This window comes from Prunus avium, chromosome 6 (assembly GCF_965620075.1).
Source record: "Prunus avium chromosome 6, drPruAviu1.hap1.1, whole genome shotgun sequence".
Lineage (NCBI taxonomy): Eukaryota > Viridiplantae > Streptophyta > Magnoliopsida > Rosales > Rosaceae > Prunus > Prunus avium.
The window spans coordinates 31,936,513-32,064,427 of record NC_142289.1 but is presented as its reverse complement, the minus strand read 5'-3'; the positions used below and the strand labels follow the sequence as shown (position 1 = coordinate 32,064,427).

The 127,915-nt window shown below is 36.9% G+C and overlaps 10 protein-coding genes, 1 long non-coding RNA gene, 1 other non-coding gene and 1 pseudogene across 18 annotated transcripts; 6 read left to right on the top strand and 7 right to left on the bottom strand.

Annotated features, from left to right (window-relative positions):
* Nucleotides 1-13,874: 13,874 nt before the first annotated feature.
* On the bottom strand, nucleotides 13,875-18,630 carry LOC110770805 (G-type lectin S-receptor-like serine/threonine-protein kinase LECRK3; annotated as a pseudogene).
* A 7,217-nt stretch (nucleotides 18,631-25,847) lies between these two features.
* On the top strand, nucleotides 25,848-32,700 carry IVD (isovaleryl-CoA-dehydrogenase). Of its 3 annotated transcripts, none has more exons than XM_021975214.2 (14): nucleotides 25,849-26,102; nucleotides 26,410-26,551; nucleotides 27,139-27,263; nucleotides 27,339-27,383; nucleotides 28,409-28,457; nucleotides 28,583-28,692; nucleotides 29,821-29,897; nucleotides 30,549-30,599; nucleotides 30,698-30,762; nucleotides 31,343-31,497; nucleotides 31,595-31,635; nucleotides 31,747-31,801; nucleotides 31,923-31,979; nucleotides 32,177-32,700. In XM_021975214.2, the coding sequence occupies exons 1-14, from the start codon at nucleotides 25,995-25,997 to the stop codon at nucleotides 32,321-32,323; spliced, it is 1,227 nt and encodes a 408-aa protein (XP_021830906.1). In that variant the 5' UTR covers nucleotides 25,849-25,994; the 3' UTR covers nucleotides 32,324-32,700. The 3 variants fall into 3 exon arrangements, with proteins under 3 accessions (XP_021830915.1, XP_021830906.1, XP_088111212.1); XM_088255086.1 differs by having other exon boundaries at nucleotides 25,861-26,102; nucleotides 27,099-27,263; XM_021975223.2 differs by lacking the exon at nucleotides 28,409-28,457 and having other exon boundaries at nucleotides 25,848-26,102; nucleotides 27,139-27,231.
* Nucleotides 32,701-35,144: 2,444 nt separating this feature from the next.
* On the bottom strand, nucleotides 35,145-41,761 carry ARF4 (auxin response factor 4). The gene is made up of 12 exons (XM_021975116.2): nucleotides 41,089-41,761; nucleotides 40,899-40,955; nucleotides 40,476-40,658; nucleotides 40,307-40,391; nucleotides 40,140-40,230; nucleotides 39,520-39,684; nucleotides 37,904-38,023; nucleotides 37,755-37,830; nucleotides 37,123-37,288; nucleotides 36,301-37,046; nucleotides 36,024-36,214; nucleotides 35,145-35,593 (listed from the first exon to the last, which is right to left on the bottom strand). Exons 1-12 carry the CDS (start codon nucleotides 41,434-41,436, stop codon nucleotides 35,410-35,412), a joined length of 2,412 nt encoding a protein of 803 aa, XP_021830808.1. The 5' UTR covers nucleotides 41,437-41,761; the 3' UTR covers nucleotides 35,145-35,409.
* Nucleotides 41,762-49,712: 7,951 nt separating this feature from the next.
* Nucleotides 49,713-55,872, bottom strand: MLO3 (Seven transmembrane MLO family protein). The gene is made up of 15 exons (XM_021974651.2): nucleotides 55,469-55,872; nucleotides 55,296-55,353; nucleotides 54,939-55,150; nucleotides 54,733-54,849; nucleotides 53,530-53,590; nucleotides 53,283-53,365; nucleotides 53,091-53,165; nucleotides 52,888-52,979; nucleotides 51,581-51,630; nucleotides 51,443-51,483; nucleotides 51,157-51,330; nucleotides 51,016-51,051; nucleotides 50,697-50,764; nucleotides 50,511-50,571; nucleotides 49,713-50,321 (listed from the first exon to the last, which is right to left on the bottom strand). Exons 1-15 carry the CDS (start codon nucleotides 55,601-55,603, stop codon nucleotides 49,944-49,946), a joined length of 1,641 nt encoding a protein of 546 aa, XP_021830343.1. The 5' UTR covers nucleotides 55,604-55,872; the 3' UTR covers nucleotides 49,713-49,943.
* Nucleotides 55,873-60,575: 4,703 nt separating this feature from the next.
* On the top strand, nucleotides 60,576-60,647 carry TRNAP-AGG (transfer RNA proline (anticodon AGG)). Its single transcript has one exon. It is a non-coding gene; the product is annotated as a tRNA-Pro (tRNA).
* Nucleotides 60,648-67,971: 7,324 nt separating this feature from the next.
* Nucleotides 67,972-74,271, top strand: LOC110771079 (MLO-like protein 6). Of its 2 annotated transcripts, XM_021975321.2 has the most exons (15): nucleotides 67,972-68,227; nucleotides 68,352-68,409; nucleotides 68,503-68,750; nucleotides 69,140-69,256; nucleotides 69,353-69,413; nucleotides 69,600-69,688; nucleotides 71,630-71,704; nucleotides 71,820-71,914; nucleotides 72,010-72,059; nucleotides 72,385-72,425; nucleotides 72,530-72,703; nucleotides 72,821-72,856; nucleotides 72,954-73,021; nucleotides 73,117-73,177; nucleotides 73,517-74,271. In XM_021975321.2, exons 1-15 carry the CDS (start codon nucleotides 68,105-68,107, stop codon nucleotides 73,991-73,993), a joined length of 1,773 nt encoding a protein of 590 aa, XP_021831013.1. In that variant the 5' UTR covers nucleotides 67,972-68,104; the 3' UTR covers nucleotides 73,994-74,271. The 2 variants fall into 2 exon arrangements, with proteins under 2 accessions (XP_021831013.1, XP_088110899.1); XM_088254773.1 differs by lacking the exon at nucleotides 69,140-69,256.
* A 2,656-nt stretch (nucleotides 74,272-76,927) lies between these two features.
* Nucleotides 76,928-77,563, top strand: LOC110770529 (Preprotein translocase Sec, Sec61-beta subunit protein). Its single transcript, XM_021974682.2, has one exon. The coding sequence runs from the start codon at nucleotides 77,033-77,035 to the stop codon at nucleotides 77,363-77,365; it is 333 nt and encodes a 110-aa protein (XP_021830374.1). The 5' UTR covers nucleotides 76,928-77,032; the 3' UTR covers nucleotides 77,366-77,563.
* A 2,599-nt stretch (nucleotides 77,564-80,162) lies between these two features.
* LOC110770793 (NAC domain-containing protein 87-like) lies at nucleotides 80,163-80,825 on the bottom strand. The gene has a single exon (XM_021975015.1). It carries the CDS (start codon nucleotides 80,823-80,825, stop codon nucleotides 80,163-80,165), a length of 663 nt encoding a protein of 220 aa, XP_021830707.1.
* Nucleotides 80,826-86,324: 5,499 nt separating this feature from the next.
* LOC110770786 (NAC domain-containing protein 100-like) lies at nucleotides 86,325-87,038 on the bottom strand. Its single transcript, XM_021975006.2, has one exon. It carries the CDS (start codon nucleotides 87,036-87,038, stop codon nucleotides 86,325-86,327), a length of 714 nt encoding a protein of 237 aa, XP_021830698.2.
* A 2,869-nt stretch (nucleotides 87,039-89,907) lies between these two features.
* LOC110770644 (syntaxin-71-like) lies at nucleotides 89,908-94,279 on the top strand. 4 transcript variants are annotated; one of them, XR_015836681.1, is made up of 9 exons: nucleotides 89,908-90,427; nucleotides 91,758-91,920; nucleotides 92,026-92,111; nucleotides 92,265-92,333; nucleotides 92,404-92,448; nucleotides 92,565-92,627; nucleotides 92,730-92,806; nucleotides 93,210-93,312; nucleotides 93,970-94,279. XR_015836681.1 is itself a non-coding variant. In XM_021974843.2 (9 exons), exons 1-9 carry the CDS (start codon nucleotides 90,068-90,070, stop codon nucleotides 93,220-93,222), a joined length of 798 nt encoding a protein of 265 aa, XP_021830535.2. In that variant the 5' UTR covers nucleotides 89,908-90,067; the 3' UTR covers nucleotides 93,223-94,279. The 4 variants fall into 4 exon arrangements, 3 of the variants coding, with proteins under 3 accessions (XP_021830535.2, XP_088111462.1, XP_088111463.1); XM_021974843.2 differs by having other exon boundaries at nucleotides 89,908-90,223; nucleotides 90,302-90,427; nucleotides 93,210-94,279; XM_088255336.1 differs by having other exon boundaries at nucleotides 93,210-94,279.
* Nucleotides 93,993-95,820, bottom strand: LOC110770775 (NAC transcription factor 56-like). Its single transcript, XM_021974999.2, has 3 exons — nucleotides 95,552-95,820; nucleotides 95,150-95,436; nucleotides 93,993-94,568 (listed from the first exon to the last, which is right to left on the bottom strand). Exons 1-3 carry the CDS (start codon nucleotides 95,742-95,744, stop codon nucleotides 93,993-93,995), a joined length of 1,056 nt encoding a protein of 351 aa, XP_021830691.2. The 5' UTR covers nucleotides 95,745-95,820.
* A 16,787-nt stretch (nucleotides 95,821-112,607) lies between these two features.
* Nucleotides 112,608-113,455, bottom strand: LOC148294047 (uncharacterized). Its single transcript, XR_015836241.1, has 4 exons — nucleotides 113,136-113,455; nucleotides 112,977-113,054; nucleotides 112,778-112,858; nucleotides 112,608-112,667 (listed from the first exon to the last, which is right to left on the bottom strand). It is a non-coding gene; the product is annotated as an uncharacterized LOC148294047 (long non-coding RNA).
* A 7,078-nt stretch (nucleotides 113,456-120,533) lies between these two features.
* On the top strand, nucleotides 120,534-123,148 carry LOC110771054 (uncharacterized). The gene is made up of 3 exons (XM_088255373.1): nucleotides 120,534-121,080; nucleotides 121,216-121,615; nucleotides 121,807-123,148. Exons 1-3 carry the CDS (start codon nucleotides 120,942-120,944, stop codon nucleotides 122,768-122,770), a joined length of 1,503 nt encoding a protein of 500 aa, XP_088111499.1. The 5' UTR covers nucleotides 120,534-120,941; the 3' UTR covers nucleotides 122,771-123,148.
* The last annotated feature ends 4,767 nt before the right edge of the window (nucleotides 123,149-127,915 follow it).

Here is a 127,915-nt window from a genome sequence, read left to right as displayed (position 1 = left end):
GGCTCATGATCTGCATACAAACAAAACAGGTTTGTATTACCTTCTTCATGCTCATAAATGTCCGTGAGATCTCTCATTTTGATGGGAGTCAGAGAGCTGCTGCTGCTGCGACTAGATGATGTAGCAGATCTGTTAGTTGAGGAGGGAAGACTTGGTGGAGATGCTGAGAGCTCAGAGTTCTGTCGAGCACTCAGTGGGGTCGGTGTGTGTTCAGTGGACTGTAAAGGGCTTGGTGGAGCTTGGTGAGTGATTGGTGTTGCAACTTCTGGAAGTTGCCCAGGTTCATCCGCCACCAGATTTTCAATGTTCTTTTTGCTGCTATAATTCCATGCTTCTTCTTCACTGAATATAACATCTCTACTGATCACCAACTTATTTGTTAATGGATTGTCGAGTTTGTAGACTTTTGACTCCTCACTATATCCTACAAAGATACATTTTTCTCCACGATCATCAAGCTTCCTTCTTTTGGCTTCAGGTACTTGAGCATATGCAACACATCCAAAGATACGTAGATGTGCAACATTAGGTTTGTAGCCACTCCAAGCCTCCTGAGGTGTCTTGTTCTTGACACTCTTGGTTGGACATCTATTCAGCAAATATACTGAACATTGAACAGCTTCTGCCCAGAATTGCTTCGGCAAACTTTTCTCTTTTAGCATGGACCTCGTCATTTCAAGGATAGTGCGATTTTTTCGTTCGGCTATCCCATTTTGCTGTGGGGTATAGGCAGCCGTCAACTGATGCTTTATCCCCTGTTCTCTGCAAAATTCTTGAAATGCATTTGAAGTGTACTCACCCCCTCGATCAGATCTAAGAGTCACCAATTTACACTTACTTTCTACTTCAGTGCGAGCCTTAAAATTCTTGAATACAGTAAAGGCTGAAGATTTTTCTTTGAGAAAGTAAACCCACACCTTTCTACTGAAATCATCTATGAAAGTAATAAAATACTTATTACCTCCAAATGAAATAGGCTCCAATGGTCCACAAATATCCGTGTGTACCAATTGTAGTGGCTCCTTTGCTCTCCATGCCGTGCCTCTAGGGAAAGAAGTTCTTGATTGCTTTCCTAGTACACACCTTTCACAAACATGGTTCGGTGCCTCAATTAGTGGTAGACCATGCACCATTCCTCCTGTTGACAAAAGCTTTAGGCCATTGAAGTGAAGATGGCCAAATCGGAAATGCCACTTCCATGACTCTTTCTCCATGAGACCAAGGAAGCACTTTTCCTTCTTGGTATTTAGGTTCAACGGGAACATGCGATTCTTCGTCATTGGAATTTTTGCAATTAATCTTCCACTTGCATCTTTGAGGAAGAGAGAATTATTTTCCATGAGAACAACGTACCCCTTTTGGAGTAATTGTCCAATGCTGAGAATATTGCTTTTCATACTTGGAATATAGTAAACATCAGAGATGTATTCTTCTTTGCCATTTTTCTGGAAGATTTTTATTCTTCCCTTTCCTTCAACAGATAGCTTTGAAGAATCTCCAAGGCTCACATCTCCACGAACTTCTCCGTTGAGTTCAACAAAGAACTCTCTTCTTCCACACATATGGTTGCTTGCACCAGAGTCAAGGTACCAAACATCACCTTGACCACCAGCTTCATTGTGTACTAACAAAAGAGTAGGTTCATTACTCTCATTGTTAGTTGCTTCTGAAAAGTTGACTTGGTCCTTCTTTTTCTCTTTTGAACACTCTGAGGCATAATGTCCAAGCTGGTTGCAATTATAACACTTGATCTTCTTTTTCTTTTCCTCACGACTTTCTGCATTGCCACGCCCTCGTCCTTGGCCTCGACCTCTTCCGTGAGAACCTCCGCGTCGTGAACTTGATGCACCACTACTTCCTCGTAGTTTATCAAGATTTAGCTTTGACTCCAAAGCTTGATTAGGTGGTGTGGATGTCACATGCTTCTGCATACGTTGCTCATGAACTCGGAGAGATCCTAGCAGCTCCTCTGCACTTATCTTCGCCAAGTCTTTTGATTCTTCAATCGCTGTCACCACATGCTCAAAGCTGTGTGTGAGAGACCGGAGAATTTTCTCCATGACTCTAACATCATCAACTTTCTCACCATTTCTCTTCATTTGATTCACAATCGAAACCAATCGTGAATAGTAGTCGGAGACATTTTCTCCTTCATTCATATGGGCGGATTCAAAGTCGGCCCTTAATGATTGAAGGTGTATTCTCATAACACGATCAACACCTTTGAAAACGGTTTTGAGAATATCCCACGCTTGCTTGCTCGTCGTCGCTTCGGCGATCTTCTCGAACGTTGAATCTTCCACTCCTTGATAGATTAGAAACAGCGCCTTCTTGTCTTTTTTCCTTTGTTCTCGTAGAGTAGTTTTTTGATCAGCGGTGTAGGTGGCCTCCTCCTCTGCAGTGGGTTCAGTATACCCATTACAGATCACATCCCAAAGGTCTTGGGATCCAAAGAGAGCTTTGAACTGAATACACCATTTTTCATAGTTCTCCTTCTTCAATACAGGGACTTGCATCTGCGCCATACTAGAAGCCATGCAAAACTGAATTGAACAGAGAGCTCTGATACCAGTTTGTTGGTATACAAACACTTGATACCAAACTTCTTTGACTGGGTGATTAGTTTACAAACTATATCACACTCACACACATTCAAAGACAAGAATAAAGAAAGCGTATTTTGAGAATGATTGTTATTCTCTTATAATTCCTTAGCATTTCTCTGTCGAAAACAACACACTGACAACTCTCTTTATAGAGTTTACAAACAGACATTGTGGTCCAGCAAGAACCACATACTATTATTAAATTAAAACCACTATAGAAGGCAACCAAAATAAAATACGAAAGGGCTGCTCACTATCATTGTGCCATAAGCACTTTGGTTTATTTACTCTGACACTATCACAGTGCATGAGGCACTTGATTTGTTTATTCCAACAGGATAGAAGAGCTAGCTATTCCCTTTCATTAATATATATACATAGAGAGAGAGAGAGAGAGAGAGAGAGAGAGAGACGGTACAATACCATTCGTGTTCTGCATCTTTTATGGTTGATTGACATTGTGACCGATTTGAAGATACTCATGCTATATATTATAAGTAAAATATAGGTGCTGATGGGGTTTGTGATCCGGTGGTTGGGAGACAATGCATAAACATCGCTTATATAGTTTTTGGAAACAGATCGAAATCACGTTGTGACTGATTCCTCTGTGAAGAGGATGAGTTGCTCGTCTCCTGAACCGTGTGATATTTATTGAGTAGATGCCAAAGGGAAGGAAAGAAAACTGAAACACCAAATTGAACATTCAACTGCAAAGTACAAGACCTTTCTCTTTTCCAAGATTTGCATGATTGTGTTGAGAAGTTTCTTCTATTGCCTCACTCTCAGCAAACCTTATCCCATGGGTGTGGAGACAAATGGATCTTTGAGGCTCCTGGATGTGTGTGGCATCATTAAGGATGCCCTTTTGCAAACAAAGGAGTGCACACATGAACTTCAATCCTTCCCTCTAGGAAGGATGTCAAGAAGGCAATGAACAAGGCCTTCAAGGTCAAGGAAAGTTAGGGAACCGACAAAAACCATGAAACTCCAGATGTGACCAACATGTTGAAAGAGTTAGACGCAGTAACTGTTGCTGTGTTTGAATCCTTGTTGTCCTTCATAGCTGGTTCAAAATCAAAGTCAAGCAGTTGGTCGTTAGTTTCCAAGCTAGTGCAGCCCAAAAGAGTATCCTGTGAGGGTGAGGAAACTGTAGATATGAATGAACTTGAAAAGGTGGATGCTGCATTGAATGCCCTTATTACTCACGAGCCTAAGAAATCTGATTACGTAACTGCAATGCTTTTCAACTTGAGGGTGAATAACTTGAACCATTTTTTACTCAAGCATCGTAGCTTTTCAACTTGAGGGTGTAAAAATTCAGTCTCAAGAATTTCGTGCAATTTAATTGACATTATAGTTGGCAAGATTCCAATTCTCTCAACAGCCAGGAGATGATTAAACACAAATAAATCAAAGATAATCAATACTCACATGGTAGTTTGCAGATTTGAATCTCCACATAGTTGCTTTTCTTTGTGGTAACAGCCCATATAATGAGCCTCTTTGCTTATTAGCCTCGATTATTTTCTTGAGAAAGATAGAGACGTGGCAAATGCAGATCTTGCCTCCTCTGTGAACACCCACAATTTGATAAATAAATCAATTAGCAATATAATTAATTGTTGTGTCTGCATTTACATGTGAGCTATGCAATGGTCCTGCAATATCATAATATAGCATATATAAATGCATTTCATGAAGAAAAGCACAGGAAAATTCAAATGCATGCATGTAACAAGGTTGTGAGTCTCTGGCACAGACAATATGTGACCACATGATTTTAATTGATTTCTTAATGTAAAATATTGTGTTTGGTGATCAAATTCCATGGAATGCTGGATAGAAGAGTTATTGCATTAGTGTTATATACATTCTGTGGTTTGTTGTGTAGTTTATCAGATACAACTACTGTTGTGAATAAGAACCAACTCACTCCCCTTTAGACCTTGTTGTTGATGGACTTTGGACAAGACTCAAAGATGGATGAATCTTACACACACACACACAGAAAATAATCAAGCACAAAAGACACAAGTGTTTATAGAGGTTCAGCAATTTGCCTACATCCTCTTTGGTGATCCCCTTGAGAAATTTCACTAGTGAAGATAGGTTACAACTTTGGTTTACAAATGGAAACCCCCTTAGAACACTACCCACACAATCTGTTTCTCTCTCACCCTTGCTCAACACCTTGATACACTTGAGAACTCTCTCCTCTTCTTGACTCACTAGTCCCCAGCTACTTTTCTTCCAACTCTCTCTTACTCTCTCTCACTCTCTTACAATTTCAGACTTGCTCACTCTTTCCTTTAATACATGAGCCTCTAGACTTGAGAGAAGACCCTTGCTTTGTCTCCTACGTTCTGCCCTTGAATACCTGACATAGACCACAGGTTAGGCCAGCCACAAGCTATGTATTGATGGTTACTTGTGTAGCCACCCTATATAGAACCATAGGGTGGTTACACCTTGAAAACAAGTCTTCCAATGTCCTTCAATGCTACCTCCAACCTCCCAACTGATTGCCAACGTTCTTCTGACTTAGAAGTGACCCCTAGAGTCCTTGCAAGTAGGTAGGAGGCGATAGCCCTTGAAAATGGAGTCCAAAACTCGAGGAATCAGAAACAGCACGTGCTGGGCGACCGGTCGCTGGTAGCTTGCGACCGGTCGCAAGAAGGTTTCGCTCCAGGCCTCGACTCTGCCTGAAAGCGACCGGTCGCAAATAGCCAGCGACCGGTCGCCAGTCGACTCCGCTCCAGACTTCTACTCTGCCTGAAAACGACCGGTCGCAAATAGCCAGTGACCGGTCGCTTGTCCAAGACTTAGTATCTTTTATGCGAGCCAATTTTCCAACAATCTCCACCTTGGCGAGCCTAAAGCTTCTTGTGGACATTATTGCCTTCCAGGACATCTGTAATGTCTTTGAGAGTCGTCCCGATAACTCTCAAGAACTCCACCTCAATCTTTAGCATGTAACAAGATTTAGCAAGTTCAAACAATGCTTGAACTTTGCTGTTGTGACTGGCTTCGTTAGACAATCTGAAGCGTTCTCATTTGTATGAACCTTCCTTACCTTGATGTCTCCATCGTTCACCCAATCTCTTATCCGGTGGTACCGAACATCAATGTGTTTTGATCTTCCGTGGAATGCTTGATTCTTCACTAAGTGTATAGCACTTTGACTATCACTTTGTATCACCACCAAGTCTTGGGTAATCCCAAATTCCTTTGCCAATCTCTTCAGCCACACCGCTTCCTTTGAAGCTTCCGTTAACGCCATGTACTCCGCTTCTGTAGTAGACAAGGCACTAACCGATTGTAACACCGCTCTCCAACTAATCGGTCCTCCACCACAAATGAAGACATATCCTGTGGTGGATCTCCTCTTGTCTAAATCTCCTGCATAATCGGAATCCACATAACCCGACACACATGCTTTTCTTTGTTGTCTTTCAAACAATATCCCAATCCTCTTGGTGCCCTTCAAGTACCTGAGAATCCACTTCGCTGCTGTCCAATGTTGTTTGCCCGGATTCGCCATGTATCTTGACACAACACTTACGGCTTGGGCTAAGTCGGGCCGTGTGCACACCATTGCATACATGAGACACCCTACCAAGCTTGCATATGGAACTTTGCTCATTTCTTCCTTCTCCTCATCCGTAGAAGGACAATCCTGCGCACTTAATTTAAAATGCTCCGCCAAAGGAGTAGACACCGGCTTGCAATCCATCATATTGAACTTTTCTAGTACTTTGGAAATGTACTTACTTTGTGACAGCCATAACTTGCCTCCATTTCTGTCTCTCCTTATCTCCATACCTAGGATCTTTTGTGCAGAACCAAGATCCTTCATGTCAAACTCCCTTCCAAGCAATGTCTTCAATTCCTGGATTTTTGACATGTCTTTACATGCAATTAGCATGTCATCAACATAAAGAAGCAAAAGGATGAAATTACCATCCTTGAATGCATGAGTGTATACGCAGCAATCTGATTCACATCTTCTATACCCAATCTTCATCATGAAAGAATCGAAGCACTTGTTCCACTGTCTTGGAGATTGCTTCAGCCCATACAAAGACTTCTTCAATCTACAAACCAGATTTTCTTTGCTTGCTTCAATGAACCCTTGAGGTTGGCTCATGTAGATGTCTTCCTCCAAGTCACCATGGAGAAAAGCAGTCTTCACATCCATTTGTTCCACCTCCATGTTCTCTTGAGCTACTAAGGAGAGTAGTAGCCGTATAGAAGTATGTTTCACCACCGGAGAGAAAATTTCATCATAATCAACTCCCTCCTTTTGCAAGTATCCTTTAGCCACCAATCGAGCTTTGAATATGGTGGCTCCCTTCCCATGCATATCTTCTTTCTTCCTAAACACCCATTTGCAGCCAATAACCTTTCGACCTTTGGGTTTAGGAACTAACTCCCAAACTGAGTTTTGGTGTAGAGATTCCATCTCTTGCATCATAGCTTCCATCCAACTTTCCCGTTCCTTGTTCTCAACAGCCTCTTGGAACGTGGTTGGTTCTTCTTCACTAGCATTCAAAGCATAGTGAACTGCATCCTTGTCCCATCCAAACCTTTGAGGTGGTTTGATGGTTCTCTTGGGCCTGGACCGAGCTATAGATGATGGCTCCACCTGTTCTTGAGCCTCTTCTTCCTCTTGAGTTTGTTGTTGTTGTTGCCCAGCATCTTCCTCCTCAATGTCGGACTCCACCTCCTCCTGAACGTCTTCAGTTGGCTGTTCTTGTGAAGTATCCCTAAACACCTTCTTGAGTGGAACTTCAATGGTTGTTTCCCTCTCAACAACATCCTCCTTTGCCTCTGAATTCTTGACTTTGTTCATAGGCATGGTCTTCTCATCAAACACAACATCCCTGCTTAGTATCTTCTTGTGGTTCACCGGATCCCATAGCTTGAAACCCTTCACACCGCTCTCAAATCCGATGAAAATGCATTCAAGAGACTTTGGCTTCAACTTGGATCTTTCATCACTAGGAATAAGTGCATATGCACTGCATCCAAACACCTTAAGATTAGTATAATCAATTGACTTATTAGACCATACCTCCTCTGCACATTTGAACTCAAGATTTCTTGAAGGCGATCGATTAACCAAATAGGCAGCGTGGTTAACCGACTCCGCCCAAAATGATTCGGGCAATCCTGCATGAATCCTCATACATCTCTCACGCTCCATGAGAGTTCTATTCATCCTTTCCGCAGCTCCATTTTGTTGGGGCGTTTTCTTCACGGTGAAGTGCCTCTTGATGCCTTCATTTCTACAAAACTCAAGGAACTTGCTGTCTTTATATTCACCACCATTGTCACTCCTTAGAATCTTGATTTTTCTTCCGGTTAGGTTTTCCACTTCCGCCTTCCACTCTTTGAATTTGGTGAAGACCTCAGATTTCTCCTTCATGAAGTAGACCCAAACCTTCCTGGAAAAGTCATCCAAGAATGTCACAAAGTAACGAGCTCCACCTTTTGATTTAACCGGTGATGGCCCCCATACATCCGTGTGAATATAATCTAGCACACCTGTGCTTCCCTCCTCTTTGTTTCGTTGCTTGAAAGCTACCTTTGATTGCTTTCCCATGGTACATGATTTGCAGAACTCAAGCTTGCAACTTTGAACACCTTTCAACAACTTTCTGTTGTGTAGTTCCAGCATGCCCCTCTTACTCATGTGCCCTAGCCTCAAATGCCAAAGCTGAGTTTCATCCTCCGAGTCCTTGCTTGTGGATACGGCTGCTCCACCTGTAATTGTTGTACCACACAATCTATATAGACAATTAGGTTGAACCTCCCCTTTCATAACCACAAGTGAACCTTTTGAGATTATGAGTTTCCCTCCATTAGCTCTAAATGAATAACCATTCTTATCAAGAGTTCCAAGGGAAATGAGATTCTTACGCAATTTTGGAATGTATCTTACCATTCCAAGCGTCCTAACAGCCCCATCATGCATCTTCACCTTGATTGAACCTATGCCTTTGACTCCACAAATTGAGCCATCCCCCATCATAACTTCACCACCTTCTTCTTTCTCATATGTATCAAACCACTCCTTGTTTGAGCACATATGATATGAGCATCCGGAATCCAAAATCCAATCGGAAGAGGAACACCTTGAAGAATTAGCAAATGCATTAGTTTTAACATTGCTATTAACACATAAAAGCTCACCATCACTTTCTGTGACTTCCTCAGCTGTGTTTGCTGCATTCTTTCCTTTGTTCTTCTTCTCCTTCCATATGGGGCAATTCCTTTTCCAATGCTCCTTTGACCCACATTCGAAACAACCTTCTTTTGCCTTGGATTTGGACCTTCCTCTGTTGCCTTTCTTGCCCTCACGCTTCTTTGAACGGCCTCTCTCTCCGGTCTTTGCAACTAGACCTTCGCCTAGAGAGTTTTCTCCCGAACGTTGAGCCATCCTATGGTGTGTCATGATGTCTTGCACCACAGGCTCAAAATCCAGAGTAACCTTCCCGAACATAAGAGTGGTTCGGAAGTGCTTATAGGACGGAGGTAAGGATGTCAACAACATAAGAGCCTTATCCTCCGTACTATAATTAACTTCCATTCTCTGCAAGTCAGCAACACATCTATTGAAACTACTTAAATGTTCCATTAGATTACCTCCCTCCTCCATTTTCAGATTTAGGAGTTCTTCCTTGAGGAAGAGTTTGTTGGACAACGACTTCCCTGCAAACATCTCTTCGAGCTTCTCCCATGTTTGCTTCGCTGTATCCTTCATCACGTTGATGAGCACCTCATCGGAGAGGTAGTTTTCGATGGCTCCTCTAGCTAACTCGTCAAGAACACTCCATTCATCATCTGTCATGCTAGTTGGCTTCTTTTCCTTGCCAACTAACACAACATGGAGATTTTGTTGTGTAAGAGCTGACTTCATCCTTCGTTGCCAAAGTGTGAAGTTCTCCTTCCCTGTGAAAGGCTTTAACTCCACCTTCATGCTTGTTGCTTGTGGTTGCTTCAGCTGCTGTGAGCTGCCACCACTCTCAACTTCCTTGTCACTTGCCATCTTCAACACACTAGCACTCCAAAAGAAGAACTAGCACAGCTGCCAACACAGCTCTGATACCACTTGTTGTGAATAAGAACCAACTCACTCCCCTTTAGACCTTGTTGTTGATGGACTTTGGACAAGACTCAAAGATGGATGAATCTTACACACACACACACAGAAAATAATCAAGCACAAAAGACACAAGTGTTTATAGAGGTTCAGCAATTTGCCTACATCCTCTTTGGTGATCCCCTTGAGAAATTTCACTAGTGAAGATAGGTTACAACTTTGGTTTACAAATGGAAACCCCCTTAGAACACTACCCACACAATCTGTTTCTCTCTCACCCTTGCTCAACACCTTGATACACTTGAGAACTCTCTCCTCTTCTTGACTCACTAGTTCCCAGCTACTTTTCTTCCAACTCTCTCTTACTCTCTCTCACTCTCTTACAATTTCAGACTTGCTCACTCTTTCCTTTAATACATGAGCCTCTAGACTTGAGAGAAGACCCTTGCTTTGTCTCCTACGTTCTGCCCTTGAATACCTGACATAGACCACAGGTTAGGCCAGCCACAAGCTATGTATTGATGGTTACTTGTGTAGCCACCCTATATAGAACCATAGGGTGGTTACACCTTGAAAACAAGTCTTCCAATGTCCTTCAATGCTACCTCCAACCTCCCAACTGATTGCCAACGTTCTTCTGACTTAGAAGTGACCCCTAGAGTCCTTGCAAGTAGGTAGGAGGCGATAGCCCTTGAAAATGGAGTCCAAAACTCGAGGAATCAGAAACAGCACGTGCTGGGCGACCGGTCGCTGGTAGCTTGCGACCGGTTGCAAGAAGGTTTCGCTCCAGGCCTCGACTCTGCCTGAAAGCGACCGGTCGCAAATAGCCAGCGACCGGTCGCCAGTCGACTCCGCTCCAGACTTCGACTCTGCCTGAAAACGACCGGTCGCAAATAGCCAGCGACCGGTCGCTTGTCCAAGACTTAGTATCTTTTATGCGAGCCCATTTTCCAACAACTACCTCTTTGAAGATGCTCATCTTATATTAGATTTAAAACAGGGTTGGGTGATCGGCTAGTGATACAACTGCCTCCTAGAATCGGCGCGTGACTATACTATTTTTTTAATAATAAAAAAACCAGGTATAGCCGCTCGGCTGTACGATTTTTTAAAAAGAATTAGGGGAGAACACGTAAAGCCGCGCGGCGGTACTATTTAAAAAAACCAAATACAGGTAAAAAAATCGATTATAGCCATGTGGCTGTACATACATTCATAGTTAGTAAAATACGGAACGGTAAAAAATACTAATAAAATACGTACGTGTTTCATTCGGCAAAATTTTTGTAAATTACAACTCAAATGTCCGGCCCCTATATTTTTGTTAATATATATTATTTTTATTCAATAATATGTGAAATTATGTGTACAATACATGAATTTTGTGTGTCTTATTGAAATTTTTGTACAAAAAATACGTGTATTAAATATGACAAATACGTATGTACCTGTATAATACAAGTATTGTATGTTTGCTTTTTTAAAAACGTGAACTTTACTGAGTTTTTAAGACATGTGCAGAACACGAATGTATGAATGAAAATTACGTACGTATGTGTATAATACATTATTAAAGATGAAAGTGCTAAATTGTTAATTACTTTCATTTGTAATTATGTTTTAATTATTATTTCTTTAGGGAATAAATAAATATTTTAGTTAACTTCATAAATTATATTACTTAATAAATGGCAATTATTTTTTTAAATTTTTAATTTAATAAAAAATTTAAATACTAATTATTCACTAAGTAAATAATAATTAAGACATAACTACTAAATAAAGTAATTCAAAAAGAGAAATAGGACTGTGCTATTTAAAGGGGATAGCCGCTCGGCTATACTCTGAAAATAGTCTATTTAATGATTATAGCCGGGCGGACATACTCTGAAAATATTCTATTTAAAGAGTATAGCCGTGCAGCTATACGTTTAAAATTCTATTTACAGCGTATTCCATTAGATCATCTTCTTTGCGTTTACCACCGCAATCTCATGGACTAGATCCAGCCAAATCTTCTTCGTTTAGTTTACCACATGGTGCCGCCTAAAGCTCTCGGAGATGAAGGATCCGCCCAGGCGCTCAGACCCGCCTAGGCCGATACCGCAAGCTCGTCGACCAGATCCAGCCAAATCTTCTTCGCTTAGTTTACCACATGGTGCCGCCTAAAGCTGTCGGAAATGAAGGATCCGCCCAGGCGCCCAGGCTCCCAGACCCGCCCAGGCCGCGCCTAGGCCCCCCCTAGGCGGCCGCCTAGTCCCATTTTTCGAACACTAGCAGCATATGCATGTGTATGATATTAAAAAACCAGTTGGTAGGAAATGGAAGGTGATGAATGATTCTGACATAGACAATGTACCACCTGAATATAAAGTATGCTTCCGTTTGTGGCTGTAAGGTAAATAGAGCCAGGCTGGTTGAAGATGACCTGAAAACCACTACCCTCAGTGTGTGTTGACCAATAGACATAATTAGAAGTATCCAATGGGAAATTTGTTGTATAAAGCGAGAGTGCTCCATCAGATTGTAGTGCAAACTGGAACCTCCCTCGTGAGTAGTTTGACGCCGTGTTGGAGTGTGTTGTTTAGTTTTAGAGTCTGTGTTGGTAGGATTGTATCAGTTGGTTGATCAAAACTCTCCCACAAATTGTTTGAATTTCTGTGTGAAGCATGGCTGCATAGGCAACTCCAGTACCACCAAAGTCAGCAATCCTTTTTTGTTTGTCTGTTGCAGTATCATTGAGCATTAACTGGCCATGTGCAGTGAGTTCAACTGTGGATCCTTGTTGCACTAGATTGTTGCCATTGGCTGACCAGACTTCTTTTCAGGTATTTTGTTAAACCAGATGGCTAGTATGAAGCCATCATCACTACCAATCTTTTGGAAACCAAAAGCGAATTCCCCAGATGGTGAGCACCAGACAAAGTTATTGTTGTCCCTTGCAGTGAGGGATGAGCCCAAAGATATGTTGTTGTATGTTTGAGCAATGATTGAAAATGGCAGTATCTGTAGGAGTAAAAAGAAAAAAGGACATGGTAGTTCAAAAGCCATGGTACATAATTAAGGAGTTAACGGTGAAACTGCTGATGAGCATCATTTTCTATATCTTTATATAATGCCATCATCTGTGGAGTCACCTACAGTACCTTAAGATCATCGACAATCCATGCAATATGTTTTAACTGAATGTGTTATGCTCTGGTTTGCTGCCCACATAAGTTTGCTAAAATGACAAACAAACGCAGTCCTCCCTTGATATACACCAAAAATTCAAATGTTCTATGATATGATTTCTCTTGTTGTTTGTATGTGCAAATTGAATCTTTGTAAGGCGTACTAAGAATCTGTTATTTCGTTCAAATACATGGTGTATGTACAGATATGGAGATTTGTCTTTTTGGATCATTCCACACATATTTTTCATTGTTTTCAAAGCTTTCTGTCTCTGCCCTTATTAGCCTCTTTCATGTGCAATGAACTTTGTCGCTATTGGTTCTCTAAAATATCAAATGATTTAGGGATAAGTGGAAACAAAACTCCCCAGATAGTGAGGGTAAGAAAGGGTTAGCATTCACAGCAATGAGGGATGAGCCTAGAGATATATTCTTGTAAGTTAGATGAGTTTCCTATGAAGCCATTATGAACATCTTTTGCATTGTGTTTGCCAAAATTTTCAAATGATTTCTTTGGCATCTTAGCGGCAATTTCTTTTTTTTTTTGGGAAAATTGATGCTTTGTTCGGCATATATTGACATACTCTTTTATTAAATAATGATTTCCCACAACTATTATACATATATGAATAATATATAGATAGTGCTTCCTGTTTAGTTTGACTAACTTTGTTAGAACATATAAACCAGATAGCATGGAGTTTGGCTTTATACACACTTTGATCATTTTACAAGTCTTTTCCAGTCTTTTATATTGCGAAAGTCTAAGAATAGTCATGTCCCGTAAGGCTAGGCGGACGCCTTTGAAGACTTTCATGGTGTGTATAAGGAAATTGTGAAAAAAAAATTATTCGTACTATAAAAGAATAATAAATAAATAAAAGCCATTCAACCATATAATAATCAACCAAAAAATTATGGCTATACTGCTAGAATATTCTAGTGTACAACTTCACTGGAATTACCAGGTGTCACGAAAAAAGGCCATCACTTACATTGAAGATATAATGAGGATGGATTTGGTGGGATTGAGACTTCAATAGTTCCTTCAAGCATCTGTGTAACATTCTTCATGGCATGTCTTAGTGAACTATCCTCTTGAATGCACCAAAACGCTATCATCAAATACATTTCCATCTTCTTCATGTCATCCTTTGCCTCATCATCATCATTCTCCAGTAACCGTTACAGTTTATTTTGCTTATAGCGGTCATATGCCCAATCTGCTAGTATCATTTGATCTTCATCCTCTATCTTTGCTTCATAATGCTTCCTGCAGCAAATAATCTCTAATAGCAAAATTCCATAGCTATAAACATCCACCTTCACTGTGACAGGAGAGCTTTTGAACCATTCCGGGGCCACATACCCTTTTGTTCCCCTGAATCTAGTAGTGGTTTGCATCTGGTCGATTTTCAAAAGCTTGGCTACGCCAAAGTCAGCAATTCTTGCAGTGAAAGAGTCATCTAGAAGAATATTTTGAGGCTTAATGTCACAATGTATGATTTGGCTGCTGCACTCCTCATGTAAATACAAGAGCCCTCGTGCAGTGCCCAAGGCAATTTCCTTTCTTTGGTTCCAGCTTGGCCTTGACTCTCCAATGAGCAAGCTTTCTAGAGAACCATTGCTCATGAACTCGTATACAAGAATTTAGTGCTACCCTCATAGCAGAACCCTAGTAGTTGGACTAGATTTCGGTGACTTGTTCTGCCAATCGAACTCACTTCAGCTCTGAATTTCAAATCATTTTCTCCAACCATAGTGTCCAATCTTTTGACAGCAACACATTTCCCTTCTTTGGATGCTAAAACTCCTTGGAAAATTGTTGCGAAAGCGCCACGTCCTAGTTCTTCCATGAATCCGTTAGTAGCTACTTTCAGCTCCATGTAAGTGAAACATTTCAGATTAATGCCTTGAGTGATAATGCGTAAAACAAGCAAATAGGTTATGAATAGTAAGAGGAAGTTCAGAAAAGCCGAACTACCTAGGAGCACCGGTCCAACGGCGATGAAAACTGAATTACCATCCTTTCTTGTATTTGTATAATTGTCTTTCCTTGTTTTGATTAAAGCTTTTGCACCAACAGTAGGGTCGGCCCTCCCATTTATGAGAGGAATTCCTTTCTTCCAACAGCTATCTTCTTTGAAGATGACAACGGCATAGAAACAGTCATCCAGGCAATTCTGCCTGCACCAATCCTCACTTACTTGAGTGAAATTCTCATAATAAGAAGGAGGCCAATCACTGTTTGGCACTTCTTGAAAATGAAAAAGATATGCTCCTTGCAAGGCTTCATCACAACTTTGTGAAATGAAGTTTTGTTTGCATCCTTTCAGCACATCACTTGGATCAACAAAGCTGTATCCGGGTGGGCACTCACAAACTGGTCCTTCTTGATCATTTCTACATAAGCTATTTAGTCCGCATGCACCAAGCCTGTGTACCCGGCAATTGACCTGCAGATATTTGAGGGTATGAAGGACAAAGAGGACCAAGTCATCTGCCCCCTTCCCTCACTATTCGAGCCAGTGCTTTTAGGGTAGACATAGTGCCTGAAAACTCCATTGTATTCGAGTAGAGTTGCTCTCTGGTAGAAATCTTGGATTGGAACTGTATTGCTTGATATCATATTAAGTATGCTTCCATTTGTGGCTGTAAGGTAAATAGAGCCAGACTGGTTGAAGATGACCTGAAAGCCACTGCCTGTAGTTTGGGTGGCCCAATAAAGATAATTGGCATAATCCAATGGCAAATTTGTAGTGTAAAGGAAGAAATTTCCATCATATTGTAGTTTAAACTGGAATCTTCCTATTGAGTAATTTCGTACTGCATAACGAGCGAAGAGTATGTTGTTTAGATTTAGAGTCTGTGTCAGTAGGATTCTATCAGTTGGTTGATCAAAACTCTCCCACAAATTTCTTGAGTCTTGATTGGCCAGCACAAAATTTCCCGTGTCAAGTATGGCTGCGTAGGCAACTCCAGCACCAGCAGAATCAGCAATCCATACCTGTTCGCCTATTGCAATATCTTTGAGCATAAAATTGCCGTCTGCAGTGAGTTCAACTTTCGATCATCTCCGCACTAGATCATGGCCATTGGCTGACCAGACAATAGTTCTTTCAGGTATTTTGTAAAACCAGATGGCAAGTAAGAATTCATGATTAACGATTTCTTGGAAACCGAAAGCAAAGTCCCCAGAACAGTGAGGCCTATGTTAGCGTTTTCAATCTTTAGCTGGGTTTCAATGGAGTATATTTGCAGAGAGAAGAATGAAGAGAAAATGGAAGAATGCAATCTATCAAAATGCTCTGCTTACTCTCCAAGTCGAAGAGCAATGTGTGTATATTCTTCTTTTTAGCAAACACGCACTAAGGCATGTATAACAAAACCGTTAGCCTTAGCTGGTTGCACACAAGCAATATTACATCTCAGCCTTACACTTGTCATTTTCTAAGACAAAGTGAATACACAATTAAATACAAGGTTTATTAATCCTAAACTCAGATTAGCTCAATGCTTATACACTAACACTCCCTTTTAAGCTTTGAGCTGATATAACTCCAAGTTTATCTCTGAGATAGTTGAACCTTTCCTTTGGTAAAGCTTTGGTAAAAATGTCTGCCACTTGATCTTTGGTAGGACAATAGACCAAATCAACAATACCTTGCTGCAAAGCATCTTTGATGAAGTGATACCTTCTGTAAATGTGTTTTGTCCGTTGATGAAACACTGGATTTTTAGTGATTGAGATTGCAGATGTATTGTCACATTGTAGAGGAGTTGCTTCTATTTGCAGTTCACCAAAATCCTCCAAAACAAATCTGAGCCATATAGACTGAGTTGTAGACTCTGATGCACTGATGTATTCGGCTTCTGCTGTTGAAAGTGCAACACAATTTTGCTTGACAGATGCCCATGAGAACACGCCACTTCCAAATGAGAATGCATAGCCGGATGTACTTTTGCAATCATCAATAGAGCCTCCCCAATCACTATCACAATATCCAATTAAAACTGCCTTATTGCCCTTTTCATACTTCAAACCATAGTCTAATGTCCCTTTGATGCATCTTAGCACCCTCTTAGCTATTCCATAGTGCTTATTTGTAGGACAGTGCATATATCTAGCTAACAAATTGGCAACATACATCACATATGGCCTTGTAGCAATCATATATAGCAAACTTCCCACAATTCTTCTATATTGATCTTCACTAGCTGCACCACTCCCATCATCTTTTCTTAGTTTTTCAGTAGCAACAAGAGGAATATAGATAGATTTGCAATCTTTCAATCCAAATTTATCCAACAAGGAAGAGGCATACTTCCTTTGATGAATGAAAATGCTAGATTCTGTTTGAATCACTCCCATTCCCAGAAAATGATGAAGAAGTCCCAAGTCTGTCATCTCATACTTCTCCTTCATATCTTCTTTGAATTCATCCAACATTTCTTGATTGTTTCCAGTATACACAATCTCTCCAGACAAGGCTCTAGGTGCCTGTTTTAATCCATAGAGAGCCTTGTGCAGTTTATAGACTTTATCTTCCTTTCCATTAATCACAAACCCTTCAAGTTGATCAACATACACTTCTTCCTGCAATTTTCCATTTAAGAATGCAAATTTAACATCCAATTGATATAGCTTCTAGCTTCTTTGTGCAATAAGAGCAATCAATGTTCTGATTGTGTCTAATCTAGCAACTGGAGCAAAAGTCTCATTGTAGTCGATTCCTGGTTTCGGTACATACCCTTTAGCAACCAGCCTTGCCTTATTCTTTTGTACTGAGCCATCCAAATTCAACTTGGTTTTGAACACCCAATTGACACCAATAACCCGCTTATCACTTGGTCTGTCTACAAGCTCCCAAGTTCCATTTTTTTCAATCATGGACAATTCTTCTTCCATAGCTTTTATCCAAGCTTTATCTTCAGCAACTTCTTCATATTTTTCAAGTTCCACAATGCAGAGATTGCATTGTGCCAAAATATCACTTCTATTCCTCCATTTTACTGGTGTATGATCATAGGGTTGTGTGATCTGTGCAGACTCATGTGTGACATTCTCTTGTTCTTCAGCATGTGAAGAAGTGCAGGAGCTAGAAGAACTTCTTTCAACTCCAATCAACTCATGTGAAGACACTCCAATCACCTTTTCAGGTTGGTTTTGAGTATAAGTTACAGCAACAGAATTTTCTAAAGTTTCTTTCCAATTCCATGACTTAGTTTCATCAAAGACCACATTCCTTGATAAAATTAGCTTCTTAGTACATGGATCAAATACCTTGTATCCCTTCTCACATGTTGCATATCCAACAAACACACCTATGACACTCTTTGCATCAAGTTTTTGTCTCATTTCAGTTGGTATATGCAAATAGCAAAGTGAACCAAACACTCTTAAATGACCAATACCTGGTTTTCTGCCACTATAAGCCTCGAATGTGGTTATGTTTTCAAGAGCTTTTGTAGGTGATCTATTCAGAATATACACAGTTGTTTGTACAGCTTCTGCCCACAACATGTATGGCATGCCTTTATCATGAAGCATTGCCTTGGCCATCTCTACAACTGTCCTATTCTTTCTCTCCACTACCCCATTCTGCTGTGGAATATAAGCAATGGATAACTGTCTTTGTAGGCCTTCAGATTCCAGGAACTTGTTGAATTCAATTGAGAGAAACTCTCCCCCTCTGTCACTTCTTAGACATTTCACCTTATATCCACACTGAAGTTCAACCATGGCCTTAAATTTTCTAAAGCAGTTTAGAGCTTCAGATTTGTATCTCAAGAAATACACCCATGACATCCTAGTACAGTCATTAATAAGCAACATGAAATATTTGTTCCCAACAATTGATTCATTTTGCATGGGACCACACAAATCTGTGTGTATCAATTCTAGAGGATACTTAACTCTCCAAGCTTGTCCTTTTGGAAACTAGTCTCTGTGTTGTTTTCTCATTTGACATTCTTCACACACACCATCAATCTCTTCCAAGCATGGAAGACCATGAACCATATCTTTTTCTCTTAGTTGTTTGAAACTTCTAAGGTTTAGATGACCCAACCGCTTATGCCAAGTCCAAGTACATTCAGTCACACTAGCCTTCAATGCAATTTGATCATTTTGCATTAAGGATAGAGGATAACACCTATTGTTTTTCATCTTAACCTTGATAACCAGTTTGTCAAGTGCAGGGCCATCGAAAATACAACACATACCCCCACCAAAGAGCAGATAATACCCATGTTCATTGCCCAACACTCAACATATTTTCCTTCAAACCAGGTAGAAACATGACTTCCCTGATGTATTTTCTGCCTGCACCTGTGTCAATCGCCAATGAGCCTATTCCTGCAACATCTACCAGATTTCCAGTAGGCATTTGTACCTTTCCAGTGACATTTGTCCTTACATCAACAAGAAGCTCAACATTTCCAGTCATGTGGTTGCTACAACCACTATCAATATACCAATTCCCATTCATTTTGACCTCAGTAATTGCACTGTTAGCATAAAACAAGTTACCAGAAACCTCCACTTGATTTGCACAGTTAGCCTTTTGCACAGATTTTCCTGCAGTGCACTCTCTAGCCAAGTGACCAAATGTGTCACAATTGTAACATTTTGGCTTGCCTTTATATATGCATTCTCCAAAATGGTACTTAGAGCACACTTTGCACTAAGGCTTCACAGCTTCTTGATTTGCCAGCTGTGATGAACTGAAGCTGTGATTTGGTGCAGGATTGTTCCGCTGAGACTTTCCTTTTGACTCCCATGGTTTCCCCTTAGGATTCCAATTCTTTAGGGACTTAGGACCACTGGACTAAGAGTTACCCTTATTTTGTTGCCTTTTTGAGCTAACGGAGAAGGAGGCAAATGCCTTATCAGTAGCATCAACAGTGTGCATATCAAAACGTTGTTCCTTGCTTTTCAAAATTGCTACAACCTCCTGCAATTCTATAGTCTCCAAGCACTTTGTATTCTCAATGACCAGGCATATAGAATCATATGGCTTACTAAGGCTAATTAGAACTTTCTGTACTAGTCTTTCATTAGACAAATTTTCACCAAACGTTTTCATCTGAATAATCAATTCATTTAGCCTAGTAAGATACCCAGACAGAGTTTCATCATTGTTCGGTTCATTTTTACACATGATTTTTCATGTTATTCACCTATTATTTTGAGTTAGTTCTTGACATTTTATAGCTTTTTACTTCCTTTTTGTGTTTTCTTAGATTTTACCTTGGTTAAAATGAAAATGAGCTAAAAGTGCATTATTGGTTATAAATTCTGATTTTGTTCATTTTCGTAGGTCAACTTCTTGGCCTTGGATCAGCATGCTCCAATGCTCGGATGAGGTGAAGATCTTCATGAAACTTGTTCCAATGGATGTTAACTACAACATATCCAAATTTGAGCTCCATTGGACAAGTTTAGCCTATCCAACTGATCCTATATGTTACAGCAGCTCTGGAATTCCGATTTTGGCCAGCTTTCACCTCCTTTGTGTCATCTTAATTTCTTGTTACCATAACTCTTGGTAACAAGGAATTACCTTTGTAAAAGAGATATTTTCTGAAACAAAGAGCATCTTGGTGAAGACAATAACAAAAGAGCCCATCATGGCAAGGAGACAAGGCTTAAGGCTTTAACAAAAGTAATTGTTTTATATTAAAAGATATTTTGGAAAAGCTGGAAAGGAGGAGAGAGGAGTGCAAAGAGCATCATCCATTGCAATCAGAGAATCCCATAATTTTGCAGAGATTTTTGAGCTGGAGATGAAGCTTGGAGCTAGGGAGCTCAAGGAGGAAGAGAAGGGCAACAAAGCAAGAAGTGGAAGAGATTTCCACCATTGAAGACCTTGAGCTCCCATGTTCACAAAATCTGTAACTTCTTTCTAGTTTTGTTTTGAGTTTGTATTTGAAATAAGTATGAGGAACTAAACTCCATAGCTAGGGCTTAGGTTGAAGCCCTAAACATGAATACCTTATTGTTTTGATGCTTTGAGTGTATGAATTTCTAGATGTTGTTGATGAACCCCATTCACTAATTGAATCTTATGATATGTGTTTGCTTCCTTTGCTTAATCACCTTAGGTTGTATGCATGTAGCTAAAGTTGAGAAGTTGTGTAAGATAACCAAGAACATAATTTCTAATTAGCAACAAATGATTGAACTTGTTTAAGTGAGCATCATGTGAATTGGTTTCTTGACAACAATTGATGAATTCCAATTCACCAAATTAATCTATCCTTGATGTGTGTTTTCCTTGATTGACTACCTTTGAAAGCATGCTTCTTGAGGTTGTTGGGATTATGTGTATCTTCATGTTTTCCTAAGCAATAAATGGATGGAGTAAGAACCATTCATGTGAATTGGTTTCTTGAATACCTAATGTAAACACCATGCTATTAGGATTCTTGTGATGTTCATATTCTCTTTGAACTTAATGGGTTTTTCTTGTAATTGAATCAAAGTACTAAGCACACCTAGATTCGATTATAGGGAAGGCACAAGTATTGTAGCACTCGTACTGCACTTTACGTACATTAGAGAGAATCAATGCGTCTTGATCCACTCGTACTGGTCTTGATTGCGAACATCTTCAACAACACGTTTAGAGTTCATCACTTGAGTATTCATGAACTTGGATAGAATTGTTTAGGGTGGATTCCGAAACCCTAGTGTTTGTTACTTGGTACTTTCACATTTTGATAACTCATCTCTGCCATTCTCATTTAATTTCAAAGTTCATTTACTTTCATGCATTAGAATTAGGTCACTTGAACCAAACCAAACCCCCCCCCCCCCCCCCCGCCCCGCCCCAAATTGTGTTGTGTGTGTGTTTGAAACGTTGTGTGTTTTCTTTATTGAATTCTATTTATTTTCGTAACTGTTTTGGACTTTTGGTCCGCGCTGTGTTCTTTGTGTTTCTGTGCTGAATCTAACCGTATAAAGAACGTGAATTTTGGACAAACGGTTGGAAAGTTATAGGCAAAACACTGGACAAAGGTCGAAACTGGAAAAACAGATAAACGAATCTGCCCAAAAACGACCGGTCGTTACTGTTCAGGCGACCGGTCGCACATGAATCTGTCCAAATAAGACCGGTCGTCACTGTTCATTTTCACTGTTCATGTCACTGTTCATAGGTGATAAATAGGTGATAAAAGGGTGATAGAAAGTGTTGTTTCTGTTTTTCTTTGGTTTCTTGTGTTGTTTCTTTTCTTTTACATTTCTTTACTCATTTCTAGTTTCCCTTTTTCATTTGTGCATTTGTGGTGTGTTAAATAAGTGTTCTTTACGTACTCAAACTAGAACTTATAGGAAGCCGACAAGTTCTTTGTGGGATCGACCCCGTACTTACATAATCTTTACTTCATTAGATTCGTACACTTGCGGGTATTTTTAATTGGTTGTTTGCACATTAATTTGTGTCCTTTTAGGAATGCAACAATCATCACGCATTCTGGCATATTTAAATTCACGCCTCATATTTTGCAATTTTACTGACCTTACTTGATCACCACCATGATACTCTCCATACAGCAAATCCCATGCCATTTTAGCTGATTCAGCATTGGCAATTCGTGGAAAAATCTTGTCTGAAACAGCATTCTGGATAATATCCAGAGCTTTTGCATCTTGCATATAGGCAGCCGCTGTTTTCTCATCATCTACCGCTTCTGAGCTTCCTTCAGCCTTCTTCTTCTTTGGATCTGAGGTCATAACCTATGTTGCACGGACACGGATACAGGGACACGGGAATGTGACACGGCGACACGGAAAATCTCAAAAAAGTAGGACACGGACACGGCTAGGACACGACAATTAAAATAATAATTAATTCTCAATATTTCAAGACAGAGAAACAAGACTTTTATTAAAAATAAAAAACCAAATACAGATAAAATCATACAAAGATACAAAACACATCAAAATAGAGAAACAAAATAAAACATGGTTCACATTCATTATGTCTAATAGTCTAATACCCAATTAATAAAACAAATTCAAATATACTCAACAACTAATAACAAGACTTTTATTAAAAATAAAAAAAGCTCCAAACAAATACAATCATACAAAATACCCACACACAACAGAGAAACAAAATTAAAAATCTGTGAAGCCTAACCTCAGTTTGCAAGAAGGAATCGTCCTTCTTGGTCACGATTTGCAAGAAAGAATCGTCATTCTTGTTGTGTTTCTCTTAAAAAAAAACATAAGAAATAATCTTCACCTCACCACCAAATTCAACTCTTCTACTGCTGTGAAGAGGGAGATAAGAAAAGAAAATAGAGATAGATAACATAAAAAAAGAATTTGAAAACAAAGGGAAAAATGTGGGATTCATTTAGGTTTAAGAAAGTCTTTTTCCACTTTTAACCCATCTTTTTAAAAATATTTCAAATCAGTCCACTAAAGTTTCAAAAATCACATTTAGACCCCAACTTTTATTTTCAAAATTTCAATCTGGTCCCTGCCGTGTCTTGACCGTGTCGGAGCCGTTTCTTGACCGTGTCCCAGCCGTTGACCGTGTCCAACGCGTGTCGGAGGCGTGTCGGAGCCGTGTCGGCGTGTCGGCGTGTCCGACACTCCGACACTCCAGTAGTTTGGAGTGTCGGTGCAACATAGGTCATAACCCCCTTTTCAACCAATTTCCATAACCCATGAGATTTGAAGATCGTCACCATCTTGATTCTCCAGAACTCGTAGTTCTCACCGGAGAAGATCGGAGTTCTCACCTCAGAACTTCCAGATCCAGCCATCTCTTAGCTTAGATGATACGAATCTCAAATCAAAAACTAAATCGAAATCTATGGAGTTCCAGCGACTTCACCTGAACCAGAATGAGCTTGAATGTAGCTCGATTGCAGCACAGTGTACGCCCAGATTTTCAAATGATCGAACCTGGCTCTGAGGCCGGCCATGTTAGCATTTTCAATCTTTAGCTGGGTTTCAATGGAGTATATTTGCAGAGAGAAGAACGAAGAGAAAATGGAAGAATGCAATCTATCAAAATGCTCTGCTTTCTCTCCAAGTCGGAGAGCAATGTGTGTATATTCTTCTTTTTAGCAAACACGCACTAAGGCATGTATAACAAAACCGTTAGCCTTAGCTGGATGCACACAAGCAATATTACATCTCAGCCTTACACTTCTCATTTTCTAAGACAAAGTGAATACACAATTAAATACAAGGCTTATTAATCCTAAACTCATATTAGCTCAAAGCTTATACACTAATAGCCCAAAAAGGGCTATCTTGCTTTGCAATGAGGAATGAGCTCAAAGATATGTTGTTGTGAGCTTGAGCAATGGTGGAAAATGTGAGTATCTGTAGAAGGAGAAGTATAAAGCATAAAGGATATGGTAGTTGAAAAGTCATGGTACATAATTAAGGAGTTAAGGGTGAAACTGTTGATGGGAATCATTTGCATTATATTTATATATTCCATCAGTTGTGGTGTCATCTACAATACCTTATGATCATCGATGATCCATTTGAGATGTTTAACTGAATGTGGATTATTCCTGGTCCTGCCAAGGTAATATGCTTATGTTCTGGTTTGCTGCCCACATAAGCAGCTAAAATGCCAAACAAATACAGTTCTCTCTTGCTGTTTGTATTATGCGCCATTTGATGCTTTGCTCGGCATATTGACAATCTCTTTTGTTAGACTTCTTCATCCACAATAAACTTTGTCACTGTTGGCTTGTGTGGATGAGTGTGCTTTCATTTCATAAGAACTAAGTTGCAAGATGTCATCTATCTTTGGTAGCTTCCTTGGAAGAATCTTTGGACAGCTAAAGAATGTCATCTCTACAAGCCTCACTTTAATTTGGCTTGAAACAGGTCTTAATGCCTCCGTTGGGAGGCCTTCGTTTTGGTGAACCCATTTTATTTGTCAGTCCATGCATCATTTTCATGGTGCTTATTCAATAGATATACGAAATAATTCTTTCGGCAACAAATAATCTCCCAAGAATTGATTGAATTTCGGTTAGCCAACACAAAATTTCTTGTGTCAAGCATGGCTGCATAGGAAACTCCAGTGCCAGCAGAATCAACACTCCATATCTTTTTGCCTGCTGCATCATTGAGCAGAAACCGAAAGCAAATACTCCAGACGGTGAGGCCCAGAAAGATGTATCGTCCTGTGCAATGAGGGACGAACCCAAAGATATGCGAGTTGAAGAAGGAGAAGTAGAAAGCATAAAGGATATGCTAGTTCAAATGCCATGGGAGCAAGGAGCATATGTCTCCAGTGTTTAGAGGAGTACTTCATGGCAAACAGTTTATGAATATGACCATTTGCATTATATTTTGCATGGCAGCATGGAAAAATGGGCCTAGGCGGGTCTGGGCGCCTGGGCAGGTCGGGTGGCTGCTTCTCTACTCTTCTCGACCCAACCAGTGACAGCTACAGCTTCTTCTCCACTCGTCAGAGAAAGAGGAGAGACGATGGAGGTAGAGACGATAGAGGCGGAGAGATGAGAGATAAGTGAGGATAGGGCGTTGTCCAAAAAAAAAAGGTGAAGCTAGTGTTAGTGAAACGCTGTGTTTCACTTATGGACTGGTATTTTAACAAGGTTCTCTTATGGGCTTGGGCCACAATCACAACCAAAATTTTTATCTACTAGCCTAATCCTATTCATTCATATTTAAGATCCCAGAGATAACGTAGCCAGCATGACATGATGAAAAAGGATAAACATTGTATCAGTCCCTGAAAACAACCCATGCCCAAAATTGATAAGCTCAAACTCTACTCTGAAAAACTAGTCTGCACTCAAGTCCACTGAGCTCAACTACCTCTTTGAAATCTGATTTGCTATCTCCTCGAAGTACCCAATCACACGCTGCCACGCCAAAAGGGCCCACAAAGATTAATTATAACGGAAATTCCCTAATTAGTCTGTATAAAGCTATTCTAAACCACACCCATACTGGCTCTCGTTGGCATTTAGCAGCTACAGTCAATGCCAAACATCGTCGTCTTCGTCTTCTTCTCTTCTCTGAAACTCTCTCTCTATAAATATATTCTCTCTGTATATATTATCTCTTTCTAAAACGAAAACGTAAAAGTGAACATGCAAAGACTATTTGCTGCGAGGTCTCAATGCTCTGCAATTTTCAAAAATCGGAGAAAGTGTGCTTCTTTTTCTACCGCTTTACTCTTCGATGATACTCAGATTCAGGTCTCTCTCTCTCTCTCTCTCTCTCTCTCTCTCTCTCTCTCTATATATATATATATATATATATATATATATATATATATATATATTTAAATCAAGTTGGCAAGTAGAAGTATTTATGTTGATTACATTTTTTTGCGAAAATTTGGAGAACAGTCTGTTGGAAATTTTATATTATTTAATAATATTTAATTTCTAAAGTGAATGAAGTAATTAATTTACATTCATATTAGCAAACGATTTTAGTGTTCTTTAGCACTGACACAATTTTCTGTTTTTTTTGTTTTTGTTTTTGTTGATATAAATACAGTTTAAAGAAAGTGTTTCTCAGTTTGCACAAGAACACATTGCCCCTCATGCGTCAAAAATAGACCACACAAATTATTTCCCTCAGGAGGTGAACTTATGGAAACTCATGGGAGATTTTAATCTTCATGGAATTACTGCACCAGGTAGACTTTCATCATGTTATGTAAGAGCTTTTCTAACTACAGTTAGTTTAAACTCTATTGGGGTTTGAATGTCTTATCGTTTTTGTTTTAATTCGTGTTTGTGTACAGAGGCAATTTTGGTTGTGGATGTGATGCTATGTGGGTGTTGCTCTTTGTTTTAGGAAGCTTCCCCTTTTTTTAATTGAAAATAATATAAATTTTTTGTTTGGATGTGCTTCTACCCGCGATATTTTTGGGCCTCAGTTGTTAGGATCACTAGTTCTTACTTACATGACAATTTTTTAGCTATTATAAATTTGTAGTCTAGCATGCAGTATGATAGAGAAATAAAATGTTCCAAGAACATCTTAATATGTAGCATGTGTTGGCCCCCTCACCTCCTTTGTCATACGAGATGTCCAACCTATTTTGAATTGGAAGATGGAATTACTATTCCAAGGCTATGATCAAAGATCATACTTTATTTGCAATTCATGCAGGATGCAGTTGTCTTGTTAGAAACTATAAACCTCTCATTTCTTTGTGCATTTGATTGAATAATCTGCAGTTTCATGGGTTTAGAAACTTGACCATGGGTTGTCTTGTAGAGGAATATGGAGGGCTTGGTCTTGGTTACTTGTATCACTGTATAGCTATGGAAGAAATAAGTCGTGCTTCAGGGTCTGTTGGTCTCTCATATGGTGCTCATTCTAACCTGTGCATCAATCAATTGGTAAACAAACGAACTGAGTTCATCTGTGACAGCATTTGCGCATATCTGATAAACTTGTACTTTTTTATTTGGTAGGTGAGGCATGGAAACCCTACTCAGAAACAGAAGTATTTGCCAAAGGTTCTACCTTCGTTTGATTCAATTTTATGCATACCAGTGTAGTATTTACAATTTTACAGGCATGCTTAATTAGAGATGAAGAGTTCTGGCGGATTCCACTTATCTCTGCTATGATGATTATCTTATTATTTATAATGATAATGATGATTATTTATCCAAAATGTGCATTGCAATCATTAGCATGTAGAGAATTTTGACATCTCTCTTCATCATCAAACTGAATTTCTTTTATAGAACTTTGTTCCTCATGTGTTATTGCTTACTATTTCGGTTGCCGTCACATCTTCAAGCACTAATTTATTTAAGCTGCTTCAGCCAATTAAGCATGAGATCATCAATGATTTCTGACCCAGAAGTTTGCAATGGTTTCCTATATGATTGGACTCTTACTTTTCATCTACTAGGTGGACAAGCTGTTTTTCATATTTGTATGTTTTAATTGCACTTATTGTCATTCATTGTCATCACTCTGTAGTCAGATTTACCATATCTTTTATTTGTTGTTCTCTCAAGTTTTGTGGGGGAAGGAGAGGAATGGAAGATGGTGTGGCCTAATGCTGGGCTTGTAAATTCTGTAGGGATGGCTGGATAGTTTAGTTGAACAAAATTTTAGGAACCAGTCAAAAGTATCTATCTTTCTGGAGAAGAAAAAAAGTTAGATTACTTGAGTATGGCTCATAGTCACTAATATACTATGGCATGTGACATGCATATCCTGATGAGTGTTAGGAGAATTTAATCATGCAGTCTGCTAATTATTTGGTTTTGAATACATTTTAACAGTTTTTGTGTGGGCTATACTAATTAAATAAAACTTTAGTGATTTTATTAATAAAATACTGATCAGAAAACTTCCTGGGTAGCTTGATATACCTTTTTCCTTCTTCTCTTATCTTCCAACCCATTAAGTAGGTATTATTTATGTCACATGAAATCATCTTTCTTCTGTTCTAGAGTCTTTCTTAATTAGTTAATTTCAATTTCTTTCCTTTTTGATTGACAAAGTCTCATCTTTCATTCTGTAGCTTATCAGTGGCGAGCATGTGGGGGCTCTTGCAATGAGTGAACCCAATTGTAATTTATGTGCATTACACTTCTTTCATCTTACACTTAAATTCTGAGTATTATCTAGGTTCATTTAAGGTAATTAGGCTGATCTCTCTCTCCCTCTTTCTCTCACTCTCTCTCTCTCTCTGCAGCTGGTTCTGACGTTGTTAGCATGAAGTGCAAGGCTGATCGTGTAGATGGGGGTTATGTCTTAAACGGGAACAAGATGTGGTGTACCAATGGCCCAGTCGCTCAAACATTGGTATGTTTTGTTAGAATTGCTTTAGCTAAGCATGGATATTACTACCCATATGCTTCTCTCCCTCTCTCTCTCTCTCTGTGTGTACATGGCAGGGGGGTGTAAGTGCACTCATCTGTTGCTTGTATTGTATGCTCTGACCGTTGGATATTTGTCAAATTTACTTTTTGTAGCCATAATGAAAACTGTCTAATATATATGCAAGAGTAGAATTTGTCTGACTTGTACATATATATTATTTTTATGTAGTTTGTGCTTAGAGCATCTTTTCCCAGGAATGTGAGAGGTTTAAGTGGTTCCGCTCAAGAAAACCCTTATTTTTGGGAAAAATGGTGGCTTGGCCTCTGCTTGTAAGGTTCAGGGTGGGAAATTAGATAGAAATTTCGTCACGAAATCGGGTGTCGGTGTCCCGAAACGTCCAGTTCGTTGAGGGCTTCGTTTGGGTTTGTCTAGGGTGTTGGCTTGTCCTGGGTTTTCTTTGTGGTCTGTGGGCGCTGGGTTGTTTTGTTTTTTAGTCTGTTTCTCTGTCTTCTGTGGTTTCCTTATCCACTGCTGTATTTTGCTCCTTTCTTAATACATTCGTTTCTATTCAAAAAAAAAAAAAAAAAAAAAAAAGTGAGAGGTTTAAGATTTCGTATGGCTTACTCTGGGAACCTATTGAATAGGCTAATGCACAAGATGTCTCCTGATGCAGTCTCTAGATGACCATTGAGAACCATTCCATGAATAATCTCGAGGATGATTCTGTCATCATTGAATTGCAGCAGATGTGGACTTTCTTTGTTTAATATCCCAATGTTTTAACTTACACATGTGAAGGACTAAGTTTTATAACTAAGTTTTATTACTATGATTGCTATCAGGTGCAGCTCTCAATGATATGCATGCTATACTATGTCAGCCTATAATTGTAAACATTTACATTGGCCCACATTCATTAGGAGTTATGTTTTAGTGGTTATACTAGTACTGCATTTTCAGAGCAGTGTCTTTAGCATACTATTTCATTTTGACAGTACTAAAGGCTCTGTATCGCTATATCATATTAATATTTCTGTAGCGTGTACATACATATATGCATGCACATGTGAATTTATCATCTCATTTACCTGATATTTAGAGTTGGATCAGGTTGTTTATGCAAAAACAGACATAACAGCGGGCTCAAAAGGAATTACAGCATTCATCATTGAGAAGGGAACACCCGGGTAATTAATTGTGTCAGACGACTCTAATACGAACCCGACCTGTTTATTGATCAAGTTGTTTGTGTTAACCCGTGTATTTTACAAGTTAGAAACTAAGTATTAGGAACTTTAGGAACTTAAGGAATTTTTGGATCCACAACATTTATTAGATCAAGTACAATGACGATCTTTTCTCTAAATTTTAGTTAGGTCCCTCCTTCAGTAATTTGTTTGCCCAATTTTATAGGTTGCTTGTACATTTTTCAAAAAGTTCTGCTAGCACTATTATAATGTTGAAGCATTAAACATAATTACTACTACATTTACTTAAAGTTTAAAATACTTTACTTTCATTCTACATATCCATTTTACATTCATATATATAGGGTAGAAACAAGATCAATGATGAATTTAAAATAATGTAGAAACAAGATATGTAAAGGATAAACTTAATTAAGCATTTTAGTAGAAGTGGGTGGAATAGAAGCACTCCGTATAACTCTATAGTGCTCTTAGGCGACATCGCAGCCCTAAATGATCCCAAAAGATGTAAGCAGAAGAGAAGAAAATGAAGCCTACTTGCAATGCATAAAATCAAACCATAATAACAAAATGCATGATGAATATTTTGAATTCCCTCACTTTTATGAAGTTATTTATGCCTCAATGCAGGTTCAGTACTGCTCAGAAGTTAGACAAACTCGGCATGCGAGGAAGTGATACGTACGTCCAGAATGCTTTAAGTGAAGTTGTCTAGTTTGGGAGTACATTCCCTTCTTCGTTCTCTCTTTTTCTACTAATAGTGGCAATGGTCTGAGCAGATGTGAACTTGTCTTTGAGAATTGCTTTGTTCCAGAAGAAAATGTTCTTGGGCAGGAAGGAAAAGGTGTAGTGATACTTGTATTTACAACTTTCATTATTGGAAGGAGATCATTTGGATACGTTGCATGTTATATTACTTAGCAAGCAATGATATGTTACATATATTGAATCTGATTGCTCATCTATCTTATGGCTTTAATTTGAACCTTCTGAGCTGCTCTTTACTATTACGGTTGTCAGAACTCACTGTTAGAGCAGAACGAAGTTGCTTTTGGGCTTATTCTTCCGTCACTGTAACTGCTCAGCCATACTCGTTTTGGTAACATATGATGAACTTAGCTATGCCAAGAGTTTTCTGTTATAGCACCGACCTCCTATAGTATCACCTAAAGCAGTTAGAAGGACTTTCTTATCCTAATTTGAGTGATAAGTTGATTACGCTTTGAATCTTGAAACTAATTGCTTCCCGGGGAAATTCTTGTTGAGGGAATGTAGATACCATTGATATTGGAATAACAAGTGGAATCTTTAGGAGTTTCTTTTTTTTGGGGTCATTTATCCTATGTACTTAGTATGGGTAGCAAAAGCATCTTATGCAGTCATGATTCTGGTTCAACCTGCATTGTTATTGCCCTTTCTTTCAGGTGTCTATGTCATGATGTCCGGATTGGATTTGGAGAGGCTTGTTTTAGCAGCTGGACCCCTGGGCATTATGCAGGCATGTATGGATGTTGTCCTTCCTTATGTTCGACAGAGAGAGCAGTTTGGCCGTCCAATTGGAGAGTTTCAGCTTATACAGGTTTATTGTTGTATTTACACAACTTAAGTTGATGTTTCTAGCTCCTGTTTGTACTTAAATTGTAGCCTTTATGCTGTTAACGAACTTGAAATTACAGGGGAAAATTGCTGACATGTATACTGCTTTGCAATCATCAAGGTAAAAAGATTTTTATTCCTTTATCACCGCTTTTCTTTGTTTATTTCTTGTAATATTCACCTGGTAGCAGAGTTAACCATTTCTCTCTTTTTGTCCCCCCTTCATGTTCAGGTCCTATGTGTATTCTGTTGCAAGGGAGTGTGACAATGGAAAAGTTGACTCAAAGGTGCTGTTGGGGTTTCTGAATTTTTTTCCTTCACTTAAGTTATAATTTTATCAGTTTTAGCATTTGGCAAAAAAAGCTTTGGCTTAGGCAAATAATAACTCTTCTTGATACAAATTTTCAGGATTGTGCTGGAGTTATACTCTGTACGGCTGAAAGAGCCACACAGGTAGCTTTGCAGGTAAAAGATCCTGGATAAATTCCATTCTATCTCTTATTTTTGCAAATGAGTAATTTTTAAACATAAACCCCAGTCAGGCCAACCAATTTGGTCTTAGTTGAATATACAAATCATATTCTACATATTGCTTGAATGGCATGGCATAGTATAGTTCATTATTTCCATTCACATGGTTAAGTCTATTTTGAATGTTGCAGGCTATACAATGCTTAGGCGGTAATGGTTATGTAAATGAGTACTCAACTGGTCGTTTCCTTCGAGATGCCAAACTATATGAGATTGGAGCAGGGACTAGTGAGATCAGAAGGATGATAATTGGTCGTGCGCTATTTAAGGAGCAGTGAGAGACTGATGTCCAGTTGCTGAACTGCGATAATCCGCAATACTCAAGCACTGTATCCAGGATACACCTGATGTTGCAGTCAATCATTTAAGTTTACTTCACACACATATTTCGGAATACAGAATCAAGAAAGGTTTGAACCCAAATGTACACTGGTTTATCCATGATAGCAGAAAAAATGGCTGACTTAAATAGATTGATCTTCCTGGCATTAGACGAGAACCAGAGTTTTCTTCTGGTGATTAAGAAACTAAATTGAGAAATTGAATTTCTTTTTTTCACTCTTGCTGGAAAATCATACTCAATTTTATGTACTCTAAAGTCTAAACCATTGTCGGAAATAAAAGAGAAGCCTTGTTTGGTGGTTGTTGTTGCGTAGATACAGCTGCACCAAAATGGATTAAGCTGCATCCTCAACTTGTGATACTCGCAAGTGCACGAGCCGTTCGGTAGTATAGCGTATGTAAGTGCGAGGTCGATCCCACGAGGATTGGTGATTGAATGATTCAATTCATTTTTCCTACACAAAACAGAAATGAAAAAGAAATGAAATAAATAAAACAAGGAAGAAAGAAATAACTAACTCAAGCAGATAAGTTCCCAAGTTCAATTAGATTAATGGATTGATTCTAGCTAAAGTATGATTAAGCCATGGTGTGTGGTCATAACCTTGTGTTCCTAATTCCCTAATTTGATCATTTGTTGTCTAACCTAAAATTAAGCATTAGGAACCCATTAAGCATAGAAGAACAATTTAAACAACCAAGCATGTATCTAATCCCTGTTGTCGAATGTCCATACATACTCTTCCTATTCATAGTTCAATTCGAATTAAAGCATGGTGTCTACTCTTAATTCACACCAAGATAACTAACATGCAAGCCTAAATGGTGATCAATCATTCAAACTAGCATATTAACTTATAAGCATAATGAATAAGAACAAAAATCATAATTGAAACTTGGAAACTAATCAAACTTGAAACTAAAGAAAAGAATTTACATAACAATGAAAATTAAGTAGAACTTGGAAAAACTTAAGGAGAATTTCAGCACAAAGATCTCATTATAACAATTGAAAACTAGAAAGAGAAACTAAGAGAATTTTAGGGAGAGAAGGGAAGGGAGCTCTAGAGAAGTGTTTGAGAGCTCCCCCCCTTGGGGTGTGTTTACAAGCTTAGAGAACTTCCCTATTTATAGGCCTAGGGGAAGTGAAAATCTGAATTCAATATGGCTAATGCATACAACACTTGTTTTATAAAATCTGAAATGGTTGATGCACTTGTATTAGAAAATCTAAATTGGGTGATGCACTTCACCAATAGATCCCACCAGCAGCCCTAGCTCATCTTCATGTCACCATGACCAAGCTTCCAACCAGAAATGATAGCTCATACCTAGCTCACCATGACCAAGCATCCAACCAGCACATGCTGAGGTCAGCATGACCAGCAACTTCAAGGGCTTACAACTTGGGCTTCTCTTAATCAAATTAGGACTTTAAGCACTCGAAATTGAAGTTCAGAATGTCTTCTTTCCAGCCATATGTTATTTGGGCCAATCCAAGGTCGGAGGAAGAAGTTAAGGCCGAAACAAATTGCTAACTCATTTTTCGCGCTGATAAGATCCATCCTGAGCATGGTTCTGTGTTTGCTAGGTAACGGACTCCAGATTTATCAAATGGGGCTGAATTTTGGATATGTTATAGTACACACCAATTGGAACAACTTTCATGAAGAATGTGGCCTCATTCGAGCTATGTAGGTTGTTGAAACAAAGCTTGCAATATGACCTACGGAACTGGACTGGCAGGGGGCTGTAGCCAAAATGAGTTTGTCTTTAAGCTCTTCATCCATTCATCCAAATTAGGCCTTAACATGTTTGAATTGCATGAATTATGCTCTCTAAAGCCATCATTATTACCTAAAGCTCAATGAACTGAAAGATAAACACAAAAAGGATTAAAAGCACAAGTTTAACTCAAAAACATAACCAAATCATAAGCTAGAAGGGTACAAAATGATATACAATTATGAACCGATCAGTTGTCAAGAGTCCTTTTTGGCTGAGTAATGAGTAAGGGTTCTACAGTCACTTTGCTTTGAACACACCGCTGAAGGTCGGAGAAATAAACCAAAAGATGTAGGGTTTGAAATCCTACTGTATGATTGAGGTTTGACTAGTAAGATCTGGACTTTGCATCTCTGTTTTTTGTTTGGCTAACTTGAAATATAATGAGATTTAGAACATAGAATTTGACGTTTATTATCTTACAGGGTATCAATTTATAAATGAGAGGTGGTGGTTAGGATGTGTTAATGGCGGTGGTACCCTCATGTCATGTGATGGTGGGTCGGGGTGTGGTGGTGGCGATGGTCATATGTTGGTAGTATAGGTGCTGGTAGTAGATGGTCATTGTAATGTGGTAGTAATAGAGGTGGTGGGTCTGGTGGCATCGTCCAGGGCAATCTGGTGGTAGTAGAGGTGGTGGCGATGGCAGCTTACATGTTTATTTTCTGTTCCAAGTTTCTTTTCACATGGCAGCTTACATGTTTGTTTTCTGTTCCAAGTTTCTTTTCACATGAAAATTTTAAATTTCTTTGTTTATGAATCCAAACAAGGGAATTGATGTGTGTTAATGTAGATATTCTGACTTCTACCTTAATTCCAAGATTATATCCCTCATTTGTCCGCACAGAGTAGAGCTTGAGGCAAGTCAGGAACAAATTTAAAAGTTCTTCACCTCACAGGAGCAAATTTATATCGTGGTCAGCATCCTAAACACCAAACTTTGTTCCTCCGACTTTAGTACCAAACGCCAAATTAACTTTAAAAATTCTTTCATCTTCTCCACTAAGGCGGAGACGTAAGAGAACATATCCAACAATTTACACTCAACAAGTCACAGTACTACATATTTAATTTCAATGGGAAAGAGTTCAATCTCTAGAAGGCCAAACACGTTTCATTTTCAAGTTGTGTTTGGCCTAGGAAATCTGGAAAATACATAACTAGGTTCTGGTGTGCATTATTTGCATAAGCAGATAAAGTTACAACAACCTAATGACAACCCTGGATTTTATTCTTTTTAGACCCTGATTACTGTTGGGGAAGAATCTGGCTGGCTCACTGATGAGGACTTTGACATTTCCAGCATGACTGGGGCTTGTTCCAAACAACTTTGAGTATCGTCACTGATCATTCCGATGGTCATCTTCTCCACTTCTTCCTGGGTATATATATGAATTTTGGAGACCACATTGCAAAACTCACTGCATCAAGAACCCATCATTTTCAAAAGGTCATATAAAAAAAATGTTCATATGGATTGTTCAGAAAACTCCAAAACAACATTTCCTGACAGCAAAACAACATATTCTTCTGCAGTTAACCAAGCTAAGATGAAATGGCGTTTTATAAGTCAGGCTAAAAAGAAGAAGAGAAAAACACACGGAGACACACACACATCGCATCTCTGTCTACAAAGGGGAAAAATGAAAAGAACAAATTAATTCTTTAAGTACACATCTTCTTGTTGCCTTGCTTGGTATCCTAAAAACCCAATTGTTAACCGAAATTAGAGCTGCATTTATGTTATTGCTTCCTATGACATAAAAGACTATGCATGAGTATATCGTTCAAAAGAACTAGGCAAACATAAAAGTTTAATTCAGAGAGAGAGAGGGAGAGAGAGACACTTACTGCCATGGGTCATCCCCAACAACCATGACATCATTCTCACTGTCAGTGTACAAGATCCGCCATCCTTTATCAGAATCTCGTAGAAGACCTTCCATGCTAAATAACCGTTCTAGTTCACTCAGCAGGTCACCATAGCCATTCAATTTCGAGAGATCAATGGCTCTTCCCACTAAGCTGCCTTGCTTGTGAACCTTCACTCAATATATGTAACATCAGTTGGGAAAGATGTCCAAGACATGGCAAGTTACAATCCAACTTGAGGGCTACTGTAGCTTACCTTTGTACAACTCCTCTTACTGGAACTCTGAGAGTTTGGAGTGGGATTTTCCCCAGTCAAGGAAAACCCAAAAAGTTTACATCCAGTAACAGTTCCATTAAAGTCTTCATCATTGGGATTTCTTGGATTTGGCACTAAAGTGGGAGAAGCAGAGCTACTCTCCTGCGGCTTGTGCTCACTAGGTTTATTTGGCCTTCCAACTTCGTTTCTTGTAACTCCCATTTGCATAGAATACGGGTTGATTTTCATATTCTCCCTGGGTAAGTTAGTAGCATTAGAGCACATCACAGGATCTTGGCCAGCTCTTCGAATGTCGCCATAAGGAAAATATATATTTGGAAGGGATTCAGAGCCTAGAGAGAAAAAATTTGGTTTGGGCGCTTGATAAATGTTGAAAGATGTGCAACCAAGGTTGGATTCCCAATCACCTAGGGTGAAATTTGCTTTTCCTGTCAAAGATCTCAATGGGCATATTTCTTGACCTTGCAAGACTTTTGGAAACCTATCAGATTCCGCAAATCCTGTGTAGGTGGAGTGGCGAGCCCTCATAAGCTCGCCAATAGTAGCCTTCTGTGTTGCATTTGATGCAAGACTTGGATGTGCCGGAGCTTGCATCTCAAAATCTTGCGGGCGGTTTACAGTATCACATCCATACAAGGGTGATATGAAACCTATATTTTCTTGACCTTGCAAGACCTTAGAGGATTTAACTGATTCCTCAAAGTCCATAAACCCAACCCCTCCAGCTGCAAGAAAATTGACACATTGAGGATAGAAGTTGAAAAAATGAAAAATTCTTGCTCTGGTTGGGAAGTATTGTACCAGTTATGGAGTTGTTGGGCGGGGTTGCCTGCAGACTTGTCCGCAGTTTCTTCATCAATCTTGGAGAAGACTGAATGCTCAAAGGTGGAAGAGAAACGGAAGGATCAATCTCCCATGGGGAGACTCGTTCTTGATGATCATTTCCTATATCTTCATCCCATCTGACCTGGTAAATGTAAAATAAAGGGGTAAGTATAAGAATTGCTGCAACACTGCAATAATAGAATTATAGCTCTTGAAGTTGTCGTCTCTTTACACAAAAGGAAGTGTGTAGTGGTGCACGGTTAGACACAATTAAATAAGAAAGCAGCAGTGTCAATTGATGGGATCCATTTGAAACCATAATCTTCCCATTTGTTATTCTAAGGATCAACATTTGTGCCATGGACAAGTACTTCTTCAAATGAAAGAGAATATTAATCCAATAAAAGTACCAAGGGGAGAAAAGGTATTTTCTCAGTGAGGTTCATCAGATAGTTGGCCCCAAACAGTGTAGTGTAAATTTTCATTCTTCTCTCTCTCTCTCTCTCTCTCTCTCTCTCTCTACATCTATTTTCATTCGAAATGAATTGGGAAGTTGGGGTGCAGTTCATTATTGTTTTAAAAAAAGGAGAATAAAATACAAAGCATACCATCAAGCATCTCCATTTGGAATTAGGCCATCCATAGGGATCCAAGTCGCTGATGCCAGTCACTACACCACTACACCTACAAGTTGTATGAATAGAAAATTTAACAAGGAAAATATGCTGGCTATGCCATTTAATCTACTTATAAATACCTTCTTTCCGGTGAATCATCCCTATCAAATCTCATTTTGAATCTTGTCCCGGTGGTCACTGGATTAGCAATGCTTCTGACATACTTTTGGTAGGGGATGACAAATTCTGCATGGCTTGCCCTGCATTACCGCAATTTAAACAAGTTCAAAGGTTCTGTTCAATGCATAAGCCCAACCTAGCATGTTTACAAATCTCCAAGGAATCAAGTGACAAAAAAGATGCTATTATACACATGAATAGTCCCAGCTTAGTTAAAAAGCCTGATATCATGTGAAGATTGTAACAGCCACAATTTTGTTTTTACTTTTTGAAATCCTAGTAAATCGTCATTTCGTTGCATTAGAGTGCTCCCATTGCATGTGCGACATTTCCCCACTGCTTTTCATAATGCATGCAGTCCATCACTTGTAGTTCCAATTAGTAATGAATTAATAGTGAACTATGTTAGGCAGTAACCTTAGGAGCTCCTTATGAATTGCTTTAACCCTCCTGGCCCCTTCTATAGGCAATGATAAATAATAGCCTCCTAAATACATAAAATAAATTCATTAACGTAACAGAGGAATTTAAAAATATTTCTCCAGTAGATATCTCCAATTCAAACACGATGAATAAGAGAATAACTACAATGCTAGGCATGGAAATCATTTTAAAGAAAAAAGGTGCATAGGTTAAAGAGAAGAAGACTTGAAGAATGTCAAGTGAACTGCACCATTGGGTGCTTCCACGTTAAAAAAAATTGGCAAAAGAAATATCAAATTTTTTATATGTAAGAAACAAACTATTAAAGGAAAATTAAATAACTATCTGAGAGAGACATCACTGTCATTAAGCATACAATGGAACGATAGGAACCACAACTAAGCCTTGTATAAACTATAAAGAGAGAATCATCCTTAAACGAATGATATGCACAAAACATAGGAAAAACAACTTGGTAGATTCTGAAGTTAATAGATTACTAGGTTTTTTGGTAGGTTTCCAAGCAACTCTGCTGTCTATTGGCAGAGGAAACAAAAAAATAGTGCTAACCATTTTACTGATGCTCGTGTCTCCCCATTTCTAGACTGTTAGATGTCTAGTAAAAATCAAAGCCAGAAACATTGTATGTGAACCATCAATGATAAGCAGGATGCCCTAGGACATTCCCAGAAGTACAGTTTTATGAGTTGTGGCCATTTCCTATTTCTTTAGTGTACTTCCTGATAAAGGAACCTCAGCCTGGTAGTTTATAATGTTACAATACTTCAGTCCCCTAGGACGTTTAGGGAAGTAAAGTTTTGTTTTCTATCTTTTGTGTGGCAGCATACTTCAATTATCTTCGGCACACAAGATCAAGACAAACATATTTGAAGAGTACAGGAAAATATGCATTTTCAGATATTAAGTACTAGGTTTGGCTTATTGGGAGGATACACAATAAATTAGTGATCTAATGAAAAAGGCTACATATAAAGATACACAATATACCATGGGGGTACTGATAGAATCATATTTCCATTGATTTCATCAACCAGTACCACCAAAGAGTTGATACTATTATCGCCAAAAAGTAAAGTGGAATAATAAAATAAAATACACAATACATGATAAAATTTCCAAATAGTAGTCGTACCTAGGGCTGTAGAATACATGAAACATGCTCTTAGTGGATATTGCATTAGCCACAAGAGAAAGAACACTGGGATAAGAATTCTGGTTGCCCACAATTGAATCAGGAAGACCATTTCTAGGTCGAACAGCTCTTCTAATTCCCAACCTTAGCTCTCCATTTTCACCCCTACAAAGAACATTATAAATGATTCATGCTATCAAGATTACCAGACAATGAACACAATCAAGCAAATTTTTAACGCCACAGAGACGTCAAAATAATCTTGTTCCTAGGACATAATATTCTTATTCATGATAATACACATAACACAAGTCAATATCCTACCATGTGTGAAAACCTCATTTTTGCCTTTGGGGCATTAAGTATTTGAATATACGTATATACTCAACCAATATACGGACAATCAACGCTTTACCATCCTAAGTAATATTAAATAACTCCTTGACAATGAAATCTCCAAAATCAATCAAGCATTAATGTCACTTATATAAATGACATATTTTCACTACTTCTCACCGTTTTAAAGATCAAAAACAGCCTCCAAATTGGAAAAGAACAAATTTGAATGATAACTAAGCCTTCGCCAATTGTCACTAAAATAGGAAATTAATCGCAGTTACCTCAAAAAAAGCACAGCATCCCCCGAGACAAGATTCTTTTGGCTTATAAAAATACTCCATCCTGTAGTGAGCAGGTGTCGCCTTGGCTGACCTGATGAGTAATACAAACTGAATTGTATCAAATTTAATCATCAATCAAACTACACAGAGAGTTATAAATAATTTACCTCTATAAATATGTCGAAACCTCCACTCCACCCCATGCAAGTCCTTTGCAACAAGCTCTTGAGAGGGCCTCTGCTGCTTATAGTCCTACAGAAAATAAAAAATATGTTTAAAGTTACACAGAAATATCTTCTTTGAACACCAGAGAAATATAAATGCATGGATTTGTACCAAAGGAGGAAAACAGTCCTCAGCAGCTCTGCGAGGAACAGAGAACCCTCCATGGGTACTGGTGTCGGAAGCTGTAAGTGTTTTGCAGAACATGTGAGGGGTTGATTTTGTAGGTGATCCTCCATCCCCCTCATCCACTCCTAACTCTTCAAGCTCTTTGCCGTCTAAATTTGTTCCTACCAACTGTAGAATACCCAGAATTGGCACTCATTATAACCATTACAGAAAGATAAAACTGAGCAGCCTTAAAGAAAAGATGCATTCTAACAGAAACTTTAAATCTACAATGATAAAGACTTAAGAAGTCACATAGAACACTGTCACTCCGAGTTTCCAACAGGAAACATGTAATTTCTAGTACATGGTCAGTTTTTAGTTACTTAACCAAGATGAAGTACCTTCAATGTCAATCAAGAATCATACCTCTGGCTGAGGAAGCAAAGTGACATGTGTATAGACCTCATCATTTTCCTTGTTAGCCTGTCTCAAGAATTCAATAGACAATAAATTCATAACCAAACAAAAAAAGCAAGCATATTTGGAAGAAGAAAAAAATTACAATGTTGGAAATTCTATATGGAAGTATGCATAAAGAATTGACATTGGTACTTACAAGTAGCTGGACATTCACAACCTTGCAGAAGATCTGTGGCTGGAGATCAAAGGTGGGCATCTCCATGGAAGAGAAAGGAGAGGATGAGGCAACTTGTTCCAAGTGACCTTGTGGGAAGTAGACAACCACATTCCCTTTCTTGGGCAGTGAGATGAGTGGACCAGCACAAGCATGCCAAAGCTCCAAATAAATTGAAGAAGCCACAGGAGCTGAAGATGAATTTGACGAAGATGAAGAAGTTGAAGAGGACAAACAATAAACACAACCACCACCCACCTTGTCACAATCCCCATTACAATAAGAACTCTTCTCCACCTCAGTCACTGCATGGTTCAGATCAATTTCCATGAACACCCAGTAATATTTATGTTCCCCAGAGTTGCTCAACAGAAAGCACAATCCAGTAAACAATCCAACAGCAGAAGTAGCAAGAAATTGAAAACAACAAAAGATGGGGATTAGAGTAAAATGAGTAATCAAACGGGAAAAGTAAAGGGTACCCACAAAGCAAAAATAGAAAATTGGAAATGAGGAGGTCAAATCATGTCAAGAAATTCTCATACTTCGAGGGGTACCTAGAAAGCTAAAACAGGAGAGGAATGTGTGGTATGAGCAGATGAAGAGAAAAGAAGAAGAAATTCATATTTGGTTTGCAGGAAAACCCAGTAGTCAGTGAACTGAGGCAGAGAAGGCTGAAAGATGAGAAGGGAAAAAAAGAGAGAAGAGGGCATCAAATGATAACAAGAAATTCAAAGTATGATTCCATTTCCTCCCCCATTTGCAGGTACTGAGAAGAGGGAGCAGAAGAAGCAGCAGACGTGGACAATTGCATAGAAACACAGAAACAAAAGGCAGAAAAGGCCAATGTGGTGATGGGCTTTTCGACTTCGACTGTTTAACAGAGAGAGAGAGAGAGGGACTGTGTTGGGTGGGGGGGACAGGCTAAGACAGTACATTACCAACACTCTCCACCCTCTCTCTCTCCTCTCTGCTTTTGCTCTGCCTCTTGGCTTTATCTTTTTTCCTTTTAATTAGTAATTTTCCTTCACTGTAGGACGTAGGTCCTCCACCAAGACAAAAGGAAGGTTTAGCAAGAAAAAAATAACTGAAAAGACAAAAAGGGGTTTCCATTCCTTTTTTTTTTTCCTTCTTCCTCTTTATATAAACGTGAAAGAAATCAGTAAAAATTAGAGATGAGAGTACCTTGTGAGCCAAATTGTTGTGTTGTTGGTAGAATTTCTAGATTTGCAATTTTTTTAAAAAAATAAAAATTTTATTTTGTGTTCGGAAAGAGGAGCTTCAATTTAATCAAGGGTTCGTGCTTGAAGATCAATGTACATCTGCTTGAGTTTCTTAATTAATACGTTCTTTTCTTAAGGAAAACAAAACAAAGATGAAACTAATCACATTTATGAATGGAGAAAATAATATATATCACTCACAAATATATGCTCCCAATTAAATTAATTTCTAGTTTAAGAACAAAATAGAGATGAGCTCAAAATTAAAATTCTAAGTTTAAGTTAGGTCCCAAACCATGTATAGTAAGGAATTAAACTAGCTCACCCTTTTCTCTTTTAAGTTAAAGTAACTACTTTAATTTAGGTCCCAAACCATGTTTGTACACTACACAAACCCGTTAGATTTTTAAAAAATATTTAAACTAAACAAAATAGCCCTAAACATAGAAATAATTGGACCTAATGGAGCTAAACATGTCACATGCAAAGTGCTTAACAACCGACCCACAATGTCTATTTTCACAAATGTACGTTCTTAACGTGCGTCGCTCCAAATCATCTTTCTGTTAACCTATTTGTTTTACCGACTTAACTAATTGGGGATTGTTTTAAGTTTAAATAAATTACATGCTCTTAATTTTTATTTTTATTTATTTGCCAATGTTCTTAAATAAATTACGTGCTCTTAAATGTCAAAATTGAAACAAGATGAAACAAGAAAATGGAAGAAGGGAAAACTACTTTTTTTCTTCTTATTTTTCTTTTCAAAGGTTGTGTACTAAGATATAAGAGTGAGGGTGCAACTGGTCCAAAAAAAAATGCCCAAATTAAGTGGTGATCTTTTCAGTTTTTTTTTTTTTCTTCAGTTTTATGTTGTTTGTATAACTCACTAATTCAGTTTATGGTTGAGATACCATATCAGAAAGAGGCCATTAATAAAACAAAAAAGAAGTTGAGAGAGAGAGAGAGAGAGAGGGGCCCTTGTGACTTTTGGCAGCAAATATGGTGGGAGTGTTGTTGTTGTTATTGTTAGTTGTTAGGACTCACTGACTCATCACACCCCCCCTCCCTGCTCAGTCCACACACCCTTTTTTCCATCTCAAGTCTTATCAACCCTTTCTCTCTTGTTTTTCTCACAACACCCAACCCCTTATCTCACTCTGCTTCTAGCGCGTGTGCCACACGATTATGGATTATTCAGCCTGACGCATGGTCTTGAGAGAAGAGCGCGTGTGGGAGATTTCTATGTCTTTTGGCCTGCGCCTTTGGCGCTGCTTCGTTGCCCCCCACACATACATTCTTTCTCTCACACGCCTCGATTTTTGATATACCGAATTTGTCCTCTGGGGTTTTTGTATTTACCGAGTGCTCCTCCGTTAAACTTCTGAGAAACTGACATGTGCAGCGCACGGGCATTTACAAAGCTGTCCCCCTCCTCTTCTCACTGACATCACGCGCCCTGTTCATTTGTCACGAAGCTCTATTGTATTGTCAATGGACTCCTCCCGCATATGATTATGAAAGTTCAGACCAGCAATTTAATTAGTCAATCAAATTAATCGGTTCAGTTGGTCAGGATAATGTGTCCGTTGTCTCGTATTCGAGTTTGGTCAAGATAATGTGTTTGTTGTCTCGTATTCGAGTTTTATCTCATATTCCGTAGAATATCATCTTGTAAAGAAAATCAAATTAATAATAATAAAACTTTTATTGTTCTCATTGAAAGAGACATCATCAATTTGAATATATTATCTCGAAAACGACTATAATTTTTATTTTAATTCGTGTGACTTATAATTTAGTTATTTCTACTTACAACTATTATTTCCTTATAAAATTACTTAAAATCAATGAAGAAAAAAATAAACAAATAAAATTGAAATTATATATCATTCATACCGTCCACTTGTATTTTTACCTTAATCTGATAAAATGTAAGTAAATGACCAATTAACCTTTGATTTTGTCGTGGTACAAAGTTGTCTTGTCTTGTCTCCGCTTAGTTGGATGATATTTCAGGTTTGAATCACATATTTATGGTGAGTTTGATATATAAATGTGGTTAGTCCATACGAAACTTTGTTGAGGATGAATTACCCTAATGTAAATATCCTATTATCTCTATAATAAAAAATGCATCAATAAGCTTTTTGAAAAACCCAAAAAAATAATATGTAGGATTCAATCAACCCTAAACCAAGATAAAGGGTTGCCACCATGCTTTACCAAATTAAATTTGACATGTCTTCAATAGATTCCAAAAGTGGACGGAGAATTTTGTACATGAGTGGCGAAAGTAGCAATGCAACTTGGCCAACAAATACAGTGCTGTGACAAAATAGTCTGGACAAAAAAATTGCAGCCACGGCTTCTTTTCCTTTTTGAGAATAGAATTATTACCAAAACAATGGAAACCATAGCATGCATGCATGCATTTAAGGCATCTGAATAAGCCTCCATTCCCATTAACATTGATGTATGATGACATGCAAGGATAGAACCAGGAATTTTTCAACGGGTGGACTAGTTAAAGTTGTTAGCATAAAATTTAATGATCAAATTTTTTTGTACTTACCGTTTCTATAGTCTTTTTATAAATAAAAGTATACATTAAATCATGTAAATCACACTAGTTCATAGCTTCATTGACTAATTTTCAATAAACTTTAACATAAAACAAATATATATTAAATGCGACAAAAAAAATACTTCACTGTGCTACAGCCCACCTAAGTCATTGGAGTAGTTCCGCTAGTGATGACATGCATTTAATTTTGAAATTGGATCTCACTTTGGGACCTAAGTTACCTAACCCTTTTTTTGTACGTATATGCATCAATAAAAAAATGTTCTTTTTTATTTTATTTTTAAACAACGAAGAAGATCCTCGAAGTATTGTATTTTCGAACATGTCGAGTTTTAATCTGAAAAATATGAAAGAGGAAAAATTACAGAGACTGTTTTAATCTCTCATGGGTTCACGTGTTAAGAAAAGGATAAAAGACAATTTCAAAATGGACATCACAGAGACTGTTTGTCTCTCCGTTTGGGCTGGGACTATGTAGATACCAGACTTGTTCGGCTTGGTCCGAATCGGGATATACCAAAAGAACCTTAAACGGAAAATAAATTTACAGCCCGATCTTTACCTTTTGTAACTTTGATGCAGGTACATATATGTCAATTTCAGATTGTATATTTTTGCACTATATCTGGAACCCTGAGGAGGATCTAAATACAATTATAAACCGCTTAATTTATCAGGAGTTTGCATGACTTAGGTTTCTATGGTAATTGTAATAATATAAAAAATGTACAACTATTGTGGAAAGAAACTATCATTTCCACTGGCGGAGTATACGATTGCCCCATCCTCCATTATTGCCGCACATGAATTGCCCAATGTCTAATATCTTTGTACTAGGCTGGGCATCTGGGACCGAAAACCGGCCAAACCGATCGAACAACCAGTCAGATTTGACTTTACATAAGTTAATTAGAAGAATATTTGGGTGTATTTGATACACCGCATGACATGCTATTGTGATATATCGAATTTACCCAAATTAACACTATTTGCACCGTGTTTTGAATTCATCATTTAGCGTTAGGGTTAAGATACTAACAACAAATGCACATGCATACCTTAGGTGAATACTTTAGGGTTAAGATACTAACTCCAAACTTCATTACTTTAAAACATGTATAAAATAAAATAAAAAGCATGTAGCTAGGAATAGGATGATTAATTGATAGAATGATAAAATATATAGATGGTGAGGTGAGTGTGTTAAATGTGTAAAAAGGAAAAAGAAGAAAAGAAAAGAAAAGAAAAGCTGGTTGACATGATGATTCAGATACTGAGATGTCACAGCGAGGGTTTTGTCGCCTAATATAATTAGAATGACTTTATTAAAAGGCACAGCCCAAGTGTCATCCTCTAGGGTTTGATATTTGTGTGTCATCAGGCAGGTTCATTTCATCAGCTGCTAGGGCTGCAGTCGATTTACTTGTTGTATCTGCAGAAAGAAAAAAAAAAGAGAGAAGAGATGAAGAGAGATGAAAGAAACCCTCGAGAGTTATGCCGGTTGCTTTTTCTGCTGTTTCCACTCACAGCTTGACAAATACTAGTCACAAATAAAAAAAACTGACCAAATTAACTCACTCCATCCACATATCTTTTTTCTTTTCTTTTCTTTCCTTTTCTTTTCTTTTCTTTCTCTGAGTATGGTCATCACATCAGTACTGTTACTGTTTGTTTTTCGACTTTAATCAATTTGTGTTTGTCTGTTGATGTCGTTGGTCTTTTCTTTTAACTTTAATTAGCTTTTTGGCTTCTCATGATCATCATCTTTCTTTCTTTCTTTGTTTCCCGCATTCATCGTACCCTTTTCTCATATGTCCATGTCTGCTCTCTCTCTCCCTCTCTCTCTCTCTCTCTCTCTGCTATAATGACACAGGTGTGACCCTACTAGCAGCTAGTAGCTAGCAAGGGCCAGCCAAAGATGAGGGCTGGTTGACATGCCCACCAAAATTGGTGGGGTTTTCCGCTTCCGGAAATATTCGAATTACCTTCTCATTCCTTCACTGTATTAAGTACTTAAAGTAAAACTAAAAACCTGTTTTTAGAATACTATTAGCTTTTGATCCAAAAAGCGAAAAGAAAACTATTATCTGGGTTAGCATTCCTTCAATGTTATGTTTACTTAACGCGTCGTGTTACGTACTGTACTCTTCAAACACGTTTTAACATGTTATAGTAGCATATTATCTTTATGAAATATGCTTTTTGTTTTAATGTGTTACACTTTTATTATGCGTTTGACATAAGTATTTATAAAATATTTTGTAAGCTTAAGCTATATTTGCTTGATATTAATTTTTTAACTTTTGACATTTAATCATTTGTTTGACAAAGAAAAGAGAGAGAGAGAGAGAGAGAGAGAGAGAGGGAGAAAAGGTAAAATATGTATCTTGGGTGTTGGAGATCTTATATATTTTGAAGGGCTCTAGCTAGAGATCTGTTGGTTAATTACTTGTTTGTTTCTCCATCCAAAAGACAAAAGGGTTTAGGGAGGCAAATGGTATCCCCATGCCATGATTACAAGCTTGCATTTTGGGCATCACAACAAGAGTCACGGATAACAATCGAAAAAGAAAGAAAAGGTGACCACAGAGTCATCATACTTTATGGATAATACTAAATTTAATTAAAACACAATTATAGATAAGAAGATATTGTTGTTTGGAGCTAAGATTTGTTTTAGACTCTCTATTATCACTTAATGATGATTGACAAAAGAAAGATTAAACAAGAGCCAAGTAGGGCCTACACCCAATCTATATCACCTGATTCGAAAACCTACAAGTAGTAGTAGATGAAAATTGATATATAATTTTATGTGCAGCAACTCAAAAACTAAAATCAACATCATAATAACTTCTCTCTATAATTTTTTTTATAATTGGCACGTACCCTCCTAAAATGGAGAACAACTTTCATAAAACGGGGATAAATATTATTTTGCTATTTCCGACCAGTAATACTATAACACGTGTGAGAACACTTCAAACGTAACATAACATTATTGACCGGGGATAGCAACAATGTTATCCCCGTTGTTGCGACTAAGTTTTTCTCCCTAAAAAGATCTCTATGATTTCCAAGTCTCTTTCTTTTTTCTTCAAAAAAATTGAAATGCAATTGTCATGTATCAGTAACTAACAGGCAGGCAGCAAATCGTATAGAGTTTGATATTGAAAAAAAAAACAAAAAAAGTAAATTCCAGAGAGGACAGCCTGTTGGCAGCTAATCCCTTCTATAATTTTTAGAAGAAGAGTTTAATTAAGGTTGAATCAAGGGGCCAATTTGGTCTGGCTGGTCTGGTCTGCTGCATGCCACCAAAAGCCACATTTTGGTACGATGTTCCAGCATATATAGGGTATGATAAAGAATTTGTTTCCATTCCCTTACATAGTACTTAACAAATTAATCCTAAATAAATATTATTTATGCTTGGATATATATGTGTGTTTTGGAATTCATCAGACATGTAGGAACCAATGAGCCCTTTTTTATGCGACCATGATTTGAGAGATGTGTGGGCAGGAAAGGGAAGACTGAGTCATGATTCATGAATATATGTAGATAGAACAAATCTCATTTAGAATTGAAGATTAACTGCTTTAAAGAAAATCCGAAAAGGACTTCATCACATGGCATGTTCTCGTTCGATTTCAAACATCCTAAGCTTATAGTTAAATTATGTTGTTAAATGTTTCGTAGAAGTCTTCTAGCTCAAGTGGTTAGAATACTTATTCCCATCTTTATAGCAAAAATTTGATTATTTCAAAGTCCATCACCTTCGAGATTCCAATGTCTAAATTTGGAGTCACATTCAACTCCATGACTGGCAATGAAATAGAAGTATGACTGCAGAATAATTACATTATTTATAACTTTTGAAAATATTGGTTGATAAAATAAACACACACAAAAAAGACAATTACTTAAAAGCCATCTCTCGCAATTTTCTTAAACTTTCTGACCACCAAAGCTTAAGGTAAGTTTGTCGCAGCAATGGGTGCCCCAACAAGAACAATCTGAGTCAAATAAGGCTGAAAACTAAGCTCCAACATGTTTTTAATAATTTCATCACAAGTGGGTCTCCAACTTTAACTATGTTTTGTCGCACCAAATTTGATTGATTGATTGATTGATTTTCACACCAAAATGGTTGGTGCTTTCGATCTGCCTTTGGGCCTGTGGGCCTTTCCATTTATTGTCTGCAAATGGGCAAATGGGCAAATGGGCACTGCTCTTGTCTCATATCTTGTACTGCGTTGCATGTTGATTCTTCTAGCAGCTTTCTTTTCGGAGATTGATGCTTCTTGCCTTTCGTCACTTTTTCAAAGTCATTCATTATGTAAAGATTTTTAATCTTATTTACTTACTATTTCTTTTTTAATATATAAATATCAAACACCTTTTTAAAACTGTATCAATTGATTGCCAACAAGATCTAGTCTAGCGAAAGATGACTTTAATTTGTAGACCAGTGATCTTAAGTTCGAAACTTTCCAATCTTATGATCTAAAATTCTTAAAATTAATTCTACGGCTTCTTCTTGGTTCGATTTGGTGGGAAGATGCCCAGCCCATCAACATGCTCAATTGCTCATGTATTTCTTTTCATTGAACCAGGATAAAGATTACAATTCTTTTCTGCAGTAAAGTTTTTCTTCTTTTTAAAAGATTTTTTATTTTATTTTATAAAAGTTACCGACTTGGCCATCAATTAAAAGATACACATGGATAAGTCGAATGGGGGTTACCACAGTTGTTGTGGCCCTCCCCCCTTCCCCCCTTACTTGGCACCCAAGATTGAAACCCCAAGGTTTCTTTCCTCCCAATGTAACAAAAAATATATACATGTAGATAACAAAGTACTCGAAATATTAAGGAAAAAAAAAAACTAGCAATTATATAGGTATGGTCAAATTGATTTGAGAAATCACAATCCTCTAATGGAATAATCCAATTTATCATACTTGCTTTGATGTGCTTTTGTTTTGCTTATATAGGTATTTTGTCAACAAAAAAAAGAGTTTTTGTTCAAGTTTGTTTTGCGGTCACTTCCGGCATTTCTATATGTACCTCACTAGATGAAACATTACTAGCTAGTTCAATTTCATTTTGCCCTACTCTTTGTTGATGATCTTCCACAATTTCTTGGTTGTCGTCAACAATCTCAGTTTTTCCAGGAAAATTTTGGGTGATTTCCGCGAAAGTTAGCTGCCGGCGATGAGAAGAGGAGTCCGGGGAGTTCATGATTCCCCTACTGCTTCCTACAGTAGTAGAATCTTCGTCATGGCCAGATTGTGAAGAGTCTTGTTTCTTTTTCCTCTTTTTCTTCACTTCAGCGTGCCACTGCTTTATAACATTTGTTGTTTCCTCTTCAAGCACTGCTGCACTCTTGAAATTTGATCCCATCTGCAGGAAATAAGAATGCTTTCTTATTAGACAATCTGACATGTTATGTTATCGAAACTATTAATTTAACCTTTGGCAATATAGGGCTTGTTGGGACGCGAGGTTCAAATTAATCCTTTGAGAACACAATGTAACATATTATCCGACAAGAGAAAAAACTTATATGTTCATGTCTGTAGGAATGCATACCTGAGTCACTAGGGCATAGAGTGGAAGAGTAATGTAACTGCACATCACTTGAACAGTGACCCTGCAGAAATTCATCAACAATTAATTAGGCAGCTTGATTTAAAATTTTACCAAATCTGTGTAGTGGCAACATATGTAAATGAAGAGTAATTAAAACACACCATGGAAGATGAGCATGGCACTTACGCTAAGACCACCCGTATAATGATAATCTGTATGTGTTCGTGGTAGCAAGAGTGTATCCCAAATTGTAGCTGAAGTTAATAAGAAAAGAGAGAGGTAAAGAAAATGTTTAAGTGAACTAAACACGAATAATGTTCTTTTACTAAACAGTTTGACGTGTTATGTTGTCACATTGTTAATCCGAACACAAATTCATATAAAAATTCATATGATTAATAGTTTGGTTCAAATTAACAATATGATAACATAATGTTTGTAAATGGACATTTTAAATTACTAAATAAAACGAACATGATTAGTTCAAGTTGAAATAGCGACGCACCGTGACCCAAATGAAGAAAGCAAGTTCAAATGCATTCTGTAGAAGATGAAAGCAAATTAGTCGGATGATCGGACCATAAGAATTAACTTAGGGTAATCAAGCATTAGTTATGGAGTTAATCACGAAGAAGATCAATTATACCATAAACAAAGTGAGATGTACAAGGGTCAAGACGAACTGTGGTTGACTGAACCAGAAGTGACTGTCCTTTGGTTGCACCAAAGGAGTTCCTTTTATCACGTTATGCTGATCATGAAGTTGATGAGCCATTTGTGCAACTACTACTTCAAGTTTGGTTCCAAGAACCAGCACTATCTACCAACACATAATACGTAATTAGCTACTAATTAAGAGAACAATTAGTAATTAAGTAAGAACATGATGAGCAAGAGAGAGAGTTTAATTAAGCTTTAGACTTGGTACATACAATTAGTGGCAAGAATGAAACCCAGAGATACACCTGCCAACCTGTTTAATTAATTAAGTTCATAATGTTAATACCATTAATTCAGTTATTTTTATTAATTAAAGAAGTAAATGACTTGGATGGTGCTTAATTACTTACCATGCACGTCCAGAAAGATGAAGATGACGACTATAAACCACATGAATGGGCTGTCAAATGATGTACGCACACAATTAGCCAACATGAATTAATTTAATAATATGGTAATTAAGTTGTTATAAAAGGAGTAATATTGGTTCATATGGGCACAACAATACAAATATATATAATTCTAGTAACGCTGCATGTATCATTTTAATTTAATTACCGATCGCATTACTGATTAGATTCAACTTTATAGGAATAGACCCTAGAAGTTGAATTTAATCTTTAGGAGAGATGTAGTTAGTAATACGGTGGATTTATATACAACTCAATCACATTTATAATTTATCACGTTGTGACTATGCATCTCACGCAATGTAGGATTCGTATATGAGTGCTGCTAAACAAACCCTAAAATTAACTGAATACACCCTACTGCCAAACTATTTACTGAATTACTAATTTACCCTAATATAAAATGACCAAAAAGGATATATTTAATTGTGAAACAAATGTAATTTTAATAAGTACACCCTACTTACCATCTTCAACCCTAATCAAAGAAATGTTATCTCATACTGATTTCAGTATGCAACTAATAAAAGAAAAATAACAAAAACAAGAAACAAAAAAACAAAAAAACAAAAGAAACCCTGGCACCTTGGCTTCATTTATACTTAATTTCAAGAGAGAGCAACATTCATCTTCCATGGGAACACACCCAGGCAAGCCAAATAGCATGGTGACATGAATTTGGCTCATATAAGTAGGAAAGCTCTTTGAGATTGATTGAGATGGCAATGGCACTGTCTTGGATTTAGTTGACATGATGAATAAAAGAATACAAGTGCTAGCCCACTCGATGTACGATGGTCAAGATGATAATCTGGGGGTACGGCAGGGGGTTGGGTACCTTGATAAATTTTCGGGGTCTTGGGTGGGGCTAGGTACAAAGGGATGTGTGGGAGGGAGGGTGTAGAACTTGGAGATGGGTGGTGGTGGAGGAAGGAATGGGCGGGCCGCGGATGGGGGTTGGGTGTGGAGGCAGTTGTGGGAGGAGAGGGAGGGTGAAGGGCTGGGTAGGTTTTTATATATTTTAGTTTTATGAATAAATATTTTCAATTATTTCATTTGTATATCATGGGTATTTTTGGTACTTAAATAGGGTGTACTTAGTTAATTTTATATTTTGATATAAATATTATGGTGTACTCAGTTAATTTTAGGGTTCGTTTAGCAACAGTCTTCGTATATTTATGTGAACGATGTGATCATAAATATGTGTTAGAAATAATTTTAGGGTTATGGATAGAATAGCCAACCTGATGCCAACAACAGCTCTGAAATCGTCCTCCAGCGAACGTTGAATGTAATTTTGGAAATTGAAAGCATTATTGTTTGTGGGCAGATGAGTCTGAAAAATTTGTTATCAACAATGATCACAAGAAGAAAGAAAAATAAATAAAAAATAATTGAATGAGATATTTTAATTTGTATATAAATATATTGATTTATTTATACTCACTGAAACGAAGCCGTGGCGTAAAGTGAGATAATCAACTTTTTCCACTGAATGGAAGAATTGCCGGAAGAAGCACCTCTGCATGTATATAATTAACAACTAATTAATTAATTATAATAAAACCTCATCATGATTCATGAGAGCTGCATATGTGTTAATAAAATTAAAAAAATTAAAAAAAATAAAAAAACTCACAATCCACATTCCTGATCCTGTACAAGAAGTCATATGTCTACGACCAAATGTGGTCTGCCTTGTAAACCTAAAACGATTAGGATCTATAGGAAAAAAAATGAGAGAGAAAAGAAAGGTTGAATTAGTTGCTGTATTATATTGAAATATAATGCCGGAAAAACTATTTGTTTGTTCGAATTAAACGATATGTCATTAATATTAAACGATGTTTCAAGTTCGAATGCCCTCCTCTATTATCTTAAATTACCATTTGCAACTTGGTATTCCACCGTCTGAGTTTCTTTTTCCCATGCTTCCCAACGCCTCATCTGTCATTAAGTCACAAAAAAAAAAATGTAAAAAATTATTTAAAATTAAGTGGCTCTTAACTCGTGTAACTCACAAGTGACCACCACATATTATTTTATGACCATGTAATAAAATAATATGTAACACCAATAGCCTACTATTTTTCGTTGACTAGTTTGGAATGACACTTGGACTAATTTAAAATTTGGGTAGGGCAGTGGTGTGTGATCCGAATCTTAATGCATCTTTTTGGGCTGTTACCTACTAATCTAAGTTTTCAATGGGGTGGCATAAATTGACTTCACACACCCAAGTGCAACATTTTCAATGTAAGCAAAAACACTGTTAAATGTTTCAGGTTGGAATGCAATCTAAAATGGTACAAAGAGTCAGTTTCTAGAAGTTTAAAAATATTGCATTAGCTGAAACATGGTCGGTGAGGTTGTTGATAGGGTTGTAGTTAGTAGTAGAATTCTATAGTGCAGGACTTATTAGATGATGTCTTATCTCTTAATCGTTGGATTAAATAATGACTCGCAATTAGTAAACTACATTGGGGTGGGCTTATGACCTATATGGTTGAGACTCATGCAGATTTGTTTTGGGTGATTCTAAGCACACCCAACCTTGTTTTTTATCTGGACACCCCAACCAATTCCAAATACATTTTTAGTTTCCTACTAGCTTCTCCGCACGCGCTTCCGCGTGTGCGAGAGACTTTTTTTTTAAAATTTAAATTTATTTTAGAATTAAAAAAAGATAATAAGTAGTTGTATTCCATAAAATATGATCCATTTTCTGATTTTTCTTTTTATTTTTATTTTTTTAAATATGAAAAAGTGTGAATTTACCATATTATCATCATTTAATTAATAATTTCAATTCTTGATATTTGCATTAACCAATGACATTTTCTGGTATTTTGAATGTTTTACCATTCTCTACCCTTTACTGTATATAGATGAATAATTCTTTGACGAACGACTATCGTGCCCACTGGGAGCTTTCTAGCGGACAAAAGTAAAAGACAATTCTAGACGTCGTGTTACATATACATAATGCATACATCCAAGTTATAATTTTGTATTGTTTACTGGGGTGAGAGCCATCAGACTCTGTCCAATCACATAATATATTTATGGCAACAAAAAAAAAAGCATACCTTGGCCCTTCCTAAAGCCATGGTGAGAACAGTATACACAATCTGCATAACTGCTAACACAAATATGAAATTGTTGAGCTGGTTGAGCCCCCCTTGTGATATAAACGAGGTTTTCCCCTGCAAATTCAATTCCATTTTAATAAAACTAAACAAAAAATTAAATGAAATTAAAGTAACAAAATAATTAAAACAATTTATGTACCTACCTGGGATTCACAGTGATCCTCAGAAGAAGTTGCTGCTAGTCTTCTTTCCATGAATTGAATGGGCTCCAAACCAAGTGCTTTGGTGGTTTTAGTGGGTGCACTTTTTCTGCAGGGAAGCATGGTATATGCAACATTTGTGGGTATGCATATTTTGGATATGGACCTTTGTGACACTGTCAGAATTAGGGACATGAAACCCAGCAGCATAAGCACTGCATGCACCCAACCAAAAAAAAAAAACTAATTCAGCAAATTTCATCAATTAGAACATACATTCTGCAAAATTGTCAAGTGATGAGGTATTCGGGAAAATTGGTCGGAATTAGGACAGGTCATCGGTTCGATCGTTTTGCTTACCTGATTTGAGCTTCTCTACGGCCTCGAACAAGGCATTCTTTTTACGTTTTTTGAGCCACTGCATCATCAAATACACGAACAAAAAGAAGAAAAAAGAGAGGGTGTAATTAGTGAAATCAATTTCAAAAACAAATAAGATGGTAATTTCTTACGAAGGGTCATTAGATACATACTTGGCTAAGGAGATCGATCAAGTGCTCTATAAAGATAGAGATAAAAATGAAGACAAGGCAAACTGTTGCCAAAGCCCAAGTGGGTGTGTCTTGAAGTGAGCGGCTGGATGCTGCTGCTGATCCTCCAGAAGCCATACTTGCTATGTGCTCTTGAGGGAAAAAAGAGTCAGCATCAATGGGGGAAAGGAATTAATGAAAGAAGAGATGACCTGAAGAACCCACGGAGAAAGGCGCTTGAAGTTAAATACTTGGAAGTAAAGCCAATGAGGGGGACCAATCAGAGAAGAAAGATGAAACGTTCAAATCTTCTGTGCTCCTGTGACTTTTTTTGGGCGTTCAAGTCCAAAGTCCAACGGCTCTAAGCAAAACCTGCATCCGTGAAGGTCGTATCCATTAAACATGGTTTGACACGGTTTATATATTTTTATGACCGAAAAAACAAGCCACGGTTTATATTTAAGTTTTTTTTTGGTCCCATTTGTAAACCATATCTTCGCGATGCGCAAACGTCCAAAAGTGGGTGGTTAGGGCAGGTGTGGTTCCCATTTATTTTGGGCAACCTTCTTTATCACTGCATGAATGTTATAGGACAACAATTGCATTCGCTTTTGTTGACCAGGGCAGTGAACCGACTAAGATGATGATCTGATCAGAAGAGTAATGATGAGTTCTGATTGGTCCCCCAATATATTTCGAGTCGGGATCTGCTATCCCCAATTTACATGTCCCTCTTCCCCTAGCCCCTATTTCTTTGATTGACACAGGTGCCAACTTATTTATTGAAGAAGTACCGCATTTTACAATTTTCGTGTTTGTCCTTTTTGATTCGTCGATAAAGTTTAGTTCAATGAAAAAGGGCTTTGACTTGACCTCACAGTCACGATGCATATGCAGGACTAAAATTATACTTTCACAATTTCCAATGAAAAAGGACTTTGACTTGACCTCACAGTCCCAATGCATACACCGGACCAAAATTATACGTTCCCATCTGAATTTTATGGGAGTTGAACTTTGATGAACATGTTAAATTGGGTCCACACACAAGAGAGCCTGATTCTCTTATATTGCCAATTTTCCATATAAGAGAGTGATTCTCATTGCATTGCATCTTTTTTTTTTTTTTTTGTTGTTGTTATAATTGCAATTCACTGCAAACCCCCAAAGCATCTTTTGTTTTGTTTTCCGTTTTTGGTGACTTTTACGTTGCGTTTTATAACTTCCATGCAGACTTACACAGCACATTAATTGATAATCTCCTCTCCTCTAGAAGCCCCTCCTCACTCGTTATTCCTGGCTGGGGTGTTAATTTCTTCCTCATGTACTAATGCTTTTCAACAACTACGCATGATTGTGCAAAGGAGACGGCCAAGTTGATTAGGGCAGTGAGTCCCTTTTTGGCGCTCAATTTCGAGTTTCTCTTTTCTTAGATTATATTAATTTAGAGAATATTTATACTTGTATAACAAAAAATTTACATAATTGTGGAAGAAGCAAAGCTAGAATTTATAGTTTAATGGAAAAAAAAAAAAAAAGCACATAACAAGGAAAACTTTGACAACTAGCAGCTAGCACACATCAACCTAGGCTAGTGGTAGGGAATTTAAGAGCAGAAGAGGACCATGGGAGACCCAAAACAACCAAAACAAATGGTTATTGACGCCTAATTTGAAGCCCTTTTATTCCAAGCCTGCCGAGTATTCAAACAAAATAGAAAAAACCTAACTGAGTTTGAACTTCACTACATTTCAATACATTGCATTTGTCACTTTTGTTAGTTCTTTTCCTTCGCCGTCACATTTCGTGTGAATTTTCTTTGATGACTCTTCAACCAACATTAAATTCTCATACGAATGTGCAGCTTTTCAAAGGGAATAAATATTTAGTTCAGAAAAAGATATCGTAATTCCTCACTAGAATTTATATGATGACAAGTCAGAAAAGTTAGGGATATAATAGATAATGACAATGACACATTGTGCATCATTAGAAAAAGCTAATACAAGATTTCGTCCCAAAATGACTCAATTAGTGTGGAAGTCGTCTCGTCTGATTAGTCTTTGGTCTAAAGGGCAAGCACTTATCGTGATTATTTAAAAGATACATAAGTTCTTAGGGCAAGTGCACATCACACTTATTTTATAAAAATTAGTTATGGTTTAGTAAATTAATCACCGATCTTACGTCACACATGTAATGTCAAGATCGCAAAAGACTACGACTTCCCGGCGGCCGATCAGAACATGCCACACTTGAAGACCTTTAGCCCGAACTCCGGTCAAATACAAGCAATTTTGCATATACAACTCTCCTATCTTCATATAGATAATAGACATCAATCCTTATAATTAAATCATAAATTTATACTTAATAATAGAATTAGGCATCCATAAAAGAGTTGAACTGTTCATGACTTTACTCTTCTAGAGAATCCAAGTCCTCTTAAAATTATTAATCTAGTTCTCCCACATTATTATGTTAAGGTAATCGATCAACTATATTATAAATAATGACATGAAAACAAGTTTTTCTTTCTTTTTTTATTTGTTGTGTAGGTGTTATGTTGTCAATATTTAACCTAAATGCGGTCATCTAATATTGAATTATTCCTTCAGGCTCGAAGTTGTAGGACGCTAATACAAAATCTATTTTCCTAAACTTGAATTATATAATCTAATCGTGCTCTTGGTCCAAGTTTATTGGAAAAAAATGGAAAGACGAAACGTATTGGTTTAAATACTTTTATTTATTGGATTTTTGGTCTAATTATGAGCAAAGTTGTTAATCACTGGTCAATGAGTTGGCTAAAGTTAAGTTATGTTCTTCCCTATAATTTATTTATTTGTTCTATTAACATCTACGTGTCACAAAAAGATCCTAATCATAATTATTTATACAAGATTATGTATGTAATTAAGTGTTATTATGAATTAATATTGGTGACACACGCACAACGTGACCTCGACAACTATACAAAACTAGCCATCCAATGTTGAACTAGAATTCCATAAGGGTTTAACTGGGGAAGTTAGTACTACTATTGCATGCATACAAAATTAGACAAATATAAAATATATACTTATTGCAAATTATATTATTTATATGTGTAAGCAAGTCCCTGTTATCTGCTGTTGAAAGTTAATTTTTTAACCTTGTTATTATAATTGTGATGATTGTGAGGACTTTACAAGTCACGCTTGGATATTTTCAAATTTTGAAAAGTTCATGTGATACAAAGCTACATGTCTTACTCAAACCACATTTGAAGAACCAAGATGTCTTATTAGGAATGTTCAAAGAGCGTTGCCATTTGGACCATATTTTCTGACCATCTTATTGATCATCTACTTAATACGGGTGGGGCCCATTTGTATTAGATGAGAAGAACTTACATGTAATGTTAGGAATATCACTGTGGCGGAATTCCAAGCCTATCATATATTGCCATGTTAAAAAATTAAAATACATTGGTGATTGACTTGAGATAGTGCCGCAGTGGTATCCCTGATATATGTACGTTTTTCCCGTATTAGAGAAGTCGTCAAGATGATCAATAAGTATAGGTAAGTTCAAATCTCACATTATGAGGTATATATATTTATATATGTGAAGGCTTGATGGGACTTTGTCTAATTAAAGAGTAGAGATTTTTGTCACTGTAATTCAACAAGTCAACTAAGTTGCCTTCTTGAAGGGCAAATTCGATTCGGAGTCCTCTTGATGTATTATCATATATTGAATATGACCTTTTGGATTCATTGGCCAAACTAAAGAAATTTATGTTTTTGCGTGAAGGGGATGCTTCCAATCCAAGCATATGTAAATATTTTTATCAGTCACGCACGACTAATAATTGGGGGATTTTATATTTTGGTCTTGTCATAGTTGGCTTCCCACTGTAGAATTGATTTTTAATTGTAGCTTTAACTACTACCAGAGTTTTACCCAAAAAAAAATTGAAAAAAAATGAAACCGCTTTATATTTGATTGATTATTTTAAAAAAATTATTATTGACACTTTAAAATAGTTAGTATGCACTTAATTTTTCTGGTACGATTTCGTAGACTACGTAAAATTAAAATTTTGAAGACATAAAAATATGGAAAATACAAAGTTAACCAAACAAATGTTGAAATGTTGTATATGTATTTGTGTATATATTTTATGATGGATGATTTTTTGGATGTTTTCGTTGGTTTTTCCTCATGTTTTCAAGGCTTATGGCTTTTCTTTCACGTTCCCATGAATGATCGCCATTGCAAACTTCTTTGAATCTAGAACCAATGTCTCCCGTTTATATGGACAAGGGGGGAAGACTGGGGAAAAAACAGTGAATTTATGGAATTGGGCTTTTATGGAGTAATCTTTTTCTTTGGGTGCGGTCTAAAATCCAAGCCGAGGTCGGGGTCAAGCAATTCCAAGGTCAAGATGGAACCCAACTCCAATCCAAGGTTAAAGTGGAAAAACAATGAAATTAGTCCAATCCAAGGTCTAGGGAAAAAACAATGAATTTATGGAATTGGACTTTTATGGAGTAATCCTTGACCTCTAAATAACTGAAGTATTTGACTAACCAATTCTAATTATCTTTATTCAAGTCTACATGGACTTAAAGAGGAGAAGAACTTACATGTATCAGGGATGTCACTATGGTGGTATCCCAAACCTATTACGCATTATCATGGCGGAAAGTTAAAACACATGATAATGGGTGATTGGCTTTGGATAGCTTCATAATGATATCCTCATACATAGGTAAAAAAAATTCCTTAAATACATTTACAACTATTAATCTGAAAAATAGGACTGCAACAAGACTCCACTAACCCAGGTTTGCAGAGCATACACTACTTCCTAGTAAGTAACTATTACCCCCAAGAACTAACTCCACTTCCTAAATGCTAATGAAAAATTATTCAAAATTTACAAAACTAAAAACAAAATAATTAATAAACCCATAACACACGTATTATGAAACTATTTTATTGTTTGGTCGCACGCTCCAATGAATATTACTTCGATAATATAATTAAAATGCCATTGTTTAGACGACCATTAAAGTAAAATCAAGGTATAATAAAGTTACTTTGCGTGAAAAAGCAACAAGGGCATTTGGTCTAGTGGTATGATTCTCGCTTAGGGTGCGAGAGGTCCCGAGTTCAATTCTCGGAATGCCCCATTTGTTTTGGCTTCATTTTGGTTGGGCACACTTTTCAATGCTTGGCCCATTTCATTCTTTTGCCACACAGCAAACGGCATCGTTATAATGGGCACAAAACACATGCCCTTTTATTTCTTTGTGCTCTTTCATTTTGATATAATGGGCCCTTAGATTCGTTTTGGGAGTGATTCTAGATGTGACATAATTATTTTTGAGAAGAAGTATCTTCATGTGCTTCTCCATAAAATTATTAAAAGTGATTATATGAATAAGCGATTTTTTATAAAAGTAATTATTGGCCTATTAAGAATCACTCCCAAACAAGCCCATATTTGATGAGTATAGAATGATTATTTAGGGTATAAAATGATCCTTTATAGCTTCAATTTTATGTTTAACCCATTAGAAACTAAAAACCTAAAATTTAAGCTACAAATTTGGATTCTAAATTAAATCAAGGCTTAGGAAAACTGAGTGAGAAGGAGTTTCTCTTGACCCATATGTTTGTTAAGAAAGAACGGATGTTCTGTCAAGAGAAGAACTCATAAGACAATTTGGTTATTTTATTACTTAATTTTCGTATAAGATTGTTTGGTCAAGTGATATCTTGTTGGAATGATTTTGAGCTTAAATTTTAAAGACGATAATCTATTGTGATTTTGAATAAAAATATTTCCTTGAAGAAAATCATAAACATATAAAAAGAGAATCATATGATCTATCATTGTATTTATTATTGATGTTAAACCATGGCATCTGCTCCAGTATCTTTCCGGGACTGCCCACTTGCATGGATGATTTAAATTCTGATTGATCATTCATACCATAAACAAACTCTAATCAAAACTTGATATATATATATATATATATATACATTATTAACCCATTTTTGACATTTATGTGTTCGAAACGTACAACTCATCCGGTAATTTCCTGTAGGGTACGCCATGTCCTCGCGCAAACAACACTCCAGTCCACATTCATATTGACAAGAGCTTTCTTGCTTCAGCACATTTAATGAACTTTTGACGTAGTATTATAGAATGCCATAACCCAAGGGATATGCAAGGTGAAAGCCCTACTGCCAATGGGTTCCCACCACAGTGTCAGTGGTGGTGACTTCCCCTTTTCCCATGGTGGGGTGACTTCCCCTTTTCCCATGGTGAAAGCCTTAGTTTCTTGGTCCAATAGAACTTGAATTCTTGGGACAAGGACAACGATTGTGTGGCTCACAATTAGGATGGTACGCGTATATAGCTCTTTCTGATTGAGCAGAAGCAGTTAACTTAATTGTGCACCACCTCCTTTATTAATTCTTAAACCCAAAACAAGCTATAATTCATAGTTTATAAAAATAATAGACAATGTCAGGAGACTTATAGCTTTATAGATCTTAGCCCCGCGACCCACGGCCGTGACATAGTCTTTATTCACCCTAAGAGTTCGACTCTTGTAATCTTCTCCGTCCCCAACAGTATATGACAAGCAAGCAGATGGAAGATACAGGAAACTAGTTGAATTGAATAGGACCTAGACTTGGGTCATGAATTGCTTGCAATGTGTATCCAAGTCAACTCAAAACTTGCAATGTGCTCTTGAAAAGAACAAAAAAAAGCTTCTTTTAAGAGAGAAAAGAAGAAAACGCGTCAATATTGTTCATTTGGACCACTTTTGGTGGGTATGTATGCCTCTTGGCAGGGTGCCATTTTCATTCTAAATACTTTGAGGTATTTGATCTCACTTCTCACTCATATAAATGGTTGTCTAATTCAGCTCTGCATGTTGAGGTATGTCACATGTATATACAACAACACGAAGTTTTTTTTATATAAATAATAATAATAAAGATATTGGATGATAATATTTTTTTTCTTTTTTCCTAAATAATCATCTATATATAAACTGTTCATACAAAGTTGATCATGTAGAATAAAGAAGAAATGCTGCATCACGTTTTTTTTGGTGAAAAATAAGAGCAAAAAGAAAAAGGTAACTCAACGTCCAGGGGGATCATTTTGGAAAACTTCCAAGGAGATGTAAATATTACAATGTTGTAGGCCGTCAAAAGAATGATGTTTAGATTTTTTAAAAAAATCACAAAATACAAAAACTTGGTCTTCTATCCTTAATGACTTCTTAGTGACAGACTGAATAATTTGATTGAGTCATATACTTATTTACATTGCTAATTTGGCTTATACATACATCATTGAGCTACATTGCCATGAGACATGCATGACTTTTTTTTCTTTTTTTTTTGGGAAAGATATTTTATTAAACACCATAAGAGTATACAACGGGTAGAATAAAACCATCCGACCATGAGACATGACTTAAAGCAAATTTGGAACACCATTGTAGGGCCCACTCTGCATTGTATTTCACTAATCCAAACTGTCTATTTTTAAGAAAATCATTCAAAGATCATCTCTACAAAAAATCACTGGAATCCGATATCATTTGACTACTCAATTGAGTTATTGAAATTTTAGTACTTTTTTGAAGCACCGTGTTCATTGATTTTGTAAGACACGATTGGATATCGAAACGGTTTCCGATTTGTCTAATTTTTTGCAAGGATGATATAAGAATATAGATTTAACAAATAGATGGTTTGGATCATTGAAAAAAAAATCATAAAGGACCCTAAAAGGTGTCTCTCAAATAAAATTATTTATACCATATTTACTTATCATTTTGCTGACTACCTCTCTAATGCAGGTAAGTCCCTTATACATTAATGGAGCCTGCATATAATCGATAAATGTAGTACAAATTAACATTATTCCTCACTTGAGGCTACTAGCTATGAACAACACCAAGCAATTACGTCAGTTAGGAGGGAAAAGGGCCTGCATCACAAGGTCAACGGCCTAAAATTCTAAAGACTAAATCATTGCATTTTCCACGGTCATTTGCACGGCAGTTGTTGTAAAATTATAATTACAGACGTATGGAATAATGCTAAGCATGAACCTGGACAAAAGACTACTTCAGGTCTTTTGAAGCCATACTCATAATGAGTTCGTAGACCAAAACCAACTTGTCAAGAATAATTTGATCGATATTAATTGATGCGAGAGCTTTAGAGTTCTGGTTGGCCAAGTTCAGCATCTTAATTGGCTCCTTAGATTAAATTAGAATAAAAGAGTTTGATGATGCAGATCATTAGGGATGGATTTACCCATATCCGTGTGAACCGCTAATGTTGTTGCCCACCGCATAGCATGCTTTTTTACATTGGGACTTCCTTGTTTTGGTTTGAAGATCCTTCATATTTTATTTCTGATGTTTTATATGAGGATTGTAACATGTAGTTTTTACGGGTATGTCAGGGAGGGGGCTCTATCGGAAGCAAGGTTCCTTCTCCCGCTTGCAGTTGAGAGGATATGTTACTTTATAGTCCGACGACCAGGGGTAGAGCTAGAATTGTAAAGTTAGGGGGGCCGAAGTAGAAAATACAAGTATACAAAATTCCTAAGTATTCAATAATTACATGTTTAGAACTAAATATTTCTAATTTAATCATGTCTAATTTGTTTTAGAGGGAACTTTAACTTAAATTATAAGTGGTTTATTACAAATTTTATATCTTATATATAATATAATAGAGGAGAGATAAAAAAAATTGGAGGGGCCAGGGCCACTCCAGACCTAGGAGTGGCTCCGCCACTGCCGACGACCATATGTCCATTTGGTGTAGAGAACTCGCCTAATCCTCTTGAACATAATTTGGTTTTTGTACTTGTTCATTATTTTTTATCAATAAAATACTATTGTTTTTGAGTAAATAAAACAAAAATTCCGTATAAAATATATATAAAAAAAAGAACTAAAGTATGGGAATTAATGGTTTCAGCCATTTAAGATATAAACTCACTTGAAACTCTCTCGATCGTCGAGGTTTTTTTATAAATAAATAAATAAATAAAAATCACGGGATCAAGAGCCATCATTTTTCTCCTTCTCTTTATATAGATTTTTATTGAATATTTGTATATATTAATTTCCTTAACCATTCTAAACAGAAATTTTACAGATTAATTGGTTTGGTTAGTCAGAAATGGCTGCTATGAAAATACAATAACTACAAAATAATTGAGAAAATTGCCACCGTGGGATTCAGGATGGGTTTGTTGGCCAATTCTCAATTTGTAAAGTTCCCTTAGGTGTCTTGAAAGAGGGACTTCAAAATGGTGATGGGATCTCCTGGAAGGTCACAATTGGTTGGGCCAACCGTTGGGTTTTATTATTATTTAATTATTAAAAAAATTAATTAATTTATCTTTCTAATCTAGGTTGAATTTTCGAAGCTGAAATAGATAAGAACAACAAGAGAAGGATGTTGATAGTACTCCATTGGTATCATTGGCTGGCTAAGCCAGTCCACGTGGACATCCCAAAGGTATGTTGGTTTTGTTTTTATTTCTCTAAGTTTAATTAGTTATATATGTTTAGTCAATATGGTGGCAAAAAGAAAACCAAAATTTATGAGGAAGATGAGATCAAGGGGACTTTTATCAATTTCAAATTAGGGTGTATTAATCCAATGTGTCAATAGAATTGCCCATCCAGCTAAGTGCCCGTTTGGCATTGCTTATTTGGGGTGATAAGTGATTTGTTAAAAATTTTGGAAAGCCTAGCTCGTTTGGTAAACTATGAGAAAATCACTTATTGTTAAAAATTGTTGTGAGAGAAAGCTATAAGGGAAAGCAACTAATGAGGTGCTTTTATTTTCTGATTATGCAGGAATCAGTTTCGAATAGGTGCTAGGTTTAATGATTATGCTGCAATTTTTATTCTAATTATTCGGGAATCAGTACCAACAACACTTTTAAAAAAAAGTTTACCAAACGCCAAATTGCTTTCTCTCACAACAAATCTAACAGTGATTATTTTCACAGCACAGCAATGCCAAACTGGCCCTAAGTCTTTTGTAAAGCCTTCAACGTTTTCCATCTAAAATATCTTTGCTGTGTATTATAGTAGTACTTCTCTTCTCTATTGTTAGAAGATGACCTAATTCGAATGTCCTTTTTCTGTATTAATAAAAAAATAAATTAGATCAACTGGTTTAGTTACTCTTATACTACAAATTAATACATCCGGACTAAAAACACAGCAAAGAGGTATCGTCTTTGAACATTTTAAATTTGTGCACGTGAGTTTGAAAATGAAAATTTCACCTTTTTAAAATTTATTGGAAGGGATCAAACCCTTTACCAATTTTTACCTTCACCAGTATAAGTTTCCCACACCCTTCCTCTCAACTTAGTCCAACTCCAAGGGCTTGACATGTATATTCTAATCTCCATTGCCTTGAAATGGAGTAATTTATCCGTCAAAGTTAAGCTGGTTCGCCTTTTAAACTGTCAACACGAAGAAGAAACTATAATAATTAATCCAAAGGAAAATTTCTCCTTTTGGTGTGTTAATTTGTCAAGGCAATGTATATATTTCAGCAACACCTCGTCTCTGTTTTTCGTTTTCAAACGTTTATTTTGTCAACATCTTTAAAACATGCAACAATATTATTTGAAAATCCGCCCACCTCATTATTATTTGAATATTTATTGGTATTAGTCACACACATAATATCTGCACAAAATACACACTAGAATTAACTTACAAAAATGACAGATGTATGGCACGTACAAAGAGGTGTACCCAAAGCTCAATTTCTCCATGCACATGAAGAAAAATGCTCCAATTTCCTTCATAAGGGAAAGGCTAAGCTTCTCGATGCCCTAGATTAAAAAAGGAATTAAAAAAAGGAATTAAGGTTATCTAAGATGGCAGGCATAATGAGAAAACCGTTGAGCTCCGTTTCCCACTATTGTTCAGTATTTTATTCAATTTTTTATTTTATTTTTATATATACAAGTGATATTTGAGGTGTCAATTTGAACACAAGAACTTAGATGAAAAATAATTACTCTTAACTACTTAAATTCTGAACCCGATTTGAGGTGGGGAATTTGAATACAAGACCTCAAATGAGGAAGTAACTGTTCTTAACCACTTAAATTTCAAACTCCACTTAAAATGGAGTGTTTGAACACAGGACATAAGTTGAGAAAGTGACTATTTCTTTAACTACTTGAATTCCAAATCTCTTCCTTTCTACCATACGTATACTTACAGGTGTATGCAAAAATTATTCAATATGTACAGACCAAGTCAATAATGTATTACAATAATGTGAAAATTATGTATATAATCATTGACTTGGCACTTGTTCTATGGTTTGTTAACCCTTGTCACCCTCAAGTCAGTCAATTTGTCCCCCTAAGATTGGTTAATATTTGGAATTTTCTTCGTAACATATTCCAACCATACATTTTGTTTGTTTGTTTTTGTTTGTTTTGTTTTTGTGAATTATAAAATATTAGAGAGGCTTTCTTTTAAATAAATTTAAATTTATTTTAGAATTAAAAAAGATAATGGTAGTTGTGTTCCATAAAAATAGAATCCATTATCTGATTTTTTTTAGTTTTAATTTTTTTTAATATGAAAAAGTGTGAGTTTACCATATTATCCTCATTTAATTAATAATTTCAATTCTTAATGTTTGTATTAACTAAGGGCATTTTCTGGTATTTTGAATGTTTTACCATTCTCTGCCTTTTGCTTTATATATACTAGCCTCTCTGCACGCACTTCCGCGCCTGCAAGAGGTTTTTTTAAAAAAAATTTAAATTTATTTTAGAATTAAAAAATATAATGGGTAGTTGTGTTCCATAAAATTAGGATCCATTATCTGATTTTTATTTTTATTTTTATTTTTATAAATATGAAAAAGTGTGAATTTACCATTTTATCCTCATTTAATTAATAATTTTAATTCTTAATGTTTGCATTAACCAATGGCATTTTCTGGTATTTTGAATGTTTCACCATTCTCTGCCTTTTGCTTTATATATATAGATAAATTATCGTAATTCCTCAGGAAACTAAATTTGTATTTTTCCGTGGCATCAATTATCAACTGTAGGATTTGAGATGAGCAGCTTGAGAATTCATCTGCTTAAAGAAATTTTATGCGAAGGGAGGGTTGACTCTTGGGAAGTAATTAACGGTGGTGATCAAATTAATTAAATAAATATTAGGGACAATGTTTTAAATCAAGGGGTAACATTATTATTCAGTCAAAGAAAACTGTGTTTGATCTTTTAAATCGAGTCAAGGACTCATTCAGTCTTCAGCCTCTCTCTGTCTCTTTCTAACTCCCAAACGCGTTCAAAGTCAAAATGATCCCCTGGGGTCACTTCTATTTTTCTTTCCATGAGTTCATTTCAACTCCTTTTAACACCCGCAACCTCTTCGTACCTTCTCTGTACATTTCATATCCTCCACATCATTCTCTCTCTCTCTCTCTCTCTCTCTCTCTCTCTCTCTCTCTCATATCCATTTGGTCACTTGGGTTCCTTTCTTTCATGTTTTCTTCTCAACTGGGCTAAATTGAGAAGCAAACATGGCAGCCTCAACCTCAGGAAGATCATTAGAGCAAACGCCGACATGGGCTGTTGCCGTAGTCTGTTTTGTTTTGGTCTTAATTTCAATCATCATTGAGCACTTAATCGAACTCGTAGCAAAGGTAAACTATGTCTTACTTGTATATATTTTCGAAGGTTATCTAATGAAGTCGTTCAATCGGGTTTTTCCGACCTTCTTCTGGGTTTTCTTTTTTCTAATTCTTGCACCAATTTTTTTTTCTTCAGTGGTTGAAGAATAAACACAAAAGAGCTCTCTATGAAGCTCTAGAAAAGGTCAAATCAGGTACGAGTTCATCCCATATCTTAATTACACTGATTAACCAAAGCTTAATTGAGATTATTAAGCTAATACATGTTTAATTTGTGTTTTTTATAGAGCTTATGCTTTTGGGGTTCATATCCTTGCTCCTAACAGTAGGACAAGGCCCCATATCAAACATTTGCATATCAAAGAAACTTGGCAGTACTTGGCATCCATGTGGCAAGAAGCAAGAAACCAAAAAGAACGAGGAAGAACATGATGATGAAACCCCAAGTAGGAGATTACTCTCACTGTTCAATCAGTCTGATGTTGGCGCACGCCGCGTTTTGGCGGCTGCTGGCACCGACAAATGTGCACCAAAGGTACGAATGAAATGTCCACCACTTATTTTTAATCTACAATCTAAGTGTTTTTTTTTCTTTCTACTTTTCATTTCTTCTTGTAATTCCTCGACCTAAAATATCAGCCGAGATACATGGTGCATTCGTCGTACGATCAAGAAAAATGATTTTTCCTAGATAAGTTATGAAGTGGTCATTTACACTTTCCAAAAAAAAAAAAAAATCATCTTGCATTTAAAAGGTATTTTCGGAAAGTTCTAAGTAATGAGAATTGGTATTCGGTACCAGTCAATCAGTGACGCGTAGCGAAAATTATTCATATATTCACACATGCAAATATATTTATGTTTTTCTAAGATTTTGTTTATAATTTAGGAAGGCTCATGCAATGTGAGTTGGAAATTTTGCAGGGGAAAGTTCCATTTATATCCGCGGATGGTATTCATCAACTGCATATTTTTATCTTCGTATTGGCTATTTTCCATGTCCTTTATTGCATCCTCACCATGGCTTTAGGAAGAGCTAAGGTATTTTCCCATAAATTACTTACTTACAAGTTAATTAATCTCTTTAATTAATTAATTAATCATTAATTAACGATAATTACTATTTGGTGAGTGCAGATGAGAAGCTGGAAGCGGTGGGAAAAGGAAACAAGGACGGCTGAATATCAATTCTCGCATGGTTAGTGTTGCAAATTAATAAAATATTTGGACAAGAAAAATAATTAACATAAAAAATTGGATTATTTAAGTCATGTAGTTGTCTAATTGTGATTTTAAATTACAATTAGAAAGTGAAATTAATTTTTAAACAACATACAGAGTCAATGAGTCTTGCAAATTGACTGTAGTGTTGCGTGTATGGCAGACCCAGAGAGGTTCAGGTTTGCAAGGGACACATCTTTTGGGAGGAGGCATTTAAGCTACTGGACCCAAACACCTTTCCTCATGTGGATAGTAAGAACTCTCTCTCCTCCTCCTCTTTTTATCTTTTGGATTTTTATTTTATGAGCGTGATTCAGAATAAAACAAAACGACATAACATGTCAAATTATTTAGTAAAACACATTATGAACAAATTTGTATGTACTTAGGAAACTTTAAACCTTAAAATGTGCAGTTTAATCGGTTTGCGCTTGACTTCGAATTAATATATTTTTATGCACATAATTTTATGTTTAGTCTTCTCATTTAATCAGTGTTAGATTAGTCAAGGAAATAATCATTTTTCACACCGACATGGATATAAAAATACTCACGCATAACTTATTGTAACATAAATGAAGATTTATTTAGAAAGAATAAAACAAAAAATGTACGATCACCCTTAGCTTGTATGATACGGTACTTTAATCATATCATACTTTTTAGACTTTAGAGGCTTAGAGCTACATACTTTTAACAAATCAAATGATTGTTGTTAGCCTAGCATAATTGCGCTACGTTCTAACTTAGATGTCGTTTAAAAAGGAAATTAAAAGTTGCCAGTGAGAGTAATGGCCATTGGATTAGTACATAAAACACCGTCATATAGTCGGGGTGTTCGGGATTTAGTGTAATAAGTTGATGTCTTTAGTATTATTCATTTTTAACATAACAAGTAAGACATTGTGTAAATTTCTAAAATTCTTACAGACTTGAAGAGAAAAACATAGATGAAACACATTTTTGTTTTCTTTCTCTATCTCTCATATATCAAACGTGACGTGATAAGAAAGATAGAGAAAAAGAATGTGTTATGGGAGCATAAAAAAAAAAAAAAAGTTATAAATTATTAGGGGGCCAGAAGAAAACAAAAAAATATGTAGCATCCGTGACAATTACGAAAATGATAGGTCTTGTGTTTTAGTGTGGAAACAATGCGCCCTCCCTCCTTATTATACAGAAAATATCTTGCAAGAGATAAGCAGAAAAGACAACACCAGGATTCGATCACAGCCATCTCTATTTAATTAAGTGCTTTTATATATAAGAATGGTGTGAAATCGCTTTTTGGTGCTTTTTGTGGGGCGCCATGGAAAAGGGTGCCAAGAATGTGGAGAAGATGATACATCGAATCATCACATTTTCTCCAAGTTCTCAGTTCGATGGCCTTGTCATTTGAATTCAATGTAGGGCTGAGGATCCTTCTAGAAATTTGGAGGAAAAAAGAAAATTGACCTCAAATCAGCTTTCCAAGAATCAAAACCTCCATCATGAAACCCTTTTTTGACTCTTATATAGAGCAGAGCAGTCAAGAGGTAGAAGACCTTAGACCCTTGGGCATTACGTTTTTCTGCCGATGACCTTAAAATGAAAAATATAAATATAATTTTTTCCCGTGTTTGATAGTTTATATGCTTTTACGGCGAAAGCATTAGAAGCTAAATTGAGAGTGTCGAAATCACCACTTTATAAAACAATCGACATATTATGTTTTCAAATTATAATTGATCATATGAAAGAAATTGTCAAAATATAATAGATCGTTCTACAAGAAAGCCTTGGCAATACAAACTGGCGGTGGCGGTCTAAGTTTGCCAATGACTGGGTGGTGGTGATGCCCAAGGCAATTTCCTCCCTTTCTAGTAGTTTGACTTTTCTACAGAACACCTAATTTGATTTTATATTTTTCCATGAACAAAACAATCAACTTCATATTCTACCAACTTTGTGAACCAGAGATCTTTGTGTGTCACAAAATAACCAATAACGGCGGAAGTCCAAGACTTCCTATGCTACATTGTTTTGAAGTTTATCTTGTTTATTTATTTATTTATTTATATAAATAATTATTGTTGGGTTTGTCCTTAATTTATTGAAGTGTTGACTTTGGGTATTTATTTTATTTTATTTCATAATTTCTTTTGCCTTTCACATTATCCATTTATTTTATATTATTTTTATGTATTATTGCAGGTTAGCTTTTTCAGACAATTTGTTAGGTCGGTTCCTAAAGTTGATTACTTAACCCTGCGGCATGGGTTTATCATGGTAGGTATTTTTAATCAAAAAGAAAATGCTTTTATTATTATTATTTTCTGAGTAATAATACATTATCTTTAAAAATAATTATTGTAACAAGTAACATTGCAAAACAATATTTCAGGCACATTTGGCACCCCAAAGCCATCAGAAATTCAATTTCCAAAAATACATAAACAGATCCCTTGAAGAGGATTTCAAGGTGGTTGTGGGAATCAGGTGAGTGATTTGGTGTTTTCTTCTCCTTTTCTTCTTCTTTCTTTCCTTATAAATTTTGAATTAATTCATCTTTTTTTTTTGGTCTCAAATTGCAGCCCTCCAATTTGGTTATTTGCTGTGATATTTCTACTCTTCAATACTCATGGTAAGTATAAATAATAATCTTTTTCTTCATACTGGAGGTCCTTTTTAGTCCCTCATGTATTGTTTCGGTTTGGGCAGTAGTCTTCTTTTTTCTTTTTCTGTGCTTTGTCGTGATTGGTTCAGGCTGTGAATCTTTTTAAGATTACGCTCTTGTTCCTGACTTTTACGTTGGATTTCAAATGTTTTCATCCTCTTCGCTGTATACTCTTATGATGTTTTAATAAAACATATTCTCAAAAAAAAAAAAAAAAGAAGAAGAAAGAAGAAATTGAACTTTTTCTTAAATTAATTATTTGATAATTTATTCTTGAATTTCTTTTGGACAGGCTGGTACTCTTATTTTTGGCTACCCTTTATCCCATTGATTGTAAGCAAATTTCTCTTCCCTCACATACTCTGTTCAAATAAATTATAAAACATGGTGGAACCACAAGATGGATCTAACGGTGGACAATGCACTTGGACTTGCAGATCATTCTCTTGGTGGGGACCAAGCTACAGGTGATCATAACCAAAATGGGTCTTAGAATCCAAGAAAGAGGAGAGGTTGTGAAGGGGGTTCCAGTGGTTCAACCTGGTGATGACCTCTTCTGGTTCAACCGGCCTCGCCTCATTCTCTATCTCATCAACTTTGTTCTCTTTCAGGTACGTTCCTAAATTAATTCATATGAACTTAATTAATTTTTAGGGTTTACAATTAGTCAAATCTCATATATACTGACCATTATTTTTGTATCATCTTTCAATTTTTATCACTTGCAGAATGCCTTCCAGCTTGCTTTCTTTGCATGGAGTTGGGTAAGCTACATGTTTTTAGCCCTTAATCGGTCAATTAATTTGAGATTAGAGAAGTGTATAAGAAAATTAAAACACTGCTACTTTTTTGTGTTTTCAGTATGAATTTAGTTTGAAATCTTGCTTCCACGAGCACACTGAGGACATAATCATCAGAGTTTCAATGGGGTGAGTCTCACTTTCTTAATGCCCTTTAATTTAAACTTTCCTAATTGTGTGAAGTGTTGTAAGTTCTAACACTCACCGAATGGTGGACATTTCAGGATCCTCATACAGATTCTGTGCAGTTATGTCACTCTCCCTCTCTATGCCCTTGTCACACAGGTAACGATTTAATTAAAATGAAGACTAAATATTACTAGATCGAATGATCATTAACTTATATGATAGCATTTTAAACGAGATTTAAGTTGAGGATCTAACTTGAGTACTTTTATCTTTGCCACTACTGATAGTCAAATCCGAATAATAAAGCATGATGTATTGTTGGATTGAATATGAATCACACATTTAAACATGCTTTCACTATACGTTACCAATGATTGAGACCAAACAATACGAAGAAAATAATTACCAAATATATTTGATTGATCCTAAAATATTTGAAGTCCTAAGTATGTTGAAATAAATTGTGATGACTTTATATATTTGTGATTTGGGCAGATGGGTTCAACCATGAAGCCAACCATATTCAATGAAAGAGTAGCCGCTGCCCTACGCAACTGGCATCACACGGCAAGGAAGCACATAAGGCATAACAAAGGGTCCGTGACCCCAATGTCTAGTAGGCCAGCCACCCCATCCCACCACATGTCCCCTATCCACCTTCTCCGGAATTATCGGAGTGAGGTGGACAGCTTCTACAACTCACCACGAAGATCGAACTTCGAGGGTGAACGTTGGGACACGGAGTCACACTCCCAATCACACCACCTCCATGTGGATGGTACTTCATCCTCCCACCATCACCAAATCGAATTGGGAAATGTAGAGCATGAGAGGGATGTTGATGTCAACGAACCAAACTCGGTTCATGCAGCTCCTACCACAACAACAACCAATCAACCGGATCGAACCCAACACGAAATTAATATGGGACGGACCAAAGACTTCTCGTTTGACAAGAGGCAAAGTATATAACACATTAATATGTGCATGCAAGCGTCGAGAATTTTGTCGCATTGCCATTAGAGATCGATGAGGATTGGGACAATGACGATGACAATGGTAATTGCTTGTACAATGGCGATTTAATTGAAGCGAATGGTGATACTTCAAGCCTTCTTCAAGCCTTAGATTTTGCATTTTGTCTTGTATAATGTTGTTTTTTTTCTTTACTTCTTTTCTTCTTTAATTTGGTTCAAAACGGAAACATCTATATATACATATACACATATACAACAGTGATTGTTTTTTTCTTTCCTCGTATCAACACTCTTAATTTGATCTTAATTTGAGGAACGATATAGAAGAGGGAAGAAAAAAAGAGAAAGGAAAGTAAATACTTTAGTGTTATCATAATTTCTTACAAATTTGATTTTTAATCATTTTAAGAGCAAATAACTTTTATTATTATTGTTTTTTTATGTGCGTCGTGACTACATCAATTAAAAAAAATAAGAAATAGAATTCACTTTACCACAAAGGCATTTAACATATATTTATTAACGATTTCATTAATGAACGGCCTTACATGTAACTTTTTATTATGAGTTTGAGTATGAATCTATAAAGTTTTATAACATCGCATGCCAATAAACTCTAAAATTAAGTTTTTTGACGCCGTTGTGGGGATAAAGAAACAAACTAAAAGATGTGAATTCTAACAAATTACTACGAAGTTACCTCAAGGTGGGGGCGGTTTAAATGGCTTGGTGATCAACTCTAAATTGCACCAGCCAATGCTAGCGCTGCATCCCACCAAAGATCACTAAAATTTGGAAGCTAGCACAGATGGCTAACCCTTAGCATCGAAATCTCGGTGTGTTCGCGCCCCAAAACCCCACAAAAGACATTAAAAAAGAAGAAGAAAGCTTTCATTTTCGAAATAAAAGTCTGCTGCAAAACGACAGCCACTGCCTAATCAAACGCTTATACAAACGAAACAACCCCTGGTTTTCCTCTGCTTTCAGCGGCCGCCTCCTCTTCCCCTTGTTTCTTCGCTGCCTCTGATCCAAACTCCAAGTACCCTTTTGACCCTTTGGCCTGCTTATAAATATTATCACATACAACTTTACAAGAAATTCATATCAATTTCCAGAAAGAAGAAAAAAGAGAGAAACTTCGATTGGGAGAGCTATGGAGATAGCAGAGGGCTTGTTGGGCAAGTTGGGTAGGCAGTGCTATGCAGTTTTGTGCTTGGGGGTAATACTTTTGGGGGTAACTCTGGCTAACTATGTCGGTGCTGAGGAGCAGAAGGACCCTATGGAGCGCACCAGGAGGCGGCTTCGTGCCATCCATGGCCCGCCTCTTCGTCCCAGCGGCAGCCTGCATAAAGCTTAGGGTCACTTTGGCAAGGATAGCAGTGAATCTGAGAAGCATATGTTTTTGCTGCTGCTTGTAAAATTTTCAACGTCAGCTTCTTTTTCTAATAATGTAATTATGTAACTATTAAGTACTGACATGGTCCTACGGTGTACGTGATAAAATATTTTGTTTTAAGTATTGACATGGTTTTGTTTCTTAGAAATACAAATTTTTTTGCAAAGGACTGTTAGTATAATGATTTGGAGTATTTACTTCCTCAGGTAAAGTTCTAGGTTCAAGTTCTAGCATCTGTATAGTGTGTGTGAGTTTAGTACACCATCGGCCCCCCTCTCAATAAAAAAGGTTCTAAAAAAAATACAAATACAAATTTTATTAGAAGCAGTTGAGTTATTCTTATTTTAGTGGAAAAAAACCAAAGCAAATTTTGTTTGTTTTAGAAAGACGAAATTTATTGAAAGTTTAAAGAGAGCCACATGTCCTTAATTAGATCAGGAGGTTTTCCAAACCAAACACACTCCATTAACTCATAAGATTAATTATTTCTTGGGGTGAGATCATTGCCAACAATAGCAGTTTTGGTAACTTAACAAATATAATTGCAATTATTATTTTTTTATTTATACAAACAATATGATATTTACAAGATACTTATGAGGTAGGGAACTAATTACAAATTCACACAAGTTTTTGTATAGTGGTGGTCATCAATCTGGCCGAACCTAAATAAATTCGCCAATTCGAACAGTAATGGTCTGTTTGGTTTGGTTTTGATTTAAAAAAAAATCAAACGGTTTAAAAACATACCGAACCGTAATGATTTATTTTGGTTCAATTTTGAGCTTTTGTAAATTGGCCTAAATCGAACAGTACCGTATACTTGTATATTTTATTTTACATGTGTAGTTCTCTCATTAGATAATAACTAGATATGAATGTTGAATGGATGTAACTTTGAGTGATTGATATACTATATTAGTTATTGAACTTTGAAGTTTTATGACTTATTGAATTTTAGGATGGTCCGATATGCTAGAAAAATAAAAAAGAAAAGGTAACAAGTTATAAGTTCTTTTTGTTGTAATTGAGCTAACAAAGTTGAAAAAATGCAAAAGAAAAAGGAATTGGGCTTAGGCCCAAATCGCTCAAACCAAGTTATCTTAAATTGATTTGGTTTGGTTTCCTGTTACAACCAAACCAAAATAAACTGTTTTATAATGATTAATTCGATCGTAATTTTGAAGTGAAACCGATCCAATCTGAATCATGTCCACATCTAATTTTATAAGAAAGATATTTAATAATGCAAGCCCATTCATTCATTGCTAGGAAACTATGGATTGAATACCAATTTGGGCCATTCCCATTTGAGTCCAATACTAAATGAAAGGTGGCGAAATTCTATAGGGCAAATGGATGGACTCAATGTGCAACAAGTATAATTGCCGACTGTACTAAAAGCAGAGCTGCCGAACTCTCCCGATCCATTATTATCTTCGTCACTGTTTAACTAACCCAACCAAAATTCAGCTTAAATAAAAAAGAAAAGAAAAAAACCCAACCATAATTAAGCCTTGTTAAATAAATTCAACGTTTTTCACATTAATTACGATCTCTACATTTCTCCTTTTGTTCTCTTCTCTCTCTCTCTCTCTCTCTCTCTCTGAAGCTCACGCTCACTTCGTGTTGTTGACAATGGCTCGAGGCACATCTCAGTCCCAAACGACGGCGTCCTCCTCCACCTCACGCCCCGGCGTAATGGCTCCCCGCGGCTCTGCGGCCGCTACGGCCGGAATGCGCCGCCGTCGCATAGGAGGCTCTACCAGCTCCGGCAGCATCGGCGGAGGCGGAGGCGGAGGCGGGTCTGGTGCTGGCAACAACATGCTCAGGTTCTACACAGATGACGCTCCTGGATTGAAGATCACGCCGACTGTTGTTCTCGTCATGAGCCTCTGCTTCATCGGCTTCGTTACGGCTCTTCATGTGTTCGGCAAGCTCTATCTCCACCGATCCGGTGGTGGAGCTTGAGTTTCGGGTCCTGGTTCAGATCGGGTCTCTATTCGAAGCTTAATGGGTAATCGAACAATACGGTGTTTTCTTTTTGTTATGCTCTGTAAATTTTCGCAGGGTTGATGTTGGTAGGGTTTCAATTTTGTTTAACTCTGGATTGGATGGTTCTTGGATGGTGGTTTTAACGAAATCGAAGTGATATTTAGCCGTTCTTAATTTTTCTCTGATATTTTTTTATTTACATATTGATCTTGATTTTAGCTCCAAATCGATGGTTGTGTATGTTTTGTTCATTTTCGTTTTGGATTTGTTAAAATTTAAAGAGTACAAGAAAACAGGATTTGAATATGTGCACATAGTTCCATGATGCATAGTTATAAAAAGTATGTAGCCTTTTGGCTAGTAAATGCTGAAATTGGAAAACGGTATCCAAAGAAAAAGAATATTTCTTTGGAGAAAGGTGTTTTTCATTGCAGAAGCCCGCTTTTGCTGAAAAATTCCTGGTTTTTTACTTTGTTCTTGACTGAGTGGTAATATCACATAATTCTGTTCAATTCAGGTAGGCATCTCCCTTTTGTTCAAACAAAAGGGCTAGCATCTCTTTTATGTGTAAAGCATGTGATCTTAGGTGGTTCTTTATATGGAAATTTAGTGCTTATAAGAATACTGTTGTATGATTACTATTTTTTGGTCGGAACTGTTGTATGATTACTGTTTTTTGGTCGAAACTGTTGTATGATAACTAATCACTGATAATTGGTTAGTCTTCTAATTGCATACTAGTTCTTCTGAGTATCATTGAGAATTTTTAGCAGATCATGAACTAGATAGTGTTATTTTTGTATCCTAATAATAGATGGCCAATTTACTCTGATATATGATCTCCCCTAATTATTGCCTCTTGAGAAAATAAGTTAAGGATGACTTTGCATTGCATTGGATTTGTCATTGTACATTGACTTTTGATGTATGATCAGATAACCATGCCCTTGATCCTTTTTCTTGGTGGGTTGAGATCTCAATAAATGGAAAGAAAAAAAAAAGATTAAACATCAGCAGAATGCAAAGAACGCGATAGAAACTTACTGTAGCGAGGCTTCTTGTCTAGGTGCACATGATTGTCAATTTGTCAGTGTAATTAGAAGGAATGAAGTTTGTTATTTCCATATTTGTAAGTAAAAGAGGTGGGGTTCATAAGTTCTTATAGAGTGCCCATTTCCCATGCATATCTTCAAATCATTAAATACTGGCTTTGATCGCAACAAATCTTTCATTGATGATTAATATAATGTTTATGGGAGGGAAGGCTAACATGAGTTTTGGGCTGGGGCTGAGTTTATCCAGAGAGTTCACCATTTTACACTTGTTGATCCCCTCAACGTCTCAGTGGTTTAGTGTATGGATAGATCATTGTGGATTTGACCTTGCTTGGCGAGTGCAGAGCAAATAGAAATATTTGTTGTTCCAATATATGACCGCACAAAAGTAAGAGTTTCCCTTGATAGATGTGTTCGAATTGTATGATAAAACTCTTTTAAGCATGATATTATTTACTTTCCTTGTTTTGAAGCTTTAAGAATGAGGTGAGCTTTATGTTTATATTAGAGTTTATGTCTACTGGATGATCTGTTGGTTTTGGGATTTGTGGCAGGCCCTGTATGTAAGGTTAGTTGGATGAGTTTTACCATCTGACAGATTGTTGAGAATTGCAAAATGTCTTACTGATTTACAAAACTTTTTGAATAAGTCGACATTCCGCCGTGGTAGAATATTATTTTGAAGCAAAGTGCTAGTGATTGTTAGGATTTACTGAATGGGGATGGATGAATATACCAATAGTTGTACCTCATCTGATTTTTCATTTGCTTTCAAAACAAATAGTTTTGGCTTTGTTCATGTAGTTTAGTTGTCAAGATTGTGTTTGTGTGTGTTTCTGCGTTGTCCTCTGTCGTCCTTCCATTCTTGAATTTAAATTTTTGTTCTCTGTATAGGATTAAGGTTTCCATTCTCTTCAACATCTGTGAGGATCTCTCCTAATCCTTTTCCCTTCTAAACTAACTAGGCATTTAAGCATCTTATGCCATGTGGAGAAGCCCGCATCTTACGGGATTGCTTTCATTTTTTCTTCACTCTCTCTAACCTACAATGCTAGAGAGAGTGAACAGAATCTAGCTCAAGTTTCTTCTCTAGATCTGCCAATGATGAACCTAAGCCCTCGAACCTTCCCACACAATATACAGATGATAGGACTCGAACCTAGGACCTTGCCTGGATGAGCAATTGCTCTAAACCATTACACTAGTGGATGCATTGCAATACTAATAGTGCTTTTAATCCACTAAATTCATTGAGTTATTTTATTTAAACCTACAAGGTGACTCTTTTTTATTTGACACCCCCAAGTCGTACAAAATGACAGTCCATTGATTCTGTTCTATTGCAGATAACCGTTTTAACATAAAATCTGGTTGTTGAACATGATGGATATGAGAATGAGTTTTGGATTTGTTGTGCTTGGCCTGCAAGCGAGCTTTGGATAGGAGGTGAATTGAGTTTTTGAGTTGTTTGTGCTTGTGTGAGGTTGGGTTGGTAGAGGGGTGGGTGATTCCGGTGAATCACAGTGGATGAGCTTAATGGTCAACCCCTGTTTGCCATGGTGGCTCTTGGCAGCAAGCAAGAAATAGCCATTGATTCTGTTCCAGATAAGATAACCTTTTAAAGATACAATCTGGTTATTGCGAAAAAAGAAAAGAAAAAAAAATCACCTCCGCTAATAATCAAATATATCAGGGATTATGTCTGCTAATTGCTCTCATCATAAACCACAAGAGTGCGACTTAGCACTAGAGCATCCATGTGGTACTTCCTCATCATCATCAATATTGATCACCACATTCATTGATTTTCTTTTTCTTTCATGTATTTGTTGTGGTGCTTTATTGGTCTTTTTATGAACACTTGCTCTCATTCTGTCGAACTTATTATGATTCTTCCTCAATCGACAAACCACAAAATCAAAACCAGGAGAAGTTTGATCATGACCATCATCACCTACAAAAAGCCTATATTCATCCAAAAACCACTCAGCATCGTGCTCCGACTTTGGATTCTTATACCGAAGCTTTCTTACGCTACCAATAGGATTACGGTTTCCATCGTAAATCAATTTGGCGGCTACTCGTTGGCTCCAAGTCCCTTCGCGGCCAATCCTGCGATGGGTGCGCGAACTGCAGTAGTTTATCCTCTTGAGCTGGCAGAGGAAGTATAAGTCTTGATCATGGAGTTGATCTCTTCCATAGTCTTCCCATATTTTCCATGGTTCTTTGGTGCCGAAGAGGTCCTCGTCATGAACAATGCCGTGGTATGACGGGTTCAAAGGCTCTCTCTCAATCACCATCTTATAGAGAATGGAACGGATGATTTCTTGATCTGTGGGGTGGAAGTGGAAAGCTAACGACACATTACACGAATTAGCCATTAATGCTAATATATGATGGATCAAGTGGAGGAGTTCTTGTTCTCTCTATTGTTTGCTTAAGGTTTTGATGGAACGAGGAGACGGGCAAGAGATTTGTGGTATTTATAAGCATCACTGAGTCCATGTAGCGATAGGAACATCCTAGGAATTGGAATGTCTGGGCATGCTTATTTATTCGGAATGGGAAAGTTAGGATTATTGACCGAAATTGTAACTCGGAAAGTTATGAATCAGGAAACTTAGGAATATGGGAATTATAATTTGATTAAGGGTTAACTACATAAAACTACTTGAACTTTGGGGTTCGTTTCAAATTAGTACCCAATCTTTTAAATTTTACATGTAGATACCTAAATTCACGGAAAACATACAAATCAAATCTTTCGTTAGCAAGTCCTTAAGAAGAGACATTAAATGCTGATGTGTCAGGTTTGATGTGACATTTTTTTATATGGAGTGGACCTCCATGTGGATTAAAAAGTAATTACAATTTTAAAATAAAATATCTATAAAAAAAAAATAATAATAAAAAAATGAAACAGTAACCACTTTCAAAAGAGGACTATTAATCCCGACCCAGCCGTGAATAGTAACCTCATGAAGAAGAGAGAAATTTTCATGTAACGGGGATAACACTTTTTGCTATCCCCGGTCAATAACACAGTGATATGTAGGATAACTTTTCCATGTGTTATTATGTTATTGGTCGGGAATAACAAAACAGTGCTATTCCCATTATAGATAAGTATTTTTGCATGAATAGGTGTTCATGTTCCCTACCTTTTAAATTGAAACAGTAACCTCCACATCGCCACCCGAGTCCCGACCCCAGCCACCACTAAAACAGTACCAAGAAAACCCAGCCACCATTTGAACAGTAACAAGAAAACCCAGCCCCCTTACCCGACACTCTCTCTCTCTCTCTCTCTCTCTCTCTCTCTCTCTCTCTCGCTCGCACAGATTAGCCACAGCCCGACCCCCAGCCACAACAGCCGCCGCCAAACCTCCTGGAATTCCTCAGCCCACACTCTGCACCACCGCACCACTCACCCTTTAATAAGTCAACATGTAAATTACTTGGAGATGGGAGAATAGATAGTAGCAAGGGGTTTCGAGTTTCAAATCTGGAACATGATTTTTCCATATGGAATTAGGAAAGCGTGGAGAGGTCTGAGGCAGGGAGTAGGTTGTTAGTCTTTTAACCATGGGCCGCCTATAGGACCCGACCCATCAAAAGAAGAAGGATAGATAAATTAAAATTAAACCGGGTCGGGAGACGGAATGGCCAATGGGATGTGTACGGTACCCGCCAAAAATACTTTTATTGAAGTGGAGGCTGACGAGTCTTTCCTTCTCCAAAAATGAAAAAAACTGTTCGAAAACTCAAAGGAAGACAGAGCGACTCAACACAGTGCCTGAACGAGACGAGACGAGACGAGAGAGAGCCTCTCTAACCCAGCGAGTCGACTCAATATGCAAGAAATATGCTCTCGTTGACCACGAAATCCAAACCGCTCTTGTGATTTGTTTTTTCCCATCTGATTGTTTGTGTTTGGCTGCTGAGAAAATGCAGGAAGTTTTGAGTTTATGGTGTTTGATTGTGTGTGGGAATATGCAGAAAGCCAGAAGGCTTCGAGGGAGAGTAAGTGTGGAGATTCGTCGGACCAAATGCTCGATTGGCTCAGAAAAAGGTGAAATCATATTATCTTCTTTTCCTTCTAGGCCATATTACCATTTCATATCTCGTATTCATGTTTTACCCTGCTTCAAAAATATACTTCCCACCTTATGATGTTTCCATTGCAAACTGATCTGCATTTTGCGTTGACAACAGAAATTGCAAATGTAACCAACCCATATATTAGGTCTTATCTTACAATTTTGATACCAGTATCTATCTATGATAACCCTTTTTCTTAGAGAATTCTTGGGAACATCAGTCCTGCAACGCCGGAGCATGAATTGGAGTAGGGACGGTGTTGTGATTTTTAGATAACCTGAAAATGAAGATTATTCTAAACAAAAATTATATGCAAGTGCACAAGGTTAATCATATTTTAGTAAGGCAAACACAAGGTCATTTGCACGATGATTGAGTTTAACTTTTAATTAAGGGTTATTGACTGAAATGGTCCCTCAACTTTAGCTCTAGTATCATTTTGGTCCGCTAACTAAAATTTTCATTTTAATGGTCCCTTAACTCTTCATTTGGTATCAACACAATGCCACTGTTAAAGTCTGTTTATATTGCCGTTCAATTGAGGGGTAAAATTGTCCATGTGAATTAAAGTATTAATACAATAATTAAAAATTAAAGAAAACTATTATAGGAACTTGTACTATTTTAAAATTGAATCTTACTACCAATATGGCTTTTTTTTTTTTCTTTCTCTATTGTTTAAATTAATTAAAATTAGATAAATACAAAAATAAATAACAAAATTTTTTATAAAAAAGAAACCCAAAAACAAACAAACCCAAGAACTGTAGAAAACCCCACCTCTTCACTCCAACCCCACAGCCTCCAGCCACTGTCACCCAACCACTCCCAGCCGCTCCCACTGTGACCTGTACCCTCTCTCTCTCTCTCTCTCTCTCTCTCTCTCTCACACACACACACACATCCCCAGATCTATGATCCTCGTTCATCATCGCCAAACTTCCTACACTCTCTACAGTCCAAATCCACGAAAATTACCACCCAAAAGCTACAAAAATGAAAACCTATGAATGGTGGTCTCTCTCTCTCTCTCTCTCGTCTTTATACACCAACCCAAATATGATATGGGGTTGTTTTTGTTGGGTATGACTTATATTTGAATCGGGTTGGCTTGATTTGCAGGGCTCCTTTGGGCTTGAAGTTGCAACTTTATGCGAGAGATCGAGGGGGTTGGAGAAGGGAGGCTGGGTTGAGGATGGGGTAGGCTAAGATGTGAGATGGAGTTGTGAGATGGGGAATGAGTCAGGATAGTTTGGTAGTTGTATATGGACGGTTTTACCCCTTAATTTAACAATAAAATTGACTGACTTTGACGATAGGACCAATTTGATACTAAATGGACAGTTGAAGGACGATTGAAATGAAAATTTGAGTTGGTGGACCAAAATGAGACTGAGCAAAAGTTGGGGGACCATTTAAGTCAATAACCCTTTAATTAATTTAACCTAATTTACTTCACAAAACACACTTCAAATCCTCATTGTGTTTACGTGAGTATACTCACATAAACACAAAGGGGATTTTGAATGAGTGATTTAATTAATTAAACTAACGAAATTAAAAGACAACACGAGTAGAAAAATCAAAGCACACAAAGATGATAAATTCAAATTGATGAAAGCACTAGGACAATGAATTCACCACTAGTAATATGATATAGTCTCTTATTCACCTACCAATTAACTAACCAATTGATGTTGCCGCTTAATTTTCATTTTTCATGAATAGCTTATGATATTTAGGCTAACCCAAATATTTCTATATGCAATTCGCCTATGGTATTTAAGTCAAATATGAACACATAGAAACTTATTAAGATGAGTGAAAACCTCTAACAAGCATGTAAACCCTAGGAGCATGGTATTTACCCTAGAAGATTTACAAATCTTGATCACTTGAAGGAAGCCTCAAATTAAGTAGGGTATTTACTCTAATTTGCATTAGATAAACTCAATTAAAAATCTAGATAGTGATCAAGCATCAAGAAAATCAATTAAGTTATAAAGCACAGTATTAAGAATCCAACATCAAACGACAATCAATAAATAGGAAAAATAAGAAAACTGGATAATCATCCTAGGGTTGCATCATGTCCTAGCAAAAGAAATTCAGTTAGTCATAGTCATAGAATTCGACATAAGCAAAAACATTATTAAAAAAAAAAAAAAAGACCCTCGCAAAGTTGCGGCACTCTTTCGGCACTCTCTAATTTCTCCAAGTCTTGCATAACTCTTTGGAAGAAGATTTTTCCATGCTTAAATAGAGCACCTCACGTCATATTCCTTACCTAGCTGAGTTTTTACAGCAGCCTAAAAATAAAGAGAAACCTAATTAAAACATAAATTCTCAATAGGTAAGTGACAGAAGGCATAGTGGGCAAAGAAATAAAAAAATTAAACCTTTAATATATCCTTGTTGATTCTCTTGATGAGAATAGCCAAGAACAAAGGGCTCTGTGCCTTATTGATTCCCATGGAATACCAAGTTGATAGAAAAAGAGAAAGTTCTTTTCAAATTTTAATTCATAAACTGATTCATCAAACGCTTCCTTTCTTACAATTTCATGCATTATTTATAGGAGCCTCTCAATCAAGATGAGATAACTCTTCACAACTCCCCTACAATGAGATAAGATAAGATTAGAAAATTATGATGAGATAACTCCTCATAACTCTCCTAAACCTTTCCTATCCTAACTTCCCTCCTAATGATAATTTCACTTTATATCTCCCCATAACTAACAAAGATGAAAAGACTCCCCTTCCTCTATTCATGATCCAAGATAACTCCCAAATACGAAGAGACACTTATTTAGTATATGTTATTAAGACTTTCCTCATGCATGAATGCGATCCCAATGGTCCATGTGTATATTTGCTAAACTCGTTGCATCAGTAAGTAATTGACTCATCTTCCTACTTTGATTGGAATAACACATCAGCTGCTCAGCACACATGTTTTGGGGCTAATAAACCTTTTGAACAAATCTGGAACAATATGTAAATTGTAGCTCTTTGTCTTAGTTTTCAACCATATATCGCACACCTTGAGGAAAAACTGGGAAAGTCTGCAAATATTCATTCTCTCACAGCAACACAGTTTTGACGGGATTGTAACTTATGCTGACTTGAGTTGAAAGACTGCTCTCATTTGCTGCTACGAAAATTTTATAAAACTTCCACAAGCATATTCAAGGTCTTAGCTTCAATCTCCAATTGGCCTTGCATAAAAAACTCCACCAAAAAGTTGCATTTCTGTTGAAAGCAATTAAGAAGGTCCATGGGAGCCAACAAAAGGGATCTGTATAGTGTGGGTTTGGGGGGAGAAAGCCACCAACATGCATCATGTTCAAACGACTAAGGGATTGGTCAATTTGATCATTAAACTATAGAGCCACACCTCCATATCAAAATCTCATATATAGGGATGGGTGGTAGGGTAGAAGCAACTGCAGCAAGCCAGTAGACAACCAAGAAAATCCTAAGGAAATATGAGGATTTTAGGGTTTGAGATTTTGTGGGATGGGAGAGAAGTGGACTAATTGGGGGTGAGTGGATGAGGGGAAAAGAGGGTGAGGGAGGTGTAATGACTGAAGAGTAATGGGAGAGGAGATGTGAAGGAGATTCGGGCCAACATCTGGAAAATCAAGGGAGGAAGGGCAATCCAAAACAAACAGAAGAAAAAAGAAAAGGAAAAGCTACAAAAGAGGGAAGCGGAAAAGCCACACCATATGTGGCAGAGGTGCCGCCCTAAAGGGCGGCGGCATAGCCACCAACTGCTCAAAAGAGGGCGGTGGGGAAGGAGAGAAATTCTGGAGAGAAGAAGGAGCCTCTCTTTCTAAAGCTCTCTCGGGTTCTTGCGTTTTTTGAGCATCCATGTGGTACTTCCTCATCATCAATATTGATAATCACATTCATTGATTTTCTTTTACTTTCATTTATTTGTTGTGGTGCTTTATTGGTCTTTTTATCCACACCTGCTCTTATTCTGCCGGACCTATGATTCTTCCTCAATCGACAAATCACAAAATTAATACCAGGAGTAGTTTGATCATGACCATCATCACCTACAAAAAGGCTATATTCATCCAAATACCACCCACCGTGGTGCTCCGACTTTGGATTCTTATATCGAAGCTGTCTTATTCTACCAATAGGATTAGCGTTTCCATCGTAAACCAATTTGGAGGCAACTCCTTCTTTCCAGGACCCTTCGCAGCCAACCTTGCGATGGGTACGCGAACCACTGAAGTTTAACCTCTTGAGCTGGCATAGGAAGTATAAGTCTTGATCATAGAGTTGGTCTCCTCCATAATCTTCCCATATCTTCCATGGTTCTTTGGTGCCGAAGAGGTCCTCGTCATGAACAATGCCTTTGTATGACGGGTTCAAAGGCTCTCTCTCAACCACCATCTTGTAAAGAATGGAACGGATGATTTCTTGATCTGTGGGGTGGAAGCGGAATGCTAACGACACATGACGCGAATCAGCCATTAATGCTAATATATGGTGGATCAAGTGGAGTAGTTCTTGTTTCTCTCTATTGTTTGCTTAAGGTTTTGATGGGACAAGAAGGCTAGGGCAAGAGATGTGTGGTATTTATAAGCATATCACTGAGTCCATATAGGAATAGGAATAGGAATAGGAAGACATGCTTACTTATTGGGAATGGAAAAGTTATAAATAAAGAAAACCTAGGAATATGAGAATTAGGGAATTAGAATTAGAATTCGAGTAATTACTCTCTTAGTCCTCTTCCTAATTTTGAGGGGTATTGGATTACATATTTTAACGAGAAACACATAATTTTTTATTTCTTATGTGTTTAGTAAAAAGTAGCAAGGCCCTTGGAGTTTCAAATCTGGAACATGATTTTTCCATATGGAATGAGGAAAGCGTGGAGGATCATGAGCTTCGTCCACAGCCTCTGATCCAAGGCGATGGCTGTGTTTGCTTGTTTTTCTCATTTGAGTGGTACATGGAATGGTTGAGAATCCAATAGTTTTGGATGTGTCCGAATTTAAAAATTAAACTAAAAACAGGATTTGGAAAGAAGAAAAAAAGTTCCTGGTTTGTTTTTTGTGTTGTTCCCGGATTTTATATTTTTAATTCATATCTTCCTTTTGTTTAGGTTTTACAAGGTTACATTTTTCTTTCTTTTGTCCAAATAAAAAGAAATTCAAACTTGTAGAAGTTTAAATTCCTACTATAATTCTTGGAATTAATATACTAATGACAACTAATTAGAAGAATCCCTTATAATAAAAAATAGCCCTATATGGTACTAGGGGTGTACAAGATCCAATCCAATCCGTTCAAACTGACAGATCCAATCTAATCAAATTCAATTTCAATCGATTTTGATGATTTAGCGGATTGGATTGGATCAGTAATTTTCAAAACCGACATGATTAGATCGGATGACGAATATGCTTATGAGAATCCAGTCAAATCAAATCAAATTCAATCTAGTTAGTTTTATGCTTATTTTGCTCTTATAGGTATTTGTAGTTGAAAAAGTTATGAATATTTTAAGTCATTTAATGGAGTTATGTTTAATATATTATATAGTCAAAACAATTTTCTCCAGTATTTACATTTACGTATATTAATATGTTTGATTAGATTAAACTTAAGGATAAATGTTTAATATTTCACTATTATCTTTGGGTGGTGCTAGAGGCACCAACTTTGGGCACCACCTTGGGCACCAACTCTCTAATAGAGGCGGAGCCGGCCAATACAACGGGTCCCGCGATCTATTAGAGAGTTGGTGCCCAAAGTTGGTGCCTTTAGCATTTTCCATTATGTTTTTCCATTATCAAAACCGATCATCCAATCCAATCCAATATCAATTGGATTTAATCATCTAATATGATTGGATTAGATTGAAAAAATCACAATCCAATTTATATTGGATCGAATGAGAATTAACTAAATTGTATTGGTTTCGAACTAGGGATGGCAATTTTCCCCGTGGGTAAGGGTCTTCGCGGGGATTCGACCTTAATGGGTAGGGTATGAAGGACAAAAATCGGGTATGGGGATGGGTACGGGGAATTTTTTGGGTATGGTGTTCAGGGAGGGGCGGGGCTGGTATTTTAATCCCCAACCCGAACCCTCCCCATTTAGAATATATATTAATTTTTTGATGAGGTATATATATATATATATATTGCTATATATAAATATGCTATTAAAGTGATTGTATCGACTAAGTTTTATATTTTATATTATTATATTATATACTTATATAATTTATACAAATCTTAAGCCACACTACTTATTTATTTAGTTAATTTCCAATACATATATAAACATTCTTATATTGTCTTATAAGTATATATTATATATATTTATTATCTTGAATTAGTTTTTTTTTTTCTTCAACAAAGTAGTTATATATTGGTTTTTTCTTCCGTAATGGGGAGGGTCGGGGAACCCATTCCCCAACGAAGGTGGGGATGGGGAATCCCCGATATGAATATTGCGGGTATGAAGGCGGGGATGGGGGAAAAAAGCTTAACGGGGATGGGGATGGGAATGCCATACCCACCCCCGATTCGACCCATTGCCATCCCTATTTCGAACTGACGTACACCCCTATATGACATTATGCTCACATAAATTTGTTATTCATAAATGAGGTTGCAAATCTTGCTTCCATGCTGCCAATTGTTGGTAGGAATGAAAACTAATGGGAAGAATACCCAATTAATATATACATAACAACAACTAGCTAAATTTGCAAAAAATTATAGTAAGATAAGTGTGGGTAAATACTCGAATGAACGAAAAATTACGTCAATATCAAGCTATTACTTAACTTAGAGAGTAGAACCTTGTTGCTGATTATCTTGCTGTTATTACGGGGCACAATTTGTCTTTGGATTTGTGTAGTTTTGATGTCTTCCTACTTCTTTGGCTCTTATTTTGGATGATAATAAATTAGGCCAAATGTCGGCTCGAAGTATTTTTTGTTAGTTAATTTAATTTAATTTTTGGGTTCGTTCCCCCTTTAACTGAAAAATTCTTTTTTGTTACATTCTCAAAATAATTTGGCTAAGTTCGTTGCAAGAATTCTATAGTGATGCCCTATCTCAAAATAAATTAGTTTTTTGATCAAACGGTTAAAAGATAGGAACTCAGAGCTAGGCCATTGCAATTTGATTGTTCTTAGCCCAGTTTGGGCCTGGCATAAGGACCCAACAAAAGAAAAACAAGATGGCAATAAGAAGAAAAAATAAAACCGGGTAGAATTTGACCCCAAAAAAAAGACCGGGTAGGGAGACGGAAATGGCCAATGGGATGTGTACCCGCCAAAAAGATAGTTGACCAAGTCCAGGCTGTCGCGTTCTTCCTTACTTCCTGGTTCTCCAGAAAAATGGAAAAAACCGTCCGAAAATTCAGAGGCGCAGAAAGAGAGAGAAACGCAATGCCTGAACGAGACGAGAGAGTTTCTCTCTCCCTCTCCCTCTCTCTAACGAAGCGATCTTCTCTTCTCACTCTGAGAGAAAACGAAAATGAGCGTCATCGACATCCTCTCCCGAGTCGACTCAATATGCAAGAAATACGACAAGTACGACATCGAGAAGCAGCACGACCTCAACCCTCACGGCGACGATGCCTTCGCTCGTCTCTACGCTCGCTTCGACGACGAAATCCAAGCCACTCGCCAGGTTTTTTTAGCTTTCTGTTTCCTCATTCGGTTGCCGAGAATATGCAGGAAAAGTTTGAATTTGTTTTGGGATGTGCAGAAAGCCGAGAAGGCTGCGACCGAGACTAATCGGGCTCTGGCGGTGGCGTCCAATGTCGAGATTCGTCGGACCAAAGCTCGATTGATGGAGGAAATTCCTAAGCTGCGCAAATTGGCTCAGAGGAAGGTGAAATCAAATCTCTGTTCATTGATTTTTAAATTTAGGAATTTAATATATATTTTTTTGTGCAAGCTGACTTTTTTTTTATGAAAGATGTGTGATAAGATATGATTTGGTGGGTCGCATTTTATGAAAATTTAATTCTGCAATGGATGATGGGGTGCGATTGAGATTGTGTGTACGGATGAACTGAGTGATAATAGCTCCAAATTGATGTCATATTCTTATCTGATAGCTGGCTTTATCTCCAAAGTCAATAGCTTCTTGGTTTTGGAAAAGTGGTGTAGATTGAGCTGGACGTTACCGTGGGTCTATCAATGAAAATGATTCACAAGATAAGCAAAACAAGAGTGTTTCTTGTAGTAATGAAACAAAACAATCATCTTCAAAGAAATAGGGTTACTGTAGCAGAATCTAGAAGGAACTAGACTAGGAAGTACAAGACTTTTGTCAGGGAGGACAGAGAGGAGGAATACGGTTGTCTAGAGATTGTGCTAAAAGGAGACAACTGTAACCTCGGTAGATATCTCCCAAGGGATATTGCATTTCCTCTTTATTATACAATTTTGATTCTGGAACAATTGGCATAAGCGTTGGGACTCTATAAAGTCCTACATTAACAAGCAGATAGAGAACCCCATTTTGATGAATTCTTAAGGGGTTGATTAGAATATATCATTTTCTCTACTCTAATGACTTGGCATGCATTTGCTCGTCTTGCTTGATATGTGTTTGCTTCTATGAGTTTCTTGGGAGGCCTTTTATTCTGTCATACTTTACCAGCTCTGCATTCTTGGAGCAAATATGGTGTTCTTAAGGGCTTCATATCATCTTCGTTTCGTTAATTCCCTCTAGGCTATATTACCATTTCATATCTCCTGTTCATGATTTACCCTCAATTGACACAACCTATGTTACCTTGCTTCAAAAATATATTTACCACCTTTTGGCAACTAATGTGGATTTTGCTTTCACAACTGAAATTGCAAACGTAACCAACCCATATTAGGTCTTCTTAATAATTTTGGTAGTAGCATCTAACTGCGATAACCATTTTCTCAAAGAATTCTTGAGAACATCAGCCCTGCAACGCCGGAGCATGAACTCTTGATCATTAATTGATCACAAGAGGATGCATGCCTATCATGGGCAATATTTTAAAATGCTCACAACTAGACTTTTATCTTTTCAACCTAGATTTGTTGATTTTTTCACCAGAGTTATCTCTAAAGGCATTGTGTAGGTTCGTTTGTTTTGCAGGCCGAAAACGTTTGAAAAACTCCAAGTTTATAACACGAATTGTTTTATTTGTATTCCTAATCCCTTACAATAACAGGTTAAAGGGCTGTCCAAAGAAGACCTAGAAACACGCAATGATCTGGTTCTTGCACTACCAGAGAGGATACAAGAAATACCAGATGGGTCAGAAACTGCAGCCACAAAAGCTGGGGGATGGTTAACTTCAGCATCTCATAAAAATATCAAATTCGACTCATCAGGTAATCAGTGTTTTTTATGCTTTTTTTTGTCTGTTTTGTGGTTATATTTTTCAATGAAGGCCTTTTGTTCGATTGTTAATACTGGTGTGTTTCCTTACCAATCAGATGGGAACTTTGACAGTGCTTTTTTCCAGCAAAATGAAGAATCAAATCAATTCAGGACGGAGTATGAAATGCGTAAAATGAAACAGGTATGTAACATTTTTTAAAATTAATTTAGTTTCTTTTACATTTGCTCTGTGATCAACAAAGAAGAGAGAAGAATCATTTAGTTATACAGTTGCCTCTAGCTCTGGTATGCTATAACTCTGCACTTCTTTTGATTCAGTTGGTCATTTGTGCAGGATGAAGGTCTAGATGTCATATCAGAAGGATTGGGAACACTGAAAAATTTGGCACATGATATGAATGAGGTTTGGATGTGATTCACATACCTCTGTTTCAGAAGTGTTTAGAGATTGATCATTGTTTCAATATTTTCAGGAATTGGATCGGCAAGTCCCACTAATTGATGAAATAGATACAAAAGTGAGAGCTTATTCTCTCACTGAAATCCTAGTCTTCTCAATTACATCTGGAAGAAATAATGTCGCAAGCATTTTATAAGTTCAATACTTGCTGATAATGTTTTGGTGCCTTGACAGGTGGACAAGGTTACATTGGAAATAAAGAGTAACAATGTTAGGCTCAAGGACAATCTTCACAAGGTATCTGTAAGCTGACCTTACTGATCAGTTCCAATTCTCACATTATGCAGGCAGGGTTATAATTATTAGAACCTTTGCTTTTTTTGGTTTTTCTTTTTGCAGGTGAGGTCGAGCCGAAATTTCTGCATTGACATTATTTTGTTGTGTATAATTCTCGGAATCGCCTTCTATATATACAAGTAAGTATCTCGCTCTGTGCATGTACTCAGAAATCGTAAATTCATAATCCCCAAATGCTAAGAGGCACTTCCTTGGAGCTGTAGAGTTGAAACGTTCTTTCAGATTGATACACGAATTTGTCTTCTGGAACACGTCTAGTAAAACATTCAACTAAAAGTCATTAGGTTGATTTTATAGTCATGACACATATATTTCGTCGGTTTTATGAAGTATAAAAAGAAAAGGTTCTGTTTTCTGAATATGCTTTAGAACTGTTCCTACATCTTTCATGGGCGTCTGCTGTTATGACTTCCTGCAGACCAAATAGTCTATCCATCATTATTTACTATTGAACTGTATTTCCTAATTTTGTACTGAATTTTGTCTTCCCTTTAGCAAATGAATTCTACTGTTCTTTTGCAGTGCACTGAGATGAAATTGCATTCAAAAGGCTTCAATCAGCAGCTATTATTGGACCATATCTTGCCTGGGCTTTCCTTATAACTTTTTAGCATCTTCAGTTCAAGTACGCCCTCAATTATCAAAACTAGTTTTGGCTAATTGAAGATGATTATTATATAATTTCTTACTCAGTGGTTCTTTCTCTCAATAAAATGGAATTTAATTTGTAGTTTAGGTTCATTTATTCCTGTCTGTACTTATCATGCTATTAATTTATTAAGCATCAGTTTATATTGGTACAACAAATGTTTCGTAAAGTCTGTTATGATGACCATAATCCGTACTGTGAGTAGGGAAAAGTGTTTTGCAGAAGTATTTAACGATGTCAAGTTTGCTTTCTGTATAAGTAAAGAATTGATAAAACCATGAAAGGAAAACGAACTGAATTTATATAATAATGGCCGATATTACTGAGAATTCTACTTTACATTACATAACAGCATCAGAAAAGTTTTTTCTTTTATTTTTTCCCATGATCAAGCATAAGCTTTTATGTATAGCCATAAGACTATTTATTACACCAGTATTGTAAGGACAATACACATATACACATAAACAGAGTTAACTAGACAGAAAATACACAGATTACTGATTCGGTTATATTCATTGCCCGGCCTTGGAGGCCAATCCATACCATGCATTGTACACCTTATTTACATTTCATGCTGTATAGCCTGAAGCTATCGCCTCCTGACTGTGTCCTTTCTATGAGGACACATAGCTTTCTGCAAAGAGTTTACTTCATTACTCGAAGTACGTCCCTGGGAAGGTCATTTCATTAAACTCCTCAAAGTTGGTGGGATCGGTTGGATGAGCATTGAGTAGGTCATACTGGGAGTGGTTTGGGATGTAGCAGTTGATAGCGTTGCCTGTCGGTCTCTTGCTAGGTGGAAGATTCTCATCTTTTTTCTTGCTTTCTCGATTGTTGATGAGTGGAAAGTGATTTTCTTTCATATTTTCTTCTCTAGTTTTCATTTCTAGTGTGTTGGAATCAATGCCCGAAGAAGAAATTGATATTGTTGATTTTACCATATTACTTGAACGAACTTCATAGCTATCTTTGCTCCGTTGAAAGCTCATGCTTGAATTGGTCTCTGTTGGAGATGGAGCTTGACCAGAAAGTATGGAAGCTAATAGTTGGCAGTCTTTATATAGAAAATCGGTGATAATATCAGCATGAAGGTTTGCATATGTAGGCTGTGTCTGCTCAACTTTCGGTAGGTACCTCCAAAATTCTGTGCTATAGCTGTCTTGACTGTTGCATGTGTTCTTTGATCTGTTTCCTCTCTGTTGAACTCGACATAGTACCCAATCATCCAACTGTGACAACAAGAAGCATTTTTTTAATTGCCTTTGAGATTACAGTTTTCTTATCAAAGTTGATATCTGAACTACATAACCAAGTGATAAAAAAACATGAAAACTTAAATTGAAGCATGGAATCAGGTAAGATTCTTTACCATCTGTGTTCCACTCAAAAAACAAAATAGTTATTTCACAAATTTAAGTACGATAAGTCTGCACAAGATTGAGTATTTGGGGAACAATATTTAAGAGGGAGCCTAGGCTAGCATGAAAACCTTCTATAAGCTTCACAAATATGAGGAGTGAAGACTTAGCTAGAGTGTCGTAACTCTAAACGGTTGATGGAGGTCACTCCCATCAACGGTTATCAGTCACATGCACGTGGGTGACTGACGCTAGCATTTTTTACAGTGTGAAACAAAGTACCGTGTTAGTTGATTAGAAGTCTATACCCTAACCAAGGAGGTTCTGGTATTCGATACACTAATGTGTATCTAAGGCCCTCGAAGTGGTTTGCTCCATCTTTTTTAGATACATTTATTTTGAGATTCATATATGGATATATGCAATCTCAATATCTCATTATATCCACTTACTCTCATAGACCCTTTTAACCTTGATGGTTTAGCAGTATTGTCAAGCAGTCTATACTCGTTCATGATCCATTCAGTTTTAACTCCTTTTGGAGCACGACCAGTGTAAAAGACTAAAGCCTTCTTCACCCCAATGTGCTTCGATCCACGAGAGGTGAGAATTGGCTTGTCACTGCTCGCAGCCTTCCAATAGCCTGAAGCTGCTGCTCTATTTGGCCTCACCCCATTTGGATACTTCCGGTCCCTCGGGCTGAAGAAATACCATTCATCTTCTCCAAACAAAGCATTTTCTGCAAAAACCAAGCAAGAAAAAAAATAAAAAATAAAAAAAATTTAGCTGCTATGATCCATATAGAAGGATCAACCCCTCTGAGGAATTAAATGAGTAAATGCTGCAGAACTGACTGGGTAGCTCCCACGGATTATACTTATAGAGATCGATTTCAGTGATCAACTGCGCTGGAAGCGGATGCGAAATCACTTTGTTTCGCAAGTAATGAACAATGAGTTCTTCATCAGATGGATGGAATTTGAAACCAGGAGGTAATAATTGCAAAGCTGAAGAAGGAAACGTTGACTCTTTCTCCATAGAAAGCATTGTTTCTTGGATGATGAGAGAAGAAACAGAAGCAACGATAATATCAATCGAAAACAGTTGGTATTGGAAAAAGTGAAGTGGGCGTGGAGGCATTATATGTGCAATTTTCATGCAGATGTGGACATTACGTGAGATATATAGTTTACAAGATGGTGTCACGTAAATGTTTGAACTCTTGAAGAAAGGGACTGAGAGACAGCTACCCCTTTGGATTTTCATATTGGAATTACATTCTTCGACCAACCTGTTTGGATTGTATGGTCATTTGGCCCCAATATATCATTATTAATTAAAAAATAATCATAATTAATTTGATTGAATGGTTCTGGTAAAGTGTGTGTTTTTCCATGTAATTTACCCCACTTAATGTAATTTGCATGTGGGGCATATTATGCATTTTTTTGGATATACCGAATGGAATATTACGTGAGGAGAAAATCAGCTGATAAAACGGATATACCGAATGGATATATTGATTAATGCATGCTGTAAAGAAGAAGAGTCATCTTGGTTTCTACTGAGTTTTGGTTAATTCTCTGAGTCTTAACATAGCCTTACTCACTTTGCACAGGATCTACGTACCTATAGCTCCACTAGGTCTAGATTACTTGTTAGAATATTAATAATTGTTGACTCACATCATATCATAACAATGATGTAGAAAATATGACTGAGGCGATAGAAGAAGAGTTGGAATGTTGCACCCGCAAAGACAGAACCAGCAAGTTGCAAGTCTGGGCCTCGAAGCTCTGATTTGGGTCCATGACCCACCGTTTTGAAGGGAACGTCGCCAATATATGGGTGACCCACTGTCCTTGGCCCTTTTGTTAGGAGAAAAATTTTGAAATTGGAATACATCCTCACTCTTGCCGTCTCTCTCTCTCTCTCTCTCTCTCTCTCATGTTGTGAGATGAAGAGTTAACTAGGTTTTTCTCCTTTGTTAGGGGATAGATTTCCTTTGGACAAATTCAATAGAAGGAAAAATTATCAATTTCACTATGATGGTGTGTTTACTAATCAGGAATTGGAATTTTCATCATAAATTGAATTCAACCTATGGAGAATTCCTGCGTTTATTTCACATCAAGGAATTGAAAAGTAAGTGGGGCCCACACAAAATTAGGAATTGAATTCCTGATTTTGAAGGAATTCAATTCTTGGGTGGGATGTGATATTCTAATTCTTGGAGAACTAACCCATTAGGAGTTTTTTTTTTTTTTTTTAACCCATTATATTCTCACATAATTGTTAAAATTCCAAATTTGCCATCTACTTTAACTCAACAACGACATTTTAGTAATTAGTATCACTCCTACCCCAATTCCATATGGTTTAGTAAACGACTTCAATAGGAATCCAGGATCTAACTCCCCTCAATCCATATGGTTTAGTAAACGACTTCAATAGGAATCCAGAATCTAATTCTCCTCAATCAAACTCCTCCTCAATTCAATTCCTCCTAATCCAATTACGGATTAATAAACATGCCATTACTGTAGTAAAGTTCTCACATAACACTATTACTGTAGCAAATCGACAGAATATTGATACTTAATTTACGTCATATCAAAGACTATATAAGAATGTTCTCTATCGAAATAATGAGACAATATCGTCAACATATCGAAATGGTATTGATATAATGGGACTATTTGCTACACTAATAATGCTACCTGAGAACTTTGCTACACTAATATTTATAAATCTTTCCCTTAAGTAAAATATTCCATTTTTGAGAAAGAGAATTCATTCATAGAACCAAAGGCGTATATAGAGTGACACAATATAGTGGCCTAGTTAAAACCTTCGTAGGAAACCACATGGGACAACCCCAAGGGAGGAAAGAGTACCACACATGTCATGGACTAATAAGAGAATTACAATAAAATAACAAAACAAAAACGAAAACTAACACAAAGACCTCCGACGAGAATCACAACTAGAGACCAGCACAGTAGACCCACAAAAGAGGGTCGCAAAGCATCCCAACTATCAAAAGAAGCCTTTTATAAGCAAACTCATAGTCCTTTGACACCAACACAAACTGCAAGTCATACAAAGAGCAGAAACCATGAGAGAAACATGGAGGAGGAAACACAAAAATAAAATTAAAAATGACTCTTGAGAAGCACCCCATTTCAACTCAGAACCTGTCATAGAAAACCTCATATGACCAAGCATAATTCTTCGGTCGGCGTAGAGCAGAGAAGAGCTGCAAGGGATCAACAGAACAGGGAAAAACAAAAGGATAGCCAAACATAAACTAAAGACACATAAAACAAGACCACAACAAGATTGGCCTCTTAACTTGACGAACTTCCAACCGAAGAACTGTTGTGAAAATTGGCTCGCATAAAGGATACAAATTTCGGAGACAGAATGGGAAGCGACCGGTCGCAGAAGACTCTGCCTAAAAGTGACCGGTCGCACGAAGCAAGCGACCGGTCGTTTTCAAGCAGATTTGAAGTTTGGAGCGAAAACTTTTGGCGACCGGTAGCCAGCTTCATGCAACCGGTAGCTTGCGACTCTGCCAGAATGCGACCGGTCGCCTTGAACGTGCTGTTTCGATTTCTGAGAAAATCCAACTTGTGTTTTAACGTGCTATCGCTTCCTACCTACTTGCTAGGTCATTTTAGGTCACTGCAGACTTAAATGAAGGGGGCAAGCTGCTGGGAAGTTGAGGGAGCAATTAAAGGACAGTTGTTGACTTGTTTCAAAGAGTACCTACCCTATGGTTTTATATAGGGTGGCTGAACATGCAGCCTATATTGTATAGCTTTTGGTCTGCCCAAGTGTGGTCCAAGTTAGGTAACCAAGGGCAGAACGTGGGAGGAAAGAAGGAGTCTTTTCTCAAGTTCAAAGGCCTGTCTATTAAAGAGGAAGAAGGAGCAAGTCTGCATAGTGTTGGAAGAGAAGTAGCTGGAAACTAATGAGTCAAGTAGAAGAGAGAATTCTCAAGTGTATCAAGGTGTGAGCAAGGGTGTGAGAGTAGTGTTCTAAGGGGGTTTCTGTGTAAACCAAAGTTGTAACCTATCTTCATTAGTGAAATTTCTCAAGGGGATCACCAAAGAGGATGTAGGCAAATTGCTGAACCTCTATAAACACTTGTGTCATCTGTGCTTGATTTATTTTCTGTGTGTGTGTGTAAGATTCATCCATCATTGAGTCTTGTCCAAAGTCCATCAACAACAAGGTCTAAAGGGGAGTGAGTTGGTTACTAATTCACAACAAGAACATCATAAGGGGAAAGTTTATCAGATGCCAAATCCACAAACTTTCCTATAAACACATCATGGAGAATTGGGGGACCCTACGAAGTTGTCCTTCGACACCTTAATAGCAAGCTCATCGATGCAGAAAAATTGCTCAAAAACAGTAGATTCTTGAAAACCACTTAGATCCTAAAGCCCCAGCATAAAAGAACCCGGCGAGAGAGGAACAGAGAGTGCAGAACAATCTAGACGCCAACCACTTGGAAACCCCCAACCTGCACCAGCAGCAACTCACGATGCCTCCTCTACCACAACCATCACCACCAAACCACTAGAGAACGAGGGACCCTTACGTGACGGTCCCCCTCGCTTGCCAAAATTCGAGCGCCACCAAACCCTACAACAGAGAATAGCGCACTTTGACCACATAGACCCAACAACCAATACAACATCCGAGAAAGACAACAACTAGTGCCGAGGGGGAGCCCCAGAACCAGACAATGCCCAAGAGAATCGGATGAGAGGCGTGAAGGGCTGATCGAAGAAGAAATAAGATGAGATTTGGTTGACGTGAAGGAAGAACCCACACCGAGAAACCCCAATCAAAACCCACGAACCCGAAACCACCACTACAAACCACCACGCCGAGAAGACACCCCCACCACGATCCCAATCAAAGTCGGAGAGAGACGAGCAGCGCCGACGAAACCCTAACCCTAATTTTGACGTGACAGCTCTCCTCGTGTACGAGAGAGCAACCTTTACAACTTTGTATTAGTTACATTAATTAAATAAAACATCTCATTGGCCAAATCAATGTTGATAGTTAATTAAATATTTACCAGAAAATTTTAATAATTTATTATGAATTTTGTTTTGCATTGTTGCTTGGAATTAATAAAGATTTCAACGGCGGTAAAAACACCATTTCCCATCTGTTTTCAACGCAATGGTGCTCCAAATTGGCTGGACACTGGCCGGACTTAGATTGTGACAAATCAGATTGTCAATGCATGCAACATTGTCTTTAATTGTTCCAAATCTTCAATATTGGATTAACAAAAAGATGCTCTGAACACTTCTTGCCTTCCACAACATAGTTTTCCACGAACCAAGCTTCATGGAGAAGCTTTCCACGTGTCCTCTCTCGCTTGTGCAAAGCATAGTAATGCCACCAAAATAAACACTAAAACTGTATCTTTCTGCCATTAAAAGTCTCCTTGTTTCTACTTGTGGTTTGAGCGTCGTCTCACTCTCTAGCCTCTCCCAAAACTTCATGATCAATGTCCGACATAAATTATTTTTAATTCTGTATAAATATATATTTTTAGATAATTAGGTAGAGTTGTAAGGCCTGAAAACTTTCTGTAATATATGAATTCAAATTTGTCGTTTTATTCAACTTATTACTGTTCGTGTTTATTAAAAAACAGTGTTAAAATTTATCGAGACAAATATATATAACTGGTTGCATTTATGGAACAAAAAGATCACACAAAAACTAATATATAGTTCAAATGCTACATGTATTTTCATTGTCAATTTTTCATAAACATATGAGAGGTGCCACATAATTTCATCTCGAAATCTTTTTTTAACATCAATCTCGTTCCAAATTTGATGACCGCGTTGAACCTAATCACATTTCTCGACCTACTATACGAGCGAGTTTTGCTATAATAAGATAATTAAGTGGCCAACAATACGCATGATTAGTAAGTATGATGCATCAAATGAAATATTTTTATTTGTTGGTTTATATAGTAATATACAACTTCAACAAAAAATAAATTGCTAATGTCGAGCCCTTTCCTGCGTGCAAGTCTCTCTCTTACGTACTCTCTTCATCATATACGTGCATGGGCATGGGGTCCATAATTCTAGTAATTTAGTAGGAAAATCCAAAAACCGATGCCCATTTGAGCTATTAGAGTTAAGAGAAGACTTTTTTATGAAAAAATTAATCAGGACACCACGATGAAACCCAGGTCTTAATTTGTTTCGATGTAGATGAATACTCAAACTCTATCTGCTGTTGCATATAGAAATTATTCCTCATGCATAAAAGCATAGGATTATGAACCTTGTTCGAATCGATTAATAAATTATTCAATGTTTATGGGATCGAATCCTAGGTGGGTTTGTCCTTTTATGTCTGAATCAAGGTCAATAAGCTTATCTTGTTCTTACGAACATGCATGTGGGGACAGTTGATGTTTATAATCCTATAGAATTTTTTATTATTATTATTTTTCTTTCTTTTTAGAAGAGAAAGAGAGAGAAGCAAGAGGGAAAGTTCTTGTTAGAAGAGAGGGGTGAAGGAGAGAGAGAAGCATATATATGTTACTTTAAAAATTACAAACTAAAGATTCAACTCATTTTTTTCATAGGAAATTTAGAGTAGGTCACAAAATCCTTTTGAAATTTGGGAAGAAATGATCCTATTTCTTCTTTTAAGTCTAATTAATAGTGCTCTTATGTTTACTAACTGGCTCTAGCCCAGTGAAAAAGAGACTTCATTTGCAGGCTAGTGGTCTTAGGTCACTCTTTTCCTACAAAATCTTGAGGGTGGTGGCTCGCACTTGAGCTCAGTATCGGTCTGTCAATTCTAGTCCATTGCCTCTTCGGCTTCGGCTGGGAGGGGGGTGTTTGCTTGGAGTGATTATCCAGTCAGATGGTTTCCCTCTAAACCTCTTTTCTTTTTCTTTTTTCAAGTTGAATTTTGATGGTTTTGTGAAAGTCTCATCTTCCCCAGCTTCATGTGATATGTGCTGCCAGCCAACATAGGTATTGGCAAGCTTTGGGTGTAAGAAGATTCAAAACACTCTGATTATTTGCAGTTTTAAGTTTCGTCATATCTTCAGAATAATATGTATACCTACTGCATCTGCAAACACAATAATCGTAATGAAGATGACAAGGTACATGGAGTGTGAAGTTATACCCATATTGATTATCCAGAATGAAAAAATAAAATAAAAATTGATGGATAATAACTGTAGTATTATTATTATTATTGTTATAATTCTTTTTGGACTGAAATGATAACACCTATACTATATAATATGTCCTCGTTGGTGCGCGATTTGTAATTTCCTATATAAATCTATATTAGTGGTAGTTGGCAGTTGAGTGCCACGTACGTGTAAGGCCTTCTGGTTCGAGGTTGTGGTGGGTCTGCCCTTGCGCTGGTGGTGATGAGAGTTGTCAATCTCCCCATAAACTTTCGTTCACCCAAAAAAAAAAAAAAAAACTACAAATGGTTCCCTTTTATAACTATCTCTATTTCATTAATTGCATTTTGTTAATTACTTGGAAAAAATATAATGCCTCAAATTAAGGTTGCCGTTTCGATCTGTCAATTAAAAAGTTTTTTTTAAAAAACAAAAAAAAAAGTATATTTTTTTTACTTCTTGATCATGATGGAAGCTAATAAATATATTGCTATCAATATTTGTGAATTATTGGATTCAAGTTGAATCTTTTTGGTTGATCATGTTTAATCTGTCAAACAAAGTAGGGCAAATATTTGGTTATGCTCATATTTTTATTCGTCTCCAATATGGAGGTATTTATATAAGTACAACCCTAAAAAAAATAGGAAATAAATCTAAATTACAATAGAAAGTAAATCTAAATTACAATAGGACTAAATAATAATTGGTAAGTAATCAAAATTCTAACTAAATAGGGAACCAAAATCCTAACTAAGTAAGGACTCGCCAACACTCCCCCTCAAGTTGGGCAAAGATATTTCGCACGCCCAACTTGACAAGCGAGTCACAGAACATCATACTTGAGAAGCACGAATTGTAGAGAAGGTCTTTTCGTCAACCACGAGTGAAACAAGTGACAAACTAAAGCAAAGTTCGCAGCGAAAACACAAGAGCAAACCCTAAAAAATAGGGCACATAGCAGAACACAGAAACCCTGTGAACACGGCAGCAGATAAGGCAGCAGCAACAATAGCAAGGTAGGCAGTGACGACGGTAGCAAGGTAGGCGGCGGCGGCGGCGAACTAGGATTATAGGCTAGATGTATAGTGCAGCGGAAATAGGTAGTGTCTAGGGTTAGGGTAGAGACAGATCAAATCACAGTAATATCATCAGCAATGACCATGGCACATCATCGGCAATGACCATAACAACAGCAACATGAACGGCAACAATAGCAGCAACGGTAACATCAACGACAGTAGTAGAGGTAACGGCAACGACAACAGCAACAACAACAGTTTTTCCATATCAACTTTAGCTAATTCACACAGACAACTTCTCTTCACTCCTCCTCTCCCCCTGAAGAGAAGAGGTCCTCGGAGTCAAGAAATAAGCAACATCTTCATGGGAATATGTCAAGCTAATGGGGATACGTCAATAAACAAATCCTTTTCACTCCCCCTCCCCCCCTTGATGAGGAGGGGAGGAGAGCACTTAAATTGCAAGGAGAACGCAAACACAGGTCACAAGAAAACCTAGGCTCTTATACCATGTCAAACAAAGTAGGGCAAATATTTGGTTATGCTCATATTTTTATTCGTCTCCAATATGGAGGTATTTATATAAGTACAACCCTAAATAAAATAGGAAATAAATCTAAATTACAATAGAAAGTAAATCTAAATTACAATAGGACTAAATAATAATTGGTAAGTAATCAAAATTCTAACTAAATAGGGAACCAAAATCCTAACTAAGTAAGGACTCGCCAACATAATCTTGATCGAGTTTAAGTATTACTAAGACCAGATACTTATTTACTAAGTTGAATTATTGGATTTAAGTTGATCGAGTTTAATTATTACTAAGACCAGATACTTTATGTTTTTAATTTCAAATGATTTTGACCTATATTAATAAAATAATTACCCCTAGTGAAAGTTTATAACTAGAATGTCTAGTCCGAAGAAAACTATACTACAGAAAATATGTTGAAAAATTGGGAGACGGGGGTGAATGAAATATAATATTCTAACTAAACTGACTTTAAAGAGATAGCTGAAGTCATGAATGAAATTAATTATCAATATATAGAAATTATTCTTGGTCATGCTAATAATAAAAAAATGAGTTACATCTCATGCAATCCCCTTCTAAATTTTATGGGCAGGGAAACAAATTTAGAGTCAACATGGTAGATTCACTAGCCCTTTTTGATACCTGTGAAGTTCCATTGATGCCGTCTTGAGCAAGGTATGCTATAGGAGCAAATTGTTTGTTAAAAATTCTGAGAGGCTACGACAAGGTAGAAACGGGCAAAATGGCGTGCACTAGGGCTGCTAGGCAACAGTGCAAGGTTTGGTTCTCGATGAGATTCTACGGATTAATTGCAGACTTGTAAGTGTCTAGTACCTACATTCTCTGTTGTTTGATGAGTATTTGTGGCGTGAGAGATGTTTATTAAATTTGGTCTAGATGGTCTGCAAGATCCAATTCAATCCGCTCAAATCGATCGATCTAATTCAATTTAATCTAAATTTAATCGGTTTTGATGATTTGGTGGATTGGATTGGATTTCTAATTTCCAAAACCGATATGATTGGATCGGATTACGGATTTGCTTGTGACGATCCAGTCAAATCCAATATCCAATCAAATCTAGTTAGTTTCATGCTTATTTTGCTTATTAGGTAATTTTCATTAAGAAAGTTATAAACATTTTAAGTAATTTGATGGAGTTATGTTTAATATATTATAAAATCAAAATAATTTTCTCTAACATTTTATTTATATTTTATATTTACGTCTATTAAAATGTTTGATTATATTAAACTTGATGATAAATGTTTCATATTATTATATAACTAAGGGAATTTGTAGAGAAATAAGAGGAAGAGAAAGACAAGAGAATTTGTTCTCTCAAACTTATTCCATTCATCTTTGATAAGCACCTATTTATAGGCTTACAACTACAGGTATTTAACCCACAAATTACTAATTACAACAATAAGAGCATAGGTTACATATATGAAAATGTGGAGATAATGGGTGTTATGGTGGTCATCCACATTCCCATATATTTATAACACATATTTCATTATTATATTTTTTTCATTATAAAAATCGATCATCCAATGCAATCTAATTTAGATATCAATTGGGTCGTATTGGAATGGATTTAAACCTCTAATGTGATCGGATTGGAAAAATCATAATCCAATCTATATTAGATCGGATACGGATTGATGTAATTGTATTGATTTCGAACCCATATGTACATCCCTTGCCAATACGAAAAATTCATCAATCCGCCAATCCTTTTCGCTAGTGTACCTTTAATACAATTTGCGCATGTTTTAGGAGGGGCATTGGTCCGAAGTGTTTTTTATTAGATTTTTTTGGGATTTTGGGTTCATTCCACCCTCCTTGTAACAAAAAATAGAAGTTATCATGTCTAAAAAATTTGATAATTCAAGCATGAATCAAGGAATTTAAATATTTTTGTACTGGGGTATGCACGCCTATCTTACAAAGCCTAACCACATCTCAGGTTCTAAAATAATAATAAAGGTTCTAAAAGACAAATCATTTCTATTTATTTGTAATAATAAGCATAAATTTGGCTTTTAGGGCTTGGACTCATTTCTATTGATTTGTCAAAGCCCAATAGGCCAGGTGAGTTCCGAATCCAGATAAAAGAGTCGGGTCAGACTGTTTTACCAACCCCTGCAACCGTTACAGTACATAAGATAAGGCTAGAGCTGTCCATGAATGAATTCCCACCGAAACTGTCCATTTTCCAGGTTAAAAAAACAACAATTGAAAAACTTACGATAGCCGTTTGTGCTATGCTCCCTCCCTAGAGTCCCGGTTCACACTCTTGGATATAGTCTCCTCCCATGAGCATCGCATGTTTAGCCTTTACAAGTCAAATTAATGGATCGCACTCTTTCACACAACATCCCTCTCCTCCTAGTATATACCAAGTTTGCTTTATATAAATCAATGCGATGCAGACTCTACTACTTCATCAAAATTCAAAACCCAATCCTTGATTTGTCATGTCTTCTTCATCATCATCATCATCATCATCATCATCATCAACACCTCTCAAATGGCTAAGCCATGTTGTTAGCATTAGAAACTACCCCGTCGTTAACGGATTGCTGTGGCTCCAACAAGAAGTTACCAAGGCGAAGAAAAAAATTAAGTACCAGCATTCTATGATCTTTGGGAGTAGAATTTTCTGGTGCGTGCATAGAGCACGAAAGCTAGGCCAGTCCCAAGAAAGCAAAGACAACCCCAGATGACAAAAGTACTTCTGTAGCAAGCCATTCCCCATGCATTTCCCATCTTCATGATTTACTTCCCTTTGGTAAACAATAGCAGACAGATAGCCAAAAGCAAACGACCCTATTGAGATATTGGCCACAAGGAAGGAAATCATGACGATTTGAAATGCATATGGGAATGGCTTGCTACGCAAACACTTTTGTCATCTATTTTTTAACTTCCAAGGAAAACCCAAATTTTAAAATATGTTGCCTCATAAGATACTTTGTCCTAATATTATTAACTAAATTACAAAATATGAAATCTACCTTCATATTTTATATTATAATATACTAGTTCCGATTGGGTTTTTATATATATTAAGAAAAAGAAAAAGAAAAAGAAAATGGGTGTAGTTGTGTTTTATGAAATTAGGACACTTGTTCTCATTTTGTTTCTTATTTTATATATTTTTTAATATAAAATATTGTTAGTTTACTCATTTAATGTTTAAGTTCATTTCTTACTATTTTCTTAAAATAAGGGATTTTTTTGTTATTTTGAATGTTTTCCATTCTTTTCCTCTGGCTTTATATATAGATTTACAAGCATGTGTATTTGTTTTGTACTTATAGATTTACAATTTTTTTTCTAGTTTATTCAGAAAGAAAACAATAGACTTATGCTTCCCATGCAATATATTCAAACCGGTTCCGTACTAAATTAGCTTTGCATGTGACTCTGCGTAGATTTTGATTAAAATCTACGCAGGAACAGAACCAAACAAGAATACGAAGGAATAAACAAAGTATTTGTTAATTCATTGGAAATGGGGAAATTATATGCAGTGGATATATAGATGTGAAGAATGATTCCGGATATTACATATAAATTGCAGTTCTTCATACGTAGTCCCAAGAGACCCACGGTCGTTTTAAGATTTTTAGAAGTCTTAAGTGCCTTGGGGCCCCCAATATAATGGGGTTCACCTCTATTAGATAGGTGGTACATAATGTGGTATATAAATGTGGTATGCCTATCATTTTTCAAATATAAACTGTCGACCCACCCAGTGTCAGGTAGAGAGGCTAGCTAGACTAGAGTATATGTTCTTACTCACGGGAGTGTTCCTCTTGATCATTGTGATTTCATGGTGGTGGGAATAAGCACTGAGGAGATCAGAAACAGCTTTTTGAGCCCTGCTGTTTCCCACAGAGACAACGTGTTGGTGAGTTATATCAACTCGTCACGGCAAACAAACCATGAAAAAAATGAAAGAAATAACAGAAAAAGTCAAGATGACGAGAGTAAAATAAGATAGGGCACATTAAAAACTTACATGATTTTTTAATATGCACGTGTTCACGGAGAGTTTTTGCTTTCACTACATAAGAGCAACAAATACATATAAGAAGCAGATTTAGGTTAGATAAGTTGATCAAAAGAGTATGTTTGTCCCCTTGCACGTGAGTTTTTATCCCCTTTCCCATACATTAACGGTGCGTTTGGATGAGGGAATAAACTTGAAATTTTGACAAAAATCAGAATTTCTAAATTATCATAAACTAATTCCTATGTTTTGATTTAAAAAAAAAATCTAGAAATTCCCTGTGGGAAAAAAACATAGAATTTGGAAGAATAAATCTGAAATTTAAATTATATCTAAATAGTTGTTATTTCTAAAATTCCAAGATTATAAATGTTAAATTCCATATTTAAATCCATTAGCCAAATAAGAAACTTTACAAATTCTAAAACATTGATTTCCGTCATTTTAAATTAATTTATGAATTCCTCAATACTTTTAATTTTCCTCATCCAAACACATAGTTTTGGAATATTGCTTTGTAAAATATATAAACAAGAATAGTCGCTCCAATACATATATCCTCATCGATCATGCCTTGTTTAGTTAATTACTTAATCCCTTACCATTTGGAAGGAGGGATTTGAAAGAAAGGATTTGGATTTGAAAATAAGGCTAAATTTGCTAAAAAACAAGAACCACATTAGATATGGAATGTATTTGAAATAACTAGAGTATATTTGAAATGGATTTGAAATTAATATATCCAAGGAAACATTTGAAATTCATTTGTTTTTTCTTTTCTTTCTTGTCCAAATCTTGGCATACAAGGGTTGTAATAGCCTAAATTAAAAATTTTACCTTATAGTGCCATCTAAATCTATAAATATGGAATCCCTCCATCCAAATGGCCAAATGAAGCCTAATTTTCTTCATTTTTTAATATTTTATTTTTCATTTTCTAGGTTACATTTCTTAGTTTCATCCTTGCAAAAACTACTCTCTCTCGGCTGGTTTGAAAGCCGGTGGCTCCACCCACCATCCCACCCCTTGTGCGTGATTTTCCTATGCTCTCTAATCAAATCGACTCCCTTTCATTTCTCTTTGCCTTTTGTTGCTGCTTCTACTAGTGGCTTCTCCTTTTAGCAACTATCAAATCCCTATACGGGTAGTCCTCAATTTCCCTAAAATCCCTTACCCGAAATTTTAAATTTTCCCCCTTTCCTTCCCCATGTTATCCTCCCCCATTTTCACATCTCTCCCTTTCATATCTCCCTCCTATCCATCTATCACTCAAACTCCTCATCTCACTATTCGATCTGGACGCACCCTATGCTACAACAACTTGTCTTTATAAACGTGTGTTAGGATTTTGGCTAAGCTATATTCTTAGCTTTCTTTGACAAACAGGTAAAATTTGATTGTAATTTCTTATGCACCTAATCAAGCTCAATAAGCTAGACTAATCTAGGTTAGTGCTAAGATAATCTATTGTGACTGAGATCAACTTCAAGATGGCTCGATGCAATCAAAGCTTATTAAAGGTAATTCATTTATGCGTTGCAAGCATTGTTGTGTTTGTTAGATTTTCTATATAAGCGTCCATGATCTTTCACACAACCTAAAATACATAGAAGACATACTTGGTATCATCTTCCTTGAGTACACGATCTCAGAACTCATTCAATTGCAGCAGCGGCAACACAAGCAAAAGACACGAACGGCTTAAGACTTCTGCTCTCTCCAAGAAACAGTTTCAACTCTCTCTTTATGATGAGATTACGGTTAGAGAATGTGTTTGATGAGAGCAGGGTTTTAAGCTTATATAGGGCTAGGTCAAGTCGTCTTTACTCATCACCAAGGTCTGACTTGACTAACACTCTAAGCCCATCAAGCCACGGTTCATGCAAGTGGAAATAAATAGGACCCCTTTAATTGGCTTCAAAACTTTCCTTATTTCACAAGGTTTTGGGCCTCAAGGTATACCCGAATTTAAATTCTTATCAAACATTATATAACTTAGTATCTAGTGCATCGATCAAAATAGGAATATAACATTCTCCTACTAGATCAAGTACTAGAGCACTAAGCTTCTATATCGCAAAAGTTTGATAATCTTTATTGGCCATGAGTTTAAAATAGTTAAATCTTTCCCTTCAAGCTACAGTGAAAAGCAATTAGACAAAAAGAACTATAGACAAGCACTGCTCTACTTTAGCAAGACAGGTCATCTATAATCACATAATGCAATCTCAAATCACATGAAGCACCTAAAAATGTGAACCTTAACATGTACTGATCCGTAATGTGAATCTTTATGCTTTTCAGTACATATACCCTTTTATGAGTTAGCAAGAGTCAATCGGAAATGTTATTAAAACTATAGTATCTCAAACAAACCATAAACTCACATGCATAAACAAAATGCATAATAAGTTTAAGGCTTTTTATCACAAATGGTCCTTGACGTTTACGAAATTATCGCGAATGGTCCTTGAGGTTTTTTTGTGACACTAATAGTCCTTAACGTTAGGAATTTTTATCCCAAATGGTCCTTCCGTTAGAAATTCTGTTAAGTTTATGATGTGGAAGATAAGTGGAGCCCATATGTCCAATCACATCGTGACATGTGGATTGAATAAATAATAAAATATTTTTTGTATGAAAATCCATTAAAAATCCATTTAGCCGCTCTATCTCCCTTTCCCTCTGCCCTCTCTCCTCCCTGTGCTCTCCCTCTCCCTCTGTTATTTTCTTGCCTCTACAACCCGACTACCCCATGCCCACCCGCAACCCACCCCTCTCTCCCCCTATGCTCTACCTCTCTCCTCCCTGTCCTCTACTTCTCCCTCAGTAAAAATAATAATATAACTCATATATAGTAATTAGATTTCCCTGCATAACATCATCGTCTGATAGGGATACACACAATATTGCATAACCCACAACCTGAGAATACAACATGGAGCTGAAGCAAGGTATAAAGTAATTAGATTTCCCTGCAATATGTGTCTGATTTTCTATTTGTATAGTTGTATATATATCATAACCCACAACCTGAGAATTCCCTTTTGTTTTTTTCTTGCCCACTGTCACCCGCAAGAAAAAATGGTCTCTGGGATTCTTTTAATGGTCTCTGTTTTTTTAACGCTGCTACCCGCAAACCGCAACTCCCCTACCCTCTCCCTCTGTATTTTCTCTCCTCCTCTACTCTCCCCCTCTATTTTTAATTATTTTAAGTTTTTGAATAAATGTTTGTGTAAAAGGAAATGTGAATCTACCTTGTGCAAGTGATTATTTTGCAAAATATACAGAGGGAGAGGGGTGGGTTGCGGGTGGGCATGGGGTGGTCGGGTTGTAGAGGCAAGAAAATAACAGAGGGAGAGGGAGAGCACAGGGAGGAGAGAGGGCAGAGGGAAAGGGAGAGAGAGCGGCTAAATGGATTTTTAATGGATTTTCATAAAAAAAAATATTTTATTATTTATTCAATCCACATGTCACGATGTGATTGGACATATGGGCTCCACTTATCTTCCACATCATAAACTTAACAGAATTTCTAACGGAAGGACCATTTGTGATAAAAATCCCTAACGTTAAGGACTATTAGTGTCACAAAAAAACCTCAAGGACCATTCGCGATAATTTCGTAAACGTCAAGGACCATTTGTGATAAAAAGCCTAAGTTTAAAGAGCTAAATAGTTAAAATGGTAGAAATTGTTCAATAATCAAAACTGTCAACCAAATTAATATCCTTAAATGCATATTCCTCAATCCCGAAAATAGCAAAATTAGACATACTAGAAAATTATCAGAATGGAAAATAAGACTCCCACTAGATTGCCACATCAAAGCTAGGAAATAATCTCATGCTCTCAACATGTCTCAGAAAAGCTTATGAAGTTAGAAACTTTGTAAATGGATATGCAATCATATCTTGAGTTTTGATATGATCAAACATGACTAGTTTGTCTCACTACTACAAAAATTGCAATAGACGACGGTAATCCACCGTCGTGTATTCCGTTTTTTAACCGTCGTGAAATCCACCGACATCTTTTGATGCATAAAACCACGACGGTAAATCCCCGTCGTCTATTATTTGTAAAGACGACGGTTTTTCTCAAAACCGTCGTCTATTTCATATAATAGACGACGGTTCTTTAATCAAAACCGTCGTCTTTACACCTAATAGACGACAGTTTTGAGAAAAACCGTCGTCTATTATATGTAATAGACGACGGTTTTGAGAAAAAACCGTCGTCTATTAGGTGTAAAGACGACGGGTTTTTTTAAAAAGAATTGTGTTTTATTATATCCAAAGACGTCGGTTTTGTTAAAAAAGCATCGTTGATTGTATATAAAGAAGATGGTATGGTGTTACATTTTTAGTTATTTTTAGTTTTTTGTTTCCTATGATTCTATACAACAATTTTAACTAGAATACCAATTATAATGCTGTATTAATAAATACATACACTCAAAAATTATTTCTTTCATAAAACTTGATGATTCAATAGTTATTACATAGTCAACCAATTTTTGTTCCATTACATACATACTTCCTACCTATAATTAGAAATAATGGAGCTCACAAATTTTGCTAATTTGATTTTAACTTCATCAATTTGTTCTTCAGTGTATGAGTTGGCTTTGCCTTCGTGCACATTTTCCAAGCTGCTTTATTCCCCTCCCAGCAATATCAGCAACAGGTTATGTGCAGATCTGAAATCATAGTTGCAGATGATTCTCAATTAACAAAGAGGAAAACCATTTTCTTTTATAACTTTTGTTTTGAAATATATAACAAAATGCAAACCATTGATGACAACAGTTACAAATTGGACTAACACTATTTCACAATGAAGCAACAGTAACCTGTTCAGATATGTCATCAATAACCTTCTTGTCACCAGCACCATCAAGAATTACAGTGTCATCTTTTGAATTTGTGACCTGTAGTATTACCCCATTCGTTAGGAGAGTGGAAGAAAAACAAGATATGGAAAAATATCATTAAATCGAATGGGAAACTCCATTAAAAATTCTCCTCATCAAAGAACTACATGTCATGGTTAGACTGACAACAACGCAAACAAAACCTCAAGTATATCAAAGCTCACCTTTTTGCAAGTACCGAGCATATTCAATTCCACTTTGTCAAGATTCAACCAAGCTCCTCTCCTCAGTAATAATCTAAAATACAAAAGAGATGTCATTTCCAGGTCAATAAAATTCAAAAGAGATGCATTTGATTAGGTCAGGTAATAATAATACAAAGCTAATAATAAGAAAAATAAACTTACAGAACCCCCAGTGAGAACGGCAAGATCCTGGAGACTGGATTTCCTATTTTCACCAAAACCAGGGGCTTTGATTGCACAGACCTGTAGCAAATCACATTAGATTAGCAAAAGCTGACTTCCCTACACAAAGAACCAAACGATTACATAGGAAAGAAAAAAAAAACCTCAAACAAGAGCATAAAAACAACTGAAAGCAAACCTTGATTCTAGCACGAAGCTTATTTAGAATAAGGTCACTCTCCACATATGTGGCGACAATCAGCAAAGGCCTTTGCTTCTGAAAAGGAGGAGCAAAAGTTTGTCAACCAATTGAAAAAAGAAAAAAAAAACTAGTGAACCTAACCAGAGAAATGCTAACCTGCAAAGCCAACTCCAATACTTTAACCACGACATTAATACTTGAGATTTTCTTCTCATGGATTATGATTAGAGGATTTTCCAATTCCTATCAGCACATACAGTTGTTTGAAGATAATCAGCATCAAGCAAAAAGGGACTTGAGGTGCTGCTAACTTTAACAAGCAGCCCTCTAACAGTTTCAAGATATAGTTATCGCTGAGTCAAACTAAAACTTACACATTTCTGATTTTTTTGGTTGGTGATGAAATAAGGGGATATGTAGCCCTGTCTAGCTTCATTTGGGAATAAAAAAACTAAAATAAAATTAGTTGGAGTAGTGCTACTTCCAAGTTGTTGTATTCCCCTCCCCTGTAACAATATCAGCAACAGCAAGCCCTTCTACAAGACTTGCAAAATTAACATCAAACTCCACAAACACAAATCTTACTTCAGCAGTCATGTTGTTTTTGTCCATGCACAGTGCGTCTTGTGTGAGCTGCTCTAAGAAAAGATAACCATAAACAAAGTATTCCTGAAAATAACAATAGGGATAAAAAGCAGAGCCAAAGTAAGAGAATGGGTTTAACTGAACTACTCCAATTATCTATAATCAATACCTAAATCCAAACCTATAACCCATACCAACAGCAGCAAATCTGAACTCAAAAACAAAGATTCCTTTAATTCTTTTAAAGAAACATACATATATATGGTAACAGCCATTCTCTGTGGCCATTTCAGCCACTTCTTCTTTCTCCAATCTGCCAAACTAAAGTGTATTAGAATTGCTTTGAGTATTTTAAATAACCCTTTTCTTCACGAACTAAAAACCATAAAGCATGCATCTTTGTTTTCTGTTTTTTTTTTTTCAGTCATTAAAATTAGGGACTTTCAAAGGAATTAAGGAAACAAAGAGGGCCTTACTTGCATTGATGTTCGGCTTTGGGGAGCTTCGAACGGAAATTTTCTCAACCATGGATCTATTAAATTTATCTTCTCTGTTCCTCTGCCCTGCCCTGCTCTTTTGATAATTACCAAAATCAACAACCCAATGAGTGCAGCCGCACTTTGGCTACCCATGAGAATCCCGGAGAGTCTGAGATCCATGGGAACTGAAGGATTCAAAATATCCTCGATGCAAACAAAAAATCATGAAAATTTGCATCGAATTTTTAGACAACAAATCAGAAGAAGCCTAAGCAAACTCCTAGAAAAGTAACTTCGTACCTTTCTGGTCCACGAGGAAGAAGATCTAATCTAAAGCTTATGAAATGGAAGATGGGAATCCAGATGGGGGCTTAAAAATGGTCGCGATGAGGAAGGGTAGCTTCCATGGGCAGCGCGAGGGAGATGACGAACGCGGCAAGATCGGTGACCTGAACGGCTCGACGGAGATGGCGATCAAGGCAAGTTCGGTGGACGGCGCGAGGGAGATGTGCTTCATAGATGTGAGAAAGGGTTTTCTTCTGAAAGGTCATGATGTAGTACATTGTTTGAGAGAGCGTGGGTTTTCTGAAAAGCTCCGCGCTCGCGAACTTAAAAGTTAAATTTTGTTTAGCGCCTCCTAAAAACACGACGGTTGTAATAAGGTATCGTCGTAACTTTATAAATTAACTCGAAGCATCAGCGTATTAGGCACCTTATCACGACGGTATTATAACACTCGTCGTCTTTTAAAATACCACGACAGTTTTTATATAAACGGTCGTCTATTGGGTGTCGTTGTTTAACATAATTGTAGTAGTGTCTGCTACCTTCTCCCGCACTATTAAATATGTTGAAGTCCAGACGACATCTTGTTGTTCAAGCAGTGAAAAACAACCGTAGTGTTGTCATTGTATATCTGTACTAGTCTTGAAATTGAGTCCACCACCTTAATGTCTTTGATAAAATTCCATAGCCATACTGCATGAGAAGTGGCTTCACAGCAAGCTACGTATTCTAAAAACACAATTGAACTCGAAACACCATATTGTTTAGCACTCTTCCAGGCAACAGCTGCTCCTGCCATCTTGGAAAGAAAACCTGAAGTAGAGATGTAATCATCCTCTGCATTTCCAAGATACGCATCAGCATAACCAACAAGCTCCAAATTCTCTCTGTCTGTAAATCAACATGTAAGCCTTTGTTCTCCGTAGATATCTTAGAATCTTCTTTCCAGTTATCCAATGTTGCATTCCCAAATTTGACTAAAATCTCCCCATGTTGCTAATGCACAAGGCTAGGTCTTGCCTTGTACACACTTGTGCGTACATTATGCTTCCAACTAGAGAAGCATACGACTTATTCCTCATCTCAGCTTATTCTTCTTTATTCTTGGGGCAATGCTCTGTCACGCCCCAACTCAGGGGTATACGTAACCTTGGGTTAAGTCGTGATTCACACCTTAATTATAAAATTTAATAAAAATTAAAACTAAAACGTGAAGAAACATTTAAATAAATAAATAAATATTTCACATAGAATATTCAGCGGAAATGAAAACATCTGAAATCTTAAAATTTTACATTATTTTACAAGTTAGAACTACTTAAGAGAGTTCACTAAAGGAGTAGGTCATTATTCATCCACAAGCTATGTACACAATACATTCTATAGATATGCCAAAATCATCACAACCTCTATATTTTAGATTCAGTACCTGCAAAATCTGTTAGGGGGTGAGCGAAACCACAACTCAGTAGGGACATAAACCTTTTTTTTTACAGGAAATTGATATAATTAAATTAAGTGACATACAATCACATAGTCAAATATTACATTATTAATAATAATGCATGAATACTCTTCATCTAATCCCGTTAATTCATATAACTGGACAAGCAGACCTGCACGTCCCATACCATGCTTATACCACTTGGTCCCGAATGCCCATTTATATGAACTAACACTCATCTCAACCATCCCATAATTCCCCTTTTGTTAGTCATCTTGTCTAACTCCCTGTCGCCACTCCCAATCACCAAATAAAAACCATGTGCACTGTGGGATCCCTGAGACTTGATACCTGCCAAGAGTTAGACTTAACTACACAAAAGACTATTTCCATTACCCTATTTTCCATAATTATTTTCTCCACCCAACATCTTCAACTAATTTCCATGACATGATAATTATGCATTTCACATATCCATATATCCCACAACAATGTAGCCATTTAAAATATCACAAATGCATATATAATTATGCCAACATTATTCAAATAGTTAAGAGTACGTAAACACACGCAATACAAGGAATGTCAACCAAATTGTACCACGCATAATATAATGCTCACGAAATTTAATTAAAACAATCTCTGTAAAAGGTCCCCAAGAAACCCCTACCTTGACACCAAAACTCTTGCTAGAAATGTAAGGTGTTTCCCAATTTTCCACCGCATTCACAAACTCAGTTTTTCACTCTTTTTCTTACTTCTCTTTACTACTATTTCTCTCTCATACGTTTTTTTTCCCGTTTGCTATGCAAGTAATGTTCTATATATATATATAGGGAATATGTTGGCAGTAACTCCTTTCCTATTGGATGGTGTTTGGCGGTTTACAAATACATACCATTCAAGTTATATTTATGTGGTCTAGCTTTGCAGATAAGATAGTTTCCAATTCCTCCAATCCTATACAACTTTTCTTGGTGAATTGACAAAGCTGGTATATAGTCATGCTTACTTAGCATTTGTTTTTCTTTGACACGTAACTACACATATATAATAAAATAAAATAAGATATAAATATTAATTAGTACACAAAATGGTTATATCCGAATTGATCCATTGAGATTTCAACAATGGGCCTTCTTGACGATTTCAGTCTGAAAAATTAAGATTACAGTTATATGAATGAGCTTTCTTATATATATATATTTAACCAAGAGAATTACTTATAAATACATAACAATTATCTTTCTTTAATTTTAAAAACATGAACTCTCATATGCTCCATCTTCATATCTCCTTTAGCTAAAGGACCTTTTGTCTAGAACACATACTCATGTCAAAACGCTTGAGTATCTTTTCAATGTATGTTTTATGCGACAAACCTAGCAGACCTCAAGCTCGGTCTCTTTGAATTTCAATACCTAACACAAAAGCAGTTTATCCTAAATCCTTCATCTTAAAATTGTTTGAAAGTAGCTCTTTAGTGCCTTTCAATAAATTGTGATCATTTATAGCCAAAAGTATATCATTGACATACATCACTAGAAAAATAAATCGGCTCCCACACTTCTTCAGATAAATGCATTGATCGGCTATGTTATCTTCAAAACCATAGGATGAGACAGTTTGATGGAATTTGACCTCCTGCTTGCTTGCTTTAGTCCATAAATTGCCTTGTCAAGTTTGCAAACCATATGCTATTTTCCCTCCTTTGCAAGCCCTTCAGGTTGCCTCATAAAATTTGCTTCTTCAAGTTCACCTTTTAGGAAGCTAGTTTTTACATCAATTTCATGTAAAAAGCAAGTCATAATGCTCCACCAATGCCATAATTATGCGGAAAGAATCTTTGGTGGAAATTGGAGAAAACGTCTCAGTGTAGTCAATTCCACCATTTGGGTGAATCCTTTTGCTACCAATATAGTCTTAAATCTTTCAATTTTTCTATCATTATCCTTCGTTGTTTTAAACACCTATTTCGAGCCTACCAAATTATGGCTCTTGTGAGATCAACTAATTCCCATACTTGATTATTCTTCATGCATTCGAGTTCATTTAACATTGCTTCCCTCCATTTTTCTGCATTCTGACTCTCCATATCTTCTTTAAAACTTGTTGGATCAGCCTCATCTCTAATGTCAAAATCTGCTTCCTGTAAGTACACATAATCTGAATTTGCTGTGTGTCACATCCCGGATCGCTCCGCCGTAGTATGATATTGTCCGTTTTGGCCCCCCTATCTACCATCGCGGTTTTGTTTCTGGGAACTTACGAGCAACTTCCCAATGGGTTACCCATCCTGGGATTGCTCTAGCCCCAACTCGCTTAACTTCGGAGTTCCCATGAATCCGAAGCCAGTGAGCTCCCAAAAGGCTTCGTGCTAGATGGAGGCGAGCATGTACATATAAGGCATATCACCCCCTCTCCGTTGGTCGATGTGGGATGTTACAATCCATCCCCCTTAGGGGCCCGACGTCCTCGTCGGCACACTCGCACCACACGTCAGAGTGGCTCTGATACCAAATTGTCACATCCCGGGATCGCTCCGCCGTAGTACGATATTGTCCACTTTGGGCCCCCTCTCTACCCTCACGGTTTTGTTTCTGGGAACTCACGAGCAACTTCCCAGTGGGTCACCCATCCTGGGATTGCTCTAGCCCCAACTCGCTTAACTTCGGAGTTCCCATGAATCCGAAGCCAATGAGCTCCCAAAAGGCCTCGTGCTAGATGGAGGCGGGCATGTACATATAAGGCACATCACCCCCTCTCTGTTGGTCGATGTGGGATGTTACACTGTGGATCTTCTTGGTTTGTCATATCTTCTCAACTGCATTGGTTCTGCAAAATTTTCTGGTTGAGGATTTTCTGTAGCTTGTTCTTGTTGTTGGTCAACTGGTTTTTCGAACTGTGGAGGGTTCAATTGATCATTCTGATGGGCTAGTGTGATATCACTTAAGGGAATCAATGGTATAACATCTGGTTCAACATTCTCAATCACATCTACATCCCTTTCTTCTTCAAAAATAAAATCTTCATTCCCTGTAGCATTCTTCTCATGCTCTATAAAATTTGTACAACCAATCTCAACAATTCGAGTACCATAATTTGGACAGTAAAATCTAAAACCCTTTGATCTTGTAGGATAACCAATAAAATGGCCGATAATCGTTTTAGGATCAAGCTTATTCTTTTGAGGGATATAGATTCTAGCTTCAGCCTTGCAACCCTATATATGAAGATGTCGCGGGCTAGAATGTTTGTGTTGAGCCCAACAAATATGGTGGTGGTATTGTGCTAGTTCACAACCCATCATGTATTTGGCCTTTGTATTCTTTCTTGTTTTTGAATACAAACAAATATGAGGTTTTCTCACACACACTAGCAAGGTGTCACCGAGGTTCTAACCTAAGACCACTGGTCTGCAAATCAAAGTCATTTTTTATTGGGCTAGATCCCATTGAAATCTTCTGGACAAAAAGAAACGTATGAAATTTATTGAATAAGAGGATAAATAATTTTTTCCGTTCTTAGTTTGATACATTTTCTTGAAAAAGTAAATTGAGGAGATACTTTCAGAAGCCAATTACTATTTGTTACATGGCCTGAGAATCTAACCAAATGTTACATGTGAATTGTTAATCACAAATTAAACTTCTATTGCAGCTAGCGCAGGTAAGTATAGTTCCTCCATTCATTTTGTATTTTTTTTGGTCTGAGTCCATACATTTTGTTTATTTGCTCTTACTTTAGGTGGTCTTTAATCTAACCTACCACCTCCTCCACATCGGTCCAAATCCCCGAAATAATGGAAAAGCAAAAACTTAAGGCATTGTTGTACAATAATGAAGGTATTTTACTTATATTATTGAGTGCGAATAGACATTGCAAACTAACCAAGCAATCCCTAAATTGACTAAGAAAAGGACTAACAGATAGAGATAGAGTAATGCTGCAATACAAAGCAATTACACATTACACAATCTTATATTATAATTAATCTGAATTATATTGCACTAACTAATTTATTATATGTAATAAGAGATTTGTAGGCCAAGTGAGTACGATTCTCACATCTTGCAAAACGCAAATCTGAGTAAATCTGAGTAAATGTAAATTTTTACCGCAAGTAAGACCGAGTCAAAGTCGGGAAAGAATCTAATTTATCTAGTTGCTCAATGTGAAGCGAAGCCAGCCACCAGAGAGAGAGAGAGAGAGAGAGAGGGAGCGAATTTCTAGAAAAAAGTGTAGGTAGAGGGAGGAGAGAGTACGTGTGCATCGGGTGAGTGTAGTGTCTCGTGGGTTTTGGTCGACATGTCAAGCGGTACCAGTCTTCTCCTGTCTTTGTATTATCAACTTTCTCTCTCTGTCACTCACTGACAGTCTTTCATGGGCCCCACTCCTCTCTCTCTGCCCACTCAGCTCTCACGGACGGCACCACCCTCTCTCTCTCTCTCTCTCTCTCTCTCTCTCTCTATCTTTTTTAGAGCTCATATGGTCCTCATACAATTATGGCATAATCATTTTTCACCTCATCAATTGCTGGCTGTAAAGGCAACTCACTTTTCTTTCTCTATATCTATAGCCTTTACCCTTTTCAAATCAAGCCTTTGATTTCATCTTTTAAAACTTTCCCACTTTTATTTTTTTAAGCTCGTGTATGCACGAAGATTAGTTTTCACCACATTTATAAGGAAAAAAAAGAAGAAAATATTGATTTATATATATATATATATATATATATATATATATATATTATTGAGTAAAAGGAGAGAATGGGGTCTAGCGGTCCAGCTGAGTCTATGGCTGACCGACTTTGGGAGAGCAGCCGTATGAGATAAAGGAAGGAGAGAGAGAGAGAGAAAGAGAGAGAAGAAATATTCTCTTTTGCTTTCATTTTCTGTATGTTTGGCATTTTTCTTTCCAAGTTCAAGCAAAGTAAAAAGTTTTCCCAGAAAACAAAAAGAGCTTCATTTTGGGTTCTTAACTTGTTCTCAGCGATCCAAAATTCCAATACATGCACTGAGATTTCTTGTATTGTCTTCTTAATTATAGTAGTAAATCCTTTTGTTTTTTAATTTGTTTTAGTAGTTTTAGCTTCTTCTCTTGTTCCTTCTTTTGTCTTAGCAAGTTTTAGACCGCAACCCCGTTACTTCTAATTACTTCAGATTCAATATGATGTCCGAAGATGGGCTCTCAATTCCCTCCACCATCAAAGGGTTAGCTCAAGAACTAAGTTCCAGCCCTAACCCTAACCCTAATGCCGATAATCAACTCAAGAGGAAGAGGAATTTACCTGGAACTCCAGGAAAGTGTATTTTTATCTCCACCTTGCAACTTCACACACTTCACTTCTTTAGCTTTGTCTATTGATCAACTCAATCTTCATCTTGTATTCTTTTTTTGAACTTTTTGTTTGATATTGGTTACTTCAATAATTCAATTGCAGATCCAGATGCAGAAGTCATAGCTTTGTCCCCAAAATCTCTAATGGCCACAAACCGATTCGTTTGCGAAATTTGCAACAAGGGGTTCCAGAGAGACCAGAACTTGCAGCTTCACCGACGCGGCCACAACCTTCCATGGAAGCTCAAACAAAGATCAAACAAAGAAGTGATTCGAAAGAAGGTGTACGTGTGCCCGGAAAGGACATGCGTGCACCACGAGCCTTCCCGAGCACTCGGAGACCTCACCGGAATCAAAAAGCACTTCAGCCGAAAGCACGGTGAGAAGAAATGGAAGTGTGAGAAATGCTCAAAGAAATACGCAGTTCAATCGGATTGGAAGGCTCATAGCAAGGTTTGTGGGACTAGAGAGTATAGATGTGACTGTGGCACACTTTTTTCCAGGTAACTGTTTTTCCAACATATTCTCTTTAATTATAACAAAAATTCCCTACTTTATGTGATTAATTTGGGAAAATAATTAATATATATATTTAATGCTCTCATCACGTAGAGGCTTTAATGGGGGTTCTATTTGAATTTAAAGCTTTATGCACATTTCGGGTATCGATTGTTTACCAAATTTTGTTACACAGGAAGGACAGCTTCATAACTCATCGAGCTTTCTGTGATGCATTGGCGGCTGAAGAAAGTGCAAGGTTTGGTTCAGCTTCAACTACCAATATGAATCCAAGCTTCATCAATGGGTGCAATAATATTACCAACATTAACCCTCATCATCAAACACCAAGAATCCCTCATTTTATACCAATGTTTCAGCAAGAATTTGCTGGCTCAGACCCTGCTGCCGCCAACAATTCTCATCTCAATTCCAATGCTTTTATGCCGGAATTGGTGCCGACAGCTTCTATGGACATGTTTGGATCTTCATCGTCATCGCAGACGCAGTGGCTCATCAACAACAATAAGTTCCCGGAAGAGGCATCGTTTAATCTCTCCATGTCATCTTCGTCGTTGGCTCGGGGACTTAAGGAGGAATTAGAAGAATCCAAAGGAAGTTTGTCTGAAACGATAAGTGCTTCTGCTACCTCTTTCTATAACAACAACAATCACCAACACCAACCCATGTCAGCCACAGCACTTTTGCAAAAAGCAGCTCAAATGGGATCTACAAGAAGCAACAACAACAACAACCCAGCAACAACATTCAACGACACTGCCTTTGGTTTCATGAGCACATCGTCCAATTCTTCCAACATGTCAAACCAGCTCAGTTCATATGGCCACCACCACAACAAAAATGAAGTTGAGAGCTTCAATGATTTGGTGAATTCCATGTCTTCTTCAACTCCAGCAACCACAATTCGAGACGGATCGTTGTTCTCTAGCTCCTTCTTGAGCAACAAACACTTGATGATGAATATGCCTGGAGCAGCCAATCTGATAAAACAAAGCCAAAGTGAGCAAAGTAGTCTAACTAGAGATTTTCTCGGAGTAGGAGGCGATGCGATTAGCGGAGTGCCCTTCTTTCAACAAGAGCTAGCCAAGTTAGCTTCAATGGGTGACTTGAGTCAATACACTAGTAGTGGTCATCAATGAGATCCCTATACATCAATTACAAAGCTACTTATAAGAGAGCCTTTGTTGGTCTCTATATACTAGAGTTTTATTAGATGAAATGTATACCAATGGAAACTAGATTAAGAGGATAACGAGTCTGAGTTTGCACTCAAAAAAACAAGTGAGTCAACTCGGAGAGAGAGAGAGAGAGAGAGAGAGAGAGAGAGAGAGAGAGAGGGGGGCCAGTGCATGTTCATGTTGGGAGAGAGAGGGACTAAACAAAAAGAGACTTCATTGGCTTAAAGAGAGGGCCCTCCATGCATGTAGTAGATTTTTTTTTCTTTTGTGTTTTCATCTTTGGAATTTTAGTCTTTCTTGTCATTTCATTTGATAAAGGCTAAAGTTTAAATTGTGTCATGTTTGGTTGTGTGACCTATGTCACTGCCTTTTCCCACTGTCAACATTTCCCACCGTCAATTTTAAATAAAGGAATCTAACGTACGTGGGTGTGGGCCTAATTAGCCTATTCACGTTCAGCTAAATGATAGCAGAAAAGTTTAATGACAATGGAGTTGGCTCTGTTTATTATTAAGATTTGAGGTAATTTGCATTCCCAAGTAATAATGTTAGGTTAAATATACAATTAACAAACGTTTGTCAATTGTTGGCCTTACCTAATATGCCTTACTATGCGACATGCTTGTGATTTATAACTCTAATATGAGCTTAATTAGCCAAGTTGGTTAGAGCGGATATACTTCCTACTCTGCATCCAAGTTTGAATTAAAACAAATTATTGCTTGTATAACCTTTAATCCAGTCTTTTATTCCTTGATTAAACAATGAAGCATTTAATTTTTATGTAATATAATTAAATTTTAAAAAAACTCATATGCTATTAATATATTATCAATCGTGCATGTACCATACATTATTCAAATATAATCTCATTTTAGTTATGAACTCGAAAAATTATCAAAACACCATGGGTGGGAAAATGGTTCATAGAAGTCATTTTATAGATGGGTAAATTTGTCTTTAAAATTTTGAAGATAAGGTGAGTAGGAAAATAGGATAAGAGGGTGGAAATAGCAGCACTCTTCGAAAATTAATGTAGGAAGGGATTAAGAGCAAAATTAGGAGAAAGTGGAAAGTGAGGTGTCTATAATTATCATACTGTATACTTTCGCTTTCGCTTTCAATTCTATATTACTAATTATTTTTAAATAATAAATGTATGTGGTACTTCATAAGTCTTTCAATTCTACATGATTATCACTAAGTATGTCAAGTCCATATATTTGAGACTCTATGTAATCCATAAGTCTACTTTTGACACCCAACATTTTGTTTTTTGGACGATTTAAATTCCAACATGATTTATTTCGTTTTCATAATATCTTTGCTTCGATATGTAGTATTATTATGTTGTTAGGTTGTGGATTAGAATTTGGGATCTCTTCTAAAATGAGGAAGGAAAGTACCACTAGACTGAGAGCTAGCTAGTTATCAGTCCAACATGATGATCAAAGAAATCATAACACCTTTTTATTTAGAATTTTTTTTCTTTGAAAAGTTCAAAAGTAGCTATTTGTACATGCCTATAATCTTTGTTCTTCATCTAATTACTTGGCGCAAATAAAGGGGAAATTGATGATAATACTGAGGAAATTAAACTACATGCTTCAATGTCGACTTCATGTCAAATCGATGTGGTCTTAACGTCAACCTTGATGGCTTGCGGACTTCCCAAGTTATCCAATGATGTCAACGAGAGGGAAATCATTGATAGTTTCTCTTATTTCAGTTTTAGTTTCTTGATCAGAAAGAAGAGAATGTTACGAACATGATGATGAGGGAAATCATGATGTTATTTACCAAACAAGTATTCAATTAGTTAAAGCAAAAATTCAAGAAACAAATCATTAATAGAACGATTTTGAACTATCAAAATGATGATGAATGCAAATGACAAAAAGGCCGCCCTGCTTAGAGTATTTCTGGTCTCTGCCAAGTGTTTACCTTGTTTTTTCTTGTATGCCATATTAGCAATAAATAAGAAAGGCTTGAATTCCTTCTAATCTCTTTAATAAACTATTATTGCTTATACGGAAGGGAGGTAGGCTACTTGGTTAGTTCAACGATCAAACCCTTATGTGTAGAGTGGCTTGCCTAATCCTCTTAGCCTCTATCTACTGGATTTTTACTCTGATTCTCTTTAATAAATTACTATTGCTTTGTTTCAAAGAAAAAATAAGAAGGTTTTTTTAGGAGCAATAGTTCCTCAACTTATGTCTTATTTGCATTTTGGTCCTCAAAGTTAAAAGATGACTATTGTGGTTGCTTAACTTCACTTTCTCTCGCACTGTTGGTCATGACGTCATAATGTTACATTTTCCATCAAATATAAGGGCAAAATGATCATTTTAGGTAGTTTTCAGTTATTCGTCTTTTATAAGAAATGGTCCTTGAATCGTCGGGAATTCGAGGCGATTTTGGGAGGTAGCCCCCCGACGGGGACAAGGATTCCCCGAAATTTTTTTGTTGGGGATAGGTGTGGGGACGGGAATGGTATTACCATACCCGGCCTCGAACCGGCCCGTTGCCATCCCTATGACTAAAGCCAATATTCGAGTTGGATGACTAAAATATAAATCGGGTATAAATTCAAGGACCATTGCTTCGAAAATGCTAGTAAAAAAAAAAAATTAAACAAATTGTACTCATACATAGTTTTTACCAAACATCACAATACTTAGGGTCACACTTTTTAATGCAATAACATTAAGATACTACTTGCCTCCTTACCTGTAAGGAGATATTTCTCCTTCATGTGAATCACAGTTTGACACATGCAAAAATAATTCATCAAAAACATAAAATGAAAAACTTATGCACACATATCACATTGTTATTGACAGGAATGTTGATAGGACCCGACCCAAATTCCACTTTGGAATCCACGCCAAATCCTGTGTGTGACCGACACCTGGTAAGTGCCGAACACTCTTGACCAAAGTACCCTTCTAACAAAATCCAAAATTAACTTCAAGTTTGATTTCTGCCGAAAATTCGGCAGAGTCTCCCCTGAAAATACTTGTTTCCCAAAGTTTTACGCCTGTACGAAAATCAATTTATAACCACAACCATTTAGCATGCACCAAGTTTGAATTCAAGCAATTCAACAACTTTTCAAGGGATAACACAAAGGGAAGGTAGGAGAGTATTTTGGGTGTAATTACACAAGCTGTGGCGCCACAAAATTGGCCCAAAAAAACCACAAACAGCCACTATTTTTGCACAGTTGGTTTGGGCTCAGTTTTGACTCAAAATTGAGCTCAAACTTTGGGGTTTTGATCTGTAAAAAGTAGGAGGTTATGAAGAGGGAAGAGAGCTAAAAATTTTGGAGGTTGTGGCGTGAAAAATGGTTGCCGGAGTGAGCAGTTTGCCAGCCAAAATGGCCGGTTGTTTTCTATTGCAAGAAAAGAAGAAAATCGGGAGGGAGGAGAGAGAAGAGAGAGGTGACGCGTGAGAGAGAAGGAGAGGTCTGATTGGGCTCTAAAAATCTGACTTTTGAGATAACTACGGTTATGCCACTGACTAATTTTGATCGTAACTTCTTCGTTACAACTCCAATTTGAGCCCACTACGTGTCTACAGACTCATCTCGATGTGCTCTACTACGCAATGGTAAAACTGAAATCCCCAAATTCCTTCCCGAACAAAAAGTCAACTTTGAAACTATTAAAATATTCCTGGGGTAAAATTGTCTTTTACTTGAATAAATTAATAATTAAATATTAATTTAGGATTGGGTTATTACAAATGTAGGAGCTCCTACTTATCTGATAAGAAGGGAAGTATTTCCCATAACGTTATTCAAACTAAAGATCAAATTAGTAGTTTTAAATTGCTATTATCTGATGCGAACAGTGCACCAACATGGAATAAGTTAGGTTACTTCTATTGGATCGTACTCCTTAGAGCGGTTCCAGCGTTGAGCCCTTGCCAGGGCAGGAGGGGGCCTAAGCCCCAAATTTGTCTTCCAGGGGGCTAAAGCTGCTAGGGCAGCTGCTGGGGCCCACGAAACCAGGCCAGCCCTCTGGCAAAATGAACCCGCGCTCTAGCCTGGGTTTGCTGACGTTAGCGATGTCGTCATCAACAAATTTTTTTTATAAAAAATCTAAAAAAAATACTAAAAATTTCAGAATTTTTAAAAAATAAATACTTAGTCATATTCTTCACTTCCCACACCAACACTTTATACAAATTCCTTTCCTCATATCTCATGTGAATAGTTGTTGCCATGGCAATGAGTGGAAACACCACAACCTTTTGCAGTGGCTGCCACTATTCACATGAATAGTAACAGCCCTTGCCTTGCCCTTGCCCTTTGCCATAACAAATGGGTGGAAGTGCTCTTAGATAACATCATATTTGAAGGGTTACTGAAGATTTTATTCACTCCAACCTAAATTTTCTTTTGAATTAATACATGGTGTAAGATTAAAAATTGCTTTTCTTTAATCCTAAATTGAATACTAAACCGTACAATGGTATGACCTACACATATGTTATAGTCAAAAGTGAAATTCAAATTTAATGAATAAGTGGATTCTATTTGGTGTTATATTAAAAGCATCTTTTCCAACAACAAAAAAGTGGACTCTATTTCTATTAGAGATATGCAATTTAAAAGGTTTAAAAATAGTTTTATGGATTGTTGGTAGGTCACACTTAGATTGTGCATCAATTGATTGAATAGACATTACATGTAGACTTAGCATTACTCCCAATCATCTAACATATCACTTGGTTTACACTCTGAGAGCGTCTCCAACAGTAGTAGCATATAAAATAAAACTCTTTAAATTAAAGTTTAAATGTTGACCGACCAGGCAATTTGAAAAGCTTTATTTGCTACTTGAATAATTTTTGCTCCAATAGACTCTTCAATTCAAATAATGCAATATCATGAAAACGAATAAAAAATATGAAAACATGTGAAAAATGTCTATGTATTTATTATATGAAAAGAAAAAAATGTATGATTTTAACATTTTCAAGGTAGGTTTTGTTTTTCCAAAGTAAAATTAAATGTTTGAAGATCCAAAATCAACTTACCAGTCCTTAAGAGAAAGAAAGAGGTTGCAGCTTTGATGACTGAGGTTGAAGAGGCTGTTT

Excerpts from the sequence above, each read along its gene's own strand:
- LOC110771079 (XM_021975321.2), top strand. The coding sequence starts at position 68,105 with ATGGCAGCCTCAACCTCAGGAAGATCATTAGAGCAAACGCCGACATGG. Across the intron at positions 72,060-72,384 it reads TCTACTCTTCAATACTCATG|GCTGGTACTCTTATTTTTGG; the intron begins GTAAGTATAAAT and ends TCTTTTGGACAG. Across the intron at positions 73,178-73,516 it reads TCTATGCCCTTGTCACACAG|ATGGGTTCAACCATGAAGCC; the intron begins GTAACGATTTAA and ends TGATTTGGGCAG.
- LOC110770775 (XM_021974999.2), bottom strand. The coding sequence starts at position 95,744 with ATGCTTTCTATGGAGAAAGAGTCAACGTTTCCTTCTTCAGCTTTGCAA. Across the intron at positions 95,437-95,551 it reads TAATCCGTGGGAGCTACCCA|AAAATGCTTTGTTTGGAGAA; the intron begins GTCAGTTCTGCA and ends TGGTTTTTGCAG. Across the intron at positions 94,569-95,149 it reads GGTTAAAAGGGTCTATGAGA|TTGGATGATTGGGTACTATG; the intron begins GTAAGTGGATAT and ends TTGTTGTCACAG.
- LOC110770793 (XM_021975015.1), bottom strand. The coding sequence starts at position 80,825 with ATGGCTAATTCGTGTAATGTGTCGTTAGCTTTCCACTTCCACCCCACA.
- LOC110770786 (XM_021975006.2), bottom strand. The coding sequence starts at position 87,038 with ATGGCTGATTCGCGTCATGTGTCGTTAGCATTCCGCTTCCACCCCACA.
- LOC110771054 (XM_088255373.1), top strand. The coding sequence starts at position 120,942 with ATGATGTCCGAAGATGGGCTCTCAATTCCCTCCACCATCAAAGGGTTA. Across the intron at positions 121,081-121,215 it reads ACCTGGAACTCCAGGAAAGT|ATCCAGATGCAGAAGTCATA; the intron begins GTATTTTTATCT and ends ATTCAATTGCAG. Across the intron at positions 121,616-121,806 it reads TGTGGCACACTTTTTTCCAG|GAAGGACAGCTTCATAACTC; the intron begins GTAACTGTTTTT and ends TTTGTTACACAG.
- MLO3 (XM_021974651.2), bottom strand. The coding sequence starts at position 55,603 with ATGGCTTCTGGAGGATCAGCAGCAGCATCCAGCCGCTCACTTCAAGAC. Across the intron at positions 53,591-54,732 it reads TGGCTTTAGGAAGGGCCAAG|ATGAGGCGTTGGGAAGCATG; the intron begins GTATGCTTTTTT and ends ACTTAATGACAG. Across the intron at positions 52,980-53,090 it reads TACGCCACGGCTTCGTTTCA|ACTCATCTGCCCACAAACAA; the intron begins GTGAGTATAAAT and ends CAAATTTTTCAG.
- LOC110770644 (XM_088255336.1), top strand. The coding sequence starts at position 90,068 with ATGAGCGTCATCGACATCCTCTCCCGAGTCGACTCAATATGCAAGAAA. Across the intron at positions 92,449-92,564 it reads TTGATGAAATAGATACAAAA|GTGGACAAGGTTACATTGGA; the intron begins GTGAGAGCTTAT and ends GTGCCTTGACAG. Across the intron at positions 92,628-92,729 it reads TCAAGGACAATCTTCACAAG|GTGAGGTCGAGCCGAAATTT; the intron begins GTATCTGTAAGC and ends TTCTTTTTGCAG.
- IVD (XM_021975214.2), top strand. The coding sequence starts at position 25,995 with ATGCAAAGACTATTTGCTGCGAGGTCTCAATGCTCTGCAATTTTCAAA. Across the intron at positions 28,693-29,820 it reads GCCCAGTCGCTCAAACATTG|GTTGTTTATGCAAAAACAGA; the intron begins GTATGTTTTGTT and ends GAGTTGGATCAG. Across the intron at positions 31,980-32,176 it reads CCACACAGGTAGCTTTGCAG|GCTATACAATGCTTAGGCGG; the intron begins GTAAAAGATCCT and ends TGAATGTTGCAG.
- LOC110770529 (XM_021974682.2), top strand. The coding sequence starts at position 77,033 with ATGGCTCGAGGCACATCTCAGTCCCAAACGACGGCGTCCTCCTCCACC.
- ARF4 (XM_021975116.2), bottom strand. The coding sequence starts at position 41,436 with ATGGAAATTGATCTGAACCATGCAGTGACTGAGGTGGAGAAGAGTTCT. Across the intron at positions 38,024-39,519 it reads CATGTATTCTACAGCCCTAG|GGCAAGCCATGCAGAATTTG; the intron begins GTACGACTACTA and ends GCGGTAATGCAG. Across the intron at positions 37,289-37,754 it reads CCAAATGGAGATGCTTGATG|GTCAGATGGGATGAAGATAT; the intron begins GTATGCTTTGTA and ends TACATTTACCAG.